Here is a 144,179-nt window from a genome sequence, read left to right as displayed (position 1 = left end):
TTTTTTTCTATTATAAACAGGTTAATAGAACTTAATTTTCCTTTTTATTCTGGAAGTTAAAAAAAACAACTTCCATAATACAAAGACAATATATAACCTGTCCTAGTTAAATAAAACAATATAGATGAGAAATATACAGGTTATTCAAAATGAAGAAAATCGAGAACGTGTAATTTTAAAACAGAATGTTCTGCATTCTCATATTGACGACTGAATACATGTTAAAAGGGAACATACAATCATCAAGAAATAAAAGCCAGGGAAACTCCTTTTGATTCCCTGTCTAAATATGCAACATTTATTCAAGTCTGCATGGCTGTCATATGAATAAACCCTTTTTGAGGTCCAGAGGTTGAGCTGAATTAAGGTTGGTGGGAAAGCTTGGAAGTTGCTTATAGGATCAGTCTCCAAGCTTCATTAAAGCATCACTGGAAATGTGCCCAAGAGTTCTGTGGGCCACATGTCCTTTTAGTACCAGCTCATGGTGGGAGAGTGTGTGTGTGGCTACGTGGCTGTTTCTATGAGGACCGGGGTTGACTAATATTGCTAGACACCATCCAAAGTTTAGCTTTACTAGAAAGAAGACAGCTCTGCCCACAGTGGCAGGAGATCATGACTCAGCCTCCTGTTGGCTTGGGTGTCAACTACCATTTTTGACTCTGAGGTCTTCTGTTTCTCACTTGAGGATTGAGCCAGGCATGCTTTCTTAGATTTAGTCATGATTAGGAAGATAAATCAAGCATTCTAACCCAACTAGGAGCTACTCCTCAGCCTCCTCGCCTCTCCTCGTAGTCCAAACGGGATTAATTTCCTCATTACTCATCAATTTCATGCAAGTGCTAGAGAATCAACAGAGAGGACATCCAAAGAAGTAGCTTCAGGGACCTGAACTTTCAATTATTATTCTAGTTTGCGAGCTGCTGTTTCAACAGTAAGTATACTTTTCCACCAGTCGCATAGTCTTTCCAGAGCTGCTTCTCCCCAGATTAGCTTTGGCAATGCTTCTCTGCCCTCATAACACACAGTCCTTCCTTTAAAGAGTACTTCCCACACTGTATCATAACTGCTTGTCTGTCTGTTGTTGACTGAAATAAACCTATAAGCTGAGAGTTATGTTTTATTCAGTAGACTTTCTGAGGACTCAAACCTAGGAGTCAGCCTCTCAGATCACTCTAGGAGACAGCCAAAGAGGCAGGGGAGGAGCCAGGATACAGAGGAGTTTTTGCCACAAAGACCAGGTAGTCAGAACATCAAAAGATTACTGTTAATTAAAGAAAACCAGGTATATCAAGGTAAGGAATTTAGCACTTTTCTGTATCTGGGAAGACACAAGATTAGGTCTGGGTTCATTGAAACCGTTCCTTTGGTATGCACCTAGCTATCTAGGGCCTGTATCTTGTTCTTTCCCATCTTGAGTTCCCTCCTGGTGCACTGTTGGGGGTGGTGGCAGAGGCCGATGACTTGATGGCCGCAGCATCCTTTGTTACTGACATGGCTGGCAGTAGTTTTCATTTCACAGTCTTCCCTGCCTACTTCAAATTCTGTGGTGCAAAGTTCTGTGTAGGTCTTGCCCTGGAATGGAGCTGATGCAGCATGAAGTCTCTGTTACAGAGCTCACTGGTGGCACGAACATTCCCAGCATTGCCCTTCCCTGTCGAAGGCAGAGCATCCCTTACCTTTCTGCTTTCTATTCTGGTTACGCATATAGTCCTGTGAGCACCACGAGAGCAGGGGCCCGATCTAACTTTGTTTCCCACTGAATACTCGGCATCTAGCCAGCGCTCTTGGTAGATATTTCAAAAACATTTTGAAAATGAATGAATGAATTAGAGCCCTGAGAATCCACATGAAACTTCATGGAGGAAAGGGTTTTTTCTTTCTTATTTACTCACTCACTGTGTTGAATACTTACTGTATAGCAGGCACTCTGTTTATGTCCAAGGGTGAAGGTAGCCATTAGATACTGGGGAAATACTGGGCTTACCAGGCACGATTAAAAAGCGGGGCAGTAGTGGGGCAAGTGGTGAGGACAAGCTTGTCAGAAAGGTGATTTGAGGAACTAATGTTTAAGTGGATTGTGCCTTAAAAAAGGAAAAGCTAAATGAGAGAAGTGAAGGGATGGGAATACAAATGAGGATTCCAGACCAAGGGAAGTATTTTATGATGCAAAGTCTCAGAGACAAGAGAGAACATGGTCTGTTCTAGAAACTGCAAGGTGAATGGTCCTGCTCAGAGCACAGGGCCAGGTGGTGCTGGCCAGATGTGAGGCCCGGGGGTTGTGGGGGGTCAGGTAGGGAGTCGGGCTTCATCCTAAGGCAAATGGAGAGCAATTGATGGGCTGTAAGAGTAGGATGAGATCATCAGATTTATTCTAGGAAGTTAGTCCAGCTGCGAAGGGATTGGATAGGATGAAGGGATTAAAACCTGGATATGAGAGATGAGGTGGTGGGGCTGGGGTGATTGGAGAAGTGTCTAGTTGGGCCCATGTTTTCAAACACCTTGGAACAGAACCAACCCAACCGCAGTAGTGCAAGAAGGATGTCATTTTACTCCATATCAGCCAATACTTTTCCTCTTCAGGCCTTTGCTGAAGCCTGTTGACAGACGTTGGACTGGCACAGGTGTGAGCATAGAGATCTAAGAGGATCTGGTTTGAAACCTCCTCCCCGTGAGAAGACAGTCAGTGGAAAAGGGACCAGAGGCGATCAGATGGAGAGAGAGCGGTGAATTATCGATGGACCACGTACCACTCATAAAGACGCTGTGAGAGGCAGTCTTCCCTTGGAATTGATACAGGAAAAATGGAGCGTGAGAGGATGGCCCTGCTCCAGGTCCCAGGGACACGACCCATCAAGTGCGGGTCCTTGGCTTCGCACTTGAAAGAGTTCAAGAGCAAGCCATAGCAGAGAAAAAGTAGACATATTCAGAGTGAAGGAGAATTAGTAAAATGGCCACACTTAGGCTAACAGAATGCTTATTCTTACGCTTGCCCTTAAAACAGTCAACTAACCTGACTGACCAGTTGCTACTCACAGCTCCAGGCCTGTTGTTAAAATAAAGCTATTAATTTTACTATTTCTGCTTTATTCCGGTAATAAAAAGTAATAATCATACTTGGTTTCTGAGTTGTTCTTCAGGGAGAAGGTCGTGGAACTGTAACCTTACAAAAGAGCCTGAATTACCAAGAAGACCACATCTTGGATGCTTACGAGATGAAGAGACTGAAAAAGGGAACCACTAGCCTCTATAGAATTGGTCGCCTGGAGGCATCATGAGGCCACTCGAAGTCTTATGACAAGAAAATGATTCTGCTGATTGTTATCAGTGTTTTATTGTTTGAGCTACGGCTATTTAATCACCCCACCCCATCCCCAAGGTGAGTTCACAGTTTTGAAGTCACTCTCCTGCTGTGAGTCCCCTTTGCCTGACAAAGTAATAAAACTGTCTCTTTTCTTCTGTGCTGTAAGACCCGGTCTCTGAGTTTCAATTTAGCTCATCAGCTGATCTTTTGGCAACAGAAGAGCTGCACACTCCATTGGCTGAGCGTAGGCCATCTTAGAAGGCCAGAGAGACCATGAGATGTGGGGATGGGTGTTTAGTTTAAAGTAGCCTATAATCCTGACAGCCTCTAATGAGAGGATGTGACTCAGGTGTACAAGGGTGAGACGACCTGGCTGAGGAACAAGGCCCACAAGACCAGGGTCATCAACTCCAGATCGCAGGGGACTCCAGGTCCTGCCGTTTTTATGACATCACACTAGATTTTTTTTTTTAATTAAAAAACAAATTTAGTTTTCATTTCAGGGCTCAAACCTAGTCAATATTTTCAGATATTGGAGCCTGTAAGGAATTTGTTCTTAAGCTCCAAAAATGTATTTTCCTAGCAATTTATCTCCTATTTTATAGACTCACCTTACAGATTTGCTGTGACTTAGATGAAAGGCCAGGCTTCAGAACCAGGCAGGTCTGGTTCAAATCTGGCTCAGGATTCACTGACTGTGCCAACTCAGGCAAGCACCAGAATGCTCTGGTCCAGTTCTGCATGTGGCACACTGGGGAAATCGGACTAAATAATAAGTGGAGGCACTCCAGTACGTGCTCTGGCTCTGTCTCTACCACCACCCTAGTCCAAGCTACCATCTCTCATCTGTAAATGTTTTTCTTCATTCATTCTGGGCCACTCCATTCTGGCCCATTTCTGCCCAGAGAGCAAATGTGATTGTGTCACCACCATTGAAAGATCAAAACTCTCAACATGATTTATTTATTTATTTGTTTGTTTGTTTACTGAAGTGCAGTCAGTTACAAGGTGTCAGTTCCTGGTGTACAGCACAATGTCCCAGTCATGCATATATATTCACATATATTCATTTTCATATTCTTTTTTATCAAAAATTATTACAAGATATTGAATATAGTTCCCTGTGCTATACAGAAGAAATTTGTTTTTTATCTATTTTTATATATAGTAGTGAACATTTGCAAATCTCAAACTCCCAAATTTATCCCTTCCCATCCTCTTTCCCCGGTAACCATAAGATTGTTTACTATGTCTGTGAGTCTGTTTCTGTTTTGTAGATAAGTTCATAGTGTCCTCTTTTTCTTTTTTTTTAGATTCCACATATGAGTGATATCATGTGATATTTTTCTTTCTCCTTTCTGACTTACCTCACTTAGAATGATGATCTCTAGGTCCATCCATGTTACTGCAAATGGCATTATTTTGTTCTTTTGTATGGCTGAGTAGTATTTCATTGTATAAATATATCACAGCTTCTTTATCCAGTCATCTGTCTATGGACATTTAGGTTGCTTGTATGTCTTGGCTATTGCAAATAGTGCTGCTATGAACATTGGGGTGCATGTATCTTTTCGAATTAGAGTTCCCTCTGGATTTATGCCCAGGAGTGGGATTGCTGGATCATATGGTAAGTCTATTTTTAGTTTTTTGAGGAATGATCATACTGTTTTCCATACTGGTTGCACCAAACTACCTTCCTACTAGCAATGTAGGAGGGTTCCCTTTTCTCCACACCCTCTCCAGCATTTATTGTTTGTGAACTTCTGAATGATGGCCGTTCTGACTGGTGTGAGGTGATACCTCATTATAGTTTTGATTTGCACTTCTCTGATAATTAGCAATATTGAGCATTTTTTCATGTGCCTATTGGCCATTTCTCAACATGATTTATAATATTTCTTTCCAAACTGCAGAACATGAGCCATTTGTGTGTCATAGAAACAAATTTACGGGTTATCACCAGCATTTTTTTTAAAAAGTGGAATAAAACAGACTACAACAGAAATACCAGATTGCAATGTCAATTGTAAGCGTTAAGTATTACATGAAACTTATTTCTCCTTGTGGATCCTATCAAAGAATATTTGACGGCCTCCAGCCCATAACGCCCTGAATGCTATGTCCTCTGCCTCCTTCTATAGCCCCATTTCTCCTAATCTCCTCTGAGTTCTCTGTTCTTTATCCATACCCACTTTCCTTAAATTCCTCCAACATATCCTGTTGCCTTCTGCTGGGAGACCCCTTGGCACATGCTGCTTTCCTCTTCGCCTAGTTCACGTCCTCCCCTTGGTATCAGTTCACACCACACTTAACTCAGGCACAACTCCTCAGACCACACCCTGAATCCCCGCAGGGGCAGGTTGTCACAGATCCACGTTCAGTGTTTCATTATTCATTTAATAGCCTGCTTCTTTGATTAACGACAGGCTTTCCCATTAGGCTTCGTCCTCAGGACCACAGGGACCCAGTTGTTGTTTACCTCTGTACCCAGTCTCCTAAGCCATGTTGGCACATAGGCACTCAGGAAAGAAGTAACGAATCAACCGAACTATCAACTAATGATGTTGGCTGGTCTCGTTTCTTTCTCGGTTTTGGTTTTGATTCTAAGCCTTGCACCTAAGAAACCACAAGAGCGGTACTATCTCGTACCTAGGTGAGACAGTTGCTACAACAGGATTTCCTAACTTGGGCCCCTGGACTTCCGATCTGCTAAAACTGTATCAGAGTTGTGCTTGTGTGCGGGAATCGTGTGCGGCATTGTTGCGGAGAGACTAATTTTCATCGAATTTCGCATCCGCTCTAAAGAGCCACAGTTCTGTGGGCATCTCACAGCCGCCCCTTTGCATCCCTGAAGGTCCCCGGGGAGTGCTGGTTCAGGCTTCCAGGCTCCCAGCCCGGGAACCGTCCCTTCCCGGTCCCTCCGATTCAGTCGACACGGCACAGACCTTCCAGGCTTGGGAGCGTGCGTCCCCGAGCCTGCGGGCGGCACAAGCCCGGCTGCAGCCCCGGGAACAGGGTCGGCATCCCGGCGCCCGGCCCTGCGCAGCCATCTTCAGGGAGGAGGGCGCGAGGGAGGCGCGGCCTCGGGCCGCGGACCCGCCCCCGCCACCCGGGCCGCCCAGCCCAGCCCGCGGAGCCCTCGCCCCGCCGCGCCGCGCCGCGCCGCGCCCGGCTTCCGACTTCGCCGCCGCCCGGCTCGGCTACCTCGCGCGCTCCCCGCCGGGCCAGCAGACGCGCCATGGGCCCCGCGCTCTGGCTGGCGCTGGGCGGCCTCCTCGGCCTGGCCGAGCTGCTGGAGGGCCGGCTGGTGCGCGAGGAGGAAGCCGGCTTCGGCGAATGCGACCGGTTCTTCTACGCCGGGACCCCGCCCGCCGGGCTCGGCGGCCGCTGCCCACGTGAAGATCTGTCAGCGCTCCGGGGGCGCCGAGCGCTTCGCCACCCTGTACAGCACCCGGGACCGCATCCCCGTGTACTCGGCGTTCCGCGCCGCGCGCCCCGCGCCCCTGGGCTCCGAGCAGCGCTGGCTGGTGGAGCCGCAGGTAAGCCAGGCGGTTCCCAAGCCCGGCCGCTGGGCTGGCCTTCCAGGGCGCTTTGCAGCCTCCGCGAGCGACAGGGCGGGGAAGGGCAGCCCCAGCCTCTGGCGCCAAGGTTGGGAAACCCGGGTCTGCGATCTGGCCCACTGCGCCCCGGAGAGACTGCGTGCCCCAGCCCTCGTCAAAGCCAAGGCACGAGCCGGGCCTGAGGTCCCCAGTGGGAGGTGGTTCTCCCTGCACGTCAGTGTGGGCATCTGCAGTGTCCCATTCATTTCTTGAATGGTGAGGAGCGGGAGACAGAGACCGAGGAGGCGCGTCAGATCTGCGGGAAGCCAGGGCCGGGAGCTCGCAGGCCTGTACCACAGTCCTGTACCACAGTCCTGTGGGAGTGGGTGGGTGGGAGATTGTGGATTTTCTTGCCCATTTTACCGAAGAGGAGATTAGGGCTCAGAGGGGCGAAGAGACTTAGGGGAAGATAAGGCAGGTCTTTTGGGCTTAGAAGTTCACTGCCCTTCCTACTGGGGAAAAGCTTCCCTTCTGCAGAGGCCACCTGCGCCTGAAAAGCCTTCCGGTCTGCATGGGACATTGAGTAAATTTGATCTGAAGTTGTGCTGAGTTAGGACAGTAAAGGTACAGGGTTTTAGAAAGGCGATGAGATAGTTACATATAGTACGGAAGCGTCGACCCTCACCAACCAATGGGAAGGACAGACCAGCTTTTCCTGACTCTTTGTATCTAAATGCTCAGACGGCTTGGCCACCCTGTCATCTCTTAGGATTTTCTGTTCTGTCTGGTGAGAGAGACCAAACACTGCCAGAGGCCCTGCTGAACTTCCCTAACGCATCCTGGCCCACCTCTGCTCTCTAGAACATCCAGCCAGGCTCCCATGCCCCAGCTACCAAGGCCACCCTAGCTAAGGGAGGGACTGAGGTCTCAGCCCGCCCATTTTTTTTTTTTTAAGTGCCGCATTAAATTTTGTTGATAATGATAGTAAAATATATACCTATTTTTAGCAAATATTTTTAAAACACACCCCCAAATGATATGATTAATTTATTCATACAAAAGTACACAGTATGTCTGGTGCTGCTCACTGCTTAGTTTTAAATCAAGCTAATGAAAACATTAGAATTGCATAGAATGAGCTGGTACTATTATAAAATATCTGTGTTGACCCCTTACAGTTAATAATAGGAATAATGTTCACCATTTATTACATGCTTCCTGGGTGCTGAGAAATATTTTACATAAATGATCTCATTTTAATTGTTACTAGAACACCATGAGCTACATGTTCTTAAACCCATTTCGCAGATGAGGAAACTGAGCTTGAGAGATTTGTAAAGTCACACAGGTAGTAAGTGGCAGAAGTGATCCTGAGCTCAAGCCACCCGGCCCCACAGCTCATGCTCTCACCCCACAGCCACACAACCATTCTCAAGAAGAGTCCGAAGACCTATGCATTCTGAATTTATCTACTGAAGTTGTCAGCTCACCCATTCCTGATGGCCACAGCTGCCCAGACCCACATTGCGAACAGGGGCCCGGCTTTCAGCTGTTTCATTCAGAGCTGTGGGCTGTCATTTCTGTCATCTCCTTCAATTATTTCTAGCCCGCAGACCTTGATCAGGTCTCAAGCCATCTACACCTGCCTCCTTACCTTCTCCCCATCCTGTTGATGTCACGACCTGTGGGATCAGGCGTGGGAAAAAGCCTTTGTGAATTATACACACTGAAAGCGTAGATTCATCTAAAGTTAGTTTGCCCCCCAACTGCACCCCTCGAGCTCTCTGGGTATCCCCCATTATGCATGTGATTGTGGGCCTGTCTCCTTGAGGATCTTATGGATGGCTTGGGGAGACAGAACATACACTTGAGGCCTGCTGAACAGGTTTCAGTGAAATCCCAAACTACCACAATTAGTAGTCAACCTCGTGTGCCAGGTACTTGGGGTGCTGGGTACAGAGCGTAGCTCTGGAACTCAAAGGCTTTCTGGTCTGCAGGTGAAGCATGCTGCTGGGTGGAGAGGTGGCATCACCTCTGATGAGAGCCATGCTGTGTAGGTTCAAGTCTCAGTAAACTCTGAAACTTGGGCAGGCTAACTGAGAGGTAATAACAAGGTGGATTTGAGGACTAAATGAGTTATGCTCTATAAAGTTGTCTGAGAGGTGCCTGGCCCATGAGTCCTAGCTGTAATTATGACATAAGCAAAACAGTTAAAAAAGGTAAACAGAGTCCTATTAGAATTCTTCTGTCTTGGAGGTGACGGGGTGAGCTTAGGGTCAAGGTGATGTTTGTCTGTGCCTGGAAGGATGAGGCGGAGTTTGGAAGGGAGACGAGGAGGACATTTCCAGCAGAGGGGACATGCCGAGTGAGAGACGCATGGCGGACGCAAGGGTTAGTGTGTGGGAAGTGGTTGGAGCAGCTGAATGAGTACAAGTGAGTAGGTGACAGTCTACTCAAGGGCTCAGAATAAAGAGGAGTAATGGAAGGGAGAGGCCAGGTAGGAAGGAGTCATCAAGGAAGGCTTGAGGTGGGGGTGGGGAGCCATTTATGCCATTATTGAAGGAGCCCAAAGGAGCATGACTCATTCAGCAGAGAAGAAGTGGCCAGAACCTTCACATGGGCCCTGGGTAATGAGGAATGGAACTGGGGAGGTAAGAGGGGAGAAGGAAGAAGGAGAAAGAGAGGGTACTTGCAGATGGCATCTTGAGAGGTGAGAGGTGCAGCAGTTCCGAAGAGGACCAGAGTTCCCAGCTGGGGTGGTGGGAGTGGTCCAGGGGCTGGGCACAGCCGGTAGGATGCCTTTCTCTGCAAGATGGGCTTGTGCCGCCCACCCTTGCCCACCCCTGCCCACCCCTGCCCACCCCAATGTCAGGTCAAGTCAGCCAGGAACCAGGGGGGATTCAGAGGGAGTCAAGGAGGGGATGAGGGAGAAGCCGCCCGATGCGATGCTGGCGGGCTTGGGAGCACACTGCAGCAAACCTTCCCCCCCACCCCCCCAACTCCGACGCCTCAGAGCCAAGGTCCCCGCCAAGGTCCCCGCCAAGTTCCCCCCCACCCCCCCAACTCCGACGCCTCAGAGCCAAGGTCCCCGCCAAGCAGCAGTCCCTGCTGCTGCAGAAAGATGCTCGGGACTCAACGTGGACTTCTGGCTGCTGCCGAGCACTCTGTCATGCTGACTCACCTTGTGCCCACATCACCTTTTTATGAGGTCAGTGTTGCCAAGAGGCTCAGCAGACAGAGGAAGAGGCAGGAGACCAAAGGAGCTGGGTGCTCGCCTCGGGAGTGACTCAGGCAGGGCTATTCTGACCCTAGGACTCCCAAAGCCTAATTCAGCAGCTTTTTTTTTTTTTTTTTTTTTTGGTGGTGGGGAGGTAATTAGGTTTATTTGTTTATTTATTTTTAGAGGAAGTACTGGGGATTGAACCCAGGACCTTGTGCATGCTTATCATGTGCTCTACCGCCTGAGCTATACCCCCCACCCCAATTCAGCTGCTTCTAAGGCTGTCCTGCAGTTTCCCTTTGGGGAAAAAAAAAACCCTTCTAAATCAAAGATCATAAAAACTTAGTCACTCTTATGCTTGAAACCTTCAAGGTGTTGGCTGCTCGCTACCTCCAGGACAGAGTTCACCCTGCAGAATGCAGTTTACAAGGCCCCTGTGCCCTGGCTCCTGCCGGCAGCTCTAGCCTGTCTCCCAGCCCTTGCCACCCTCATGTAATGCTCTTGCATTATCCAGCTGCCTGGAGTGCCTTCATAAACCATCCTGGCACATTGGTTCCTTTGCGCGTGCGAATTCCTTTTTGCCCTGCATGCCCTTTCTACCCCCATCTGGCCCCTCGCTGCCTCCCCTCCTCCATTCTTCAAGACTGCTGAGCTGTCATCTCCTTCAGAAAGAACAGCCCACCTGAGCGAGGTCCACTTCCTGAGTTAGACCCACCCCACAGCGCCCCCTACAATTTCTTTTTTTGTATTTACCACATTGTTTTAGAATTACCTGCTCACAGGTCCATCTCCCCAGTGTGAACCCTTGAGAGCTGAAAACCGTGTTTTATTCACACACTTGTGTCTAGGACATAGAAAGCGCTTGCTCAGTGTTGAATAACATAATTTGATGTCAGCAGGGTCAATCAGGTAGCCGTGGGTGAGATATTCGGCTTGAGCGGTCTTGCTGGAGGGCTGGCTGCTTCAGAAGCCACTGTTACAAACATCTCCCACATGCAGAGCTGGAACATTCCTGCAAATCCACTCCACCGTCTCTAGCCTTGGGACTACCCCAGCTGACTGGGGTCTCTCCTCTGGATGACAACTCTGTAGCATCAGATACCAGGATCCCACATCTGGGGGCCTTCTGAGGGACAGAATGAGAACTTTACAAGGAAGCAGAGAAAGCAGAGGACTGTTGTGGGTTTTATGTGGAATGTGGTCACCTTTGAGAATTGAGAATGGGGAGAAGGCAAGAAAGAGATGAGATGGTGTGTCCCTGTTAGCATGATGGAGATGGTTTGGAGGGTTTCCAATCAAAACTAGGTTCTGGTTATGTACAGGGAGCCTCAAATCTTTTAGCTTTTCAACTCATTTCCATTTAATAGAAAAATTGAGGGAAAAGTACTAGTGATGGCTTTGCAAAGGACATTGTCAATTTATGCTGGAAGCCAACGTATAAGAGCCTGTCATTTTGTAAACGTGAATACTGGAGGAACTGGTTTTATATCCGGCCTATACTTATTTAATCTTCTAAAAATACTGTGAGGTAGATATCATTCTCTTCATTGTGGAAATGAGGAAACTGACTCAGAGAGGTTAATTGTTGTGCCCAAGGTCACACAGCTTGGATTTGAACTCATGACTCATTACTCCTAGTCTGGTGCTCTTCTGATGTGCCATGGAGATTCTTTGACCTCCCAGGGATCCGCTGCATTAATGGTCACAGGACTTTAATTCTCATCTTTTTTTTGATGCAAAACTCACACAAAATATTTTATTATAAATTAAAATTCACTCCCTGCACAATGGATAATGCACACATTGGATGACATCATTCTCATCTTTTATATGGGAATATAAATTTCTACTTCCATTTCTCTTTCCCAAGAGGGAGCACATATTTGACCGTGTGAATGTTGCTCAGCTGTCAGTGTCTCAGGAGTGAAGCAGATATTCTGGTTAACTGCAAAAGTATCTTCCTTAGAGGGCCTAATGAAGTCATGGTTCAAGTCTTAGTAAATGTATGGAACAGCTGTCACAGAACCTCGATTAAGTCCTTAATCTTTAATTTCCATCAGCAGCCTCTTGCTTGCACATCCTGAAACTGTTAGACACACAGTTTAATTTATTCTAACATCAACCCCCTTTTCACTGTGTCAGAGAACAGATCTAGAGAAGATGGTATACACTTACATCTCTGTGTAAGGCACGTAGCGAGCCGGACAATTCCGATTCTTACTTCCTCATTAAGAAACTTGAGTTCAGACCCCTGCTCTACCATTTACAAGCTATGTGACCTTAAATTCTTCCCGTCTTATTTTTCTGAGCTGTTCATTAAAGACAATAACAGTGTTTACTTTCTAGAGTGGTTGTGACAAATAAGATAGCACAAATAAGCATGTAGTGTGGTGCGTGTAGTATGATAGTTCTTAGTAAATAGCAGTGCAGATACTTTATTAAGGTCTTCCTCTAACAGGTGTTAGACATACACATACACACACACAGGAATGGAATGTTGGATAGACAACTCCTACAATTCTACAAATCTCTTCCTAAAATATAGAAGATCCATCTGTATATCTTCTCAAATGCTTGGTGTATGTCCCACATTCACAGAATAGGTTCTCAGAAGGTACATGTTGAGAGACTGAATGAATGCAAGATGGAATGAATGGGTGGATGGATGGATGGATGGATGGATGGATGGATGGATGGATGGATTTAGGTGATTGGAAACACACAAACAAAACAGGTGCCAGAGACACCTCCACCCTCCCTGCCCTGGGCAACCAAGAAGTGTGTTGTCACAAAACAAACAGTGAGCAATTGCATGCCACCCTACTGTGCTGAGCCTGAGAAGGGCTGGGAAGTGCCTGACTTACAGGGATAGTTCCAAAGTCAACTGCGTACAATTTCTTCCCTACTGGAGCGCAAAGAGTAGAAGCAGGAGGCACACCTGCTCCCCTGCGTGACAGTTTCCTCCCCGTCTGGCTTTTTCTTCATCTTTGAATGCAGTGTTTCCATCTGATTCATGGTCATTCTCAGGAGCAAGTTAAGGGACTTGCCCTATATTGGCAGAATATTTTAGTGATATTTTGTCCCGGAACAGGCAGTGGTGATGGATCTGTACACCATTCTTTTAGTCCTGACTTAAATTTGGACAGTCCAGGAAAGGAACTGTCATTTGTTGATCCCTTACTTCTGTGCAACTTAACTTATTCATATAATCACCGTAGGTATTGTGATCCATGTTTTACAGTGTAGGAAACTGAGTTCAGAGTGGTTAAGTAACTCATCCAGGGTCACACAGCTGCTAGATGGCAAAGCCTGGACTGGAATTTACGGCTGCCTGGCTCCAAGGCACTTAGCCCTCTTTCTGCTCTCTCATGTTGTTTTCCAGTTCCAGTGTCAGTGTTCCCTCACCAGATTCCAAATGCATTAGCTAGACTTGTTATTTTATTGTTATTTTACTGAATTAATCCAGTCCTTTGGATGATATCTGGCTTTGCTGCTAACACACCATTCTGGAAATCTCACTTACAATTGATGGTGATTGAAGGGAGCTTTCCTTGAGGAATAGAGATTTTATTCTTTGGGTTTCAAATGCCTCTTTCTTTTAAACTGTCAGCTCTACAAGTGAAAATAGGAGAAAGTAAATCCTCCCACCCACCAAGGGCTTTTGCTGCCAGGGATCCCATCTTGCTCCCAGAATTCCTGTTGGTTCAGGAATGTTTCCTCCTTCAAGCTGTGTATCTTGGCTCCCGAGTGGTCAGATACCTTTTGGTTCCGTAGAACTCCACATCCATGGCAGCAGTAATTCGTTGCTCGTGAACATATCTATCTGGCCACTGGGAGGAAGGAGAAATAAAAAAGAAACCAACTCATGGGGCGAACCCAAAATAGAAGCACCGTTTAGTATTCCTGTCATGGTTTTATTGACCCAGTGCCGACAGAAGTGTCACTCAATCAAAGGAGGTCATATGAGGACATTTTATGTTTTTAATCAAGACGGAGAGTATGAGTACTTCTCATTTTGCTAAGTAAATAGATGGCTGAAATTTGAAAATGTAAATTAGATTTATAGTTGACTTGCCCCTTAATTTTAGGGGTGATTGAATTACCCTAGGATGCATGATTGACCAGGGACCCTGTGAGGACGTGGCTACTGGTTATGTTTCTGAAAGACTGGGTGTCTCAGGACACACGGGAGCCTAGGGAAAGGAAAGCTGGGTTTATGAACCATGAGAAGGTTTTTTCTGCCCCCTGAATATTTCTGATGTATCTGGAACTGCAGTGCCTGTGATGACCTTCGATGCCTCCTTCATGGCCGAGTGGACCGTTCGGCATGGTCCGGGGCCTGGCTCCTGCATCTCAGTTGACAGACTTCAGTGCTGTCATCCCTGCTGTCTGCATGCTGAGGTCCCAGCTCCCACCATCTACATCCAGCCTCTGCACAACAGCTTCCCACCTGGTTACCCCATTCCACCTGTGTCTCCTTCAGCCGTTCTCCACCCTGAAGCCAGAGAGACTGTCTCAAAGCATTCATCTCATCCCCATTTCTCTCGGGATAAAGACAAGCCCTTATCATGGTGTCCAGAGTCCTGTGTGGTCTGTGTCCCATCCCCTCCCAGCCTTATCTGGCGTCACACATGGCAGGTCTTAACTTTGGGCCACTTGGGCTTTTCTGGTTTGTTTTTTGTTTTTTAATTGAAGTATAGTCGGTTATAATGTGTCAGTTTCTGGTGTGCAGCACAATGTCCCAGTCATGCATATACATACATATATTTGTTTTCATATTCTTTTTCATTAAAGGTTATCACAAGATATTGAATATAGTTCCCTGTGCTATACAGAAGAAACTTGATTTTTTAAATCTATTTTTATACATAGTGGCTAAGATTTGCAAATCTCAAACTCCCAAATTTGTCCCTTCCCACCCCTCTTCCCCTGGTGACCATAAGATTGTTTACTATGTCTGCGAGTCTGTTTGTGTTTTGTAGATGAGTTAATTAGTGTCCTCTTTTTTTCTTTTTTAGATTCCACATATGAGTGATACCATATGGTATTTTTTTTTTTTCTCTTTCTGGCTTACTTCACTTGGGATGATGATCTCTAGGTCCATCCATGTCGCTGCAAATGGCATTATTTTATTCTTTTTTATGGCTGAGTAGTATTCCTCCATATAAATATACCACATCTTCTTTATCCGGTCATCTGTTGATGGACATTTACGTTGTTTCCGTGTCTTGGCTCTTGTAAATAGTGCTGCTGTGAACCTTGGAGTGCTTGTATCTTTTCAAATTAGAGTTCCCTCCAGATATATGTGGGCTTTTCTGTTTTGTTTTTGTTGTTTTTAATTTCTATGTTGTCTCCCATCATAGGACCTTTGTGCTGGCTTTTTTTGTTTGTTTGTTTTTTTCTTTTGTGTCTTTCATAATATTCCCATCTAGGTCAACTGCCTGTAACACTCCCCAGTGGCACCAAACATACTTTTTTTGCTGGCGTGTTACAGTTACACTGCGTGTCCCCCGGCTAGACTCTAAGTTGCATGAGGGCTCTTGTGCTCAGCATTGAATCCTCATTGTCTAAGTCAGGGGCCAGGGACCTTTTCTGTAAAGGGCCAGATAGTAAGTATTTTAGGCTTTCAGGCCATGTGGTCTATGTTGCAACCATTCAACTCAGCCGTTCTAGCACAAACGCAGCCACAGACAATGCATAAATGCACAAGGATGGCTGTGTTCCAAGGGAACTTTGTTTATGAGACAGGTGGTGGGCTGGGTTTGGAGCTCAGGCTGTAGCTGGCCAGCTCCTGCTCTGGCCTGAGGCCAGCCCTGGGTCAGTGCTTCATCAACGTGGTGGAGTAGTGAGTGCTCAGTATATGTGGATTGAACACCAGCCATGAAATCTGAAATCTGAAAGCTGTGTAATCCTATTCCAATTGTGGCCTGCCACCCTAGATCTAGACCTACAGACAATGTCAGTGAACTGTTTTAATGTGGTGGTGATGGTGGTGATTTATAATATTTAGGTATTTAGGTTTTTTTAGGATTATAAAAGTAATACTTGCTTTTGGTAAAAACTATTTTTCTGAGCCTTTTGGAAGTATCTAAGGAAAAAGATCCCACTTCTCATAGATGACCAGTCTTCATAATGTGTGTGTGTGTGACATTCCGGAAATTTCCATTACATCTTCAGAGACATGTGTACTCTTACATCCTTTATTCTAGTCAAGGATTAGCACCCTTTTGGACTTGGTGAAGTCCAACAACTTCTAACAAGCCTCTCAAACAGCCATCACCCCCAGGGAGTGGGAGAAGGAACCTGTTTTTGTTAATTGAAGTGTAGTTGATGTGCAATGTTGTGTTAGTTTCTGGTGTATAGTGATTCAGTTATATATATATATATATATATATATATATATATATATATATATATATATATATATATATCCTTTTTCATATTCTTTTTCATTATAGGTCATTACAAGCTACTGAATATAGTTCCCTGTGCTGTACAGTAGAACCTTGTTGTTTGTCTATTTTATATTTGGTAGTTTGTATCTGTTAATCCCTAACTCCTAATTTATCCCTCCCCCACTTTTCCCCTTTGGTAACCATAAGTTTGTTTTCTATGTCTGTGAGTTTCTTTCTGCTTTGTAAATAAGTTCATTTGTATCATTTTTTTTGGTTCCACATATAAGTGATGTCATAATATTTGTCTTTGTCTGATTTACTTCACTTAATATGATAATCTCTAGGTCCTTCCATATTGCTGCAAATGGCGTTATTTCATTCTTTTTTATGGCTGAGTAGTATTCCACTGTGTGTGTGTGTGTGTGTGTGTGTGTGTGTGTGTGTGTGTGTGTGTGTGTGTGTACGTGTATACACCACATCTTTATCCAGTCACCTATCCATAGACATTTAGGTTGCTACCATGTCTTGGCTACTGTAAATAGTGCTACTATGAACATTGGGGTACACGTGTCTTTTTGAATTAGAGTCTTCTCCAGATATATGCCCAAGAGTGGGATTGCTGGATCATGTGATAGTTTTATTTTTAGCTTTTTAAAGACTCTCCATACTATTTTCCATAGTGGCTGCACCAAATTACATTCCTACCAACAATGTAGGAGGGCGGAAGGGACCCTTTTGATGAGAAAATTTGCACATAAACAATTTGTCTCATTAAGCACATATATTTAGGAATAGAAGGCCTGGGGACTTCAAATGCAAAGTCTTTTTCATCATCTTTTTCTTTCAAGTCTATAACATGTATAACTGACGGACGGCCTGAAATAATCCCGCCTTCTTCCCTCTTCCTGCATTCCTGAGCAGAGGAGGTGTTACCTTTCTCCTCTTACAGAAGAAGAGACAGGGGCCCAGGGAGACCCTGGTCTGCCTGGAGTCACAAGACCAGTAAGTGGCAGAGCTGACAGATCTCACTTCCAACCTGGAGTTCTGTCACTGAACCCCACTGCCTTGTAGTCTCACCCTCAGAGGAACCTGAAGAAAAAAAGCAACATTTATAGGACACAAGAGAAAAGATCAAAGAAATGGAAATGATTTTACCTGGAGGCAGATTACTAGCCTCAAGTGATATTTATGGCACAAGGTTGAAAGGCAGATGTTCTTTCTTTTGTGCTCAAGGCAAGAGGCAAAAGCTTCACCAGCTTGAGGAGGGTTTAGATTGGATGCAAATAAATCATTTCCTGACAAGAGAGCTATTATGCTATGAAGAAGGGTCCAGGGGCGTCAAGTCTTCCTCTCTAATGATCTTGAAGATGAAGGGTGCATTTTACCTGTTGGCTTCGGAGAAAGGTCATCTCTTATAGTTGGTTACCGTCTTGTGTGGAGAGTGGCTCTCAGCCTTTCGCAGTGGCTCTGAAGGTGCCACATAACTGAGTTGATGGCAGTACCTTGGAGCTCACTGACCAGGCTTGCTACTGCTGCTGCTTTTCTGCTGTATTTGCTGCCATTCTGTTTCTGTATTCTGGCCCTCGGCCAGGCAGAGCCTGGGCGTTCCCTTTCATTCATTTGCATAATAAATGTGGTCACAGCCAATCAGCAACAAGAGTTGATCATCAGTTTGTTCTCCTCTCTGTCAATGAATCCGGGTTTAAGAGGTATGCAATCACTGGGGTCTTCAGGCAGAAACAAGCTCACCCTGTTTACTACCTGTTCATTTAGTCATTCCTGGTCAGAAGCTGTAGAATGTTCCATTGCAAAGGATGAGTCCCCAGATGTCAAGTTGCTGATTGATACTTTGATCGGTGTTGTTATCATCATCAGCATCAAAACCAGTTATGGAGTTTTTGGGACAAAGCCCAGAAAGAGGAGTCCCTGCCGGGGACCTGGGACAAGACCCTGCCCTCTGGTGTCCTGTTACTTAGTTGCGAAGGCAGATCATGTACTAGAAGTGGTTTACTTAACTCTCTCCCACCAGACTGTTAGCCTCGAAGGGTCAAGGACTGAGCACCCAGAGGGGTTAAGAAAATGGCTTTTGTAGTGAGACGAAATTGGGCTGAGTCCCAAGCCCTGTCAGTTGCCAGCTGTGTGACCCGGCAGATGTTACTGAATCTCATGGAACCTGGTCTGGGCTCATAATGATGCAGGAAAAAAGAATGTGGGGCAAGAGGAGGGCCGTGTCCCAGGTATCAGCTGAGCCCCTGGGATGTGCCCTGCCAAATGTGGGTCCTTGGCTTTGCGCAAGAAAGAATTCAGGAGCGAGCCACAGTTGAGTAAAGGCAGATTTATTTAGAGAGATACATACTGCATATAGTGCAGGCTGTTTCAGAAGGCAAGAGAAGAGCCTCAAGGTGTGGGGATTGGGTGCTCAGGTTAAAGTAAAAGTAGGCACACACTCCATAGACAGTGCCAGCCTGTCTCCAAAGATGAGGGAGTGAGAGAGGCAGCCTCAAGGAGAGATGTTGCCAGTTTTTATGGTCTGGGTAGCTTCACAAGCCAGCAAGTGGGAGGACAATTCCAACTACCCTGGGGAAGGGGCTGGGATTCCCAGAAATTGGGCCACCACCCACTCTTTGACCTTCTATGGTTAGCCTTGGAACTGTCACTGCGCCTGAGGGCATGTTATTCACCATGCTAATATATTACAGTGAGCGTATAATGAATCTCAAGTTTTACTAGAAGTCAAATCTCCTGACATCTTGAGCTTCAAGGTCTACTGGGAATTGAATCTTACACCATTTTGGTGTTAATTGCTGTGTCATTCCTTGAATGACTGTGCCCTGCCCCCTTCCCTTCTGTCTCAGTAAGTCATCCCTCTGCTACGGAGGCCTTGGGGGATCAGTACGACAGTGTGTGGGCCACAAGCGTTGTGTCTGCACACTCAATACATAGACTTTCGTTAAGCCTGGGGGATGAATAAGTAAACTTTGCTTCCCAGACCATGCCTGCCTTGGAGACAAGCAGGAGGAGGGTCACGGTGCTCTGAGGTCTGACCCAGTGCTGCTGCTGACATGCCCTCCCCGCCCGCACACTCCCGCTTCATCGCTGCCTGGCATGGGGCTGGTCGCGGCTTCTTCTCTGAGTTCAGCGGCTCCTGCACTGTCCTCGCTGTTACTCTGCCCAACAATATTCTCCTCTGTTGAGGAATTTGGTAGAAGGGCCTTCTCTCCATCCCCTGGTGTGCCCCTCTGATCTGTTCCCAGATTTCTGGGACCCAGACACGTTTGTGCCTGAGATTTAATCCAAGTGTCAAGAAGGTTCCTGGCCTGCAAGGTCCTGGCCCCGATTCGCTTGGGTTCTCACAAGAACAGGGCTCCTGAGATTTCAGGCTTGTTGGTGCATGAATGAGAAGCTTATCCAAGCTTATTCAAGTGAAGGGCAGGACTGTAGTAAGAGATCACTGGTAGATTCACAGGATCCAGAATTGGGAACCTTCTAGAAACCAAATGATCCCACAAAGTCTTCAGGATCTTTCTCCCACCCTCCTCTGTCGTCTCTCCCTTAACCAGTTCTGCTTTCCCATGGCTCAGCTGGGCTGCCAACCCTGAAGTGCATCTAGCCGCCTTCACACCCTGACCATTGTCTGGCTCTAAAGCTTCTTGGATGGAGAAGCCAAGAGAGCCACCTGGTAGGTTGCTGGCCAGATTGGCTGTCCCTTGGTTGTGACTGGCAAGGAGGTGGGTAGGAGAGAGTCACGTGGTAAGAAACACTGCTCTTTTAGAGAAAGTGTCAGAAATATTTGGTTGAATTAGAAGTCAGAGTTGAATATGGCTCCAGGGCTAGCATACCTGGGGATTAATGGGGAGATTCTGGAGCGGGCAGCCAGATAAAATACCCGAGGGACCTTCTCGACTCAACAGAACCTGTTGTGCGAACCAGCCATGTGTGTAATTCATGCTCCAAAGGTCCTGAGGTGGGTGTGATCTCCCAGGACCGGGAGGGTTGGGGTCTTGCGAAAGATCTTCCTGAGGCTGTATCAGGTCCTGGCAGGAAACAGATGGAACTCTCAAGGAAGTTTAACTGACAGAATTGAATGAAAAAACTATAGAGAATTAAGAGCATCAACAGATATGATAAAGGACTTCCTGAGGGCTTGGCCTTCAAAGGAAGCTGTCACCATCCCAGGCCTGTGGGGTCTGGAGGACACCTGGTGAGAGCCAGGACTGCAGAGAAACTCTTCCAGAACCAGAACCACAGCAGCCAGGTGGGGAGGGAGCAAGGGAATAAATCCTTTCTCTTCCCTCCTCCCACTGGCTGCCCCACTCAGAAGGCAGAGGGCAAGAGAGCTCAGATGATTTGGTCCCTAGAAATCAGCATCCTGGGACGGAGGAGAGTGGAGCACAGACCTGGGAGGCCAATGGAGACCACCCAATGCAGGAGCTATGAGGTTGCAGCTGGGCCTGGGCCCCGAGATAGGACATAAGTGTCAGAGAGGAGTGGTGGAGGCGTCCCCAGCCAATGATGAAGCGGGCAGTAAGACAGAGAGAAGCAGGGCAGCGTTTCTATGACAACCATGTAACTGACACAGCTGGGGGACAGGGATTGTCCTGTTTTGGTTGAATGTACGGGGAGATTTGAGAGAAGAGGTTGGAGGAATTTAAGAGGGGGTGGGGTGTCATGACTGTGCCAGTTTGTCATTTAACCAGCGAGTATAGGATGCTACGGAAGGTGTCAGAAGTGAGATGTGATCCAAAAACGGCATATAGCAAAAATAGACTTCTCTTTCCACACATGAATAAGGCAGGAGATCCATGCTTATCCATTTTGGTGACCAGACTATTAGCTGCTCCAATGGTGGAGGATCCACATGGCCCTATAATAATTTTTTTCTCTCTTGGCATTTTATCACAGCTCTTGCGACGTATGGATAATACCTCTCGCAAAGTATGACTAGCATATGAATAAATTAAGCCCAGCTGGGCCACTCCCAGAGGCCATGTAAGCATTCTGTCTCAGTGCTGTCCATGGACCGCCTGCATCTGCAGTCACTTGGGGCGGTGGTTCAAAATGTACTTTTGAGCCCCACCCCAGGCCCACTGAATACATCTCTGGTGTGAAGCACAGGAATGTGCATTTTTAACAAAGACCAAGTTGCTTCCAATACAAACTGAATTTTGAGAACTACTGATTTAAGGAGACAGCACTCATTTCTTGTAGTAGGTGTCTAGGAAGGGATTCCAATGCACTGGAGACAAATAAAGGATGTAGATGAGAATCTGATCGCCATCTGGTCCAGGAGTTGTCCATTTAGAATCACCCTAGGAAGCTCAAAAAACATCCGGAGCTGATCTCCAAGCACCATCCCCTCCCAGTCAAGATTTGTAAAGCTTCCTGGTGATTCTCACTTGCCGCCAGGCCTGAGAACCTCTGATCTTGTGTGAACTCACAAGGTGAAAAAAATGAGAAAAGGGGAAGTCTCAGCTTAACTGATTTTTCTGAATTCTGCACCACTTGGTCAAATGCTAAGAATAATTGCTCTGGAAAAGAAAGCAGAGTAGAGAGTGGAAAACAGGCTTCAGTGAGTAATGAGGAAGGAAACCAAAGACGGCCAAGGGTGATGTAACCTGAGAAGGTCCTGCAGGTCTGGAGAGGTCTTAAAGGAGTCGGCTGGGCTCCCAGAGGAGCAGACACAGGAGTCCCACGGGTTTGCCATCGAGGTGCCCCTCTCCCCCGGCCTCCTCGCAAGCCCTCCCTTGCCCACACGCAGTGCCAGTTTAGGACTGATGCATTTTTTTCATCCTCTCCTACCTTTATTTTTATTTATTTTTTTTCAAATTTTGAAGAAAAAGGAAGGTCTGACATGAACGCGGAACATCCTTTCATTCCCTCCTGGGTTCCACCTTTTTCCAACTTAGGAGAGAACTCTTAGGCCATTGTTTTTGCTTCTCCACTGTTCGTTGTCACAGAAGCATGCTAAGCACCTGCAGTGTGCACAGCACAGGGAGAGCTGCAGATCCCGCCCCTCCCCCAAGGCAGGGAGGTGTGTGAGCGGCCCGGGGGGAGTCCAGAGACTGGGTGATTCAGGGTGAGGGGGGCGGAGGGCATCGGGGAGGCTCCCTGAGTGCTGGAGGGCTGTTCAGGAAATGAAAAGCCCTGCATTTCTCATTCCTTCAAAAAAAAAGAAAAGAAAAAAAAAAAACAACCCTTTCTAATTCTTCTAAAGCTGTTTCTATTCCCCAGAGGATAAAGGATAGTTATGTGCCAAGCAGGGAGGATTTTTTTTTCTTAACTGGGTAGATGAGAACTCTGTTTACGCCCTTCCTGAGAGCTGGAAGGCCTCGTGGTTTATTCCTCCTCCAATGCCCTCCATCCGTTCTTGCGGCCCCAGTGGCCTCCCGTTCTTTTCTGAAAGGCAGCTCTTTCCGGCGCCGGGTATCTTCCGTGGTCCGACTCCTCAGATCGACTTCACTCTACCGCGTGGGACTGGGCGGAGGGCCTGTCTGCGGCGTCCAGCTCCGGCTCTGATAAGATTATCTGATGTTCCGATTGTCAGCGGCAGGCTTGGTTCCTCGTACGGGGCGCGGGGGAGGGGCGGTCCTCCAACCCACCTGGGGACGGGCAGCGGGGTGAGAGCATCTCTTTAACGTCTGTGTGTGGATTGTAGTTCACAAAGCAAAGACAACACGGGAACACCCACTGTTCAACTCGTCCGATTATGTAACTCTCGTTGAAAAGTAAACCCCAAAGGAGAGAGCCTCGATCCCTCGAGTTACCTAGGCGCTCACTAGGTGGTCCCCTGATCTCTGGATCCTGCCAGAATCGTCTTCAGCATGTGCTTATCCAGTCTCAGCCTAGGATTCTGCCCGGGAAGGAAGCTCCACCCTTCCCGTGGCGAATCAGTGCAAAGCTTCCCAACCAGCGTTTTGATGACCAGCGTTTCCACGGGCAGGTCCTGGAGCAGAACTAGAGGACAGTCTGTCCTCTCTGGAGCCTCTCTTTTCTCGTCTGCAAATCGGAGGAAACCGTGTGTGTATCCGAAGGGTATTGTGGAGCGCAAGTGAGAGGATTCTTCCAACATGTGGAGGTGATCTCACTGGTTGGGAAGGACAGACCCTTCCCCACCTTGACTTTGGTGGTCCGCCTGCCCAGCACAACTATCCCCTCTGTCCGCTACTCCTCGCCACTGTCTACCCTCATGCCAGCCGCCCAGCAGCAGCAGAACCACACCTGGCCCCTCCACCTGCCAGCTGCTGACCTGCTGGACCCAGCCTTCTCCCCGTCCCCAGGTCCCCCGAGCCTGTTTCTCCTCATCTGCACCTGCTTAGTCCCCTCACATCAGCACTGCCATCAGCCGTCACCTGCAGCCCTTGGCCCTTGCCCACCTGGATGCTGACAAGTGCTGAAGCTTTGTTTGTGTCCAGCGGATCACTGTCACTCTCTCAACAAATGGCTCCTCCACTGTCTTCAGTGCCAAACACACTGGTTTCAGTGGTTCAGTGACACTGGTTCCTGAGGTTTGCAAGGATTTTGCAGACCAGGAACCCTCAGGGACAGGGGCTCTGCTCAGTGGCCCCGTGCCCTTCTAGCCACCTTGTCAATCATCCCCCTGAGATGCCCTCAAGCCCCAAGATGCTCCTGTGTACAGAGACCTAGGAAGCCCCACCCTCCCAACACCCCCTCTTCCTTGGGCATGTGGGGGAGGGGCTAGAGGACCATCTTTGATTATCCCTGTAAACCCTGCTTCTCCAGCTAAGACTCTACTCATCTCCTGCCTTTACATAAAGACGTCGCAAACAGGAGGTCTGTTCTGCAGCCTCATCTTGCTCATATCCAGGCATGTCCACAACCTGTCTTCCTTGCTGAGCCCCCCGTGGAACTCACCCTCTGAAGCCTCACTAATGACTCTCTAATCATCAGAGCCCTCAGCCTCTGTCTCCGTCCTTCCCTTCCCTCTCTGTGCAGGTGCCACACACTGTTGGTCATCCTCTAGCTGAAGCTTTGTCCTCCTGACTCTGAAGTGACACTGGACAATCGATTCTCCTGCAGCCCCATCTGTTTCCCAGTTTTCTCTCTGTCCCTGGCACCCCCTCACCCCGCAACTGTCCTCTAGCACAGCCGCTCTGTGGCTTTTTTTTTTTTTTAATTGAAGTACAATCAGTTTACAGTGTTGGGTCAGTTGCCCTGTGGGTCTTGGATGTCCCTTCCTCACCTAGAGGTGTGGGCTGCTGCTGGCTCAGGGCTAGACGCTTTTGAGTCTGAGATGCTGGCCATAAGCCTCGTTGGCTCTGCCACTTACGAATTGGATGACCTTGTACTTGTCACTTACCTGAATTTTAATTTTCCAATGTGTAAAATGGAGATGACGGTAATGCGTACCTGGTAGGGTTGTGTGACGGGTAAGTGGGATGCAGCGGTGCAGGGTTTTCTAAATTATAGTCATTTGCAAACCTGCTTTACAAGACTGACACCTGTGCTGCTGTTTACTTGAAATTTGGGCTTTACTTTGACTTGAAATCAACTCCTTGGAAAACAAATGTAGTCTTATCCTAAATAATAATATCCATGGAACCGTGTGTATGAAATGCTGGCTATGTTTTCCCAGGACACAGTCAACATGAGTGCATAGCTATTAAAGTAGACACATTCATTTGTGTACTTACTATTGTCCTGAGCGCCACAGGGTTACATGCACTGCGGGGCAGATCCTCCCTGAGTCACACCGCAGTGCTCGGGCCCCAGGAAGTGTGTGCACCAGGCTGAGCCTTTGTTGATGTTACTCCTCTGCCTCCAGCGTCACTCTGGCACCCAAGCTCTAGTTCTGTATCTCCAGCTGCTGTAAAATATTTCTGCCGCTCAGTTTCATCTCCTTTAAAGAGCAGCCTGTCCGCTTTCCCTCCACTCCCCTTCATTTCCGGGCGACCTCGGTTCCAGCCTGGGGCATCATCTTTTACCTTCCCCGGACCCTCCTGGATCAGCCACCACCTCCTGAGGCTCCTTCTTTCCAGGATCTTGCACATGCCCTTCCCTTTCCATTCCCTCCATTGCCTCATGGTCCTGGCTTTCCTGTCCAGTGTGGGCAGGTGTCTATCTCTCTGGAATTACACGTCCCTAATGATGCTCTGGCCTCAGAAGCCATAAGGCAATGTCCACTGGGTAACAGGTCAAGTTCAGATTTGGAAGCACAGGGTTGAAAGCATCCAGGAAGCCGAGAGAGCAGTAGTGTGTTATGGTCACTGACGTCAGACCACTTGGGTTTTCGACGTCACCCAGCCTCACCCACAGGGTGACATTGGCACGCTGCTCAATGACTGAGCCTCAGTTACACCTTCTATAAAGTAATAGGGATCCTGTTAGGGTTAAAAAAGATACTTCAGGTAAAGCACATCCCATGGTGCCTGGTACACAGTGAGCGCCCGGTGAGTGGTGGTTATAATTGTTCTATGACTTGTTGTCTATGTATCAGATCATTGATAGTCTGGTCCCTGCTATTCCTTCCAGTTAAGCCTTTCACTTTTCCTTACACAGAATCCTCCTTTCACAGGCTGCTGGTCTTTGCCCCCAAGCCTTTGTATATTGTTAAGCCTGATTGACCTTTCTGTTTCTCCCAATGTATCAAAATCTTGCACATCCTTCTAACCCCCTCTCAGCTTCTGTTTTCTTCAAAAAGTAAAATGTCTTCTCTGACTGCCTTCCTCGTGCCCCTCCTTCCTCTGAAATCTGACTGCTCAAACATTTATTTGGCTCCTAGCTTTATCTGCATTACACTGTTGTTTTTTTCTTGGTTTCCTATTGAGCTTTGTATGTGTCTGTGCATTGTTTCCCTAAGTAGATGGTGAGTTTCTGGATGTGAAGGCTTATGTTGAGGCAGATGAAGCCACGACTGAGAACAGCAGCTAGGGGGCTGGACCTCCTGAGCTCACACTGTGACACCACCACTCACTCACTGTGCGACCTTGAATAAGCTGCGGAATCTTGACGTGTCTCCGTTTCTCCACCTGTCCAATGTGATCATAACAGTACCTAGTGTTTGTGAGTTTGAGTGAATACGTAGTGCACCCACTCACTGATTTATACATGTAAAGTTCTTAGAATAGTGCCCGGCGTGTGGCACTTGATAAATGGTGGTGGTGGTTGTTATTATTACCAGTCCCAATGCTTTCTCCTGCAGTAACGATCACACATAAATACGCTTAATACGTCTTGTGGAATGGGTGAATATTTCCTCTCTAGCCCTCCTTCTCAATTTTCTATTAGTCTATTTTCCTTCCATGCATATTAGCAGGAAAATTGAAAGTCTCCCTTCATTTAATTCCAAAGCAAAAAAGAAATCCCATAGATTTAAATGTCCTTTACTGTCTGGTATAAGGAAATAGACTAGCTCATTGAAAGAACCATTTTTCTTGGTACTGAATTTGAAAAGGAATTTATTATAAGATTATTTATGTGGCAGGATGCTGGTGGAAGGTGGGGGGGCTCATTCTTCTAAAACCTACTTAACATGTTGTGATTAGGAAAGAAAATTTTTCCATTAAACACAGGAGCTGTATCAAATTACATCAGCAGCCCAGGGGGACTGGGCCAGCAAGGGTGATTACACAGAGAGAGCTTTGTACCTGTCCCTCCATCCAGTGACTCCACTGGGAAACCAAAGAGTAAGATTAGTGGTGCTTGCAAATGGGCAAGTATAACCCAGAAATTGTAATCTGAAATTACCTCTGACATCATAGGTGTATTTTTGTCTTTAGGAAGCAGTGTTGCTGGTAATTTACTATAATTGCAATAACCAGATCATTAAACTGTGTCTGCAGAGAGCTTGGAAAAATACATCTGCCTTTTCCATGACAGTGCATCAAAGAATATATTACACTTGTAAATCAAATATCCTTGTTATGTTTAGCACAGTTTTCCATACATGAAAGCTACTGATTTTATTTCGATTTTTCAGATGACTCTTCAACAAATGATATTAAAACATTAATCATCTTTGGATCAGAAGAAAGTTGTGTCATAGGTTAAAAAACTGGTTTGAAGACAGGAAGTATGAGTCATAATGGGCATTTCTCTCAGTGGAGATCAGTTCGCAGACTATTATAAAGCCCTGGGATTCAATATGTTTAATAAATTATATGGTAAAGTGACTTCATAATGTAACATCCACTTTTTAATGACCCCAAGTTGCAAAATAGAGAAGCAGTGGAAATAAATTTCAGTAAGACAGAAATACCTTTGTGAACAATTACAGGTAATAGATAATGCAAAGAACTTGGTAAAAATAAACAAACACCAAACAGAATTAGACTGTTTGTAAGCTGGCTGATGTGATTTGGGAAAGGGCTAGGAGTCCCGGTAGCCTGTTCTTAGTGAGAGACTTCAGCTTGTCAAGTTCTTGACACATGAGTAAAGGTGTTGACAGCTACTGATCTACTTATACCAAACAGTTATCTGAGGGTAGTCTAAATAGAAAAAAAAAAAAAAGATTTAAGTGAAGTAAATAAATTTTGAGATGATAAATCTATAATGAATTACAAAAAGAAACAAGGGATACTTCATGAGAAACTTTATAAACCTTAACTAGTGGGGAAAACAAAGTTCCTGGGCAGATGTGGAATTCCTCTCCTCCCACTACAAACACATACATACGTATACATATATATGTATATATTTAAATTAAATTCATATTTCAGTGAAAAAATAAGAAAGAGAAATTTTCAGGTGCCAGAAATATATAGGAAACCAACAGCCAAAGCTGTGTGGGGGAAGCCACACGGACTCCAGGGGCGGGGGCTTCAGCCTGCCTGGGGACAGTGACACACCCTGTTCATAACAGGGATCTGGAACTGGGCTCACCAAGTAAAGCTGGGCGCTGGCAAGTTGCTGTGGCACTGGTGCAGCAGGCGGGAAAGCTACCTGCGAGTTGTTACAGGAAGTAGCTGTTTATACTGTGTCATTAGTGGAAATGGCCACCCTCCAGAAGTAAGCTTAAAGTCGTCATCTTTCCTTTCAATGGGTCCAAATGTGCACTGCTTTCTCCCTGTGAAAACCCTGAACTGAGAAAATAACTCAGAAACCAGTACAGAATCATTGAACTCTTTAGGGCTCCAACAGAGGCAACTATGAAAGCAGTCCTGTTAGATTTGCCTTTGTTTTCACTTTTGTCTTTTTCAACAAAGCATCATAGACCTCTTATAAGGATGAGCTTACAAGCAGAAATTACAAAGCACTTAAGTATACCCACCGCCTTGAAGTCAGCAACAAAGCAAACTGAAAAAACCAAATAAAATAGACAAATCATAAAAGGACTTTTAAGAATGTCTAAACTATTGAAAGATAAAAAAAAAAGAATTCCACAAGATGAAAATAAAAGGAGGAGAATTTGAAGTAGAACCAAATAGAAATACTAGAAAAGAAAAAAGAATCATTGAAATGAAAAACAAAAAGAAAAAAAGAAAAACACCTCAACAAACTAAACTATAGCTAAAGAGAGATTTAGTGAATGAGAAGATAGATCTGAGGAGCTCACCTTGAATGCAATATAAAGAGTTAATGAGACGTAAAATACGAAAAAGAACATAAGTCACAGAAAGGAAAGAGAGACTTTGATATAATTGGATCCTCAAAGGAGAGAATAGAGGATTCACTGAAGATCAACATATGGTCTTATAAAATATTCTTTGGTATTTTTGTCAGATATTTAAGACTGGCTTAGCTAAACCTTGGGAAATTTCTCTGTTGTTTATTTTGTGTTTTAATTTTGACTAGCAGCATTCACACTGATTTATATACATTAGTGTATTGAACTGAGGTTATGACCAGACAAGCCCAGCCTAGGACACCTGACAGTTTTTCTCCAAGAAGTTTTGCTGTTCTTGCTGTTCTCTGCTACAGCAGCCAGCGTAGAGAAGAAAAAGCAAGTGGCCAAGTGAGGTGCTGAGAGGAACAGTGCCTCCTGGGGACCAGCCAACTGACCACTTTCTAAGGGTAGTAGTAGTAATCTGGAAACTTCTCTAGCCAGTTGCTTCCTGCCTGGTGACTCAGCTTTCATGTGCACATCAAGAGTGTATGTTTAGTTTCTGCTTTGCCTCGGGAGGCCCAGGGCAGGGTGGTGCACAGGCCCATTGTGAAATTGAGCCCTGGCCTTCCTAACCACCTCCATTCAACCGGTCCCATTTCCCACGTGCCTGTGGAGTGTGGGCAGAAATGGCTTAACCTGGTTGCCAGGTACACAGCCGTGGCAGAAAGCTGGAGCCCCCTGAACTCAAGTGGCCTGAGAGGATGCAGAAGCAACCAGCTAAGTCTACTCTGGCCTTGGCAGCTGGGAGATCAGGCTCTGACGTTTGGAAGTAAATCAACCCACAGTCCTGGTTTCTGTCTAAGAGCAAGACATTGTGTTGTCTGTTACACACACACACACACACACACACTCACACACACTCTCTCTCTCATTCTTCTTCTCTTTCCCCCAATCTCTTATCCCTTTCCTTTTCTCCTCCTACCTCACTCTCTTTTCTTCCTTCCCCTTCTTCATCCCAGGATCTCTCTTTTCTCCACTTGTGCTCCACCCTGCCTTCCCCGTAGGCGTTGTTTCTTCGCTAGGTGGCCCTTGGGCTGAAGGTGAACCAGTATGCTGCCCGATGCTCTGTTACATGGCTTCCAACTAAAACACCAGCTCCAGGCTTCCCCTAGGTGGGAGAGAGAAGCTACACCAGGCTCAATGCAGACACAGTACCCTCGTAACCATGGAGAAACAGGCATCTTGAAATTCCTGACCTTCCACCCAAGACTCTACAAGCTTGGCTCTGGGATGTCTCAATCTCATGATTAAGGAACAAGACTGATATTTCCACTGGAGTATATCTTTCAGCTACAGGAGAGCAGCAGCAGAAGCTCTGCAAAATGAATGAGCTTCTTATCTGTGTCCTACAGGGATGTGGTGGGAGTGGGACCATCTAGGATCATTTCCAATGCTAGGGCGGGTGGAAGGAATGGAACAGCTTTGAAGGGTGAGCTATGGATTGCTCCATCAGACTTCAGTGAATATTCCTACTTTTACCCCAACTGGCTCATCCGTTGCCTTCACCAACCCCGTACGTACACGCATGAGCGTGCCTATATCTGCCATTGCAGCACCAGAGAAACACACAGTTGGCTGCCCTCCTGACAGGAGGTGCAGCAGTCCACATGGCCTTGACCTCCCTTGGGTTTAGTGACAGGTTGAGTGAGTGGCACCAACTCTAGGGAATCAATTAGTAAGAATTTACTTATTCTAGTTAGTTTCTTTTTTTTTTTTTTTCCTTTTGAAAGTAACACATAAATAACGTGTGGGTTGATGTGGCTAGGAGAGGTGCAGGGGGAGAAACAAGAATATAGGCCAAAAAAATACCCCTTGTACCCCCAGGAGTCAAACAGCCACAGCAGACATTTTCATGTGTTTCCTGCCAAAGTTTTCTCTTGCCTAGCTTTAGACTTTAAAAAATTGTTATTTAATTTTATAATCTGCCTTTTCCTTTCAACATTCTAACACATAGCTCCCTATCATTACAAATTGTTCATAATTACAAATGCTTCTTAATGGCTTTGAGAGATTTCTTTGATGGATATAAACATCATTTACTTCACTGTTCCCAGTTTTTGAACATGTAGGTTGGTTCAGCTTCCTGCTGTTATAAATACTGCCATGACGACCATCTCACATTGACAAGAGCGCCTAGAGATTCTAGTATGTGTCAGTCCTTGACTGGGTCCTGTAAACAGGGTCCCTGGTGTCAAGGAATTTACAGCCTAGTGTGGGAGCTAAAAAACAGTTCTGGGTCAAGCCTGAGCTCTTTCCTTTCATCCTTTTAGACTGGTAAAGTGAAAGGAAACATTATACTGCTGAATTAAAAAGGAAAAAAAAAGAACTGAGAGATGTCTATATTGATCAATATTGATATAGGCAACATATCTGGATTGACCTAGACAGAAAATGAATTGTTAATAAATAGCAAATGTTATGAGGATATTAGGCTCAAAGAGCAGTTGCTCAGGGGAAGGAATAAATTAGGATTTGGGATTAGCAGATACACACTACTGTATGTAAAATAGATAAACAAGGTCATACGGTATAGCAAAGTATATTGTTACTACAGTATCTTGTAATAACCTATAACGGCGAAGAGTATGTGTAATATATGTATGACTGAATCACTATGCTGTACACCAGAAAGTAACACAACATTGTAAATCAACTATACTTCAATTTAAAATTTTTTTTCAGAAACTAAAAAAAAAAAGAAAAAAAAGGAAAGCAGTAGGTCAAATGTAGGTCAGATTTTAGCTTGATCTGGTAAGTGTCTAATAACTGACAGTAATCTATACATTTCCCACCATTTGCTTTAAATACTCTGATTAGAGTTGACTGTTTTTCATATGTCCCGAAGTACACAAAATTATTAAGAATATATTTGTTAAATTGCAGCCGACATTGGTCGCTGATGATCAGAATGGCGGTTCTGATTTTTATGGGCCTGCTGAGGTCTGCTTTCCTCTGGCTTTCATTTCCGTGATCAGTTTGAATCTCATGGAAAAAGTCTTCCCCAAAAGAGCTATGAGATTTATAAAACCACAGCTGATTGCACACCAACGTCCTGCTGGTGTATTTGTGTGAGTGTACGATGGGGCATGACTGCAGGGCAGGACTGGAGTATACACAGTGCGTGAAATTGGAAACAGCCTGTTTGAAAGATGCTCTCAGACATCAGGACTGTGGGGTATTAGAAGGAAGTGTGTGCACGCTTCCAAACCCAAGCGCTGACGTGTTCATGCAAAAGGGACTTCTCTAGGGTCCTGGCAGAATGATCTGAGGGCACCTGCCTGCTGTGAACAGGGACGCTTCTCAGCAGTTTCTCTCTTCTTTCAGATTGATGATCCCAGCAGCAACCTGGAGGAGGTGACTGAGGAGGCTGACGCCACCACCTCTGCGAACAGCCTGGGAGGCAAGCAAGCCTTGAATGCAGACTACCTGGGTTCTGATTACGAGAGAGGACAGCTGTACCCATTCTCCCTCAGCGGCGACTCCCCCAAGGCCACGTTCACACTCACAAATGCAGCTCCCATGACCCCATCCTTCCAGAAACGGTGGTACATGAATCTCCACAGCCTGATGGACCGGGCCCTGACCCCGCAGTGTGGCGGCGGGGACGAGCTCTACATCCTCACAGGTGCGGTGCCCTCAGACCTCAGAGTCAGAGGCAGAGTGAGCGTCCCGGAGTTCGTATGGCTGGCGGCCTGCTGTGCTGTCCCCGGAGGAGGCTGGGCCATGGGCTTTGTCCAGCATCCCCGGGACGCGGAGGTCATAGAAGATGTGATGGTGAAAGAACTCGAGAAACTGCTTCCGTACAACCCACAGCTGTTCCAGAACAACTGTGGGGAAACTGAACAAGATACAGAGAAAATGAAAAAAATCCTAGAGGTGGTTAACCAGGTCCAGGAGGAAGAGCGGATGGTGCAGTCGAAAGGGAGCGCGAGGGGCACGAGGTCCGCCCTGTTGCCTCCAGAGCCAGCCGGGGAAAGGAGTAGCCTTTTGGGCAAACTCCTGGGCTTCATCGCTACCCCGCTCATCAAGCTTTGCCAATTAATTTATTGCCTGGCCATCGGAGTCCTGAAGTACGTTGTGTATTTCCTGTGGTTTGTCACCAAACAGGTGATTCACGGTATAGAAAGTTCCCTTTACCGCCTGGGCTCAGCCACCATCTCATACTTCTTGACCATCGGGGAGGAGTTGGCGAGCATTCCCTGGAAGGTACTCAAAGTCGTGGTCAGAATCACCAGGGCCATTCTCCGGATCCTCTGTTGCCTGCTCAAGGTTGTGTGCCGCGTCCTGGGCATCCCTGTCCGCGTCCTCGTGGACGTGGCCACTTTCCCTGTGTACACCATAGGCGCAGTTCCAATTGTGTGCCGGGACATCGCCGTGGGCCTTGGTGGCATCATCTCTCTGCTCTTCGACACAGCTTTTGGCACCATGGGTGGCCTTTTTCAGGCCATTTTTACCGTCTGCAAGTGGATTGGGTACAAGATGACTTTCGACAATCCTGGGGAGTTATAAGAACTCAGAAAACAGAGTGCCCAGTCACAGGGAACTTGCTTTTTTTTTTTTTTTTCTTAATAGAGAAAGCTGGAATATTTTGTCTGTTCTGTGGGTTTCTGTTCACTGTCAATTATTATATTTTGGCCTTTGGTGGGAGTGTCTGCATGTTTTTGCAAAGGAAGATGGTACAGTTTAGATGACCCTAGAGAGATGCTCAGGGTGGGATTACGTGTAGGTTGTCGGCTGTGATGTGGGTGAACTTCCAAGCTGCTCAGTTATTCACTGTGACACAGATCACCATGCGAGACATGCTGCTGTTCATTTGTGATCATTAAAAATTACAGGAGAGGGAAGAATGAGAACGAGGACAGCTTTAAACCAAAGTGTTTCCAAGAAAAGGAGAAGGGAATCTCACTCCTCCTATTACTCTCTGGGACTCAAGGCAAAACCGATATAAATATTCCTGGCCAATTCGTTAACATTTGTTTCTCTTTCTCCCCAACTTGGCTGACTTGGTGAAGTGCAGCTCTGCTTCCCTGCTGAGATAACTTTCTTAGGATATGGAATCTGCTATATCCCTTAGCTTTCCATGGCTCCTAAGGGCCTATCAGGTTGGTTTGAGGGGGGGGGTGTTTTGTTTTGTTTTGTTTGCTCCAGAGTTGAATTTTGCATCCTTTTTTTCTATTTTAGGTAATGATAAGCAATTTATGCCAGATGTGGCATAACAAATTCTGAATGCAAGGGAAAAGATTGTTTGCCCCTTGAAAAGTCTAATATAGTCCTCCCAAGTTTAAAGAAGAGAACATAAGAGTCAGACCGCTGCTCTGAGAAGGTGCTGTAGGTCCGAGAGCATCCTTCTCCAAGCTCGGATTAACTTGACATATATTAAATCTCTGGCTGACAAGACTGAGCTCAGAGACCTATATGTCAAGATAATATGAAAATTCATATTCGATAACATCCTAGAGCAGTTTCTCTTACACTTCAAGCAAGTACCCAGCTCAGTAGAACACTCTGACTTCTGTCCTTAAAGGACTGTTTTGGTACCAATGTATAGATGAGAGCCACAGAATAAAAACTCTTCTAGCCATCTAGGGAAAAAAAATCCATACACCTATATATCTAAGTTTGTGTATGTAGAAACTTGATTCAGAATCATTATCTCAGGAAATTACTTTCAGAGTGCGTTTGAGGCTGAAACACCTAACTCTCCCACTAATGCTAGTTCTGTCTGAGAGCTCACCACCAACGTTTTGATCAAGCACTTGTCATTCTAATTCTAGCACTGAAACTGATAATATGGGGAAGCAGAACCTCCCAAACTTTACTCTGCCTTCCACAGCTGAGATGGAACCACCTGGATTTTTCTGAACATCCTCAAGAGTTGCTGGGAGGTAGAAAAGGGCCAAGTGTAAAATGCTGATCTGGGGGAGTGCAGGCCAGCACTCATCTAGAAGTGAGATGCAAAAGCTTGGGGTCCAGAAAGGCAACAGGGAGAGAAGAATGGGCCAACCGTTTGCATCAAGTTGGCGGACAAGAAACGTGAGTGTAATCAGAGTTAATGTTTTGTAGGAGAATCATTGAATTGGACCCAAAGTAGAAGAGCAGCCAGCAAACTACCATCCCCATCAGTTTGTGATGCAGGGCTGGGGAGTGGGGCGCCAGGCCGTGTCCATGTCAGAGGGAGCCGTGCACTAGCTTCTCTAAGACTCTCGTGCGGAGGTTTGCTAATATTTCTGTTTGTGAGCGTAAAAGTCTGTGGTCAGGCTTCCCTTCATTTCTGCAGCGTGAAGGTACGTGGAAGGGTGAGGGTTTGTCTTGTACTGATGGGTCAAGAATCCTGGTGGATGAAAGAAAGGGAATCTCAGAAGGGACCAGAGAGATGGTCTGGCTAACCCCTCATTTGATAAGGAAGCTGAGGTCCAGGGAGACTGGCTGATGGCAGGTCAGGAGCTGGGGTCTTCTGCACCCGTCCCATCACACCTGGGATGTCAGATATATGGTGCTGGAGGTTACCGTGCAGCTGCCTCCCTGGACCGTGGCAGAGTTTTCTCCATCATCCGTCAAACAGGCTAGGCCCTGATGAACCAGCTGGACTGGCCTATGTGATGACGTGATTACCATCCATGCACAGCATCATGCTTACTGCCTCCTGTGGGATCGACATTCCCTCGTCGTGCTTGTTTGCATCCTGTAAGGCCCAAAGGGACTTCCACGGCAGCTTGAGCCCCCTGGCACCGTAGAAGGAGCAGGGCATCCAAACTGCTGCTTGAGAACCATTTGAAAATGTCCTCCTTTTCAGTTCTGGTTGCTTAGTGTCTTATTTATTTATTATGATGTGGCCTTTTTTGGAAATCTGGAAAGGGATAATAAAGCAAAAAATATCCCTAAGTTTAGGCGGCTGAGACTCCACTCTGGACCACTGGTTCGCTGGCTCTGCCGACCCCGTTCCCAGTGAGCTGCTGTGGGCTTTGAGCTGGGAGTTCAGGTTCATGAGCCCCACCTCTGGCTTGAAGATTTTCCTGTGGCTCTGCCATGTCCTCAGGCCCCTGGGGAGGTCAGCCAACTCTTCGTGATTTCGGAGCTGATTTTCTAGTCTGTGGATCAGCCACGCCCTTGGACACTCCTCTTTTCCATTGTGCCTTTTGAGCGTTCGCTTCTCACTCAGCATCAGCACTTGCCCCTAAATGCAGACAAGGGGTTGGGAGAAGGGGCTAGAGTGAAGCAGCAGCCATCCACGCAGTCATTCATCTGTCAAACGTGCACTTGAACACCCAGGTTGCAGAGATCAACAATGCACAGGTCCCACCTTGGAGCGGAGAGAACATGGCGCACTTGATTACCAGCCTGGACCCCGGAGCACAGGAGGGAAAACCAGAAACCATGGACGTCGGGGAGGCCTTTGCAGAGGGTGTGACTAAAGTCAACTTGACATTTTCAAGCTATGTACAATGCTGTGCACCTTGCAATGCTCAATAAAGTGATTGTTGACAACTCACTAGCCTCTTGGTGAAATAGCTAAAGAGTGGTGGTTGAAATGAGGTTTGGGGGGTTATCTGTGATTTTTATTTTTTTCCATTTTTCTTCTTGATCCACATTAACTCAAGCCATTTCCACTCCCATCTGGATTTTGTTTGTTTGGTTTGTCTTCAATTTTGAATCATAGGTGAGAAAACAGAGAGAAGGTTAGATCATGGAAACAGGCCCCAGAACCTCTTTTCCATGTTGTTTCTCTGAAAAGCTATTTGAGATACCAAATATTTGCGATGTGTCCTTCCTAAACAAGCACCTGGGGCTTATTGCTTCACTGGTTCTAAATCACATAGGAAATGTATAGAAACACTCTTATTTGTTTATTCATTAGGAGCCCTTCCCTCCAGTGTGATGAATAACAAGCCATCTCTGCGGGGGTGGGGGGCGGTCCTCTCTGTGGCCTTTAGTAGGGTACCTGCCCTGCCCTGCCCCCAGGTGGAGGTGGCAGTAATTCTCAGCCTGCCTGCCCAGTGTAGGCAGGGTCTCATGGGTCCTTCTGTGCCTGTGCAGCGTTTCAGCTAAGCTCATCACACGGTATGTGCTTGTTAAAACGTCACACGATGAGCCATGTAGTGTGGACTCCTTGGCCTTCATAGATGGGTTTTTCTGAGTTCCCATTGTCTCTTTCTGTAGGTGTTTTCAGATCATGGCTTGATTTCTAATAATTATAAGCAAACCTATTATTTTTAAGCTTACATGTCAACAAGGAAAGTTCTCATGCCCACTTGTCCTTGCTGATTGTGTGCAGTGAGTAGGGCCAGGGGTCCACAGCGAGATGCTCTCAAGCAGAGGTCAAGGTCACTCCTGGAGGCCATACTGCCTGAGGGTTAGGAGCCGGGGCTCTGGAGTCAAAAGGACTTAGGCTCGAATCCCGGCTTTACTGCTTAACAACTCTGTGATCTTGGGCAAGTTACCACCCAAAGCCTCAGCTTCCTCCTCTATAAAATGGGGCTAATATTAGTACCTACCTCAGAAAGTTGTTATGAGAATTCAATGAGTTAATGAAGTTAAAGCATTTATCACCATGCCTATCACAGGGTGAGTGCTCAGTAAATGTTAATTGTCGACAGAGCTATTTTTGGTCATAATATCCAACCGCCTTGGATGGAATGGCTAGAAGTTGCCTTAGAGCTCAGGATGTTTCTAGATCAGAGCTGGAAGGGCTAGGGTTAAAGTATGGTCTGGGAGTTGAGGTTGAGAATGAAAGAGGAAGGAATCCAGAGTTTCATCAGTGGTGCCAACATGTCTGAAGAGACAGGCGAGGGTAGGACCTAGAGTTTAGAAAAAGGAGATTCTGTGAACAGGGACCCTACATGTTGTTAGCACTGTTCAGGAAGGGAGGCATGAGCACTTCTGGTACCTGGAGTAGAGAAGCATTTCCCTCCAGACCTTTCCAGGCTAAGCCCATAGTTTTATAACAGATTGAGTTTTCCAAGAACACTTTTCCTTGGACGAGGGTTAACCAGACAGAGACTATGTACATTTCAGCAGCTGAAAAGGAAGATGACATTCACTGTAAATAGTCAATCTTTTTTCTTTTTCAGCCCCTTGTGAGTTAAGGTATTATGACTTAGTGCCCAAAGACTAATTGATCCTGAAGTATTGATTAGACAGAATTGCTGGATGCCCATAGTTAATCCTCAGAAAATGCAATTGAATGCAAGCATTACATTTAATTTAATCTTTTAATTAAGTTTAATTAATTAATTGTGTTAATTAAATTTAATGCAAGCATTAAAATGATCACCCACCTTCCCCCACCAGCTCACACTAGGTACAGTCTTCAGGAGGCCCTGCCTGCCAGCCTCAGTGCCATCTTTGGGTGACCTCATCCCATCCCATACCTGCATCCAAAGCAGATGCTGACAACACATCTGGACATTGGAGGCTTGAGTATGATATTAAAAAAACTGCCTGCTATCTCTGAAGACTGCATACCTTTTAAACGTAAAAGATTATTTTTATAAAGAAGAATCCATACTAATCAGATGAAGCAAAAGAATTTTGATGCATAATTAAGAAATTACAAGAAGTCTACTTATTCTTTGTGTTCTTTGGATCACTCTGGTTCAAACATTAAAATTAAAAAGTCATGCTGGCAGATGCCCCGCGCTTGTGGGTTGAGCTCCTGAACCACCTTTTTCATTGACAAGTTCCACTCCCTCTTCCTGACCTCCTTGCCAGGCATCTTTTCATCCCTCTGCCTCCTGCTCCAACTGATGTACATGTTAGGTGCCTTCTGGGCTTCTGAGATTTGACCCTTGAGGGCCAGTCTTGCTTCTTTTTATCTTGATATAGTCACACTGCCAGAGAGATCACTTCTGTAACCAGAGCCCCTTCCCTTATGGACAGTTGCTCGAACATCCCCAGTCAAGAGGGGTCCTGCCTCCTGGGCACTTAAATACAAGCTGCAGACTCCTGGATGATGGGGGAGAGCTTTACGAGGGTAACAAGGGGGCTTTGACCCATGCACCACCCAGAGTTAAACTTACATGGATTTAAAAGTATAGAAAATTGTAATTTATGGTTAATGAAATGGGTTTGAGAATAATTACAATAATTTGGTGGTGGGGGAGGGAGCGAGGTGATGCCTAGGGATGTTTTAAGCCAGCTCTCTTTAGGATCCTCATATATGTCTATAAATCCCTCCTGAATGCAAGTATAAGTTTGGAGACTCCTTGCTCAGCTGAGCAAGTTTATTGGCTTTCTTCTCATCTGAAGGTGGCAGGTTCCCCCAGACAGAACCCTGGAGTCCGCAGAAGTACTTCCATCTGCAGGGGTTCATCTGGTCGTCCCAAACACTGCCCGGACTAGAGTATTGGCAAGTAAACCCACAGCCATCTAGACTTTGACAGCAGGAGCCTAGAGTTCTTGTCCTCTTTGCTTATGGAGTGTTTCTTTCTCTTTTGGACAGGAAAAGGGCACATTTACTAAGCTGGACCAATATTCAGTTAAAAGAAAAAACTAGGTTTTGGAGTGTATTTATTTACTTTTTCTTTATGGGTACAAAGAGAAGTTCCATTCAGTACTGCATTGATCAGTGCTACCCTGACTTAGAATGACCCTGAAGACTTCGTGTTACAGGAGAGGCCAGGTCCTAACAAGAGTTTCCAGGATTTTTGGCATCTTTGGAAGAAAAAGGAACTCAAGGTCAAATTTGCCCTGAATTCTGCACTACAGTGTTCCTATAAAAGGCTATGGTACAGAGCTTGGGGGGTTTGTTTTGGTGGTTTGTTTGCTGTAAGTCTGCCCTGTGGATTCTATAGACCTGAGTCCAACTCTTAGTTCTCCTATGACACTTTTTGGGAAAGTCTCCAAACCTCCGTGAGCTTTAATTCCTTATCTGTGAAACGTGGATCATAAAAATATCAACTTCAAAAGGTTTGTGTAAGAATCAAAGGAGATAACAGGCTTTGTAAACTATAAAGTATAGAAATATAAAGATTTAGTATTATAGGAGGCTCCAGGGTTGGTTCTATTTTCTCAAAAATTGACACATAGTTCTTTTTTTTTTTTTTTTTAACGGCTGGGGGAATAGTTACATGAAAATTAAAGCAGTTATCCAGAAAGTGTAAATGGCTTAGCCAAAACCTGGGCTTGACAGTAAACATTGAATGTTGTGCCCTGAAAAGGTTCTGAACTTAACGTCCTCAGAATTCTGCCTCTTATCTATCATTCAGTCCTATTTTTTAAAATGTTTTTTCTTATTTTATTATTATTTTCTTAATGGAGGAACTGGGCATTGAACCCAGGACTGCAATGTATGCTAAGCATGTGCTCTACAACTGAGCTATTTCCCACCCACGTTTTTAAGCCCTATGTTTTAAAACTCAATGAATCCCATTTCCAGTAGGCTGCTCTGCACACATCTCATGCCCATTGCTTTCCTCCTGTGTGAATTAGCCCTGAAATTTTAGACATTGAAAAAGAAGACACCGCATGAGTCACACACAATAAAAGCTGAATAAGAAACGGGCCAGGGAGTGAGAAGTCCCAGGGGAACCTCTGGGAACCAGCAGAAGCACCCAGACCTCCCCAGCAGCCTGCCAACAGGAGACGAGCCCACACCTGCCACTGAGTCATCTGTCCCTGAGAGCACTAGTCAGCAGCTCCTGGGATTATGATTCTGGACGCTGTCTCAAGTCTGTGTCTCCCCAAGATATTTTGTTGACTAGGCATCTCCAGGCGTATTCCAGCCACAGCATCTAGAGTGAACTTCCAGGGAAGCAGAAGTTCCAGGAGTGAGGAAGCAGCAGGCTGGCCAAAGGGGAGGTGCTCCTGGGACACTGGGGATCTGAGTTTACTTCCTGCGAGTCAATTCACCTTTTCTGGACGCCCTCATTGATGAGTTTGCAAAACAAAAACTAAGGGATGTACAGGACCATCTTTACGATCTTGCCAAATTGCAGGTAATAAACCTTTTTTTTTTAAATTTGTTTTTTTATTGAAGTTTAGTTGATTTACAATGTCAGTTTCAGATGTACAGCAAAGCGATTCAGTTATACATATACATACAAGTATATATATTTTCAGATTCTTTACCATTATATATTTATTACAAGAAATTGAATATAGTTCCCTGTACTATACAGTAGATCCTTGTTGTTTATCTATTTTATATATAGTAATGTATATTTATTCTAATTTATCCAAACTCCTAATTTATCCCTCCCCTGCCCGTTCCCCTTTGGTAGCCATAGTTTGTTTCCTATGGCTGTATCTTTGTTTTTCAACACGTACTTTCATATCATTGAGTCACAGAGATTAAGTTTTATCAACTTCTCTCTCCTATTTGAGGGTTACCGAGAGTCGGAGAAGTCCCCTGGGACATCGGGAAGAAATCATCAATATCACCATCCTCTTCCTCCTCCTCATCAGGTCTTCCTAGATTTGCAACACTGATTAGTGGGGTTACCCCTAGTTGGCAGTCAATCTGAGAGCACTTAAATGTTGTAACACTCCTTGCTCCCAAATAACAACCCCCCCCCGCCCCCAGCAGCAGCCTTGTGTCCGGAAATCTCACCCCTTGGCTCTCTTCCCTCAGGCTGTCCGTTTCCTATGAAGATACAGACTGAGGGGAGTTAGCCCATTGTGTCAATACCAGCAACTTGGAATAAACGATTCTGTGGAATCCATCCCCCCAGCAGGAGCAACTCCTATGGGCAGTAATTGTTTTGCTAGGTGAGAGATGTGGTGGGAAGCACTGTGCTGAGAGGGTCAGGAGGTGCCTTAAACCAGCTTCCTGGAACCTGGAAACCAGCTGGAACCCTGCCAGGCGGGCCCTTTATGGTGAGGGCTGGGGACAAAGTGAGGTGCCTTCTACGATCTCGGAAATAATGCCAACAAATTGCTCTTTAATTGTCAAATAGAAGATAAGCCCATAATAGCTCAAAGCAGAAATATACACCTGAAAGAAGTAGCAAGGATCATACCCTGTAGTGTGCTAATTACTGGTGAGCAACTAGCTTGCTGGGGGGGGGAAGAACACCCTGATCTGTGATGTTTGCCAGTTTCTCTAATATACACGCTCTCCCCGCGCCTGATTTCAAGCTGCCAGTGTGACATTACTGGACTCAGAGTTGGGGTGAATGCAATCAGCTCTCCTGAGCTGCTGTGGGCCACACACACCACGACTCCAGAATCCAATCAAGGGCATTAAGACATACAGAGAAAAAGTGTTTCTAGCAGAAAAGGAGGTGCTCAGCCATAGTATGGCAGGGAAAGAAAAGTCACTGAGACAGACACTGACCATGTCCAGACGAGTTCTTTCCAGAAGAGACAAAGGTTGGCAACTTGAACTTTGAATTTCCAAATCCAAAGGCTACATCACCTGCCCTGTAAAATGAGTGCATCACTATTTTATCTCAACACCATTAAACCTCAGTTTACCTAACACCACTTTTTCAATCCCATTTCAACCAAAGAAATTTCTAATTGTGACCTGGCTTCCGGTGTTGGTTTGCCGCCAAGGCAACTGTACACTGAACACATAGATTTCAACCCTCCTCAACAATCCTTTGTCAACAATGCAGCAGTTTTACCAAAGTGGCTTTCAGCTATGTTTTGGTTTCCTGGGTAGCTTAAGAACATAATGTATTAAGATGCTAATGGAAGTGTTCCAGTCTACATATCAATTCTGTTTTTCAGTGTAAATTAATAAAATATCACAAATAATCATAGTGACATTGTCCTCAGTCTCTCACGTGTCCTGGTGTAAATCCCTTTCTTAAAGCCCGTCACTTCCAGGAGCTCATCAGAGCCCTCCTCAGTGTTTGCCTGGTGGTGGGACAAGGGAGGTTGGGAAGGATTACAAAGGGCGTGAGGAAACTTTAGGAAGTGGTGTCCGTGTTCATTATCTTGACTGTGGTGATGAGTACAGATGTATACTTATGTCAAAACTCATCAAATTGTTTATTAAATATATTTATTGCCTATCATTACGTAATGTATACAATACCATGTGTATCAATACAGCTATAAAAAAATACTGATGCCTGGATCTCAGATTCAAAGATTCTGATCGACGTGGTCTAGGCATCAGGATTTATGGAAAACTTTGTACATGATTCTGTTGGACAATCAGAGTTGGTTCTGTGATCTGAGGTCATTACAGTCGTCCTAGGCCACGTACCTTGGGAGAGCCCTTCCCTACTTCGTGGACTAGAGCAGACGGAATGGTCCCACAACAGCTGTTTCTCATACAAAAGGATGTAAAGTGCTCAGATCCATTGCCTCAGCACCCAGGGGTCAGGTCTGGAGGCTGGAGCTACCTTGGCCTTTCCCAGAACAGAAACACCCCTTCACCCCCAATGTTTATCCATCTCCTCTGGCCAGCCCGTCGCCCTCCTGGGATTTATTTTCTTTTCAAAGCTGCCAGAGGTGAGCACGTTGATGATATTTAAAGTAGAGAAAGTTGTCAGTTGGGAGGGTCTGTATGTGTAGAAACAGTGTGGCTGGCCCCAGTGAGGTGCCTTCTTGTAAAACTTGCTGTTCAGCCTTGGGCAAGTTAAGAAGCTGATGCCAGACGCTTCAGCTTCAGAGCTAAAGCAGCAAACTGTGGATCCAGAATCCTAGGAAGCGGAGGAGAAATCCTTCCCTACTCGGTGCTCCCAGTGATGGCAGCAAAACTTGGCCGATGGCGTGGACCAGGGAACATGTCCGTCAGGACCTTGAACTAGGGGTATGGTCCTTTTTGCCAAGGCTCTTTGTGCTCAGCCCAGAGACACAGTGAGAAAGATATTGCTTCAAGTCCCAGTCTACTTATTATTAGTTTGGGGAAGTCATTTAACTTCTCCTGGCCTTCACTTCCTCACCTATAAAACGGCGATAACAAGGTCTTTCTCATTTACTTCCACAGAGTTACTATGGGGACCAAATAAGAAAATGGATGTGATCCTGCCTTATAAACACAAAGGGATTATTATGCACCATGATTACCTCAGTGTTTTAAAGAAGGGAGAAGCAGAGGCGTAGACTCAGTTGGTAGGAAACCGGGTGAGCCTGAGGAATGACAGCAGTGCACAGTCTCCAGAAGCCAGACTCGCTGTGTCTGTGACTTGGGTGGTACCATGATCAGAACAATAAATATAAAAGCTAAAATTTATTGAACCCTTATGCTCTAGACATTCTGCTGAAGTGCACATCTATTTTTTTTTTTTTTACAAAATAATTTTACAAAGGAAGGCATGGACGATTAGAGAGTTTAACAGCTTGTCCAAGGTCACATAGTCTGGGTGGACTTGGGTCTTGACACGTCGCCATCCAGCTCCAGCACTCACAGTTACAACCGGCTAAGCTCTCTCCTCCAAGGGACTGTCTCTCTGCTCAATAGTTTAATAAATGCCTCATGTGTTCTCTGTAGACATTTTCTCTCAATCCCACAAAAGGCAGGGCTCTGCTAGGAATCAGGAGACAATGGGTCTTTGTTCTAGAATTTTCTGTGCTATCCAGAGATGAGACTGGGCATTTATGATTGGGTTTTTCAACACAAATATTTTCCCTTAGTGTCTGAAAATCAACCTAGTGAAAAAAGATTAGGGTTACCAGATACGTTGCAAAATGGAGGGTGATCTGCCTTTAGAGTTTTGGGTTAATTTGTTGAACATTTCATGTCCACTAGGCTGTTTATTAGGCACAGAGGGTAGACAAAACATACAGCCATGTACATGTGCTGTGTGCCTCATAGTACAAGTTGGCTGGGGAGAGGGGGAGAAGAGTGATAAGTCAGGGAGGGTATAGCTAGTTGGGGAGGGTATAGCTCAAGTGGTAGAGTTCATGTTTAGCATGCACAAGTCCTGGGTTCGAGCCCCAGTATTTCCGTTTAAAAAAAACAATTAAATATATAAACGAAATTACCTCCACCCACTTCCCCCCAAAAAAAGAAGAATGATAAATGTAATATGGCAGACAAACAGCACAAATCCTTAATATATACATATTACAAAAATACGTAAGAACATTGTTGCCAATTTTTTGGTTGTTACATAAAGTCACAGTTTATCTTTTTGTACAGAATGAGCTTCCAGAAAGGCAGATTAGGAATGCAATCATTCCCAAATGACATATTTTATTTATATGTGTTTTTACTGTCAAAAGATTTTTGAATAGGCAACGAATTTCAAAATAATTTCCCATTTTGAAAAGGCAAATGATTTTTTGTAATGCAAAATCATTACCAAAAAGTTTCTCTTTAAGAAGGGACTCAGATTTACAAATGTTTTCAGCTATTCTGATTAGAAGTGAGGTTGTAGAATGTTAAGGGTGGCGGGTGGTCTACCCGCTTCAATCCCCTGGCATGAAGCCCCCATCATTAACCCCGGCTTCCCTGAGTAATTCCAGCCCCCACATTTGAGCTGTTTGATTTCCAAGGACTATGAAGAGTCATCTGCAGGAAAACCAAGATTGAATAGCTCTGATCATAAGCCCTGGTGGTGGTGGGGGGACCCCGAAAATATTAGAGCTGTGTTTCATCAAAGAAGGATGAGCAGGGGTGGTCTTGGGAAGTCTCATAGCCTTACCAGCTTGTGGCAAAATGGTTCAGATGGAAAATTCAGAGAAATTTCAGAGAAAATCCAATCTTCCTTTGAGAAGGGCCAAGGCCTTTGGCTCAGCTGGCGGCCTGTGCTGCCTTCTAAGCCCCTCCTGCTCCCTTCAGCCTGGAGGCCTCTTTAACCTGCCCTGAAACTGTCAGCAGGGTCTTCCAGCGCCCGGTCTGCAGGGACCAAACTGAGTCAGACGAGGAATCTGTCCTCAAGGAACTCACGGTCAGGTTGATCCCCTGATCGGTCAGTTCATCAAGTGTCCTGGCCCCCCAGCATGTTTACTCACACTTTCCCAGAACACTATGAGCCTGGAGGATTATTCATTGATCAGCAGCTAGTGTTATGTTGTGAGAGGGAAGAATTTGGGTCTGTCCTTCTCCATATCTGGAAGTTGGCTGTAAAGACCAACAAGATTCCACATTTTATGAGTAATAACTTGGGCTCACACAAATGCAAGTTCTTTCTATCTGACCCTTTATAGCAAGGAGGTGAGTTATCTAACACGTAAGAGAAAAAGCAAACCAAAGTGGTACAGAGATCAGCCAAGGGGTCTGCAACCCAGCCAGCACTGGACAAGGTCAAGTTTATGAAGAAGTTCATGAAATTCAGCACTCTGGGCTATAAAATAACCATGCAGAGAAATTTAGTGGTGCATTGCAGACCCTCCTCCCCTTCCAGGTTGACTATCTAGAGACTGTCAAGGGCACCACTCCCTGCCGTTGCCTCATTTTGCTGAGGAGCAGAGGGTTGAACCCCCAGATGGATGCTGAAAGTACCCGCTAATAAGGTCCCACCAGACCATCACCTTTAAGGTGCTGAACAGAGAGGCTGACCAGGCAAGTTTGGACGCACCAGAACCCTTTTCCCTCCACTTCCACCTTAAGAGGGCAAAGCCACATCCGGACCTCCTGGTGTGAGGGGCATCTGCTTCTGCTGGTGAACAGTTGTCCCCCTGGCCATGACTGCCCTGAAGTTTTGCCCTGACCCTTGCAGCATCCTGGACTGCTCTGTTACCTCTGCAGCTCCCTGGGTCTAATCCAGGCACCAGTATTTCCCTACCAACTTCTGGGGTCTCCTCTCAGCTCCTGGGTTCATCCTCCATCTGCCGATGTCCATATCCAGGCCCAGAAGTCCATCCACCAAGCACTGCAGTTCAACCCCCCTCTCCCAGAGGCCAGCCAGCTTCTGGGGTTTATCCTGCTGCGTCTAGGGGCCACCCCAGCCTCTTCAAGTGCATCCCACTGACCCCAGAGCACACAGTGGTTTCCTCCTCTCCAACAAGGAGGTCCCCACTCCTCTCTGAAGTTCCTGGAAATATTCCTGCCCCCTCTTCCAAATGAAAACCTCTGCCCTTCCCCCACCACGTTTTCATTCTCTTCTGATGTCCTGTATTCTCCTCCGGAGGAAAGTTTTGGTGATTTTGTGGCGGGGACTGCACTATCTCCAGGGCTGCTGATCCAGATTCTGCCTTGTCCCCATGAGAGGAATACACTGTAGTGACAAAACTATAATAAATTGCGAAGTCAAAGAGCCCAGTGCTAAGTTTTATATAAACTACAATTACAGCCACACAGAGAAACATTCATACGAACAAACAAGTCACAAAACATTTTCAAATAAGGAGGAAGAGAATAAGCAAGTGAAGGGATCTGACTTAGGATGAAAGGGAAATTATAAAGCAGGGAAGCAAAGGCTGGTTTATTCACGCCAACTGCGCCTGCTCCCCAGACCCGTGAGCGTGAGCGGCGCTCTCAGCAGGTGCGCCAGGCTGGGAGGGAGAGACCCGGTTCAGGTGGCTGGGTGCTCCATTCCGGTAGGTGCCACAGCGTTCTCTTTTCTGTTTCTCAAGAGGAGCCAAGAGCTTTCTCAGATGTGACACAGGACTTACATGTATCATTGAAAACAAAAATTGGAACTCCTATATTTGTGTAAAAATCATGGTTTGTAAGACATTTTTAAAGGTAATTTTAAGAAGCCATAAAACATGGCTCTGTGTGGGAAACAGACAGCCCATAAATTGTAACAGCTATTAACTACCTGGCTGCAGTGAACTCAACGTGAACTTTTGGGGGGGGGATTTAAAAAACTGGTTTCACCTGTCTATTAAACCTCAGCCTATTGAAAACTTAGAGTTACTTGAGAAGCTTGAGAAAGCGGCTTACACTGGTAATTTTCCTTGCTGTCCTTGTTTGAAATGAAATTGATGAAAGGAATTTGGGGCATTTTTCTGAACCCACACATAATGGGATGCTTTTTTTGTTTGTTTTTTTGTTTGTTTTTCTCCTTCCTCCTCCTCCTCCCCTTCCTCCTCCTCTTCCTCCTCCTCCTCCCTCTTTTTTTCCTGGTTGCTCTAGGAGCTGGGGCCCCAACGATGAACAAGACCCAGGCGCCGCCCTCAAAGAGCCCACGCTGGTGTTCAAGTGCCAGGAAAAGCTTTCCTTTCAGAGGTGGGTAAGTGGATGTGTAAATAGTCAACTTCATGATACGGATCAAGAATGCAAAGAGCCTGAGAACTGCCATTCAAAATACAAGTCGATGCACAGGAAGTCCAGCAGCAGGAGGCAGTGCTCAGGGAAGCTGGCCGACAGTGAGACGACTCACCCCGTGCAATGCGGAGCCAGTGGATCCCTCTTCTCTGCAGGTGTCATGCTGTGCAGAAACCGTCCATGCGTTTGCCTCTGGCGTTGGACTGAATCTTAGGCATCTTTGTAGCTGGCTTCCCAGCATTACCATCTACCACATTTCCTGGCCCAGCACAGAGGTTAATAAATAATTGTTGGATTAAGCAAACTTTCAAGGAGGAATGTCCTCACTCGGTGCGAGGCTGAACCAGAAATTTCTTTCCTACTCAGAAGTTCTATGGTTATATAGGGAGCCTACCATGTGACAGGTGCTCACTAAATATTGACTCAGATGATGCCTGCTTATTGAGTTTATCTGTGCCCATGTTTTTATCTCCCCATATAAACCAGCTTACCTTTTCCTACCAGTGTAGTAATCCTTAACCAAGCACTTTGTTCATCAGTTTGCATGCATTATCTCATTTAATTTTTACAACCCTAGGAAGTAGTGTTTGTGTTCCTGTTTCTACATAAAAAATTGCTCCATAATTTAATGGTTTAAAACAAATTTATTATTGTGTCATGGTTTGCGGGTTGACTGGGCTTAGTGGGGCCATCCTTACGGGGGTCTCACGGAGCTGCAGTCAGATTTGACTAAGAGCACATGCATTGGAAGGCCCAATGGAGTTGAACGTCCAAGATGGCACATTTACTTGGCTGGCAGTCGCTGCTGGCTGTTGGCTGGAACCATGAAGCCAATACCTACATCACGACCTCTCCAAGTGCTTGGAATTCTCATAGCATGGTGGCTGGGTTCCAATAGGGCACATTATAAAAGACCCAGACAGAATGGCGTAGCCTTATATGATCTAGCCTTGGAAGCACCACAGATTGCTTCTGTCACATTTTAATGGTCAAGCAATTCACTGAGGCCAGCCCAGATGGGAGGGGATGAGAAGCAGACTCTATCTATCAGTGGCAAGGTCATTTCAGAAGAGCAGCATGGATGGGAAGCACTGCTGTAGGCATTTAAAGGAGATACCATCGGCCCTAAGTATGCACTGTTACTCTCCCATTTTACAGGTGAGGAAATCTGGCAGTGGTTAGCTAGATGACATGGTTGACTTGCTGATTTAAGGGCAACCAAATCCACAGTCCCTCTGATTTCTTAGCCATTATGCTTTACCTAAGACAGTGTTGTAAAACTTAAAAATAGTGTAAGAGTCACCCCTTTCAAAGATGCAGTATTAGTTTCAAGAATATAAAACCATAAATTCTAGTAAAACTTATAAACTAGAAACAGAATAATAATTTATAAACTAGAGATATAAGTTCTAGTGGGATTGGGGATGTCATGTTAGAGAAATACTATTGAAGGAAGAACTAACATTCGTTGAGCAGCTCCCAGGGTCCAGGTTCTTACGTCCTTTATATAAACTCATTCAGTCCTCATAATCATTTTTTTCCCTTTGATGAAAAATAAAATTGAGAGAGGTTAAATAACTTGCCCAAAGTCACACAGCCACTAAGAGACAGAGGCAGGATTTAAACATAAGTATGTCCCAATCCAGTTTCCTCATGTTTTCCATGCAGTTCCATGTTGCAGGTTGGGCTCCCCAGGGATCAGACCCTGAGATGAGGTTAGTGCCAAGGATGTTAACTGAGGAGTTCTCAGGGACCACACTTGTGAGCGCAGGTAAACACACGGGAGCAGGCAAAGGGGATGGTGGGCTGTGATGCTGTCCTAGCAAAGAACTCAGCAGGTCCTGTGGAGAGCTCTCAAGCTGGGATAGGCCATCAGAGTTGTCCCGATTACGGGAAAGGGGTCTGGACTTTTTTTTTATTAACCCCCATCACCCCATAGCTGGCATCACAGGAAATAGCTGCTGAATAAGCAGATGCATCAGGCAGTCAGATTGAACTGTAACGGGAGGCAGCCTCACAGAGGCAGAGGGACCACGATGGGTAAGGACAGCCAGCTCTAGCTCTGGAGCAGGAGTCTTTCCTGAGGGCTCCTGAGTATTCAGAGCCTTCCTCACAAGGAGAAGTCAGATCTCTAAGCCCAAACAAAGTGAGAAGATGAACACTCCAAACCCCTTAAAGTAACCCGTCCAAGGAGCCCTCAGTGCAGGCTGGTGCATTTTTAATGCGGCTGAGTTTAGGCACGGTCCCAGCTTGAGTCAACTTGCAGTATTGAATTTATTTACTCTTGGGATTCCAGGCTGTGACCAGACACCCAACGAAGAGTTCCTAAAAGTAAATGATTCAGGAACCAGCCATTATAGAGGCCAGTGGTGGGAGGTTGTTAGCTGAGAGATATTAACAACTAGTCACAAAAGACAGTCATCTTCCAAGGGTAGCCGCCGCAGATTGTGGGATGGAATGAAGGAACCGCACATTTCCCGGTCCCACCCCTCATGTCTGGGCCTGATCCAGCCTCACCTTCAATCTCTGTGCAAAACGGGAAGAAGAACAGGGAGAATTAGAAGTCAACACGAGAGGAAAAGATGAGACAATTTAAGGGAAACCGGGCTGATTTATCAAATATATGTCATTTAATACTTATTATAACCCTATGAATTACTCAGCTTATAGGCTTTTTAGAGGATTTGAAAGGACTAATTGAGATCCCAAATAGTGGGAAGAAATGGGGAGAGAAGGAGAAAGGAGCGAAGGGAGGATGGAAAGGAGGAGACACATGTATCAGAAAAGGGGGACAATTTTTTAAATGTTGCCAAAACATGTTCACATTGGCAGAACACCATGCTCTCTCCTTCTGCATCCAAACTTGGAAACCAAGAGGGGAAGTAAGTCTGTGAACCCCCCGTGCTCATTCTGCTTCCTTTTCCCCCTTTCTAAGTGTCTGCAGATCCTGCTTTAGGTACCCAAAGACCTCTGAGGGATTGTCTCTGCAGAGGTTTTTAGACATGTGATCACAGAAATCATTTTTGGCTTCAGTTCTACTAGAATATTCAACAATGAAACAAACTCTTCCTGAAAACTTCCTGTCCTATAGTAATTTTCAAATATGTTATTTTATTTACTCTTCACAATAACCCTGTCAAGATAAAGAATGATTACTTCTACGCAAATCAGAACTATAGTGAGGTAACGCCTCACACCGGTCAGAATGGCCATCATTTAAAAGTCCACAAATAACAAATGGTGGAGAGGGTGTGGAGAAAAGGGAGCCCTCCTACACTGTTGGTGGGAATATAAATTGGTACAGCGACTATGGAAAACAGTTTGGAGAATCCTTAAAAAGCTAAAAATAGACTTATCTTATGATCCAGCAACTTCACTCCTGGGTATACATCTGGAGGGAACTCTAATTCAGAAAGATACATGCACCCCAATGTTCATAGCAGCACTATTTACAATAGCCCAGGCATGGAAGCAACCTAAATGTCCATCAACAGATGACAGGATAAAGAAGCTGTGGTATATGTATACAATGGAATACTACTCAGCCATAAAAAGAATAAAATAATGCCATTTGAAGCAACATGGATGGATCTGGAGATTATCATACTAAATGAAATAAGTCAGAAAGAGAAAGACAAATGCCGTGTGAAATTACTTACATGTGGAATCTAAAATATGACACAAATGAACTTATTCATAAAACAGAAACACACCCACATAGAAATCAAATTGATGGCTACCAAAGGAAAAGGGAATGGGGTAGGGATAAAGCAGGAATTTGGGATTAGCAGATACAAACTGCTATATATAAAAAAGATAAAGAACAAGGCCCTAGTGTATAGCACAGGGAACTATATTCTATATCCTGTAATAAACCCTAATAGAAAAGAATATGAAAAAGAATACATATAAAAAAGTGTATATATGTACAACTGAATCACCATGCTGTACACCAGAAACTAACACAACATTGTAAATCAACCATACGACAACTTAAAAAAAGAATCATTATTTCTATTTTTGTGGAAGATGAGTCTGATGCTCAGAGAGGTTGAGTAACTGGTCCAGGATCTCACAGTGTCAGAACCAGGATTCTAAGCCAGGCTGGAGCCTACCCACTTTTCACTTGACCATTTTGCCTCAAAGTTACTGAGGTCCATGAACCCCAAATATATTACCTTGGCCTTGCTTTTGGTTGATCCAAACATTCAGGGTCCATCACGGGTTGCAAATTTTGCATGGATCAGTTATCCAGCACTGAGCATTTTATTTTTATTTAGTTCAATATTTTTGTGTGTGACTCTTAGTATCCATGTAGCACATGGGTCTGCCTCAAATAAGTTAAACTTCCCATCCGTACTGAGTCAGTTGGCAAGAGGTGGTCCACAGCCAGTGCAAATCGAGGAAGAGTGCAGGAAAAGGGAGGGCTGGGACTAGTTTGTAATGTATGGAGATGTAAGCAATGGCACCTCATCTTTGCCTCCCCCAATAACCAACACCCCCATGTTAGTATTCCCCAAAGGAGTCATTCAGTCTCTACCTTGGCTCTGTAATCTATTAGTGACCCTACAGCCAGCACCCACTGCCCCATGCGTTTGGCATTCATCCTTGGTCTGGGACTGGCTCAAGCCTGTGTGGATGCCTGTAGATGCTGCCAACAGTTCCTCAGAAGTGTGGAAGGGTGGGAGGTGGGGTGGTAAACATTATCCACAGCACCCCTGAAGCTCTGCCCTTCTGCAGAGTGGATGGGAGGACCAGGTGCTCCCAGGTCTGGCAGTGCTTTGAGAGATGGGTGTGAGTGTTGAGGGCGGGCTGACAAGCCAGAGCCGGAGGGGAGAGGACCATTCTGGAAGCACACCCAAGCAGAAGGCACTGTCCTCTCAGAATCAAATGAGGAGGCAGGGGGCCCCCAAAACAGTCACACTGTGACCAGTGCTACCAGGCAGCTAAGGAGATGGATGAAGGAGGGGGTGGGAAAATCTTATTTCCTGGAGCATTTGGAAGAACTCGAATCAAGCAAACTTCAGAGGGTCTAGATGGAAAGGGATACTGTCAAAACTGGGTGGCAGATCCCCTCTTCCATTTCCCATTGCGGGACCCTGCACAAGGCACAAAACCTAACGGTGAGTAATGATTCCTCTGGACAAGGCTGCCAGGGAGGACGCAAGGGCTGGCATGCACTCAGAGCGCAGGAGTCATTTCCCTTCCTTTCCACCCCCTCGGAAGGATGAGGAAGGCTGCCTTGCTTTCTTCCCAGGCAGAGACCTCAGGGAGGAGGGAGGCTGGTGGCGGTCCTCGGAATCCTCTACGGGGAGGGCCTCGATCACGGAGGGCGCCCTACAAAGAGGCATTGTTCTGGGAGAGCGGGTAGGGGCGGCGCTGGCTCCACCGCGGGCTGGGAGTGAGCAGGTTTGCTCCTCCCGAGGAGCAAACACAGTGGCCAGCCTCCAACAATAGTTTTGTTAAAAATCAGGAATGCAGGAAAGTGCCAGAGACCGTTTATTCTCCCTTGGGGGTGAGCCGGGGAGAAAGCCGCTCCCTTTCTCGGCCCGGATCGAGTCTGTCCCGCCTGCGGCGTGGCTGCACCAAGTTCCCAGGTCGCTAGGGAGGCTGCCAGGTGACCGCCCCGCCCCTTCTTCTCCGCTACTGCGCGCCTCTCCCAGCCCCACGAGGCCTGTTTTCTCGAAACAGTTCATCCGGAAACTGGGAGAAAACACACACACACACGCACACGCACACGCACACACACACCATCATTTCCATCTACAAGGAAACCCGGCGCCCGTCACAACTACCCCAGCCCACGAGGGTGGTGGTGGGGACAGCTTCGCGGCTAGGGGGCAGGCGGCTTGGCCGCCGCCTGGTTCTGTTTCGGGATCGTCTGCTGCCTCGGAGGCGCCCCTTCTCAAGGCTCGGAGAAGGAGGGGGAGGAAACCGGGGTTTTAGAAAATCTTTCTTCGCAGTGACCGCTGTCGGCTGCACCCGCCTCCAGGTGGCCCGCCCCGCGAGGGCAGCGGGCGGAGTCCGACGGCGGCCGCATCTGGGGTCCTACCAGCGTCAGGGGGCTGCATGTCCAAGCGCGGCTGCCCCCACCACTCCCGACACCCACCTGCTCCCTGCATCTCTAGTGACACTCCTCGATACGGGGAGGATGAGCCAGACAGCTCGGCTCTTTCCTGCAGGCCGCATCTCGCCCCTCCTCCCCTTCCACCGGCTGGGAGCCTTTGACTGTCAGAGGCAAGCCTTAGAGTCTTCCCAGAAAGCTGCACTCTCAACTACCCAATTCTGCATTACCATCTGGGCCTCCCTGGACCCGCTGAAGACCCAGGTGGGGCCAGATCCCAGCCCAGGAAGGAGGCTGGCGCGCGGGATGCCAGAGCGTGGCTCTGGAGTCACGACCCTACCGGGACAAGCACGCGGCGCCCGCGCACCCCCGGGTCAGCATCCCCTTGTTGACCCTCCTGGGAAGGGCCGGGCAGTGCTGACTATGCCAAGCCTCATTTATTAATGCTCACCGAGAAAGGGATGCTGGGGCCCACACCTGTGAGTCCGCCTGTGGGTGAGTCTCCTGGCTGCAGGCAAGCCCCAGGGGAAGCCTGAGACGGCGAAGTTGCTGGAAGACGGTGAGCTCAGAGCAGGACGGTTAGATAAACCAAAGGTGCGGCGACATCAGGCCCGGACAGTCTGTTAACCCAGCTCACTGTGACCAGATACTTCCGTGAGCCCCATAAGGCTCGCCCTTGCCTAGACCTGTGCTCCGCCATCCCCCTTTTTTGGTGATGCGTCCCATTTGAGATGTGCTAAGACACGCCGTCAGGTTACAGTTTAGTCTGGCTGTTCTTGGCGCGTTATCTCTGCGCTCTTCCTGCGTGGGCTGATTCCACAGATTCGCCGGCAGAGGGCACCCTTATTCCAAGTTCTCGAGAGCCCTGGTCAACTCTCCTCTCTCTTCCCAACTGGAGAGGTGGGACTTAGGTCTTCCCTGTTTACAGACATCCCGTCCCACACTCCCTCTCCTATTCCTCTCAGGCATTGGCGTCCCCCAGTAGATCATGTACAACTGGCCTCGCCCTGACCTGCCTGCCGCAAAGCTTAGGGTAGAGGGTCCCTGCACATCTTGTCCCTAGCACAGCCAATGTAGGCTGGATCTGTCTGAGTGACTGTTCTTTTATTCCTCCCCCTGAGAACTGGTTACGTTTTAAGGAGCCACAAATCCTCCTGCCTAAGGAGAGCAGATCCGGAAAGCAGGTTGTAGGAATGTGTGGGTGTGCGCATGCGTGCATGTAGGAAGACAGAGAAAGAGGGGAGGATGGATGGGCACCCTCTGAAAGAGGGCGAGGGAAGTCTTCACCTGTTTTGTGAAATCCCTTCAGGTTCCAATTCAGTTGGCGTGCTGGAGCAACTGCTCTGTGCCAGGCCCTGGGTTACACACTGTCTTTCTTCGTGGAACAAGCTCTGGGTTTGGAGCTGGATCCAGCTGGATTCTGGCTCTCTCCCTGTTAATTTCCTCTTATAGTAGCGCATCTTGTTCAGAGCACTTCCCACTATGCGATTAAACACTTGTATCGTCATTTTATCCCTTCAAGACGTTATTTATAGGCACCAATATATGACCCCTTGCTGAGCTTGTAGTCAGACAATTAGCAATAAATATAATAATTAAATCATGTCTGCTGGAAGGGGGACCATGGTACAGGGCTTTGCAGATGTTTTATGGGCTTTAGCGTAAAAGAAGCTGGGAGCCATTTGTGGGTTTTGCATGGCAGGTGGACAGGCTAGACTGCAGGAGGTCACTGAACAAAATGGAGGTTGTGGTGCTGATGTGGAGAGAGAGGGTGTTCTTGGAGTCCACGGTGGTGCTGCTGGAAAGAAATGCTCAGATCCTGGATCTGGTTTTCAAAACAGGGGAAGAAAGATTCCTGTCCTACTGTGGGGTGGGAGGGAAATCAAAGACGACTCCAAGCAGCTGGGAGGACGGAGCTGCTGATGACTGAGCCTGAAACGCTGTGGGAAAAGGTGCGGAAGAGCTGAATTACGGACACATGCAGTGTGAGGTACCTATTAGAAAAGCAAGCGGGGAGGTGGCCAGTCAGACACTTGTGTCTCGGGAGGGACGGGCTGGAGATAGAGATGTGGGGTTGCTGGGATGCATGTGGGTGGTGCTGAGAGCCCTGATGTTGGAGAGATCACTGAGAGGAAGAGTGGGACACAGAGGTCTAAGCCCTGAGCCCGGAGGGCCATCGTGCCCATCACAAGGCAGCCTCTTCCCTCTGCTTGGCTCGGTTCACAGGTCCAGGCACAGAGCCTGTTCAGAGTGCATCTATTAAATGGACAAACCTAACCTCTCTGACTCTTACTTGCATCCTATGTAACATGAACATCAATGCGGTACTTACCTCTGAGGCTGTCATCAGAAAAACTTCAATGAGGTAATGATAGTGAAAATACCTTACAAAGAGTAGGCACTCAGTATATTTTAAAAATGTGGGTTTAATGATCTCATTCTCTTCTCTCTTATTTGTAACTCAAATAATATTTTGCTTGCATCTTGTGACAACACCCTGAGGTGGGTATTATTGCCCCCATTTGCATACGGGACACTGGAGCATGGAGAGGATGCTTAACTTAGCAAGGCCACGTGGTGAGTGGGTGGCAGAGCCTGGGTCAGGAGGCAGACCTCCTGATCAGGGCTTGAATGATCTTTTTCCATCCTTGTGCTTCCTCTTCCTCATTTGCATCCTAGACTCCTGCTAGGGCTGGGGCTCGCCATAGGCAAAGTGAGTGGCTACCTCCTGGCTTTGAAGTTGGCAAAATTCTCCCTCCTCACACTCCTCTTCTACCAAGCCAGCTGCAGGATGTGAAAGGTCATTCACTCCTTGGGAGCTTTCTAGAGCAAGTGAGGTCAAAGCATTTTGGTTCATTGCTCCGTCTCCCTGGAAAATCCTTTCCCGTCTTCTTTTTATGGCTAATGACTCCTGTGTGTTCTTCCAAATTCTGGTGAACACCTGTGTGTTTTTCCCAGTCCAGCTCGTGTGTCACTTCCACTGTGAAGCCTCCCCTGTTTGCTCCAAACAGAGTTAGTCGCTCCTGAGTTCCCATGACACTTTGCTCATGCCTCTGTCACAACAGCTGTTTCCTATGCATTTGACCCATGCCCCTGGAACACTATGATTTCATCTAGGAAAACTCTTTTCTTTTTCACGTTTTTGTATCCGATGTGGTGTTTGCTTCATAAACACATCGGTGAATGAGTGACTCATCAGTCATCTCTATTAAAGTGATTTTATGGATATCCAATATTGTTTCAGAGATGAGGAAGCAGACTCAGAAGTGATGACTTAAAATCATCCAGCTAATTAAATACTGGAGCCTGAGCTCGCAGAGGCAGTAAGATTGTGCCCTGTGAAGTCTCTTGACAACTGATGAAACCCAAGGAGTCCACACTGCCCTTGCCTTCTCTCTTTGCTGTCATCAGCGTCCTTGAACTCTTCCTTAAAGCGTCCTGCAGGTGGCAACAGAAGCCAAGGAACAGTGCAGCGCCCAGCCAGAGCCCCTGTCTGGGGGCGTGTGTAAGGACGGCAGAGCTTCCTGAGGGCCGAGAGGGAGCAGCCTCTGCCTCCATCACTTGTAACTCAGAAAGAAATTGTTTAGACACTTGCAGTGTTAGCATTGGGGATAAAATGGACAAGAAGAAAGGAAAAAAAGCGGTGAAAATAGAAGGACAGCAAACCAGAGTGAAGCCTCATGTTTGGGTGGCAAAGCTGCACCTTCAGTCCCAAGTCACAGTTAGAAAGTGGGGAAGGGAGGGCCAGTCTCGGGCCACTGCCCCATGTCGTCTGCAGGGCCGGTTTTTGCCTGGTGGCTGAGCACAGAGGAAACAGGTACATTCGATGGAGCCCAGAGGCTGTTTGGTCACGGGGCGATGGCCACCTGGACGGTCAGAGCTTCCGGCTTTTGGGGGCATGTCCCCTGCTCTGCCCTCATAAACATTCACTGATAGTTCATTAAAAAGCAGAGGAAAGGTCACTGAGTTTGCCAAGGACAGGAAACTCTCTTTGCAAGTGCCCATGCTGGAGAGTAGGGGACAGTACCGGTCCAAGCGGCAAGGGCAGTGGGAAGATGGAATGAGGGGACATTTCCCCTGTGCAGGGACAGCCTGGAAGAGGCCTGGCTGGAGTGGTGGGACATACGGGAAGGCACGGGGCTGGAGCCTTCGTGATAACAACCTCTGCTCGGGCAGCACTTGCGAGGTGCCTCCATGCTCTCTTAGCTCCTCTCGGCACCCTCGGAGGGGGTGATGGGGAAGCCGAGGCTGGGAGCGTCTTCTCTAATTATCCACTTACGGGGGAGCTACAGTGTGAATTGCGTTTCTGTGACTCTTGCTTTGGCCCCACAGCTCTAACCAGGCTGCATGGTTTGGTCCTTCTTTCTCCAGAACATTTCTTGCCTCCAATACAGCCATCTGTCCTGTTCTAGGAGCTATTATCTGTCTCCTTAAGGGGCCCTTGTCCGATGTCAGCATTTGATCTCCTCTCTTTCTTCCCATTAATTAGATATATACCGTAGGGGTTGGGTTGCCAGATTTAGCAAAAAGCAAATATTCAGTTAAATTTGAAATTTAGGGAAAAAAAAGAATGATTGTTATTGTATGGGACATATGGTATTCACATTCTTCTGTTTAGCTGAAACTCAAATTTAACTGGGCATCTGTATTTTGTCTGGTAACCCTGCATACAAGTGATAGTTCTGAACATCATTTCCGTCATTCTGAAAATGTCCAATTTCCCTGTCACCCATAGGGTTGGGGCCACAGGCTCCTACAGGGCCTGGGCAGGAGACATAAATATATACATTGGGTGATGAGTAGGAGGAGTGGGGCCTGGAGCTAAACTGAAAATTGAAAAGAAAAATGTTCCCCCACCCCAGACTTTCACATTCAGATTTTAAAACTATTATTAAATATTTTAAATAAACTATTAAAGCAAGAAGTAAACACACACACACAGACATATGACTGTCAGAGTCTGGCTTCTTATATGAAACCTGGGCTATGTTAAACCACCGGGCCTGGCATTGGTGACCCCTGATAGAGTGTCGTGCCCCCACCTCCTCCTCCAGCTAATTCTCACTCATCACAAACCCTTAGCTATCCTTCTGCCCTGCTAGCCCCCCTGGCCGCACAGGTCCACAGTGATCTTTCTTTTTCCAAGGTCAACGTGCTCCTTTCTGCCCAGAGACATCACCAGTGGTCACATCACTTTCCTCTCCAACAGCCCAAAGGGAGGGCAGGAAGTGACTTTGAGAGGCCCCTACCATGTGCCAAGACCTTTATATGCAGATCTTTGCTTATCTGGGGTCTCCTCTCCTTGGTGGGAGGGTGACCCCCTCAAGGACAGCCACCCTGGGACGTACACCTCCAATTTCTGTGTTGGGCTTTAGTATACATACGTGCTCATGGTGCAGTTACCAACGGGGTCGAAGAACGTACAAATTCGTGGACTCAGTAACTGCAGACTGGAGGCAGAACCATGCCCCCGTGCTTCCCCCGCCTCCACATTTCCTCCCCACATCTCTGCCCCTCCCAATTCGAGTGTCAGTTTCAAATCTGAGGCTTTTGCCCCAGTTTAAGCCTTGGCTTAAAAATCCATTTTCTACAGAGTTGATTAGGACCTGAATTTGAAAGATGTTGGTTCTTTTTTGGCCTTGATCTAAAAAAGGTTTGCTTCATTGGAAAATCAGCCTTAGCACCTTCAAAGGCCTCTCTTGCACATTGAACTGAGCCAGACTTGGGGCTTTGAAAGGAATGCCACTTCATCCGGGCAAAGCCCCATCTTTTGTTTCTGAGGGGGCAAAGTCCTGAGGAATATGGGTGACTTGGGCAAAGGCCCAGCTGGCCCCAGACAGGATCTGCTTCTGAGGGAGAAGGGGTGAGAGTCCTGGAAATGCCTAGATTAGGCACTAAGCTTGGAAGAAAAGAGTCAGGCACCGGCCAGGCAAGCTTTTAGCATTTCTAACTCCAAAGAGTTTCCAAACACCCTCTCCTCTTCAGGATTCCCGGCGTCCCCTGCTGGTGCTGGCTGGGAGACGCTGAGCTGGGCTTGGCGGTGGTGGGGGTGGGGGCCAGGCGGCCGCTCTGGGGTGACGTCGCAGCCAGCTGTACCTTCAAAGGCTCTCTCTTTAAGTCTTCCTCTGACTCCTCAGTTGCCTCTGGGCACTGCCTGGCCCAGGAGGGACCTTTCTGGAAGCCCGACTGCCTCTTGAATTCTGTTATTACTCTTTTCTTTAGAAATGGACTCCCTCCCTTTCAGGTGTCATGACAAATAATTGGTCTCTATTTTATCAATAGGATCCAAACTTCCCCATGGTGGGGGAGGGGCATGCAAATAGGTGTTTCTTTTTAATTGAATGAAATTGAGGGAGAAACTATTATTATTAACTTCAAAGAAACTACCCTGGGCCCCTTGGACAGGACTCAGAGCAGAGTTTCCTAATCGGAAATTAAGGGAAGAAAGAGAAAAAGACCAGGACACACGGGTGAGCTTTACTGGATTACTGATTTTTCCCTAAATAGCCTGGTTTAGTGTCTGGGGGTGCGGCGGGGGAGGGAACTGGCATGGTCCCTTGTGCCAGATGCTGTGCTGGGAGCCGGGGCTGCCGAAATGAATGAGACACCATCTCTGGCTCTCCCCGCCTGATGGAGGAGGTGGGCTTAGGCAGCCAGTGCCAGGGAGAAGCAGCAGAGCACAGTGGTGACCACCACTAGCCCTGGAATCAGAAGGCCTGGTCTGTGCACTGGCTCTGCTGCTTATGGGCTGTGTGGCGTTGGGCAAGTTACTTAGCCTCTCTGGGCCTTAAGTGTTACATCCTAACATGAGTTTCTTTACAAAACCTTCATTATCGGGCTCCCATGAGGATTTAATGAGCTAAACTAGTCAAGTACTTAGCAAAGTACCTGGCACTGGTGTTTATTACTATCACTCAGAAGGGGTGGAGGAAGTGTGTGGGAGCCCTGAGGAGGCTGCAGCCGGTTGCCTGGATGCGGCAGGGGAGGCTTCAAAGAGCAGGTGACATTTGAATTGTACCCTGAAAGATGAGTAGGAGTTTGGTAGACAGAGTGGTGCGAGGGAACCCAGGGAGAGGGGAGTGTGGTCAGAGGCACAAGGGGAGGTGGCCGCTGCAAGGAAGGGCAGAGAGGCCGGTGCGGCTGGAGCCACAGACTTGAATCTGGCTTCGGGAGGGAGCAAAATCACAAAAGGCAAGATGGGTGAGGTTAGATTGGGAAAGGCCTCAAGTTCCATGAGATAGGTCATTAATTCATTCGGGTAAATCACTTTGACCATGTTAGACGTACTTTAAGTGCTCACTAAATATTAGCGTTGTCATTATTACTGTGATTATCCAGTCCTTGACAGCTGTCACCTCACTGAATTCTCACAACATCCCTGCAAAGTAGGTTCTACTATCCTGATTCCAGAAAACCAAGCAGGAAGGAGTGAGGAAGCTTCAGAATTTGCTCAGTGTCACTGAACCAGTCAGGGGCGGAGCCAGCAGGTGGCGGAGCTGGATTCTGAACCCGACCTGACTGACACCAGAGCCTAAAGCTCTTAACCGTGACTTTGGGCTCTCTCACAGTGCTTAATGTGGCTGCCTTAAGACAGGGCTTCTCATTTGCTTAGTTAGTGGGATTGTTTAGGAATAATGCTATCCTGTTCACTTTGAAAGATGTAAATTAACGAAATCCAATTATGCGGTCTGACAGGGACCTTGAGGGAATAAATGCAGCTCTTAGGCTGGGGTGGAATTCAGGCAGCCTGAGGGAGGGGCGAGCTCTTGGGCTGTATTCTGAAGGCTCAGGCCCCAGAGGCATGGCCATCTGACCTCCTGCGCCTGTAGCACAAAAATCACCATGGCAACCCCAGTCAGCAGTTCTTTGCAGACAGCCTGGCAGGACTGAGAGGTACCTGACACCCTCTGGGGCACTTGGCTTTGAGCAAGGGCTTGGCTCCCTTAGGGACCAGTGCTGGCCAGGTGGTGCCGGTCTCCAGGCTTTGGACAGGAGCCCAGACATCTTCCGATTGGCCCAGGACCTGTGACAGCTTCTCTCCCACCCATTCATGGCCGGCCGGGCTCTTGGGTCCTGGGTCAGTTCTGCAGGTCCTCTTCTGCTGTTCTTTGGGGAGACACTCACGAGTTGAAGACAGTGAGTCAGTAGGCCCCCCACCCCTGGGACCTGCAGGGAAGTAGCTGGGGAGGGAAGAACATTCTCCAGAGGGGGAAGCTGATGACAGGCGCCAGGGAGTTCCCCTTCTCCGAACACTTCCCTGTTCATTGTGCACTGGTGCCTTCAACGCCAGAGGCTTAAGAAATCGCCCCAGATCCTGTGGCATTTACCCTGGGACAGCTGCCCTGAATTAGCACTCCAGCACAGATGAGCGGATCAGCATAAATGTCACCTCCCCAAAGAACCCTTCCCTGACCCACGTTCATTCTTGTTCCCTGTCTTTCCCTTTATAACGTTTATTCCCATTTGCAGTTCTATGATATGACTTTCTTGCTTAATGTCCCCTGCTCCCTCCACCTGGCTGTAAACTCCACGTGGGCAGGGAACACGTCTATTTTCTTCCCTGTTGTGCAGCTGGGGAGGAGGACAAGCACGGCCCATGGCGTTCTTGTCCGGTCTCCGGCAGCGTGTCCTCTTGCTCCATCCCTGGTGCTGTCTCTCCCTGGCCTTGACTGCCGAGTTCTGCAAGGCGGGCCCTTAGGTTGCTTTCATTGTGCTCACTCTTTTTCCTAAGCTGTCTCACTCAGATACAAAGCTTCAGTTTACTACCTTGACATCTTCGTCTGTGTGTCTTAAATTCACCCCCAACTTCCGTGACCAAGGCAGAACACATGGTCTCTCCCCTAGAACGCGGCCCCTTTCCAGGGTTCTCTGAGTAAAGGGCTCCATCAGGCAGCTACGCAGGCGACCAGGACGCCAGGAGTCATCGACCCCTCCCCGCAAACCAGTCATTTTGACCTCTTCTGCATCTCCTGGATTTGTTTACGTCTCACCATCTCTCTGGTTCCCATCCTAGTCCGTGCTACCTGCTCCGTTCACCTAACTGGCTTATTAACAAGCCTTCGGACTTCTCTGGTCCCCTCCATTCTCCATGCTCTAGCCAGAATCTTCTTAAAAGCCCAATCTGATCACGTCACTGTCATCCCTCCCTCTTCCACACACACAATTTGAAACAACCCAGACCACCCGGGGACTGAGTCAGGACACACACTCTCCGGGTGACCTCTTGTGAGCCCTCAGCACCTGGCCTTTGTGCCAGCCACACCTCCCTCTGGAAGGACTCCTCTTAGACGGTGTCCCTTCAAGATAGCTCCAGCCTGGTGGCCTTCCAAGGTCTTCTCTGGTCTACAGAGAGCTCATGTGCCCTTGCCTCTGCTTGCCAACCAGGGCAGCTCGCCCTGTGGTGCAGCCTGTCTGTTCTCTTCTAGGCTGAAGTGGAACACCAGTCCCTGGGGTTCTCTGAACTCCACCAGACAGGTGTAAATTCCTCAGAAAGGTCTCCGTGAAGGGAGCTGGACTCACAGTTCATTGTAAAGAAATCTTTTCTTCTTGCCTTTTCAACCACAACAGTTACAGCCAGGAGTAGGGTTGAGGTAAGGGTCCCAAATGGGTGGGATCCCCTCTTTTGCTAGTCCTGAGTCCCTGGACCATCATTTTACTCTGGGATGTGGGAACACCTTGCCACCTCATGAGTCCTTCTGGAGCCACTGGCAGAAATGAGTAGAAAGCTGGAGTGACAGAATTCTGTTTTACAAACCAAGTGGTTCATGGATGGTTTGGCTAGAATCTCCCACTGAAAGACAGGAAAGGGTGGGTTCCTTTTGGAGAAGTTGGGTGGGCATGGCCCCGAGCAGCTGGGAGCCCCCCAGCAGCGCTGAATGCTGAGAGAGAGAACACAGGGCTCGCATGGCTCTGTCACCTGAGGCTGGAGTGCAGGGTCTTCTGAAGCCTTCAACCTCGCCACCCCTGTTGACCTTCTATCCCCTCGGTCAGCCCCTCACCCCAGCATGGGGCCCTCTCCCTGGACCTCAGCTCCAGCCTCAGCCCAGAGGAGTTGCTTTTTAGGGGATAGCTCTGTAGGGAGCACCCCCCAACCCTGTGCCCAGCATCTGGAGACCTGGGGGCCACCACAACCCTTCCAGGCTGGGAGCCACATTTCTCTTGAAAACCACAAGGAATCATTTTGCTTCAATCAAGTGGTAAGAGTCCTTGTCTCTTGCTCAGAAGCCCCACAACCATCTGAGACTTGCCCCTCCCTTACTGAGTCCTTGGTCCAGACACTGAGTATTTCTATCTTATCTCACCAAGGCCAGCACCAGGCAAAACCGTAATGGAGATGCAGTTTGTCTGAACGGTGACCACCGGGACAGGCATCTCCCCTACATTGCAAAATATAAATTGGCACAATCTTTCTGGAAAACAATTCAGAAAGGTGTATCGAGAGCATTAAGAGTGTGTTTTTGCCTTTTGATTGAGAAATTTTGTCTTAGGAGGAGCTGGTAACCAAGGTTTATGATGGGGAGTTCATTTTCACTGGGGGGACCCCATCTTGGATGCAGCTTCCTCTGGATACTGTTTGATTTGCTGCTTTAATATCAGGGCAACCTTCTTCGGTGTCCCAGTCATAGACTGAACACGGAGAGATGGTATAGACAGTCAGGGTGGATTTAAGGCAGTGTGACTCTGTGAATAATGTTGTCTAACGGGGCCTGTCCCCAAAGATACATGGTTCTCAAAAGGAGACTGTTGTGGTACTAAGTGCATAAAAATTTGTGTGGGGATTTTATAAAAAGAGAAATTGCATTAGCACCTTACCTCCCATTCTGATTCATTAAGTTCAGGTGGTTTCCAGGAACGTCTGTTTTTAAGAAGCTTCCTTGTAGATTTTGATACACAGGAAGAAGGTTTGAGAACCATTGCTTAGGCTGTAATCTCCCAAAGTCCCCTGAGTCTTTAAACAATCCCCCTAGGTCTCATTTTCGTGGGAATATTGTATTATGTCACACAGAATCCATGCATTCAAGAAATACCTGAGGCACGCGGGTGCCGGGAGGACAGGGATTGGTGCCATTTATGCAAACAATCTGCCACAGCTGTCACTTAAACATCACCTGTTAGGGACTGCATGGTTAGAAGGCTCCCCCATTGGCCCTGGGCAGCGGAAGGGTCTGTGCGCACATATGTGGGAAGTAAGGCCCTGTGTCTCAACAGTTTGCTTCAAGTATCTTAGACTTTACCAACAATGACTTGGAGTATATTGCCAAAGGGGGTGAGCAAAAGTATTCGGGAAATTATTCAAGATATTCAGAAAACTTCCCAAAGAAGGCATCACCATCACAGTTACCTTGCAAATCCTGTTTCCACGCTGCCCTGAAATTCTAGTCGGGCTCTGGTTGCCAAGGAGATGCTTTTGTTTCAAAGTGGGACACATCCATCCCTGTACTGAAGACCCATGGAAAATGGCTTTCATCTCCTTTCCCAAATGAATAATGACAAGTACTTAAGCCTGACCTTTCAAACCCTGCACCGTCAGACCAAATTACAGTTTCCAATTCATATTCTAACGTAGGGCCTGAAGATGAGCACTGAATGCCACAGTGGGATTTTTGCTCCCTGTCTTCCCCACCTAAACTTGCACCTCCATCAGAGCAATTCCAAATCTCAGCAATTCTACAAGTGCCTGTTTCACTATTAGCTGTATTAAAAACTGTCGCTATTAACAGCAAACGGAAAGGCACGATTTCCCTCTTTACTGGGCACCGAGGGAAAAAAAAAGTGATTAAAGCCAGACAAATCTGAGAACAGTTCTGTCATCTGCTGGTTTGACCTTAGAAGAGCTGCTTAATTTTGCTCGGCCCCGATTTTTAATTCTCTAATATAAGGCTAATACCCACGTACAGGGTGGTTATAATAAAATAATGTATTTAAAGTTCCTGCCATGGAGGTGGGATAAATGACAACCTGATAAATGGCCCCACGTGACAAGCTCCTGCCTGATTCCTTCCTATGCCGTCTGCTGTTGCCTGTCCTACCCTCTGCTTACCCACCCCTCCCCGCTCTTTACCACAAGGACCGTGTCTTCTTTCTTACTGCTGCTACCTGCATTTACAGACGCGGAAACAGAGGCACCACCAGACCACGTAACTGATTCAAGGCCAGATCACTGGCGGTGATGGAGCTGAGATGTGAACTTATTCTATGACCTGCCCTCTAACCCCCTGAGCTGTACCCCCTTATCTTGGCAGGGGAAGCACAGCCCAAGATGAAGGCTGATCTGAGATCAAGGGGCAGGAGTCGGGGTCAGGGGGGAGTGAGATAGGAAGGGGAGGGAAGAGTGCACTGGTACTTGTTTCCACCAGGCCCTCTGAGTCTCCAAACTGCGACCTGGGAGGAGGAAAGAAGGAAACACTCATCACTGTCTGTAGTTAGTCACTGTTCAGGGGTTACCTGTGAACTGCCTGCCCCTCTGGTTGTGCACGATTAGCATCAAGGAATGCCGGCAGCCTGCCACCAGCGCGCAGAGCAGCCCAGGGTGGGGGCAGGAAGCCAGACTGAACAGGTACTTTTTCATTGTCCCTGGGAAAACCTGGCCCCAGCCTCGTGGACCCATGGAAGATGGCGCAGGGCAGGAGGGAGTTAGCAATGGGCCACAGTGACCATGACGTGCTTGGGTGACGTGGCTGGTGGGTGATGCCCTTGGCGGGTGAAGTGGTCCGCACTGATGCCTCAAGCAAAAAAGCAGACAGTGAGTGGGTGGTGAAGGTAACGTAACCAGGAGAGTGTTGCAGAATTTCATCTTGAAAGATTTGTTTACGTTTCTTTTAGAAGCAGGCCAGCGCAAGAGGGAGTATTAAGAATTCTTGTCTCAAATTCCTTTTAAAGAGTTCTCGAGATGAATTAAAAAGAAAAAACAAAAAGAGTTCTATGGAAAGGTGTGGGCCCACCTGTGTTTTGAAACATGTCAAGTATGTGAGATTCTAGAAGAGACACTTTCTGAGACCGACTTTCTTCTCAATTCGCAGTTAGAAAAATTCCGTGCATTAGAAACTATGACTTTGAGTCGGTAACTGCCACCCTATAGAATCATCCTAAAAATAAAAAGGAACACAGCTTTAAGCTTTCCTGAGTCTTCTTTAGGACTGGGCTTATTGTTCCCTTGGGAGAAACTTTTGGCCTTTAAATCGACAGGTCCTGCTTTTCTGTATTGGTCTGTGAACTTCCCTGAGGGACCATCTTTTAAATCAAAGGGGCCCATTCACAACTGGAGGGGACAAAAAAATCCATTTTTTTAAAGTTAAAAATGCTGCAAGTTAGCCAGAGAGGTAAGTTATCTAATCTCTTTTTGGAGAATGGACTATCCTTTTAATTTTTAGTAAAATGTCATGTCGAGGGCATAGCCGTTTATATCATTACCCAGGAAACTTAGGCTGAATTGAGGCAGTGAAGTTCCATATAAAAAGTGACACGCAAAGGCCAGAGTTCAAAGCCCCACTGTGTGGGCCCTAGGTGCCAACTCCTGGGCAAAGCTCTCTAAGACTCAGTTTCCCCACTTGGAAAATGGTATCAGCTCTTTACACAGTTATTTTGAGGATCAAATGAGATTATATACAAGCACACACATAAACACGGAGTTCCATTTTGCTTTTTAAAATGGCTCTAAGTTATTAATTCCTAGGAAACTAGTGCCAACAAGCTGGGTTTTGAATTGGGGGAGAACTTGTGGGAAGGCCAGGCCATTGGCTGAGTTTGGTCTCACGTGCCCGGTCTTTTACCTCCCCCAGAGGTTGCGTATCATTGAAAAAGACAGCCTCTAGTCAGCAAGAAGCCGGTTGATGCTGATCTCCCATCACAGCTGGACATAGGGCACAAAGGGACAGCTTTTCCTTTGATGTGAATTTTTATGTAATCAGCAAGCTAAAAGCAACGAAAAGTTAGGGCTTTCCTTGGAATACCTTGCACAAAAGACTTCATGCATCCTTCACAGCTTTCCAAAAGATTAGTTTGCATTCCTCCAGGGGAGTTGTACCATCACCTCGCATTACACATGTACAACATCCCCCTCCCCAGTGTCTCCTTCCTGCCTCTTAATTTCAATTAGCAACAACACGATTCTCCGGCTTTCTCATTTATCCACTCAAACTCATCACTGTACTGCATGTTTCAAAACCATTATTGCACTTCAGCTAATCTCAAACAACCATCTCAAGAAGGCAATATTGCCCTCAGATTGTGGTATGGAAATCGAGGTTCATAGAGATTAAATTACTTCCAGGGTCACAGAGCAAGTGGAATGTGAAAAAAAAAATAAACTTTGAAAACTCCAAGCTCTGACCCCAGGTTCAATGCCCCTTTTTCCATTCTAATTACTATTTTTGGTTAATAAGAGATAATAGCGAAATTAATTTGCCTCCTGCTGAAATCATAACTGACATTTTCAAAGGTGACAATAACTATACATTTTGCACAACTTACACTCTGGCAATATTCCATTAATGCAATATCAAGTGATTATAAGAAATGTCACAAGAAAACCATGGGTCAGGAAGAAATAAGGGGACAAATAACTCTGACAATGCTGATGTCTTTCAGAATGCATGTCCAATAATTAAGCAGAAACACACATAGGCAAGTATGTTACTCCAATATTAATATGATAAATAAATATATATAAAAGCAAATAATCAGTGTTCGGTTTTGCCAATTTTATTGAACCAATAAAATTCCTACTAATAACAATGAAATAAATTTCTGCAAGTATAAATGTGATACAGTTTAACAAAACCCATTGTTCTGTACCTATAAATAGATTTTCAAAATGTCATAAAAAGTGCAGTTATGAATTGTTAACATGTTAATACACAGTTCCTTTATTTCAAATGTGTTTGGCTTGACTCACTAACAGTTCCTTCTGCATCTGTTCAAATAATATCCATCCCTCCAAAAAAAAAAAAAAAAAAAAAGGCATGAAAGCACTAGAATATTACACATAAACTGATCCATTCAGGTCAGCTTTAGTCAGAGTTGTAAAATCAGCAACATAAGAAAAATAAAACCTAGTTATACATACAAAAAGCTTCCATGGGTTCTATATTCTCCTTTACTGCTGACTCGTGTGGAGGGCATAATAGCTGAAAAGGCTTATATGGTTAACTACCTTAGACTACATCTACAGGGTCTGATTCGCCAGAACGAGTTTAAAGTGGCTGTTTATCAAGTTTGCTATTTTCAGAATTGAAACTATAAATGTAAGACTGCCATTCGACGCTGAAAATTGTGTGGATCCTAAATTGCATCAATGATCTATTTGATAAAAGCTTATTCTAATTGAAAACCTTATAGAGTAAGAGACTGTATATAGAGCAGTCTTAAAGATCACGTCGTCTGCCTCACGTTAGTCCAAAGACACGTGCTTCGTAAAAAAAAAAAAAAAATTACAGTAACAAAGCACAGGACTACAAAGGCAAAAACATCACAGCTTCTGATTACATTGAATAAAAAGTACCGAGGAACGCAAAAGACGATTCTGTATTAATACTGATGAATTAAAGAACTCTAACAGACTTTTCACAGCATGCTACATATATCACTCACAACTTAAGGATAAAATGATGTCTAAAATTGAAAGATAAGAAGTTGGCAATCTGATTTCATGTGCAATTCAGCTACAGAGTCTTAATATATACATTCATGATGTAGCTGCCCTGCAAAATCAGGATTTTTTTTCTTTTTTGTAAAAAGAGATTTCAAGTTCAAATCCTATTTCATAAGCTAAAGGATACATCCAGTTCTTCCATGACCAGGAAAGGTTATTTTCAGGTTTGAAGGAGCTAATCCAAGTAGCAAGGCCATATTCCAAGCTGACCTGACTGGGTTCTTTGTAACCTTGCTCCAACTGTGCATGTGGCCGTGACTCTTCCATTCGCATGGAGAAGATGCCAGGCTGGCTTGTGGTTTGTTTTCCATGTCTATCTGATTTCGGATTGAAAAGAGTAAATGTGAAGAGAAAGAGGAAGGGAAAAAATTGTATTTTCTTTCCGGGGACGATACACGGATGCGATGGAAATATCTGCACTGGAGGCAGAGTTTGGATTTGTTTCCTTGATGAACAAGGGTACCATTTAACTCTTACTTTTTATTTTGGAGAACCAGTGAAATTCAGAAAGAAGAAAAGTCTCAACATGACAAAGGAAACTTCTCAGCTACCCAAGGATCCGTTTCCTTTTATCCCACTTTTTGATCCTTCCTTACCAGATTTAGGAGTCAGGTGAAAATTTGTAAAGGCTGATTAATTTAAGACAGAGATGTATAATTAGTTTCGTTCAGTAAGTGTCGTAATGCATACACTCTGCTCATCAGGATTCATAAACAGTATTTTAGCATTAAAGATGAGAGAGTGTCTCTCCCTTTGATATTCTGTTAAAATTATACATTCACTTTCTAAGAGGTTAAATTGAGGGGTGCAAGAAAATAGACTGTACCAGCAAATTTATATACCAAAATTATATTTATCATATTTAGACTTACTAACGTTGGATGTTGTCCTATGAGCTGCAAAACGAGGTGTTTGTTCTAGTGGCTGTTTTATAGTATGCACGTCATTACTTCAAAGATTTCCACAAGCATTGAAAAGAATCAGATATTCATCCCTCCCACCCCTATATTTCTTCTTTTCCAACTCTACTTCATGGTGGTGCAGTCATAATTAATTTAAAGCTAGAATGAACACTTCATGACATACGATTTAATAAAAACCATTCCCATCAGTCTCCATTATTAAAGTCTCATTTCTTAACTAGGCATCTGTCTACTCCTGGGCCCTTAAAGGCGTTTACTAGACTCTGCTGCCAGGTTGGGCAGTTCAGGAATGGGCGTGGAAGTCATCCAAAGATCACAGTAATGTGTTTTTTCAAATAGGGTGGTTTGTCTTCGGGTCAGGCAACCACCTACAGATACACGCGCACCACCACAGAAACCTGACAGTTTTCATCCATGAGCCACACCAAGTAGGCACTGGCTAGAGAGGAAGTGTGGTCGCTTCCTCCTCCTCTGTGTTCCTTCCTCCTCTTCCTGTTCCTTAACGATGCTGTCCAGACACCCCGGAAGTGCAGCCAGGGGAACAGAGACCCCAGCGCAGCCCGTTCCCTTCTCATCCCCAGGCACGTGACCCCCGTGAGAACAAGCTGGGAATGGGGCTTTGAAGCTCCGTCTAACCCGGGAGAGCCTGCTCAAACCCTCATGTCGCCAATTTTGTGGCCTTTTATCTACATTAAAAATCAGATGGGCTCCTGTGATCCAACAGGACCACCTAAACACCCTTTACATGTCCTTCTGTTGGAAATGTGTTTCAAGGACCGAATGACACCAGTCGAAAGAGTGTCTGCCGGAAACTTCCTGTGCCACTGCCGGGTTACAGATCCCTCTGGACTGCCGGATAATTTCAACTTCACATTCAAATAACTTGGACTAATGCAGGTGTCTATAACCTAATATAGATCCAGGTTAGGATGGCAATTCGATCGCTTTAAAATCCTGCTAAATGCTAAATTCTGCATGGTAGAAATAGTTCAATTTCTGTATCATGTATAAATATAAAGATTCTTACTTCGATAGAAGGCAAACATCTTCTATGATTTATTTAAAATATGGAAGTAGTATTACTGAACAACAGAGGTGAATCCATGAAAAGGCTGGATACTCTGAATTCATAGGCTCTTTGGGGATGAGGTAGAGGAGAGCAAGTATTTTGGCGGCTGGGAAAGGGCAGGGCAGTGTGGGGTGGACGAGACCACAGGGGGTGTTGCATAATACCTGGTGGGGTGTCTAGGGCAGAGGTTAGCCAAAATATAGCTGGGTGGTCGCGGGATTCACAGGGAGTGGGGGCAAAGTCGTATTCTTAATGAATGGAGGAAAAAGCAACTCGGAAAAGTAAATGCTGGTGACTATCAGCAGGTGGCTGGTGACGTTTGGTGTGGATTGTGAAAAGGCCTTCGGACCAAGATGGGCTGAGGGGAGGAGAGAGAGCATGGTAGAGGTCGAGGCACTTGGAGGAAGAGAAAGCAGGCGGGAAAGGGCGGGCTCAGTGTAGGCAGGAGCTCCCGCAACCGGAAGAGCTCCTTTAGATTAGGTGTGTGATGCTGAGGGCAGCCACGCTCTGAGAATTCTGGTCCACGTGTTCTGGGGAAAAGCTTTTCCCTCCTCACGGGGCCCTGCCTTGACACTTAACCTCCACCTCCATGATCCATTTCACCCCAGCTATTCTTGTTCTAGGTCTCACCTGAGCCACATTGGCATGGAAGTAAGCTCCATGTACAGGGGGCACTGAAGTTCTGTTGACTGAGACGAATACATTCACGTTACAGTACTGTTTTAAGGAAAGACTGCTGAATTTGATTCTCAGTCTCCAGAGGGGCATACTAGGAAAACATAGTTTATGATGATGGCCACCTAGAGTAGGTTCCGACTAAAAAAATTAGGTAACTTAAAACTCGATCTGAATAGAGGAGCCACATGTCTCTCGGTTTGCTGTTGAATTATACTACTTAGAAAATTTCATATGCTATTTACATAACATTATTGTTGCATAATTTTTACTCCACGCAAGACCGTCTGTTTGCATAAAAGAGGAAAAAGTCCCATTTATGATAAAGAGAAGAGTTTAAGGTCTTGCTTTCCAGAGGCAGGATTTAGAATCGTCTCTCAAACACAACAGAAACAAAACAAAAACCTCAGTTTACTAGCACAGTGCAAATCATTTTTATAACATGCACTGTCATTTATTTTTGTCCCTGACGAATTGTTCCTAGAGAGTTAAAGAATCTCACCATCATGTACGCATGCACTCTGCATGAAAGCGGGGGACTATTTTTAAGCATAGATCTTTAATTGTGGGTAATTTCATTTTGCTGCGGCATAAAAATCTAAGATTTTGGATTTAAAAACTATAAGGTGGGAAAAAGTGTTGCTCGGGAATAACGTTCATTAGTTTTTAGGAGCATTTAAAATCTTTAAGGGATTTTATAACACAAATGAAATAGGGGCTCTGGTTCATACATGATTTTGATATAAAGCTTACATTGAGTTTTCTGTTCTAAGAGAGCCCCATGTTGCTCTGTTGTTCTTATTTGGGTTTTGAGCCGTAATTACAGGCCAAGGCCATGCCCCAGATTCCACATTAGCCACCTTATATTTAAAAAGTACCCCAAACGGGACCAAGATTCTTCCTGAGTCTGAGACAATACGCTTAACTCAAAAAGGCTAAGAAAGGAGTAAGTGGTCCCATCTCAAAGGCCTGTTTCCTCTAATTGTCACCAGTCTGTCTGAGGAGGCCCGATCCGAAGTCCAGGCGGCTGCCTGGCCCCTCCCACAGTCAAGGGACAGAGTTAAAGATGTACTTTTAGATGAGAGAGCATTTAGATGTTTCTTAAGGTGATCTGAGAAAGTAAGAATTACAGCCGAAGTGGGAAAACTCGAAATTCAAAAGTAAACAGACATCGCTCAAGCATGTACATCGGTGGGTTATTGGACTAATTTTAAAATAATAAGCAACGAAGTCAGAGACTTGACATTTGCGTGTGCTTTTGCTCACCGACACTCACACATGTAAGTTTGGCACAACGTGAGCTCGAGGTGTGGGTGAGCAGAGCGTATAATCGCCTATAATCAGCTCATTGTACCAACTGAACCAGGTATCTCTTTTAAAAATATCACATTTGCATATAAAAAAGCTACACTATAAATGACTACATAGTAAATTCATTACTCTGAAAAAAATACCACCCTGGAAAACCGCATCAGAATTTCAAGCGCGCACTAGATGAAGCTCACAGCAACCGCGCCGTGAGATGGTATTCACAACCTGCAGAGCTGTGCGCGCTGCCTCTCGGGAGGTGCCTTGGCACCTTCGGAAGTCAATTTTTCTAGGCTGAGTCAGTGAGGTTCATAGATAGATTGTTTTGTTTTTGTTTAGAGTTCCAAGTCGACTGATTTTCCTGGTTAGCAATGAGATAGGTTTATGCTGAGCTAAAAAGAAACCTTGCTAAGAAAGAGATCCAGTAAAGGCACTAAGAATCCCATAACCCAGACTCCAACGACTTAACGTTTCTGGGGGAAAAAACACAAGAACAAAAACTAAGTGGCCATTTTAGTTACTTAAACCTTGTTTCCCCTTTTGGTCTCAAGCTCATCGGGTGTTCCGTGAGAATTTCTCCTCCTTTTCAATACACAAAGGTCATTTTTTATCCTGTCATACGGGTCACCTGCGCAAAAATATAGGGCTATTAACAGAAAGAATTCTAGTTAAAAAAAAAAGTCAGGAATAAAGGATATCCTCAATTTGAAAGTTCTAAAATCAGGGAAGTGAAATGGACATGCATGTAGCTGTTCGTATTTGCCATTCCCCTGAATACCTTCTCTGTAGTAAATACATGTCTATATAATGTCATATGGAATAAAATCAACATATGGTTTATGCAATAAACAAAACAGAATAGATCTGGCACAAGTTCTTTGAATAATCTCTTTAAATAAACCACCCTGTCTTAAAAAAATTGGTCATTTTTTTTCCTCACATGGAAGATTGCAACCAAGATCCTAGAATCTAAAAATGCAGAACCAACTTATCTTCATAGGCTTACAGTCATCTTTCTAAGTCTCTTATCTGGAACAAAACCTAAAAGAAAGCAACCTAGTGGATTGTACCAGAAAAGGGTGATGAGTGGAAGGGAGAAATGATTTAACAAAACACTAGTCCACGATTCTTTCATGAGAGAAAAAAGAAGTAAGTCCTATCTAACAGGTAAGTCTAAAATGAAATCTAAGTGGGAACTCTAATGGGACAATTTAACTCTATCATTCACTAGGAGAAAATGGATCTGTTTTTTAAAAAAAATTAGCATGTTTGTGTAAAATTCAAGTCATCCTTAATTAACCCAAAAGTGTTTAAGCAGTGCAGCCGTGTCCTACTGGAGAGCTGTAAGCGTCTCTTCAGGCACTTCACTGGGTCAGTAACATAATGCAAATTAAAGCTATAAACACACAATGTTGTGCTCTGTGAAGGTCGTCTAATCCAGCAACAGAAACCAATGCAAAAATGTGACTTTTGGGGTATTTTTTTCCTCCCTTAAGACTTGCTATCTTTTTTAAACCAGTCGTCCAAAGAGATTTTTCTGGGGAAGGGGATGCTTTGGCATTGCGAAAGGAACATTGTTCAACCCCAGGAAGGCAAAAAGCCTTGTGCAATAAAGAAATCTGAACACAATTTCTTTATGGCTCTGTTTTCAAAGGACACTTCTGCAGTGACATAACAGGGGGAAAGTTTAGTTGAGTTTTTTTTTTTTTTAACATATTGCACTCTTTTGTTCTTGCTGTTGTTCAATCACATTAATGCATAGAAACACAATTTTTTTTAACCTTTGAATAATTAACTGTTTAAACTATCATCAGAAAAACCATGGAAAATAAGTTCTAAAAGCCTAACAGGAAAAAAATATAGGTATATTAACCTCTGCTTTCTCTGCTTACGGCAATATAGAAAACACTATGAGAAACGAAAAATGTGCAAAGAAAATTTTTGGTCAGTCTTGTGTGGGTACATGTTGTTGCTATGTGCCAGCTAAGTGACCTGTAAGCAGCACTGTGAGCACTGATTGTTTACGATGACTGAGGATTACTGTCAGTGATAGAAAGGATTGTGCATAATTCCACTTTGAATATATACATCTGCTATGGAAATCTGAAACTTCTGTTTCCAAAGAGAAGAAAAGAGCTGAATTTGGCATTTCAGTAGCATGCTATAGAATTCATCATGATTAATTTCACATTAAGTTATGGACAATGGCTGTATCACATTTCATGTTATCGCCAATAGCAGTAAAAAAAAAAAAAAACCCCAAACAAACAAACAAACAAACAAAAAATAAACAGTGCCTGACAAATAATCTCCTGGGGACACAGATGAGTGTCCTGTGAGCAGCTTAGTTAGACAGCGCATGCTTCTCCGCCACCAGATTTAGGACACAACGGTAACATTTTAGAATGGCCGGAGGAGGTCATTCATTGCTGAATTCCAATATCTGAAAAACAGTTGCTTGAGCAGATTGTAAGCGCTTTTCCTTATTTAAAAAAAAAAAAAAAAAAAAAAAAAGGAAAGAACAAAAATACACGAAACACACAAAACCCCAAAGCGCGGAAGTTAAGCGTTAACAAACCGGGTCCGTGATTTATGACCGGGATCCAAAAACCCAACTACGAACAATGCAAAGTAGTGCTCCTCAGCATTATTTTTTGCAATCGTTAGTCATGTTAAGCATCGAGAAAAAGAAAACACATCATTGCACATTACAGCCGCCCCCCCAAAACGGCTAAACTTTGACACTAGAGAATTGGATGATGTCTGATGCTACATCACAAACAGCTTCTGATGTATATCCTATGGGAAAAGGTCTTTACACACATGTGACGTGTTCCCTGGGTGACGCTTCAGGTCAAATGCCGGGTGATGGCACGAAGCGCGTAGAGGAGTTCGGCTTGCATCCGCGCTTCCATCAGAAGTAAATTCACGTGAACCTGCAAACCAAAGTGTTATCCCTTTAGTGATCGTTACAAACAACTGAAAACATTTTCATCTTTTTTTCATGGATCAGACATCCACAAAGGTTTTTCATGGGTAATTCAGACACATGTACGAATACACACGCCTGGGCATATTTATGAATAGACAAGATGTAACATTCATAAGAAAACCGCGTTTATTTAAAAAAAAAAATGGCCCGTGAGCGGTAAAAATGACCCCTAACGTCTTAAAACTTCCAATAGTTTTGTTAGAATATGTGTTATGTAAAGCCAATCAATCTTTGGGGTTGTAAAATAAAACTGATGTTTACAAATTCCGATTTTCCGACAAATTATACTTTCTTCCAGTTGTGAAATCTGATAGGGCTAAAAATCGGTCCTACGTTTCTTATGGTTTATGCTTATTCCTTGCAAAGCTTTTCAAAACATTTCTTACTATTCGCAGGCACACCTCGTTTTATCGCGCTTTGATTTACTGCACTTCACAGATACTGAGTTTTTTACAAACTGAAGGTTTGTGGCAACCCTGCATTGAGTGAGTCTACTGGAGTCATTTTTCAAGCAGCATTCGCTCACCTCGTGCCTCTGTGTCACATCTGGTAATTCTCACATTTCAAACCCTCCACCAGCAAAAAGATTATGACTCACTGAAGGTTCAGATGATGATTAGCATTTTTTAGCAATAAAGTATTTTTCAGTTAAGGTATGTGCATTGTTTTTAAGACAACACTTTTGCATACTTAATAGACTACAGTATTGTGTAAACATACTTTTATATGCACTGGGAAACCAGAATATCCTGTGACTCGCTTTATTGTGATATTCACTTTACTGCAGTGGTTCGGAACCAAATCCACAATATCTCCGAGGCATGCCTGTACTTGGAAGACGGTAGAGTGAAAATCTGAAGCTTGAAGCAGCTTGGAATTAGCGTCTGGTACTCGGATATGCATAGCTTGCCTAGAGTCTTTCAGATACAGCTGTGAACAAGCATCTAATTTCTTTCGGAGGCACACATCTCATCTGAGAAGCTGAAATGATTATCCACATATTTTCAAAAATTTTTACAAAGAAATGTGTTATGATATTATACTCAATTTATTTTGGTATCTTTCCAGAGGTTAGATATATTTTGGACTTATTCTCTCGATGAGTAAGGAGAATTTCTCGACACTACCTAGTAAAAGGAGAAAGTCTAATGCAAACATAGGAGCAGGGCCTAAAAATCCACCAAGGAGAGATGCTGGAGATAAGGGGGTATTTATCTGATGTGTGATCGGCTCTGAGACTTCCAGTCTGTTAGGTACTGAGGGCATAACATTCTCTATCAAAGTCACACAGTAAATTAGTGAATATTAGGACCCTAAAATTTTTTCTTACTCTCAAACTTGGAAACTGAAGTATAAATAGAAGATTCTTAAACTAAGGTCAGAAGACCTCAGATTAAGGCCATACTTACACTATTATGTTGGTAAAGATCTTTAACACTCTTTGGGTCTTAAATAATGATTCCTATATATATGTCAATCCAAATAAATATTCTCATATAATAATATAATTGGCTCAAAGGATCTGCATTAGATTGTCAAAATACTAAACTACCAATTGGAATAAGAAACTATTGTTCTAATAGGTTAACTGCAGTGGCTAGAGTTAAAGAACCTCTAAATGGGTATGTCTTCTGGGCCAAGATACATTTATACCTGACACAACATCTCCGTAGGTTTGATTTTTATTAATAGTTAGAATGGTAGACACTGTCCCAAATGTACTTTTAAACTATCAGCATTCAGATCCAATCTTTCAAAGGCCAGAGCTAAACTTTTACTTGAGACACCACACGGGACAAAACACATAACCAAAATTTAGTTATTATTCAATAAACCTGAATTTTAAAACATTGAAAAAAAAAACCAAACAAACAGATGGTGAGATGATGCCAATTCCATTTTCCAGTGGCCCTAATTTATTAATATTTTCATGTATAATTTTTCAGAATCATTACTTCTTATATTGAACAGTTGTCTATGGTATAATGTTGAGCTGTGAAACACACCTTTTCTGAGTGTTTGAACTGACGCCAGTAACTGTCATACATGCGCTTGGTCGTCCTCTCCGGATAGCAGGTCACCGTCTTAATGTAAACCTTCAGGCTTCGTTCAAGTAATTGATTAACTTCTCCATAATCATAGTCATCATACCTATAAGCAATATGGCAACACGCTTTATGATGACAAAATCAAAATTTCTGATTTCTGAAGGTGTACCAAGGCACACTTATTATCTAGTAATTAAATACCAGAAGTTCATTAATTCATTCATCTAACAGATATTTATTGAGTACCTAGTATGTGCCAGGTACTTTCCATGCACTCCTCTAGGCATTGGTGATACACTGGTGAAACACTAATGCACAAAACAGACAAACACCCCTGGTCTAGTGGAATTTAAATTCTACGGAGAAAAAAAAGAAAAAAAATGAAAAAGATAACAATATAATCTATCAGACAGTGATAACTGCTATGGAGACAAAATGCAACTGGGGGCTGGGAGGAGAGGTGTGATTTTAGACAGAGTGGGCAGGAAGGCTTCTCTGAGAGGCTGACATTTGAGCAAATACCAGGAGAAAGAGCAAGAGTAAAAGCCCTAAGGCGGGAGTGTAGCATTTCAAGGCAGAGGGAATAATCAATTGTGTCCAACGCTATTGACTAGTCAGATAAAAGATGCTACTGAGAACTGACCCCGGCAGGGAGCTAAGCAGAGGTCATCGGCAACCTCAGTGCGAGCAGATTTGTTGGCATGGTAGGGGAAAAGCCTGAGACTCTAGTCAGTTCAAGAGAGGGTGGGAGATGAGAAAATGGTGTTGGCAGATATACAAAATTTTTTCAAAAAGATTTGCTGTGCATGAGAGCAGAAACACAAGGCAGCAGCGAGAGAGAAAAGAAGGATGAAGAAAGGGTTTCTCTAAGATGATGAGAGAAATAATGGCATGTTTATATACTGACAGGAAAAGATCTGAATAAGAGAGTAAAGTTGATTATGCAGGAGAGAGAAGGGAGGGCTGCTAGAATAGGGGTCTTTAGAAGATGAGAGGGGATGGGATGCTGTGTCCAGTGCATGGGCGTGGAGACGGTTCATCCATAACACGAGAGGAGAGAGAGCAGAGCCAACGGGCTCAGAGGCAGATGTGGGGGCAAATGTCGTAGTGGGAACTTGTGGGATTTCTCTTCTATGTTTTCTTTTCATTTTTAACCCACACATAATGCTTAGTTAAAAATAAGTATTTCCAGAATTTTAAATCAGTGTTATGGAGTAGCATCCAACAGAGAAATAGAATCACCATATTTGTTATTTATTGTCTTGAATATAATAAATACTTATCATAATTGAATTAAAATCTATTAGCATTTTTTCTTAATTAGGTTGGTATAATATCTTTTTTAAAAAGTGATGATTCTATGATAACTTACTGTCTAGGATCATAAATGGGCAAATAGCAGAGTTATTATTTACCATGATAACAGTGTCTTTTAGGCAGAATGTCTCAGTATTAGTTTATTTTTCAGGAAATTTGGGATATTTTAGTTAAAATTATAGAAACGACTTTGCTTTTTACAAACCGAAGTCTAATTCCATTCCATAAAGGCTTTCTGATACTACATCAGAAAGGACACAGTACAGAGTCAAATTCAATGTATACTTAGCTGGGGATTTTCTCTCTCCGCAAATCCATCCCCAAACAAAAAAAGCTCTCCTGATTAGACTATTCAGTCTCATTCACTCATTTACTTCCTGTCCTCTCAATACTAATTTTCTTAATTTAGAGGCCATTTATACTGACTTAGAGTTTCTTAAGTGAGCTTATATAAGCTTTATGACAGCAGACTTTATCCTAGTTTCATTTATACCCTAATTACCTTTCATTCAAGAACCAACAAACCAATCAACCAGCACTTATTAAAGTTATTAAACGGACATCATATATATTTTTAACTGTCTAGTGCTTCCAGAAAGGATTCTCAAATTGAGTGATTGTCTCCTATTCCCAATGATTACACATGGTTTCCCTCGTTAGTAAATTCTTATTACTGTATTTATGCATGTATGTTAAGATTCACAACAAAGAAAAATGCATTTCTATAAAATTGAATTAATTTTTAAAAATCATAAGTCCACAAGTAATATTTTCTCCCTAGATGTGTATACTCCTAAACAGGATAGAAGTAAGATTCCTGTCAGAATTTTCATTTAGATATCACTTATATGTGGAATCTAAAAAAAAAAAAAAAAAAAAAAAAAAAGACACAAATGAACTTATTTACAAAACAGAAACAGACTCACAGGAGTAGAGAACAAACTTATGGTTACCGGGGGGAAAGGGGGTGGGAAGGGATAAATTGGGAGTTCGGGATTTGCAGATACAAACTACTATATATCAAATAGATAAACAAGTTTCTACTGTATAGCACAGGGAACTATATTTAATATCTTGTAGTAATGTATAATGAAAAAGAATATGAAAATGAAAGCATGTATGTATGACTGAAACTTTATGCTGTACACCAGAAATTGACGCAACATTGTAAACTGACTAGACTTCAATAAACTGAATAGAAAGGAAGGAAGGAAGGAAGGAAGAAAGGGAGAAAGAAAGAAAGAAAGAAAGAAAGAAAGAAAGAAAGAAAGAAAGAAAGAAAGAAAGAGAGAAAGAGAGAGAGAAAGAGAGAAAGAGAGAAAGAAATTTCATTTAGAGACGTATAAAGCTGTCTCCGCAATGGCCCTACCTGATTCCAAACATACAGTGAACGTAGTTAAATAAAGCTCTGCGCAGCATGGTTGTGTCCACAGCCTCGTGGGTGGCCATAGTGTTATAGGTGAGATTGTAGACCATGCGGAACTTTTCATCAAGAAGATGCCCAATGTCAGAATAAAGTCTGTTCACCAGGGAGAACCCATGATTTTCCCAGGTGTAGTCCTAAAAGAATAAAAGGTATGCAATTACACAACAGCCATTCTCCATTTAAATTCCAGGTTTTTGTTAAATATAACTACCGAGGCAAGTAAGTGGGGGTATTTCACATTTGGTTCCAAATTTGTATCTTTGCTAAGAATGTTCACATCAGTTTGTAGATGGGAGGGCCATACCGTTTCCTCCATGGGTCCAGGGTTTGGCGCCTTGGTGATAAACTCTGTCGACCTCCTGTGGGCAAGTACTATGCAAACTATACCCTTATCTGGAAGGCCTGTGGGTACGCCCAGACCCAGAAGACCTTGGACTATTCCTGTGTGACAGAACCTGCTCTGTGACATGGACAGTTAGCTGATCATCTGGATCATCTGAAACAAGCCCAGGGGAGTCAGTCTTCATTCACACTGGTACCTTCTTTTCTAGTGGTGGGGGAGAGGTGGCCCTTAAGCCCATGACTACTGGTGTATGATCTTATTACAAAATGCCTTTTTATTATAAATGTGATCATATCACTCGATTTCCTACCTGCTTCTCTCCAAAAAATGAACATTATACAAGCAACCATCTAATAATGCAAGTAACCTAATAAAGCAGTTTCCTTTTGCCTTCTTAGAGGGGAAAACATTGAAACAATAATCCACCTACTGGAACATCAAACTAGACAAGGTTGAAAAGGAGGTTAAATAAAAATATTTACAGGCTCTATCAAAATGACCTATTCATTTCTTTAGAAGTCAATTTATTGACATTTCAACAACCACAGTTAAAATGATAGTATTTATCCTCCAGTTTCTCTGAATTAAAGGCATCTCATACCTGAGCTCGGAACGTTGGCAAATGCTCCTCCCCTCGTCTGGCAAAGTCTTCATACCCAAAACCGGGGTCCTCAATATAGCGGGAGACATCAGAAGTTACAATCATGTCATCCTCAAAATCTAAGGATGGTAATGAGCAATCTATGGTTAGGGACACCGTACAGAGTTAGAACAATGAATCAACTTCATTTTTCTCCACTTTCTAGCTTTAGCTTTTCCATGGAATTCCCAAAGTGACAATATTGACTTCATGGCTTAAAATTATATAACATATCTTTTGCTGATGTTCTGAATACAATTTCACTACCGAATACTGGCAATCATAACAGTTAGCTGTAGCTACGCAGGCAAAAAATTGACTAAATTGAAATATTTAAACAGTAGTAACAGAAGATCAAGACACGAGTTTTATTACTTAGAAAGAAATTGAGAAATTAATTATTTAGAAAAGGAAGATAGCACAGGCCTTTGAATATAAAGCTTAAACATTATTTTGATCTGTCTGGGGGATGGAGCAGGGTGTGAGGAAAGAGAACGGATGAAGGGGAAAGACTGCTTTAATCGAGTTTAATGTCAAGATGGAGTTTGTTAAAATTAGACAGTGTTTCATCTGAATGTATTCACAGTGAAAATTAGTTCGATAGAGTTCATTTTTGGCAGCCAGGGAGAAGGGCTGGAAAGGGCAAACAACAGAGAGGAAAGCGGACTTTTTGGTGCCACTGCTATGCTCTTAGTTGACTTGGGTGCTGGTTAAGCAGGAAGGCTGTGTGTAAAATTCATTAAGTTTTACTCCTAAGGGAGGTGAGCTTTTCTGTGTACATGAAAACAAAATACAATATATGAAGTAAACAATGTGCTGATGAGACTGTGATTAGAATACGATCAAAATGGCACTCAGGAAGATAGGAAGACTATAATAATATTTCAAGACATCTGACTTCTGTATATACCTTTTAATATTAAAAATTTACCACTGGAAAATTGTAAACACATGTTAATTTGGTTTAAAGGTAATTCTTTTACAACTTATTTTTTTTTTAAAGGTTAGTCTGTCTTTACAATTACTTTTTTCTGATTTCAACCACTAAAAGGGAATAAACAACCTTTATTTACTAACTTCTATTCTCAAAAGTGAACACGTATTTTTCAAAATAAAAGTAAAAAACAGTGTCTTCCATGCAGAGAATAATATTTTCCTAATCAGTGTTTTAATTACTGTTAAATAAATTCAGTATTTAATAAATAATGAATAAATATTAAATACATAGTTAATAAAACAATTTTGTGGTATAATAAAAATTATAATTCTTAAGTGGACAATCTTAAGAAGCTTAAAACACAAGTGAAATTATAGTAGTTAATCCAAAAGATCTGACAGAATGGCAGTACCTTCATTATCTTTAATCTTTGCTATTTCACGAAAATCCTAGCAATGAATATTCTTTTCTCACAAGTTTTAACCTTTCCTTAGGTCACTGGCATGAACTAATCAGGGGGCTTAATACAGGCAGGAAAAATCCAATGCCCAGGTTACCCAACTTAGGAAATAGCTTATTAAAATTCTTATATGACTTCATTACACATAAAGAGAAGAAACTGGTACTTGTGGAGGACTGACAATATACCCGGTCTAATGCTATGCACTTAATATCCACTTTTTCTTTATTTCTTTAATAATAATAAAAAAAGAAATATATACTAAAGAAATAAATAAACTAACTAAAACTGTTGTCAGTACTGAGTGTCAGTAACAAATACAGTGTACGTTAAGATGATGTGGAAAATTTGTAAACATTAAACTACTTGAATTGGTCTGAAGCTTTTATTTTTAATGACTTTTAATTTTATTTATTTTTATTTTTAATTTTTTTGGTGGGGAGGAGGTAATTAGGTTATTTATTTAAATGGTGGTACTGGGGATTGAACCCAGGACCTCGTGCATGCTAAGCAAGCGCTCTGCCACTGTGCTATCCCCTCCGCACCTGGTCTGAAGCTTTTAGCTAATATTTAGTTCTCTGAAGTGAAAGCTTAGGCTTCTCCTCAGCCCAGCCCCTCAACTACTTCATTGTTTCCCTGTGCTCCAGCCTCTGGGTAACTAGAAACACTTAAAAAATGGTGTTTTCAATGCACTATCTCTTAATATTTACGTATGAGGTTATGCTTTCCTTAGTTCAATCCATCACATAATAATCAACATAAATGAGCCAAAAATGTAAAATGTAGTGGCAATCACTGAGGCTGCTATGACAGGTAGGAGTCTTGTGGCTTGCAAAGTGAAGTTAAACCAAGACGAGTGAGCAATAAGGTCTATAAAACAGTTTCTCTCTTGAGGGGGTCTTTCTCCCCAACCTGTACAACCACGTGGTTTCATGTGGCTAAACACTGATCTCGGAGCTGGCTGTTACGCAGCTGATTCCTCTAACTTTGCTGATAGTTTCTGTTTTGCTTATATATACTTGCAAGTTGTCACAGGACCTTTAAACATTGAAAAATAAATAACAAAGAGTAAACCCAAATAAGGAAGACTTTATCCTACAAAGAATGTCTATTTATTCATTTTCAAATTAGGAGTCAATCAAGACTGTTTTCTTGACAGTTTTGTCCACAGAAAGTAATGTTCACAGTTCTCTCAAACAACAAATATTTTTTCCTAAATTTATCTTAAGAAGTTAAAACTTCTTAAAAAAGGAGTTAAAATTGGTACTCTGATCGACAAATCTAAAACTCCAGTTTTAATTCTATCTAAACAAATATTTCGAACTCTGGACTGAAAGGAAATGGTATTTTGTGTTTATCTGCATTCTTCTGCTCCTAAGAGGTGGCTACTAATATAATACAAATAGAAACACAGAAAATCCTATGTTACAGTAATGGAACACCATTCTAACCTGAAAAAACAAAACAAAAAACAATAAAAGCTAGTTAATTTTGTTACCAAGCGACAGAATACAACCCTTGTAGAACACCTTAAACATTTATTTTCTTCAAAAGGCTTGAAAAACTATTTTTAGAATAATCTCTACATGGAATCTGAAATGCTTTATCACACTGATCAAAGCAAGAAACTCGTTATAGGGAAAAGAAATTTCTATTTCCATTTTAAAACATGGTAAGTCTATAAAAATAACTCAATTAGCCACATCCTGAGTCATTTTTCTGTTATCTTTGTGTGACCAGCAAATTTAGTACTGGGAATGGTTAAGAGTAGATAATAAAATGATTTATTTCCTTGAATAATTCATAAATGATACAGCCTCTTCTGTTAAAATCAGAACAGAATTTTTGGCTAGGGTCTAAGACTTCCTGGTCAAAATTCACTTTAGAAAGCAGTAGTCCTTGCTCAAGGGTCCAAGAGGGTAAAGACTAGGATTCTAAAATATATTTTCAATATTAAAAAAAAAAAAAACTAAAAGAAATAAAACATTTATGTTCTTCAAGCTCTAAGGTCTTAGAGAAGCTTTAAAAAATTAATGTCTAAAAGCAAATAGATATTACCTTAATGAAAGTGTTTACATTTTAAAATATTAGTTTATCTAGAAGGTTCATCCTAGGCTCCTTACTTTCCTTTGTCCCATCTGTTTTCCCTGGATGATTTTTATAAACAATTCTTTCAATTTTAACTCCTAAATAGATGCTGATAACATCTAAAACTTTATCTTGAGCTTAAAACCCTCTTCTTCTCAACCTTATTGCTCCAAGTGTGGTGCGCAGACCACCAACACGGGCATCATCACCTGGAGGCATGAGAGAAACGTGGCTTCTCAGGTCCTGGCCCAGATGGAATGAATACAAATGTGCATTTCAGCAAGACTCTTCCATGACTCACGTGCACGTTAAAGTCTGAGAAGCACATTATTAGATGTCTCCAGGCTGGAGGTTTTAATAGACATTGCAAATCAAAATGCCCCAAATCTGGTAGGTTATGTGCTCTTTAAGGTTAGAAAGGTCATCATGATAAGGCCTTTATCTACCTAATCAGCTTCTTCCTCATGTTACCTACCTCATGAGTTACGTCCTAACAACACAGAACCACTTGCTCCTGCACCCAGCATCCTGTTTCCTTACCACAGTGCCCTGCCTCAGGCTTGGATGCTTTTACTACCAACTCCCCATCCCCCAGCCACCATCTGTCTCCCTTGCACTCAAGTTTCTTAAATTTAGCTTAGATCCCAGCAGCTGGAGGAAATCTTCCTCCAGGAACCCTTTTGTCCACTCCTCTCCGATCGTGACTGGGTTCATAGACCCTTCACACTCTGCAGTGTTATTGTAATTATTTATTTCTCTCCCACTAGCAGTGAGAGCCCCCGGAGGGCAGGAAACATGTTTTATTTTAGCCTGAAAACTGTAGTACGTACCGCACTGCTGAGACTACGTGGGGTACAATAAATGTTTGCAGTATAAATAAGTAAACCAATAATTAAAATGCTAAGCTTCTTTATTTGGGAATTCCTGCTGGTTAGAGGCTCTGAGAAATGGTTATTTAACATACTCAACATGGTAGATAAAATCTTTCACAAAAAGGATCATGGGGGGAAATGATAAAAGGAGTTCTTGATAAAACTTCTGAGAGCTACTGGTCAACACCATATTTGACATTTAACAAACAAGTTGTGGCCAATCAAAGACCCTCAGAATTTATGAGACCAACTAGCCTCACAGTTAGTCATTTTGAAACCCTCTTTTAAACTAATGAAACTCTAGTTTAAAAATAAATGTTACATAGATTGATGACTCTGAAGAGTTTAAGCTTTCAAAGTCTATTGAGTGTATGCTATTTTAGTAACATTTACTATGCAGTGTTCAATATCTTTTTCAGCCATAATTGAAAAGTTTCCCTCCTATTTCAAAGTCTCTCAGAGTATTAGGGGGAAAATGTGTTTTTAAGACTAGAGCCAAGAAGCCTAGCTTTTAATACAAAATGAATTCCTCCAAATTCAATCTAAGAAAATGACCTAAATAATATATTTTTATAAAATTCCAAAGGTTTCTCCAAAGAAACGCAAATGTGAGTGCCGTGTAATTTTAGAACTGATCTGGAAAAGCAGTGGCAAGAACACTCCTCCCACCCACTCCCCACCCACGGAAAAAGCAGTGGTATTTCTTACAAATGGCGTCTGTTGAAACAGGATTTCACTTATCATTAAAAAAAAAAATCAACCAAGGTAGGATGAATTAAATATTGCTATCTAACTTGATAAGCAACTGATCTGCTGTGAATAACATTTTATCCAGGCTACAGTATGAACTACAAAGCTGAAGCACCTCTCAACTGGATCTGAAATATATTCAAAGATGCACCAACATCAGAGGGAAGCAACAACACCAGGGTCAGGTAGAGGAGAGCAAAGTAAAAAGAACACGGGAGTAGAGTGGTTTTGACATATCCCTATGGAAAGTGCTGGAGGTGGTCTGCCAGGGTTCTAAGAACAACCAAAAGGGAAAGACGGTGAAAGAGAAAAAGCACCTGAATGAGGAAATGAATGAAAAGTATCTCCAGGGACCACATAAAGACTTTCTTTCTTCTCCTTCTCAAAGCGAGTGGTCATTTCTTCCTGAGATGCCTCTTCATCTTCCCTTTCTTCTTGAAGCCTTTTCATTCTTTCCATTAAGGCCTCTAGCTCACTTAGAGAATCTACAATCTGGAGCAAGAGAAGATAATGTTGAGTGATATTAATATTAAAAGTTGTTCCAGTAAATGTCTTCATCTCCCAATGTCATGGGCATAGTTATTAAGTTCTTAAGTGGGTTTTCCAGTAACTCCAAAGAAAATCACATAACAAAATCAAACATGTTCAGAAGTACGGTGTTTTGGCTTCAGCTATAAATATAGAAAATTTCTATGAATGGATTTACTTAATCTAGAATTCGAGAATCTGGTGTGCATTCAATTAGAGTATTGCTTAGTTTAAACAATGAGGCAGCCCTATGGTTTGTAATAAAATGTATTTGCTTTAAAAGCCTCTTTAAGACAACTCAGAAGTTTAGGTACAGGTTAAATTTTTACAGTAATAAAGATTATGCAAAATTATTTCAAACATATAATATCTTGATTAATAGATAATAAAATTCTCTAGATATTTTTAACATTATCAATGTTAAACACAAAATAGTAAAGAAAAACAGTTAAGCAGACGAACCCCAAAGTTGCCGCCTGTAAGGGACGCATTCTCTATGTTGTTGTCATTAGCGAGATCACACACGCAGAAATTGTTAACTGATATCAGCCTGAATCCATTGGAAATCTCTGGGTCTCTCTCTGGATTGATGCCACTACCAAAAACGAAGCTTGCCAAAGCATGATAGTGTGCCAGCAGGACCACAGCGTGTACCAGTTCGGGCAGGGACCAATTATTTTCTCCAGTTTTGACAAGTTTCTGAAATGAGGAAGCAAATCAGAGTAAAAGTGAAAATCAGAGAATGCTGCAAAGCAGTTTTGGAAAGGATGGAAGAGCTACAAAATTTCCTAAGTCCATTTATAGTAATAATATTTAAAATTCCCTTTAAAAATGTTTCACGTATTGAAGATACAGTTTTGGTCAACCTTAAACCTATCAAACTTGACAATATAACTACCTTGTGGCTTCCTCGAAATTTCTTACACGCACACTGGGACGTCTGCTTCTGAAGCACTTTTCCATATCATGCTATTTTAATGAGGTATTTTTGAGAATCCAAGAACACTGAGGCCTAGGGACTTTTAACGATGATCTAGCAAAACCATTCATGTTAAGGTTTTAAGGTAGAGACTCTACCTTAAAAAAAATCACATAAAAATTTCATTTGGTACGTCAATTTTTAGTTATCTTTTAGATATCTTGTCTGATGGAGAAAGAATGCACAGCAGATGATAGAAACTGTAGAACACTACCCCACATTTGAGAGAACATAAAAAAATCAAAGCACTTTTCTATATGCTATTTCACTTGACTCTCCAGATGAATGAAGGTATCATAAGTGAAGCCATTAAAATCAGGAATCCCTCCACTACCAATTCCATCTATTAATCCATCAGGGATTCTCTCCCATCAGTCTTTGTGTGTCTGTCTGTCTCTTTCTCAGTGTGTTATGTGGGTGGGCGGGGGTACGTCTCATAGCGCCCCTTCCCACCATCACAAATCTAAAACTTTCACTTGGCTCACTTCACAGCTAAAACCCCAAACCAAAAAAAAACGCCTTTGCTTTACTGTTCATTATTCAACTACATACAGATTCAATATATTACCAAATTTAATACAATATTACCAAGAGCTCAGGGGGAAAAAAAGGAAAAAATCAATCATATTCTACCACTCTGCTGTAACTTCTATATATTTTTTATTTTTATAAGCATAATTATATAATCAGACGATACATCCATTTTTCTTTGCTTTTCAAACTTGACATTTTGACATGTTCAATTTTCATAAGGCTACACTGTCTTCTGTTAATTTTTAAGCAGGGCTATATTACAGCCCAGAACTATGTCCCCATTCCCTTACTGTTGGACATTCAAATTGCTTCGAAATTTCTTTTTATGTGCTACTATAAACAGCATCTTCATGCTGTAGCTTCATTCATATTTTATAAACAATTCCTAATAGGACTTCTAAAGCAGAGGTGGCTAATATTTTTTAGGACTTTTGATAATACTGCCAAAGAGCTTCCAAAAGGATTGGTAGAATTTACAACACCCTCGTCTGTCTTTGCAGGATTATCATGAAACCTGAAAGGAGAGCCAACACTCATCCTCCCGAATCTCTCACCTTATATTAATTTCTACTTTTTTATTCATTATAGCCTGGCTTCTTTTTCAAACTCTTGAAGCTATTTTCACTAAATTCACAATGACCCCCCAATGGCCAAATCTGACTCATTCTTTTTAGTGTGTATATTGTTTGATCTCTGCATAATTTACATTTTCCTCACTTCTTCTCTTCTTGAAATGAACTTCCTTTGACCAGCAATCCTACTATTTTTTCAGTAGTGCCCTTCCTACCCTGTGACACATCTTTCTCCGTCTCCCTCCCAGCCCTCTTCTTTTCCTGTTTGCCTCCACCATGTTGGCTTGCTCTGTTCTATGTATGACCTTTCCTTGTACACTATCCCGCTGGATGGATCATTTGGTCCCTCAACTTGACCTTTGCTTATCTATAAATAATTATCCAATGTTATTGCTAATCTACCCTTTAGCTTGGGCTACGGACCTGTATTTCCTTCAGTAACTGGGCATCGTTACACGGATGTCAGAATCTTCCGATCTCAAGGCTCTGTGTGCTATCCTGCTCATGGCACTGCTTTTTGCCCAGCCAGGCCGGTGGAAGCCTTAGAGCTATTCTCCTGTCCCACCGCCTTGCTCCAGCCTCATTTCCTGCCAGTCACCAAGTTCTGCTTATTCTCATGCTGAATAATTACGTACAGTCGGCTCCCTCCTCTTTATTTCCCTGTGGCTTTAAAAAACCCAAACTTCCCAGGTGAATTACTGCAACTGTTTTATGACTGGCTTCCCTGCTTCTAGTCTGCACCATTCACAATTTACCTTCCTCATCACCAAATACGCTCGTGTTACAACTCAGGTCAATTTTCTTTAATGATTCTCAATTCTTTATCATAGTTATCGAAGCTCTTTTCATCATATAGTCTTCTGACCGTATCAGTTGGGGGGGCCCAACTCCTGATGGTATGTATACTTCTTTATAAATAAATATATTCTTATGAAATACAACATTTTATATAGATCAGTTATAGACAGGTACTGGAATACTACTATTATACAATACACAAATACAGAAATTTAGAACAATGAGATAACGACACATACAACACACACACATTTTCTAACATTTTGAAGGGTTGTCTTATTGCACCCCCCTGAACTACTGTACCTCTGGAGAGCATAACTTTCTGAAGATACAACACAAATTCTTTAATACAGTATTCATTGGGTCACATAATATGATCTCAATTCTTCCTCTCTCCCATCCTCCACCCTACATAACCATTCCTACACTTCAGTAGCTTGAAGCTGTTAGCTACTTTTTTTTTTAATATTTCACAATATTTCATACCCGACTGTCTGGAATGCCCTCCTCTACTTGAAAATTTCCACTTATTCTTTAAGACCCATCTCAAATGTTACCCCTTTTGTCAAACCTCCTGGTTCCATTCTTTTTATTCACATACCTTCATACACTATTGTGCTGTGATTATTGTCTTAATTACCTCCCTGGCTCTCCCCGCTAAGACTCCCAGCATGTTCTAGGGCAGGGTCTATCTTTTTAGACTCACCAAAGTATCTGGCACTAAGTTACTTACATGTGACAGAAAAATAATGATCAGTTCCTTTAGCTCACTACCATGTTATCAAACCAGAACACAGACCTCAGGACAGCACTGTGCTTCACAGATTCCCAGGCAGATCATAAAAATCTGAGCATATACAGATTGACAAAAGCTAAGTTTGGTTTAACCGGGCAAGTAACTAACAAAACTGTAGTTTAATAAGAGGATTAAAAAAAAACCACGCCAACGACACTTCTATGCATTAGAAACAGGCATTTGAAATACCTAAGACTCCTACCAATAATGGTTTAGATGATGACTCCTATTTATTGAATAGTGACCAGGGGCCAACCACAGTGCCAAGGACAGTGCGCAACCACCTTACCCTAGAGACATTCCACAGGTGTTCCTTCTGAAGGGCAAGGGCCCCAGTCAATCACAATTCTAGTTCTCATCTAAGTTCTAGTTTCCAGGGGCATTTCAGCATTCACACACCAGCTGGCAAATCATAGGTGTCCGCAAAATCATTTTTTTCAAAATCTTAAAATTATGAAATGTTAGAACTAGAAAAGAGCTTACAACTCATTTAATCTAAGCCTTTCATTTTGAAGAAGGGGGAACTACCAAGGCCCCCAGAAATTAACTTACTTGTGACCACAAGGTCTCAAACGTGTGGGTAACAGGGTTAGAGACTAGAACCCAGGTATCTTCTCCTGCTAATACATTTTCTTTGTTCTACCTACTGCCATAAAATAGAAAGCTTTTCTCATAGCTCCTCGCTAAAGCACTTGTACAAGCGAATTACTGATTAAAGAGGGGTATTCATTTATATTTAAATTAAACCCGCTGACTTTCTAAATTGATTTTTCTACACATATGAAGACACTATTTCTCATTTTCAAGGTTCCAATATGCAAGTATTTAAAATTAAGTCTTAAGCAAAAGACTTAACCAAAAAAAATTAACTCTTAGAATAACTAGTAAACATTTTCTTTTTTCCCCCAAAGAAACAGTACCTGAATGTGCTCTTTTGTGATCAGCCAGGGTCGGTGTGCTAACAGCTTGTTTATTTCATTCAGATTTTTCAGTCTTTGTGGTACATATTCCAAACCATTCAACCACTCAGCAATACCGCCTGTCTTTAAAAATTCATCCACATGCATGTTTATTAGGTAAGAACACTGATGTCTAGCTGCAGCCTAAAATACAAAGAAAAGAGTTAGTGGATAAAACTGTCATGGTAAGTCTTACTCTACTATTACCAAACCAATAATTTAGATGGAGTTAGTAATTTTTATAGCTAATCATTCTTTCCTACAGCATCTTCCTCCTGAAACTTCCATCACAATGCTGTCATAGATTCTTGAATCGATACATAAAGCTGGTACAAGCAAATGCCACATGAAGCCAATTACCTCCTCATCCAGAAGTCGGTGCGGTTAAATCTAAGACCCACTTACTGGTTATGCTAAAGAAATGCATGTTCATTTCATTATGGTAAATGATATCAACTGTATTCTATTCAAAACATAATAAAATCTCACTAACTTGTATTGCACCAATGCAGAATGCATGCTAACCTGAATATTTCTCTTACTCCCTTTGAGATAATTGTGAATCAGCCTTCTCTGTGCCCATTATCCAATGGAGATAAAACTGGAACTCACTGACCCTTTCCTGCTTACGCCAGCCAGAATCAGCCTTGATAATGACAACGGGGAAACCCATGCACAGCGGACTTTTCCACCTCTCACGTCCTCAGGGCTGCTTCTCAGTCCAATAGCATTGTTTTATTCTACTTTCTGCATCTTATTTCTCTGTGACTATTCTAGGTCAGCTTTCAGCCTTAACTGTCGTCAAAATCTTATGCTGAAGAATCTTGCTCGAATTCATTGTTTAATAAAACACGGAATGCGCCCTTTTCTTGTGGTTGTTTAAAACTTCAGAGAGCGCATAAACAAATAAACTTGATAGAAACCGACCCCGGTCTGGCTTTGCTAGCTCTGCTAGCCCAGCTGTTCCGCTAACCTCTCCCAATATAGCGCTTGAATCTCATCCTTCTTCCTCTTTTTCTCAGCAATGGTCCAACTGTAGCAGTTTCTACCCTTGTTTTTCTTTTTTTTCTTTCCTTTTTTTGGGGGGGTGGGGGTGGGGAGGGGAGCAGTAATTAGACTGATTGATTAACTGATTGATTGATTTAACGGAGGTGATGGGGATTGAACCCAGGACCTCATGGATGCTAGGCACGCAGTCTACCACTGAGCTCTACCCTCCCCCAACCCGGTTTCTACCTTTCTTATTCCTGCTGTCTATCATTCCACCTCATAATTCTCTTCCCTCCAAACACTAACTAGATAACTAGTTTATACCAAGTATTAAACCGAGAAGTATTATAATTCATTTAAGAATTCTCCTCTTATCCAGAGTCTTGTTTGGTGCTGGTTGACAGGTTCCTCTTATTTGGCCAAATTAGTGATATTCTTCACAGACCGAATGACTAAATACAATGTCACAAGCTTGTTTTATAGGAATCATAAAAGCAAGCTATCAGGAGCCCAAATAAAACCTGTGGATACTAGGGACGTTACTTTGGACCCTATGAGCATCTTTAATCGTAAGACATTAAATGTGGAAAATGATTCTACTGATAAATGAGAAACATGTTAGTACATTAAGTGACTTAAGGCGTTCAAAAGGCATCCCATGGACTTGGGATCCAAAAGGCCACCAGCTTCTTCAGTTCTTATTTCTATTAAGTATTCTAGCTCCACACACACGCGTACGATACTAGGAGGGAGAAGGACAAAGGGAGGACGGCGCGACACGAGCACGGGACACCGGGGACGCCGCGCACCATGATGGCGATGTAGTGCCGGTGCGGCAGAGGGAGCGGGCCGTCCATGCGCAGCATGTAGAACTGGCTCCTCAGGAAAGACTCCAGGTACTGCGTGTGCAGACTCATGACCTGGGTGATGTTGTCCAGGCGCCCGGAAGTCGAGTATTCTTCCACAAGAAAGTTAGTGCGTTCATCCACCGTGTTTGCTTGGACAACCTTCCAACCAAGAAACACAAGGCAAGATCGCGATTAAACACGCCCTTGGGTTTACTTACGGTATGCCACTACTGAAGCCAACAAATGTTCTTTTGATGTTCACAGACAGTGAGATTATGTGGTTGCTCATATTAGAAACAGAAATTAAAAAGAAAGCACCATTTAAAAAGAAAGCACCATTCATTTTTGGCTCTGGGATTACAATTTATTAAACAACAAATGTCAAATTAGCAAACATTTTATACACACAGTTATGAAATTGGAGAAAAGAAGCTCCCATCTGCTTTGTCAGGCATGTAAGGCAAAATTTCCAGAGCCTGCTTCCTTGGCCATTGTCACACCAATTTGTGGTGAGGCAAACGCGGTGGCATATGATTACATATATTGGCAACTTTATCTCAATAGCCTATGAGGCTACTTAATCACATTTATCTTAAGATGAATACTTTCAGTCTGATCTTTTGCTTGTTGTTTTTTAGGGGAGGGGGGAGATAATTAGGTTTGTTTGTTTATTTATTTATTTATTTATTTATTTATTTATTTATTTATTTTAACGGAGGTACTGAGGTTTGAACCCAGGACCTCGTGCATGCTAAGCACGTGCTCTACTACTGAGCTATACCCTTCTCCCTGCTGTTTTTCTTATTCAACATAAAAAAATAAAAAAATAAAAAAATAAAAGCCTTCTGAAGCCTTTTTAGGGACAAAGAAAAATATGGTAATTTGTAGAAAGTGTTAATTGAAAAATTAGTAACAACAACAGAATTCTTATTTTGAGCCTAACATATTAATTTCTAAAACCAAGGGAAGTTATTAAAATGGACATGCTGCATCAGAGAGCATCGAAAGAGCTTTCTCAAAAATAGACTATTTATGTATAGCTTTATAAACAATGACAGCTTGGGCATCATACCAAGAATTGGCTCTGAAGGTGTTAAGAGCTCATTAGCACCTTTTAGAAGGACCCAGCTCTGCGGGAATTCATGGACGTCAGATGCATATTTCCAGAACTGGTTCATTACTTATTGGTATCTTAGAATTAGAGTTCTAGACTTAAGAAGGATATGTTCTTTATTTTATATAAGGAAACAGATTCAAGATTAAATTCAAGCTCCTACATCTATTTAATAGCAGAGCCCAGTCTAACATCTAGATCTCCTGAAGCCCAGACTAATGGTCTTTTCAAAGATCACACACTACTGTTAAGAGACTCTGTTTAAATCTTATGGTTCCTGGGGAAAGGGGGTGGGAAGGCATAAATTTGGGAGTTTGAGATTTACAAATCTTAGCCACTATATATAAAAATAGATTTAAAAAAGGTTTCTTCTGTATAGCACAGGGAACTATGTTCAATATCTTGTAATAACCTTTAATGAAAAAGTATATGCAAATGAATATATGTATGTAGATGCATGACTGGGACATTGTGCTGTACACCAGAGATTGACACATTGTAACTGATGGTACTTCAATAAAAAAAAATTTTTTTAATTTCAAAAGAAAATAAAAAAAGACACTCTGTTTACTCTTCAAGTCTGTTTTCACAGTCTCTTCTGAAAATAAGAACAAATTACACAAAGTCACTATTGACTGAGGAAAATTTAATCCCGAAGGAAATATAACGTTCAGAACATGTAAACTGTGAGGAAATGTTAATGACAATGGTGTAAAAAAGAGACAATTCCACTTCAGTTCATTATAAAGCCAAGTATATTTCCTTTTGCCCATCTCCCGCCAGTTTGTCAACTACAGGGACCAAGATGATAGTTAAAAACATAATAGGATCAAGATAAACTATATATAATTAGGGACAGAATATTTGCTGTTTTTGTTTTGTTTTCCAGCAGAAGTTTCTTCTGTTTAACTGATGCCTAAAATACATTAGATTCATATGATGCAACAGAGCCTGAAAACAGCAGTTGCTCCTGCAAACCAGATTACCTTCAGATATACACTGTGTGAGCGACTGTGTTTCAGGAAGTCGTTATGTATCTGAGGCAATCACCCCTCTAAGAGCAGCCCTGTGCTATATGAGGAAAACAGGACAAACATAGCAGTTTCTCTAATGCATGGTCACCACCTAGGCCAGCTGCAGTCCCTGAGCTCCTGAAACTGTTAACTCTAGAGTTTTATGCAAATGGTAAGGTCACTAAAAAGGCAAAATGAACACGATGGAACTGCTGACTCTGGCACTGACTGGGCATGTATTATTCAAATTCTCTTCATCCCTTCTTTTAAGACAATGTTGGCACATAATAAGCATTCTATAAATATGTGTTGACTAATTTCTGAACGGTATAGGAATAATGTTGGTGCTTTAAGATAAAGGATATCTTTGCAGCCAATAATAAATCAGTATATATAACCATAGTCAATATGAATCAATGACTCCTCGAAGCAGAGAACAACTCAATTAGTGGTCCTTAAACTTTTCTTAGCCCAAGCATAGAGGCATCCAGGAATCTACTGGTCCTAAACATTGCTGTGGTCTTTCAGATAGATGTATACCCACAAAACAGGCACACAAGTCCTATATTGATTATAATGCCCTTTGTGTCATCTTATCATCTTTCTGCCTTGCATTCCCATCTTAAGTCCCCACTCTCATCAGAGGTGCAGCTTGTAGTGGAGATTCTGTGACATTCTGTCCCATCAGAGACTTAGAACCAAACGAAAAGGGAACTACCCGTGATAGAACATCATGTTTTCTCTAATAGGTTTAGTTGGGAAACTCACTCTTTCATTTCAAAATGTCTTTTCTTAACATTAATGTAACTGATAATCACTATGAAACATTGGTCATTTTAAAACCTTAAACCTTCAGGTTAATATTAAGTTTTATGACTGTTAGCAGCTTTGTCCATAAAAGTTATATTTGAAATAAAATACGGTAAAATGTAATTTTTTTTAACCATGCGGTACTACCTAACTCTTAAAATAAGAAGGCAGATTATTATGCATAAAATCTTATAAATGAAGGCGAAAAGAAAATACTTCTGTGGTTTTCGGATGTAAAAATAAGAAATGAAAAAAACATTTATTTTCATATTAAAAATAGAGATATTCTTTGACATAATTATGTTACTTTTAAAAATCATGTTTTATGTATATTAAGACAGATAAACTTACTTCCTTCTCTGGAATAAAGGCACTTGGTCCTCTTGTCAAGGGTTGAGATACTCTGATTCTTTTATCCTGTTTTTAAAAGAAAAGTTTTATGTATTAATGATGACTTTCTAAGAAAAGTTAAATTGGTGTAAATTTATTGCTAAGGTACTAAAATAAATAGAATAGATAAATAGAATTATGTAAAGTCAGAGGAAGTGTTAGGTCTCAGATCAAAACAAAACCAATCAAACAAAAACCCAAAGGGCCATTGTATGGATAAGGTAACGGGACACACAAGCTTGGGCCACAGTAAGCTCCCAGAGGTCATTTCCCTCAGTCATATTCCACAGCACCACAGATTCTTAGCTCAGATTTGATATGACCAGAAACCACCAGCCTTCATAGTAAAATCATATCTGATAGCGAACTAGGACACTGTCAGACCTCAATTCGAAAGCTAAAGGAAAGCTAAAATCTGAGAGGATTACATGCAACTCCCCAGTGAGATGATCTGACTTGAATTTTTCTTTCTGAATAAAATAGGAACAAGCATAGCCAATATAAAGTTTGGAAGCTTTAAGTAAGAAAAATGTAAAACCCAGAGAAGTAGAGGTTAATTGAATCTAAGAAATGGAGATTTAACAGTGCTCAGTGTTCCACTGGTTATTCTGTGTAGGATTCACAACTGCTAGATTGCCAGTGGTGTACCCGAGTGTTAATTTTTTTGAAGTTTTCAATTTTTTTGGTGAAAGTGTTTTAGTTGAAAAGCATTTTGGTGTCCCCATTTAAGTACGATTATCTGTGAGCCAAGAAAATTCCATTCAGGGGACTAGCCTCCTTCCCCGTGGGCATGTTGAAAAGCAGGAATAGTCAGAGGGAGGTTTTCAGGCTCTGAAATTCTTCTTAGCCAGGAAAGGAGATAGGAGAAATGGCCATTTAATTTTCTATAATAAAAGTAATACTCTAAAGTTCTGAAATAGAAGCCCTTCAAAACCATAATATACAAATAAGGACTATGTCATGGTTTATAAATATTATAAAGACTGAGTGGGAAACTGAAGAACATGGAACAGATGTCTCCTGGAAAAGAGTGTTAATATCAAGCTTGCTACCAAGCCTTCCTCAGGAAACTGCGAAAATGAGGAAGTAGCTCTCGGTGGTTCCTTATCTGAGGGTGGCAATATCTATTTCATGTGACCTTGTGTCCTGGCCACAGCCAACTAGACCAATCAACACAGAAGCGGATTTGCAGCCCACAAGTGCCTCGATGAAAAAATTCCTCCCGTGTTTGTGAGTCCATTTCTGTTTTGTTAAGAAGTTCATTTGTATCATTTTTTGGTTACCAGAGGGGAAAGAGGGGGAGAGATAAGTTGGGAATTTGGGACTAACAGATACACACTATTATACATAAAACAGATAAACAACAAGGACCTACTCTATAGCGCGGGGAACTCTATTCAAAACCTTGTAATGACCTATAATGGAAAAGAATCTGAAGAAGAATATATGTATAACTGAATCACCTCACAGTATATCTGAAATATTGTAAATCAACTATACTTCAATTAAAAACAAATTGTAGTATTTTGTACAGATCTGATTTGCCTTAAAAAACTGTTAAAAATATACTCTAGAACTGTACTGTCCAGTATGGTAGTCCTGATCAAAACAAAACCAACATAACAAAAACCCATAGGTTACAACCTACTGAGAAGTGGGTACTCAGTACTTGAAATATGGCTAGTCCAAATCCAGATGTCCTGTAAGGATAAACTACACATCGAAGATCAAAAACTTCATACAAAAAATTAATGTAAAAATCTCATTAATAATATTTACATTGTTACGTGGATAATATATTGACTATACTAGGTTAAATAAAAATACAATTAAAACTGTAAAAAATAAAAGTTATTCACAAACAGAGTTGAGAGCAATTGGCTGGACCAGCAAGAGTCTAGAGTACTAGACTTATAGGAGAGTAACATAATTGGAAAGAGAAGAGACACAAAATAGCACTCAGCAGCGGAGGCACAGAGAAAGCAATGAAGCAGCAGCAGAGTTGGCGTCAACAGATACCTGCTTCTACAGGAAACCCATCGGCGTTTGTACGGATGCACAAGAGAAAGTAAAGCCTTATCCTCACTTCTTTCTCTCCCTTCCCCCTCCCTTCCTCCTTCCCTTTTTCTCTCTCTGCAAGGTAATCAGAATCTTTTCTGTTCCTTACAATCCAAGAGCCTACCAAGCACAAAATAATTATTTAAATCTCTTACTTCATTAGGAAGCAGTCAGGCGTTCAGCGATTTTTTTGAGAGCCTAATCAGAGACTGGGATGGACTCAGGATACAGGGCGAACAAAACGGATGTGATTCCTGCCCTCATGCTCGGCGCACAGTCTTCATCAATTTTCAGGGTTCCATTGAAATAAGTATGTTAAGAAATGACCATCCTAAACTGCTAATATTTCAGAATGAACTAGGTGTCTAGGTTATATTTGTAAAGTGATGACAAATAAATCTCAATCTACCGGTGGTACACATTAGAGGATTCCAGGTAGAAAGGAATAATTTAGAATTTCTAATGTTATTTCTTGTCTACACCAACAACCATCGTCTAGATTTACCCAGAAAAATAATTTAAAAGAAAATAACAGATTTCTTCCCTTTGCTAGCCTAAGTTACAGTGAGTAAAATTTCAAGTACTCTCTCTAAGCCTAATGCCCTAGTATGTGAAAAACAATTTTCTTGACAATTGATCATTTCAAATAAACAAAGCAGATAGAGGAACTGATTGTGAGGACAAATAATAGGTTGGAGGGGGAAATGTCATTAGGGAGATAAGTGGAAGTTTTTATTTATATTTATAAAACAACACATAAAACTCCAAGAAAATAAAGGGGAGGAAATATAGACTCAAAGTGTACAAAGGGACTTTGGAGATCGAGAACAATTTATTAGGTTTATTACTTGTATATTTTATTTATAAAAATTATTATTTGATACATTTATCAACTGAATTTCCCTTGAAATGTTTGAAATAGTTATTTTGCCTACAAAAGTATTCTCTGGAATAGGAGAGGTTTAAATCTGAAATACATTTTCATCGCAAATGGAACTGCACACTACCACACTTAAAAGAACAGACCACCTCAATTTTAACCAATTGGTAAAGGGCAACTGAAACTTGATTGCATTTGTGCCAACATTCATTTGTTCATTTATTCAGCAAACGTTCGTTGAGGATCTACAACGTGCTAGGCACAGTGGGGACAGAAGTAAGTATTAGATTGGCAGAAATTCATAGAACTATATCATGTGTGCATAACAGATGCAAATACAAAATGATACAGGAAGACATCCTTTTAGTAATTACTGTTTAGTTATTTTCCATTAAAGTTATGTACAGTTTTCACTATTATAAATAATGCTATGAAGAATATCTTTGTATCAAGAGACTTGGGGGCATATTTTGTGGTATTCAGGATAGTTTCTTTAGGAAGGTTCCCAGATGTGGATTTACTGGGGTTTAGGTTATAAACATCTTTAAATTTCTCGTTGCCTACTACCGATATGCCAACCAAAATGTTTTGCCAGTTTTATTTTCATCAGCTGAGAAAACGTTCACTTAACCCACTAACTTCAAAAGTGAAAAAACAGCCATCAAAAATGTGTTTGAAACTCTTAACTGTATATGAATTTGAGGTAAAATTTCTTAAGAAGAGCTGTGGATTGGATCTGCAGTTTTAATAATACAGTTCTGGGAGTGATGCAGTCCGTGGGCCAGAGACACAAAAACAAAACAGAACAAAACCTCAGCTGGGAAGCTACTGCAATAGCCCAGGGGACACCTAAGAGAGCTAATCACATATTAAAGAGAAGAAAGAACTAACATTTTAATGTTTTGCCAGCTTGTGCCCTTCTTTGGTTATAGTTTTAAAATGGCATCGCTGTTGAAAGGATCAGCCTACTTCCTGCTTCTGTAAAAGGAGCATCTTTTCTGGTGGGAACTCTACCGTGGTCTCAGTTGACTGCTTTGCATATGTATATGAAGGTGAAAAGATTGTTTAAATGATCAAGGCAGCTTTTCAAGTCTACTTAAAACTCATTTTATAGATCTCCATTTATTCGAGTCTTATTTAGAGCTCCTCAATCAAATTTTGTGCTTTTCCTTTAACTAGGTCCTCCACCTTTCTTGTTTAATTTCTCTTAAGGTCTTTCTCATTCTCATCTATGGGGAATTATTATTTTTCTTTCCCATTTTTATTCCTAACTGGTTATTCTAACATAAAAGGAAAGCATTGCTTTTGTTGTAGTATGTATCTTGAAAACACTCCTTTCCTGAGTTTTCTTATTGTTTTTAATAGTTTTTTTTTTTTTTTATGGAAGTCTTGGGGATTGAACCCAGGACCTCGTGCATGCTAAGCACATGCTCTACCACTGAGCTATATACCCTCCCTCCTTCATAGAACTTTTTATTTGGGAAGTATATGGGCATATCATCTATGAATAATAAAAACATGTTTTCTCCTTCCAAAAATCCCCTTCATTTTACTGAAAGTTTATTCCTCACCTACTTTCTATCTCTGTATGTTTTTAAAGTTGATAAGATAAAACATAAAAGAAATAGGATAGCACCATATCCAAAAGATTCCCGTTACAAACATAAGCTAGAATTCTGATCTCCTGTAATGCCTTTCCTCAGCTTTTATTTCAAATCCAAAATGCCCAAGGCCTGAGTTCCTACTTTATTCATGCCCTTATTAACTTTTCCAAAGTCTCTAAACCTGTGTTGCCTTATATGGTAGCCATCAGCCACGTGCGACAAAATTTCAATTAATTCAAATTAAGTTAAAAATCCTTTCCTTGCCCTGAACCACTCAATCCACTTACTTCTTTGACCACTTCTACACTTTCCCTAGACACGCCCTGCATTTCTTTCATGGATATTCATTCTTTCAAGTGAGTGTTCTCATCCTTGCCTTCTGCCTTCTTGACACAAACAAAACTCTACTGAAAGGGTGAGTGTCACCAGATTGGGGGGAAGGAGGGTGGAGCAGGTAAAGGAGAGAAAAGGACATGGTGAAGTACAAACCAAGCAAGGCTCGCCACTGACTCCTGCAAGTCTGCTGTCCAGCTAGGAGCCAGCTCTGCTCTGCCCTTCAGTCTGGCTTTGGGGCATTTGGAACTGCCTGTGACATATTGGAACCTTAAAATCAACAGGTTTAAAACCAATGTCTTAGCTCAAACCAGCTGTTCCTCCTTACTTTCTTCAATGAGTTACAGAGTCACCACGCACACCAGTAACCCTGGCTTTGACTTTTCATCCTAGGAGTCTGCATCCAAACTGTTCCTAAATCCTACCGTTGCCTTTTCCTGAGGAAATCTATCAGTCATCCTTTCCACGGCTCCTTCTCAACCATAAGAATTTCTCTCATGCTGAGAAATATTTTCCCCTCACAACTGAGAATAGTGTCAATTCTAGGCCTTAGCTTTTGAGGAGATAATAGACAAAAATGAAAAGAAAAAAAAAAAAACTGCAAAGCACATTACAAAATAAGATCTCATTTTTCTTTTTCTTCTGTCAATTTTGCTTTAACACAAAACCCCCCCAAACTAGAATAGAGGAGATATACTTTCCCACCAGATGCTACTCTAATAGAATCCCAGGGTTGTTCTACATCCTAAGCAGGAATAACCTGCAGCTGCACTAATTCTGAGGAATAATATTAGGCTTAATATCCTGTTAAGTATAAAGCTAATATCTTATCCTGGGGCTGAATGACTTTGATCATCCTAGTGAGTCTTACGCAATGACTTTTAAATCATAAATCTCATTTCGTTTCTGTGAAAAACCAAAAGCAAAAAACAAGCGCTGGGTTTTTTTCACTGCTTTCACTGTAGCTACTCGTTACATGTGGCTATTTAAATATAAATTGATTGACATTAAATAGAAGTTAAAAATTAAGTGCCTCAATTGCACTAGCCACATCAAAAGTGGCTAGTGGGTACCAAGCTGGACGCTGCAAACCTAGGATTTTTCTATCGCTGCCGAAGGTTCTGTGGTACAGCCCTGCTCCACAGCATTGATTAGTCTTGATTTCAGCTACTTGGATAATAGAAAGATACGAAATGGTTAAAGATTCAGGAATGAACATAAGCGTAACAAACATGTATTAAGGTAACTTCAAAGAAATTTAAAAAAATTGATTTGGATGTGAAAATTGGAAAACCAATAAAACCAACAAATCAACTAAACTACAATGGCAGAAAAGTTGGCAGATATCATTCTTTTGAGTCTTAATTTGATGACAACTTTCAAATCACCACCTAAAAAGAAGAAAGGAAATCCTCTAAAATGTTGACTTGTATTAAAAATAAAAAAGGGTAAAAAAAAAAAAAAAAGACATTTTAAGCAATAGTAAATTTAATTGTGATTTGATTTCAAATATTTTAGACAACAGTCACAGAATTTGCTTAAAATTTCTTTCATAAAATCCTATAATTCCAATAAGTAGAAAAACTAATTATAAGAACTCAGACTTTTTATGTGTCAGTTCCATGTGTCCTAAGAGATTGTTTTATAAGGGTTGTGATCTCAAGAATGCTACCATAAGGCAAGTTTCTTTTTTCAGATATATTATAGCTAACGACATTATGTTTAAAATTCATCAGTTGAAATTATACCTATTAAGTAATTATCTGCTGGGAAACAAAACACTGAAAGAATCAAGATGAATTATATTTAGAAAATTGCTTATTTTGACACTTAACTGCTAGGCAGTTTACTAGATCACTTTATATAAATTAATCCCACTAGAAAATTAAAATACATGGAACTTAGAAATTCTTAAAATTATGAGTCTTTAGCGGCAATCAGCAAATTACTTGTCCCTAAAAGGCTAACTGCCAAACAGAATTAATTGTTGCATTTTAGGCTACTAAATACTTTTAAGATAAATCATTCAATTTAATTTTTGCTTTTCTCTTCTTCAGTTTATTTCATTAAAAAGTGGAAAAGCAAAAAACATACATATTCTATCCATTAAAATGTAAAAGCTGCTTATGAATTCTGTCTATAGGAGAAAATAATATTGAGTAATGTGTGTAATTAACTTTACATACAGACACTTAAGAGATTTTAAAAAATCTGTTCAACATATAAAAAATTCTGGCAAAGCAGAAATTTAACAATACTCAACATACTGATCCCTCAATTTTTAAAGATCTTAGAAGAAATCCTTAGAAGATAGTTGAATAGCTCAACATTCTTTTTTAAAACACACTAGAATGACAAAATATCTTAAATATAAAACACATGCCCCAAACAAAAAATTTAAGTTGCCTATAAGAAAGCCAATTGCAATTATTAATACAAGTAGTAAATTAGAGTTGTTGATTCTCCTTCTACTCTTTTTAGATGTTCCACTTTGGCAGAAACCACTACAAAAAGGGCAGAGACGGACAGGTGGCCCTATGCTATGAAATAATGCTGATGTCACCTTTTATACAATTTCAGGAATAATTGTGTTTACAGAAATTGATGACATTGCATATTTCAGAGGGAAAGGGCAAGGAGGAAGGAACACAGAGATAAAAACTCTCTCTCCCTAAATGAGAAAAGAATTAGTTTTAAATTAGAATTGTAATAGATTTGTAATTTTATAGTAAACTCAAATTTAAATGTCTGTCATTACCTGGAATATACACTATTCCCCACCATTTCAAAATAGCCTAAAAGACTGTTTCATAAAATTGTGACCTACTCTAGATTAAAATATGTATTGACCTTCGATACAATAAAAATATGTATTATAATAGCTAACTGAGATCGAAGATCACTTAGTGAGAAAAAATTGGGGAGCAGAAAATGGCAATAGCACCGAGGGCGAGAATCTTGCAAATCACACCAACATCTCTTCTTTTCCTTGGAGCCAGAGTGGTGCAGGGACCCCAGGAGCACCAGGAGCCCAGCCCGGCACTTTAGAGTGTGGTAGAAATTCACTGACACTCCAAAGAGCACTCAAAAGTCCCCTTCAGAAGTGGGGAGTCCTGTCTCCTTCCAAGGACCTGAGACTTTAGTTGTGGACTGCCCCCGCCCCTTTTAACTGAGCTATTAAAACCAAGGCTCCCAAGTCCTTCCTGTAACAGCTCCAATAATCACTGCAGGAACCTTGCAAAGATCTTGTCACTAATAGCATGAATTTCAGCTTTCTTCAACACCGACTTGATGAAAAGTTTTAACCTGAAATCTCAAAACATTCCACTGAAAGCGTTGCATTTATCAATTTCCTTACCTCCTCTTTCCCCTACGAAGTTGTCAGATGCTGGGGAGCCGGGGAGGGTGCCTGGCTCATCTTTGAGTATTTCAAGTTTAGTACGGTTTTACATGCTGGCCATTTCTTTTCTATTTCATTTTTAAAAAAATGAGTTTCAAGAAATGAGAGATCACGCTTAAGCAACTCTCATTTAAAAAACAAAAACCAAAAAGACCTCCATGTGCCGTTTGGTAGGAACTGTTGGGTAAATTTTGTTTTACTAACTGTGGGCCTAAAGATGAACAAACTCACCCACTGAGAACTCTAGAAATGGTAGCTCTGAGGACTACTGTTACTAGCAGAAGTCAGCCGTAGTAGCTGTTGTACTAGACGCTGCTAAGTATGCGAGGGTGAACGGACCTCAACCTTGCGCTGAAAGAATTAAAAACGAATATCCAAACAGCAAAGGGCAGTTAATGAGTTAAATTTGCACTGCAGTACAGCTGAGTTTCGAAATGAGTGTCTCCTTGGCTAGTGATAAAATCTCTTAAATTTTATTTATTAGAACACATGGTGAACCTGTTCAAAGTTCAGACAAATTTTCCTTTCTTTTTTAATTTTTTTCTTTTTTGGGGGGAGGTAATTAGGTTTGTTTGTTTGTTTGTTTATTGAGGTACTGGGGATTGAACCCAGGACCTTGTGCATGCTAAGCAGGCACTCTACCACTGAACTATAACCCCTCCCTTTAAAAAAATTTTTTTTTCCAGGCACGTTTTCCTGTTTACACCCTGATTATGGAATAGCAAACTTCTAAAAACAAAAGGTACCACTAGTGCCCTGTACAACCCCAGAGTGACACAAACCTACAAAGGGAAAAATAAGAACAAATATGGGCCTTGGGTAGTCTTTGCACCATGAGCATCATACTGCTAGCTAATCCTTTGAGCTGAAAGGAAATCTAAAATCATGCTGACGTCCAGTGCCAGCCAGAGAGGCAAGGAGCAAAGAATGCACCTCTTTTTCCACTCTGTGTAATACCACAGAGTAGCGTAAAGCAATTAAGTTAGATTCACCTGTAAATTAAAAATGGGTATTTGTAACATGGCAGGTCTCTTCTGTCTACTATGGAATTTAGATATATTTGAACCAGCATCTCCTGAGGCTTTGCCCTCCCTTTTTAATCTCTGTTGAAATTCTACTCATTCTTCCTTTAAGACTCAGCTCAATACCACGTCCTTTGGTCTTTTTCCACGCCCACAAACTCTCAAGCTCTTCTATGAATCTAAATCTATTCTTCTTAAGATTCACAATTATGTTTTGTTTCTCTCTCTCACAGCTGTTAACATCCATCTTTATCTTATCACCCTCTTCAGACCATAAATAAGCTCCTTAAAGAGCAGGATCAGCGACATGAAAAGAGTAGACACTCATCCATTTGCTGAATTGAACAGAGGAGACAGGAGTCTGGTCCTGGCTATCCCATCCCTCTTCTCTTCCTTCAGCAGGGAACAGCATCCTGTGGACTCGAGGCAGCTCTCTATATTCTCACTGAGAAATACTAATAAATTAAACTAACAAGCACAGCCCTGGACATCAACCCACTACCTCCTTTGTACTCTCTGGGTACCCTGTGAGGCAAATAGTCACTTTGCTCCATTTGTTTATCTTTGTACGTTGTTAAAACAAGCAGAACCCGCAGTTTTCTATACTTTGTACTACTGTCTTTAAAACCAGTAATAATATTGCATGCTGTGACACTGACCTCAAGCAATAAATGCTCCCATATAAGCTTTTCAGGGTTGAGCACTTTCTTTAGAGATGCAGAATGACACAATATAATTGTTGAACATGCTGTTAAAATTTGGGGCTAAGACCCAAGAAAATGAGGAGAGGACTCGTAAGTCTTTGCACCTGAAATAACGCAAGTCCATAATAACTCCCTAACTCAGTGCTTCCCTGTTAACATACACAGTATATTTTTCTACCACTGATGGTAAGATCGTTCCCCGGGTCCTAAAAAAGAATGAAGAAGTACTTTACTTCTGTACAAACAACTTTTAATGTTCTGAATTGCGCAATAATAAAAACCTGCCTTTAATTTTAGAAAGTTTTGCCTATTAAAATTAGGTCTCAGTGAGATTACAAGAAATTAAAATTGGGATTTTTGGAAAGTAAGACTCCTATTAGAGACAATTACAGTTACATAACTTTCTAATATCAGTTGGTATGTGGCTGATAGCTGCTAGTCTTCGGAGAAACAAAAAGATATGCTGTGAATGTAGTTACCTGGTACATGAAGGGGAAGTTGCATTTTAAATCAAACATCTATGCTTAGCACCTACCACCACGTTATAACAAAATCAAAGGGGCCAATAGGTGATTGTAAGGGAACAGAGTGACAGGATACTTTCCAGCTCTTTCAAAACACAATTATTAACAAAATACAGGTCACTTGCTCAGCTTTTAGGAATCAGGGAAGAAAAACATTCAATACAATTGATTTCTAGAGATTTAGAAAACATAAGCATTTAGCCATCTGAAAACCCATATTAAATTATGTCAAACTTCAGTTTCAATGCAACGTAAAAGAACAAAAGTGTTTGTTTCTAGTTTTGAAAAGAACAGTTGGGTTTTAATTTTTGCCTGGAATAAAAAATGGCCTGATTTGTCTCATGGACTTCATCTCTGCTCTATTTTGTCAATCTCTAAATCTAGACACAGAGGACTACAAACCTGTGCATTAACGTGTACAGGTAAACCGAAAACCTGCTGTAACCAGAATCAAAACCATGACTTGTTATGCTTGTATGAGTAGATGGTTCACCAACTTTTTGATGTCAGAACCTCTTTATATTGCTAAAAATTATTGACCTCAAAAGCTTTTGTTAACGTGATATCGATCGATAATTATATTAGAAATTAAATCAAAGAAAAATTTAAATATTAATTCATTTAGAAATAAAAATAGAATAAACCTATTACATGTTAACACAAATGAATTTTTGTGAAACTCTGATTTCCAAAACAAAATAAAAAATTTACTGAGAAGAGTAGCATTGTTATACATTTGTGCAAGTATCTGGCTTAATTAAAGAGAACTGGGCTCTTATATCTGTTTCTGTGTTCAGTCTCTTTCTATATGCTGTGGTGATTGTACAACATGAAGAAAATCCAGCCTCACAAAGATACGTAGTTGGAAAAGGGAGGAGTATTCTAATAACCTTTCCAGGTAATTTTGGACATTCTGCGATACTGCGCTGAGACTTGAAAAGCGGTAGCTTTTAAGTTTGTTGCAACGTGGAGTCTGAAACCACATCAAAAACTTTCTTATTCTGTTGCATTAAAATCCATTGGTTTATCTTCTACTTTGAAGGGATTGATTACCAAAGTATGATTTTGTATTATTAACCATTGGTCATTTAGAAAATACTGGATCACTGAGTTTTGCAGGCTTTCCATATGTTGACATACTTAACGTATTATAAAAAATAAAATGTGCTAATGTCACCATTGTTTATATCAGAAAAAAACCTTGAAATTTGGAGAAGTGGTCAAGCTCATGGTAGAGGATACTAGTATTCCAAAATTCTTTTCTCTTCAAAGTTCAAATTTTATCAGTCGTTATCCTAGAAGTGATGGGTTTGCTTTGTTCATTTTTATAAAATTGTTGACCAAACTCCCAAGTCTGAGTAACCATAGTTATCAGTCAGTCATTTTTTTCATATAAAAATGGTGTTCAGTAAAATGTAAGTGACTAGTTTGGCTCAAAACTCAGTCACACAGCTGCTTTTCCTCAAGACAATCACCATACTTTGGTGTGGAGAAGAGCTTAGTACATATTCTCCATTTTGAAATGGGGATTATTAAAATGATAAGTATTCAATGGCCAAGATTAAATAAAGTGCATTATTTTTACTGTTTCATCAAGGATATTCTTGAGTGAAACTGACATTTTTTTATTATGAATACAGGATGATGAAGGAAATAATTACTATTTCAGTGTAATGCCCCTGCTTTGATTTGTGCTAAACACTAGCGTTCTGCAGACCACACTTCGGGAAATAATGGTTGAAATAAATGTTTCCAATATACTCTTGTCTCTCTTCCTTTCAATCATACATCCTTATAAATGGTTTCAACTGCAGAAAGTTTGCTACAATTAATCTTCATATGAAGACAAAGTATTAAGAAACCATTAAGAACAATGATTATTTTTTACTCTTATTACTACACAGTCATAGAACTTCTATGGAAATGTTCATTTACTCATTTGTAAAAATAAACTTAACTGTAAAGCAATTAAGCAGGAATAATCAAGAAAACTCTGTAAAAGAAAAGCAATGTAGGAGGGGTGCTAGCTCTACTGTAGGGTAAAACATAGTAATCCTATAATGAAAGGAGTTGTGTTCGCACATGAATAGACAAACCAATGGAACGTCCCTCATTATGGCTCAAAATCTAGAAACATTACAAAATTGATCATTCAACTATGCATACACTTAAAAAAAACTTTGCATGTAACAAAAACACCATAAGGAAAATTAGAAGACAAATTATTTGCAATTTAACAGAAACCAGAACTAATAATCAATTATATAAGGAGCTCCTGAAAATCAAGAGGGAAAAACCAATAACCAAATTGAAAGATGACCAAAGAATGGGCAGTTAACAGAAGAAATAACTCATAAAAAGAGAAAAGCAAAAATTATATTTCACACATCAGGCTGGCAAAAATCCAAGTTAGGCAACGTATTTAATGACAAGACTATGAAGGAACAAGCAGTCTCAAAAATTTGTGGGAGTGCAAAAATCAGACAACCCTCCTAGATAACAATTTGACAATGTCTAGGCATCTAATTTTTGACACATCAATCCCACTTCTAGGAATCTAATTCATCCATACAGCCACAAAATCGGATAAGGAAAATGTCTATATTCAAAAATAACTTGAATTTAATCAAGACTTAATAGCCCCAAGTTCAAATTCATAGGAAATAGAGGGTTAGAGGAACAAGTTCAATGACAACATGAGGAAGCAAAGAAAATTATCCACGGTATGAACTATTCTAGAGGGCAGCTGACCACAACCAGTTAAAGGCATGAACAACAACAACAAAAAGAACAAACGACTCCTAAGAGGGGCTTAGAAGACCTAACTACCAAATGTAATGGTGAATCCGATCCAGAAAAAGTTACCTCTAAAGAGACAGTAAAACCCAACAAGGATCTACTGTATAGCCCAGGGAGCTCTGCTCAATATCTTGTAATAATCTATAATGGACAAGAATCTGAAAAAGAATAGATACATATGCACATCTAACTGAATCACTTTGCTGTACACCTGAAACTAACACAACACTGTACGTCAAGTATACGTCAATTTAAAAAAAGGATGTATTGTACAATATGGGGAATATGGCCAATATTTTGTAATAACTGTAAGTGGAGAGTAAAATTGCATAAAAATTAAAAAAATTAAATTTAAAAAGCTATTAAACAATTGGGAGAAAAACGAATAAGATGGGATATTAGATGATATCAAGCAATTATTGCTAATGTTGTTGGGTGTGATCCTGGCATTGCAGCTATCCAAGAATGTGCCTTACTCAGAAATGCATACTAATATATGCAGGGGCAAAAGGACATGAGTTCTAAGACTTAATTTAATACTCCACCAACAATAACAACAGCACAGTATTGATGAAGTGAGAGGGGCAAAATTTTGCCAATACTGAATTTGGTGATGGGTTTTGGAGGCTCATTACACTTTCTGCTTTTGTGTAGCTTGACATTTTCCATGATAATTTTTTTTAAGGTGCCTAGCAACATCCCTGACATGAACCAGGCATTTTATAAATGGCAATTATTACAATACAGTTTTGATACTTTGGAATATGATTAAAGAAGAAGAAATATGTTATGTATATTTAAACCTTCCTAAGCTTAAACACTAACTTTTACAAAGAGCTATTAATTTATTCAACAGATTTTTTTCTTTTTTTAAAGTCATTATCTGGAAGGTCTTGGGCTAAGAACTGAGAGTACAAAGTTAACAAAGCATAGGCGACCTCAAGGAAATGCCAGGAAAATAAATACGGATGCACCGTTACAGTAAGACAGATACTTAAGATAAGTAGCAAAGATAAAAAGTACAATAATTACTTTACAATACCTGTTAGGAGCGCTAATGAAGATGATCAAAATAGGAACGGTGAACTCTGCAAGGGGTTGGGTCAAAAGAGACCTCCACATGATAATTCTTTAGGTAGAAATAGACATTTAGCAGGTTACCTAGAAAAGGATGGCTAGGTCTATGAGGGTTCTTCAACATCCCAGGCAAAAGGAATAGAAAAATGCAAAGACATAACACATGTGGGGAAGTACATTCCATTTCCATATGATCCCTGAAACTTTCTCCGGGAATTAAGTCTTGAGACATAGGCTGGAGCCATATGTCCTATGTCATACTAACGAGTTTAGACTTCATATAAACAATAGACGATATTAAAAGGATTATACTCGTCTTTTGAGAAAGTATTTCTGACATAAGTTAGAAAATGGGACTCTGGTTGGGAAGGCTGGAAGAAATAAAGCCTGTTAGAATGCTACTATAATTTCTAGGAAAGAGAACATTTGGCTCGACTAAGCACTATGGATCCAGAAAATGAGTTATGCTTGAGAGTTATTTAGGAGACAGAATAAACAGAATTGAATGACTGACCAGATCTGAGGGTAGTGAGAGAAGTCTAGGACGCCCCCACAGAGCTCTGAATTGGATGAATGGATGGATGAATAATGGTGACACCAGCTGGTATAAAAGAAATCTAGGGAATGAGGCAGCTTGGGTTGAGGTTATTCTAATAATCCAGGGATATATGTTCATAAGGCAGGTATACAGAAGGAGATGGGTTTCAAGGAGATGAAACTGCTGGCAAGAGTCAAGTGTTTCATTTTAATCTGCATTTAAATCCTAGTATGCATAACATCATAACATTTAATAACAACTTCATACTAGGTTCTCACACCACCTGTTTGTTCACAAAGTCTCTTCCAGTGACTCTAATAGGCTCTCCACTTCTACCACCCCTATACCATTTTAGGCTATTTTACCCCCAGCTATTGGGGAGGGGAGCGATGGTGGTGAGAATGGTAAACACAAGAAGGTAAGGTTTCCAACACTCTGGCTCTGCCTAGCTTTCCAATGTTTGTTTTCCAATGTGAACAGTTCACTTCAGCTACACTGATTTGCTGACTCCCCAGTATTCCTTTGCATATTTCTGTTCCTTTGTCCTTGAACCTCCATGTGGAATGCCACATCCCATCTTCATATGTATTACAATGCTGTTAACTCATCCTATAAAGCCCAACTCAGTTCCTGCATTCTCTGTACTGAGTCATTCAAACCTAAGGGAGTTGTCTCCTTTCTGGTTCTCACTTATAAGTCACCTGGTCATAGCTTTACATGTCTTTATCTTCTCTTTCATCAGTTTGATTATAAAGGAAGCATTCCATCTTGATTAACTGGAATCATGAACTCAAATCAGGTGCTCGATAAATGTTGATTGCTCACATATTTCCATGTATTACTGAGTTTATTACACATTTAGTGATATTAAGTAACAATTTTTGGACAGTAACCACCTTAAAATAGTTTCTTGGCATCCTGGACTCATGCTAGTCCTAAAACACACATACACACACATATTATAACTGAATAGAATTATTTTATAACATCTAAAGCTTTTGAATTTGTTGTGGCAACAAAATTCTCACAGTGCAGTTTTTGACTGAAAGAAAGAGCTGTTATTATGTTACAATCGAGATCTGTCGAAATATTTTCTAACAATCAAAAAGACTGTTTAATTTGCCATTCTCTTGATAGCGCCTCCCATTTTCCAGGTGAGCTTACATACAGATGTTCTTCGTGCAACTTTCTGTTGTTTCTTATTCTATTTTAACTAACTTAACTCATTTTAACTAAGAATGGCTTGTACTTAAGGCTTCAATGTTAGCAGATGGAATTCAGTCTTCTAGTTAACTCAAAATAATTACAATAGTTTCACATGATTTAAGCATTACTAATTTTTAAGCATTAAAAGGACATCTAATGGGAACCAGAGCACTGCACTAAGCATTCTAAGTCAAAAACACATTCAAATAAAAAAAAAAATCATCCAATCATTATGCACCAACTGAATTCTTCATTGTTAAACAGCTTATGTAACAGCTCTTTTAAGCATATACAAAGTATAAAAGCTACCTGGAAGAGCTTACAAACTAGCTGGTAAAATGAGACATACATACATCAAACAATAATAAACAGAATGATATGTAACTGAACGATACAGGCAAGGTGATGTAAAAGGGCACTAAAAACCTGAGTTCTTTTCCCTTCTCAAGCACTGAGGGAACTTCATCAGTTTCTGGGGCATCAGTTTTCTCACTTGAAAAATAAAAAACAAGAAAGATGATCTCTAAGGGAGTTTTTTTGCATTAACATTCTCTGGTCATACATAATGTTATGAGAGATTCTAAATGCTAATAGAAAGTTTTTAGAAGCAAAATAACCAAATTGCTTTAAAATTACTTTATTGTTTTTACTAGTTTAAAATAAATATTGTTTTTTAAAATAATCATGTCACTTATAGTCTATTAATAGACTGATAAAGAGTTTTTGGTAAAATGTTATAAAGCTAAGATTAGAAGATAATCTATATTATAAATATATTATGTAATTTTTATAACAGAATGACTTTAATTTTAAATGTATCCAAGATTCTTTTCAATGAGCCAGTTAAGAAAACATGCCATACTCTAAAAAAATTAAAAATTAAAAAAAAAATCCATTTCCCATCAGAATCCATGTTGTTTCAAGATTTTCTTCTTTCTTTAGTTTTTTCTTTGTTTGTTTGCTTGTTTTGCTTTTGTTTTTTTCCCCCAAATAAATCAAGGGACTTATCATAAGCTATTTTATGTGAATAACGAAGGTGGTCTTGTAAGTAATCTTGCTAAAATGAATAATCTTTATAATCTTTAATAAATATTGTGAATGATTTTTCAAAATCATCACAAAACAACATATGAACTTGTTGTTCTCAGATATTTCTATTAAAAAATGTATTACAGAGTTTAAGCGTCAGCATTAAGGATTACCAGGCCTGTCTGTATTCATGAGTTTTAATTTTATGTAACATATTTTTAGGGAGTTCATATAATCTTAAGAGGTCTTCAGATACTGCTGTTTTTTCCCTAGAATGCAATCTCCAAAAGATACGAGACTTTTCTCTTCTGAAAGAAGAGCCCTACGATCATGGTATGCCAAACACGGACACAGCTCGCAGCACACAGACAGTGTCTTGCTTCTCCACATGGGCTGCTTTTGCTTCCTCCAAGTATGGCAGCTGGGTTCCCAAAAGAAGCATACAAATGGAGAGGCTGAAGCTGCAGATCCCCACCCCAGGGGTTTTTATTGTTAGCCCTTCAAAGCCTAATTTAACTTTCTAAAGCAAAGAATTTTCATTTCCCTAAGCTATGCCCCAGACTCTCTTTTCTCCAAGAGGTGTGCATTACAGGGGGAACAACTCTTGAGTTTTTGCAGCACAGTTACTGGTGGTTATCAGACCTAAGGATCAAGTTCGCATGACAAAGTACATTTCCCAATGGGTACAACCAGTCCAATGAGAGTTTTAGAGGATTTAAAGACTAATCAAATGGCGATTTTATGTTATGCTCAAGAGCGGAAGTGAACTTAACAAAGTTGACACTCTCACCCATAATGTGAATACAATTATTTTTAATAACAGTTTGGATAGACATACATGATTATTTAATTGGCAGAATTTAGTTGGCAAATATTTTTAAATAGTTCCAAGTTCTGCATTTCTGATAGCCAATAATTTCTTTTGTACTTCGTTAATGTTATTTGATTTCTCAGAGAAAACCAGGAAAGTATCAAATAAGAATGCTATATGCAACAGAGGCCCCAGCTTAATTTCACGGATAATAAATGAAGTAACATTTATTTAACATTTATTCCTATAGTGGCAAAACATGAAATACAGATTTGTTACGTCTTGAGTTGGCAACATTCCACAAGGATTTTAAGGCAGTGGGATCCTTTTCTACAAAAGTTAGTATTTTTCCCTACAAAATAAGTGCTTTTTTCTAATATAAAAAACAATATGACAGTATTTTTCTTATTACAAATAAAAAACAAAAGTATTCCAAAAATACACATTTTGCCAGAGGAAAAGTAATGCACTATAATGGTGACAGTGCAGCATCCAAGCAGCAGGTAAATATTTAATCTCTTCAAGCCTCAATTTATTCTTCCATCCAGTGGGGATGGTATCTCAACTTCATAAGCTATGTTATGAGGATTAAATAAGGTCTGAAGAAAAAATCTAGTACTGTGTCAAAAATGAGGTGGGCACAAAATGAAAAATAGCCCTATATTCAAACTTTAGATAGAATTTCTGGCAAGATTGATGAATTTCCCTCTACTCTGGATTGCGTGTTCCTAAGAGCTTCATTAAGAAATTACGTTATTGTTAGACTACAGCCCCCTCACTTGTGTGCACTGTCTCCCTCTCTGTAGCTTTTTCTTCTGATTTTAAAAGTTCACTTTTACTCAAAATGGAAAATAAAGTACAGATATGCTAACAAAAATTCTTTATAATTTCACCATACAAAACTATCACTTTAACATGGTGGTTTCTCTCCTTCCCATATGTTTTTCTAGGCATATATATGTATATACATAAATACAAATTTACTAGAGGTCATAATTTTTCATAATTTTGTGATTCTCCTTTCCCCATAATTTCCCCAAACGTACATTTTAGTAACATCAGAATGATAAATTGTGCTTTTAACTATGAATTGAAGTGACGAGTACATGACAGTTCCCTCGAGGGCCCTCTCAGGTGACATACTTCAAAGACAGCTGGGATCTCTTAATGATGTTATTTTAAAGATCTATTGAATTTCTATAGATGATTTATAACATTTATAATTAATCACACCATTACAATGAATTAACTAAAGGTCAAGGCTAATTTGGAAAAAACAAAACAAAACAGAATAACCTTTTCAATTACAGTCATTCTGCTATAACACAACATATGTGCCCCTAAAAATTCACTGCTTTGTGCAAAGTCAGGCAATAAAACCACGGGCTTAAGGGGACAATGAAACTAAGGGCACAATACTGGAAAAAAAAAAATGTACCAGTTTTATATTTTAAAAAAGGAACCTAATAAAAATGGTACCAAAATTTTCCACATGTTAAATTATTAAAAAATACATAAAGTACTACAATAAATATGGCACAGGACCTTGAAAAAGACCCGATGGTTGCTTGTGGAAGTGGGCGTGGGAGGGCCTGCAGCCTGTGAGTCATGAAGCAGTGGAAGGAGGGTGAGCTGGGATTGGATGGAAAGTTGTCACCCCAGATGTGGATAGACAGAGCTCAAAACACTGGTGAAATGAGGGAGAGTTTGAGCGACACGTGTGTTTAGCATACTCCTAGGCAGCTCAGGTCAGTTTTCTGAATTCACCTAGCATTTCTCTCGGATGAAATTGTGCATAATTAAATGCAAAATTCACCACCATGCTCAAATTATTCCCTAATACGTCAGTTGGAACAAACCTGCACAAGTGTTACAGGAGCACTAAGAGCATGTTGCATTCTGCTGCTACATCACGGAAGCAGAGCTCCCATTAAGACAGGAAGACTAAAGAAATTGATTATCCCTATGTACCAGACGACTCAAGACTATTTCATAAATTGACAGTGAAATTGTTTTCATTTTAAAGAAAGTTAATTTGATGACCTTCACGGGCAAGGTGAAAGGAATGAGAAAAACCTCATATGTAGAAACTCTACTTTCGATTGCCATACAGTTCATTATAAATAATACTCTATAAATAAATACTTAACTTCCTTACATCAAAGAGATGGCCACACTAAAGAAAGGGAAAAACAAAATCAGAGTTAATTGAGGCAGTTTACAATTTGATTTGCATTATTTGAAAACCAAATTTATAAGAAAAGATAACAAATTTTATCAAGAAAAATGAGACGTCTGATATCGTTAGAGATAAAGGATACAGATACAGGATATATATCTCAGCTAATCGTCAATTACTTCCTGGTGTCTACGTTTCTAAAACAATAATGACAAATGATGTTTGCAAATTCCAAAGTGGTAATCAAGTAAGGCACCAAAATTTCTATCAGTCGAAAGTTATTTTTTGTATTTATAGGAAAGATAGCTAAGTTACTTACAGAAACACTAGCCTTTGGAAATGAAGACCAGTAGACCATTCCTTCCCATGCTAGAAAGAATGAAATCCAAATTATCTTCCTATTTCTTCTGCTTTTAAAGGCTCTTAGAGGAGGAAAACCAAATCTATCACCTTTCTTGATAAAGACTATGTCTAGCAACTGTCAATCAAGAAATGCAAATGTATTTACCCATATCAGAATTTACAGACTTATAAAAAGGAAATCAAATAAAACCATCAGGGCACGTAGATGAAAACTTCTGACAACTTAGTAAAAAACAAACAAACAAACACAAAAATAGTTCATTTCTATTTATGAAATAGAAATGGGGGTAAAACATTGAATTTCTACATGCCTTCCTTTTATTTCTGGAGATTGAGAATTTCTATCTAGGTTGAAGAAAAGTAAACACATAGGAAAATAGCTGGAGGTGTGGTCATCAAGGTTTTAAGCAAGTTAGCTTGTGTCCCTCATCTATGGAATGGGGATAATACTTGTACCCACCTCATAGGGTAGTATAGTGTAAAGCCTAAAATTAAGGCTCAACATTTATGTGCTCCCTTGACATTTGATAAAATCAGGAGGACCTCAATGGTCCGACTACAAGTTCCCCTCCCCACTCTGCTCACGCAGATAAGGTTCCTTGGCCAAATAACCCTGCTTATCAAATGGACCTGGTGCAATTCCTGTTTATCCCTGGTCTCAGTTCCCTACCAGCCCATGGGATTATTCCAGCAAGACAATCACAGATTCCCACAGGAACCAGGGGGTACCTCACCCTCTTGATCCTACAAAACCTCCCTCCCGTGGCCCCTGATTTTTCACTCTTAAGTGCAACCTCCATACAGCCCTGCATGGTATGCGGTGTTTTCGTTCCCTGGACTGTGAGTATCTGTAACTAATAAACTGTTGATCTCACCCATCCAGTGTTGAATGTTGTTTCTTTGGTGATCCCTATGACCCAAAGCTAGGAATCCCTTCCTCACTAATGGAGTGAATAGGAAGCTATGGAAACAGGTAGTAAAAATATCATATGAGTTAATACCTGTCAAGCTCTCAAAGCAGTGTCATACTATCTACTATATAAGTATCTGCTATTATTAGAATTATGCAACATTGAGTTCATACAGTTCAATGTAACTAAAGAGTTTAAACATTATCTAACAAATTAAAGATTTAGACAACGGACTAGATTTAGAAAACTACTGGTTCACAGTTATCCCTGAATTCAATATTCTGCTCAACAAATGACCTAGATAATTAAAAATGGAAAATAAAATCAGAAAATAAAGCCACTTAAGTGAGAAACACTCATTTACAAAATAATTGGTTATAGATACTCTATAATGAGTAGATGATCATTTTCAAGAATTAAAATTTCAAATAAAAATCATTAAAATGCAGAAAGTCTTCAAGATCACATCACTCTGCCTTAAAAATAAGAACAAGTATTTAGTATTTAATACTTGACTGACCATCTTTTCAATGCAGTAGCATATTTGGATGATTGAAATTTTGCTCATGACTTCATAATTGTTGAAGATAAATAATAATCTATGAATATCTATAAAAAGCCAAAAGGGTGTATGTTTCCCATGTTTACCTCCCTTCATAATAATTTAGAAAATATCTTCCTCTCCAACCACACGGAAAGCTCCCTAAAATCTAGGCCATATTTGGTATACTTTTGTATTCTTTAAAAATCCTAGAATATAAATGTTAATTAATTATAAAATTAAATTTAAAAAAATCATCTTTTCCTATCTTCCAGTCGTAATTGAAAACCCCTCTAGATTAATATATAATGTTCAAATTATATATTTGATAAATTCCTGAAAATTATACAGTAAGTCTCACCTACCATACAGTATAAAGGCAGAATACAATTATAGCTATCTTTTGAATTCAAAATTAAAGAGAAAAAACTAATTTTCTGATTAAATATTAGTAAGTACTTAAGGTTCCTAAAGGGAAATCGTGGAATGATTGATATGAAAACATAAAAGAATATACTGTGGAACCAGCTACAGTACCTTTGTTCATTTCCAGACCGTGTATACACGTCTACACATCTGAGTCCTCATCAGCCGCCTACACACACATTATCATTCCCTTGGCAATTTACCCAGAGCTTCTGTGGATATCTATTAAACCCATGCTCTTTTGTTTTTATCTCAGTGCCTCTTTAATCTACCATCTCATTTGAATCTGCCCTCTGCACTATCCTTCACTTAATTTGTTCTACTCTATTATTTCAAAATGGTAAGAGCTATTCACACTTTTCTAAAATACACATTTATTGTTAAAACAAACAAAAGGCAGGGAAGCGAAACAGATGATAAAAATGATTTCCAGTAACCTCACCACTCAGTTATGAAGACTGCTGATTTTAGAGTCCATCCTTCTGTATTTTCTTTTTTACTTTAAAAAAAAAAATGAGAAATTTAACAGCCTTAAAGGAAAGATCTTGTTTCCACCCAATAACCCATTATGGACATCAGTTCACTTTAACATGTAGATCTGTATCCTAAGAGCTGTCCAGCCCCCTATTGTATTTAAGTCACATAATTTGTTTCACCAATTCTCTCGTTAACAGTGCCATCAGAGTGTTAAGTATTTACTGATGACACTTTAAAGCTGAGAGATGATTCAGCTGGAAATTACCCCCATACTAAGATAAGGCTTAGTCAAGGAGGAAATGAGGATAGAAAAGTAAAGGACAAAAGAAGATTACAGAGGATAATGTGGTCTTACTCTTCAGCCTGTATGTAATACACAGCACGCTCACAGACATCTACTGAAGGCCAGGTGGCCCCGCCTGAGAACTAAAGGGCTTTGCCTCTTAAGTGGGTGTGGATGTAAGAGGCAACAGGGAGCAGGTTGCCAGCGGAGTCTTTCAACAACGGATGTAATCCACAGACCCCAAATTGAAGGAACCAGTTAGAAAAAATGGCATAAATGGTTCAGCTTTTATTTTTAACTTTGTCATTGCTTCCAGGGTTCCAGAGATAATTCTGTTTAAATATAATCAAGAATGACCCATAATTTAGACAGTATTTTTATTCTTTATGAGAATAAAATTACAGCCATGCCTTTTTTTCCTCAAGTCCCCAATTCTAATCTGATATCTGGCTTCTCACATTTTCTATTGATCTGAAGATAATAATTATCACTCATCAATTAAGGGATTGCCCAGTAGCATTTTGAAATACTCAGACAAAAAGTGCTATGTAAAAAAAAAAGGTGTGTTATGCTAGCTTAATCAGTCATGCAATAACTGACAGGAAGTATTCTCATACCTCACTTTTGCTGTACTGCTATTTTAGACCATGAAAATGCCTTTTTAAATTTCCTTTTTTTACGAGTCCCGAAGTCAAAAGCTGACTGCCCATTGCCATGGAGACAGTTCTATTTAAGGTACTATATTAGTTCTTTCCTCACAGAAGGAGGATAAAAAAAGTGGTCAATAGGAAAGCATCACTCTCTGTGGTTTAGAATTGGGTACCTAAAACGCCTCTGGGGAAGCTGGCACAGAAGGGAAACTTAGGGTGGGGGCAACTCCATGCAGGCCATTATTTCCCCCCCAAGAAAGATCAACACAGGTTAAATTTTAGTGCTAAGCTAGAGACGATGTGAGGAAAACTCCCATTACCTTAAAATTAGATGCAATCAAATAACAAAATTACTTACATCCACTATCCTACATAGAACTGCAGTTAACTGGAACAATCTTTCCTCTTCCAGGAGCAATCTTTTAGCCTTTTGATTTGTCTAGGGCCCATGTGTCATATACATTCCTTAAGTTTGTTTTGTTTTAATTTTCAGGTTTCCTGACAACCCATTTGTAATTGAAGAGTAAGCTACCAGTTTACACGTAAAAAACAGATAATTTACATACATATTTAACCTTGTCTAAGAGACTTAAGTTTTTAAAAAAGCAATGTAGAACTTCTAAATCTGTCTTTAGGACAAATATATTCATTTCTCCTTTTATTTAAGGAAAAAAAGTCCAAGATAATTTTATTTTCCATGAAAAATTAGAACATCAATCTTCCTTGAAATAAAAATAATCTAAGCTGGTAAAACCCCTCAGCGTCTACCAACATTAGCACGGAAACACTTATTTTCATGTAAACAAGCAATTCCAAGAGCTATTTTTCACTTGATTTCTGTCATAGACAAGTTTTCAACACCCAACTCTTTTTTTCCCTTAAGCTAAAGTTCAGAATCTAGCAACAATAAGGTGACATATTTTTCTCAAGGGGAGAGCATGTTGTACCTGAAAGTCCCAAATCCATTACTATATTTTTAAAACAAATAAAAGATACCTTCCTGATTCTAGAGCTGGTACTTGCCATTATTATCTACAAAGAGTAAAGACTTAGTATTGATTTACTTTGAAGCAATTTCTTCTTTTTCCCCTATTTCTCAAACAACTGATAATGCATACTGAAAACAAAATGGATGTATAATTTTGATTTGTAGACATATTTAGTTAATAATCCTAGACTAGTCATTTCCAATCCTTAGAGTGTCTCAGGATCACCTGGAGGGCTTATTCAAATACAGATGGATGGTTCTCACCTCCAGAACTTCTGATTCAGCAGGTCTGGGATGGGATCCAAGAATCTGCATTTCTAGCAAATTCCCAGGTGATGTTCACGCTGCTGATTCCAGGACCCCACGTCAGGAACCACTGTCATGGACCCTAAACTACCTTCTCAGACCAGGGAACTGTGACTCCTTGTTAACACATGACTTCAGTCTTTCTCCAAATGAGCCATTTTAAATAAGACAATAGCTTCAGTCCCTCAGGGGAAACAGTCAGTCATAACAATATGGAAAGGCCATTAATTCAATCAAGACTAAGTTAGCTCCTAAAAATTGCTGTCTAGTGGTTGGATGACTGTTATAAGTCACAGAGATATTCAGGAAAAGTAACCCCTGATCAGCAATAAAGGGTTTGTGTCCCCTGGGAATCCTTGAAAAACAAGTATCTACTATTAAATTGTGCAGGAGAACTTAGGACTCAAATGTAAATTTTTCTTAGAAATAACTGTAAACCATTTTGCCAATTATGTATGTTCTGGAAAAGGTACGTGTATCGAGTTTCTAAGAGCGCAATCTAGCTTTTCCACTGACTCACGTCTTCATTTTCGAAATCCTTGATCTTGGATTGATTCATCTACAAGACGGCACATTATGTCTTAGTTTTCAAGTGCTATAAGCTCTGTCAAAGAGTTAATTCTCCATAAACACTAAAATGCATTAAAATGACTATAAAGATAGAATGAAAGGAAATGGCCTTTTCACAATAACCATGCAATCTTCTTTTTTTTTTTATGATCATGAAACGCATACCTGTCATGGAGAAAGTGATGGACAAGTTAGGAGTTCTAGAGACAAATTACTCCATTTTTATGGCATCAGAGTACCTTTCATGAAAGGTGACACAGTGGTTTGTTAAAAGCTACAATTACTAAATGCACACTGCCACAACAGGTTCAGATTTTGCTGGCACTCTAAGAGATGCAACACCCTGCAGCACCCTGATGGCACAACCCTGAGTTACTTTCACACTCAGCTTTTTTTTAATTGTTTCTATAAATATCTGAAGTTAAATGATGTTATCATCAAAGTGCTTGTTAATTATCAAGTCTTTCCATTTACCATTGTGACAAACATGTTCTCTGCAATTGCTTAATAAAACTCATGAATAAAGGAAGCAAGAGAAGACACACAGATATCAGGTACTTACCTTTAAAAGTTTAACCTCAATTAAAAGTAAAAATATTTTCCATTACTGCCTGCTTATACATCATAGAAATCTTATACCTCATAGAAATGTCTTTTTAAACCAAAGATCCATGATTACTTCATAAAGGAGAACAAGAAATCTCATATCCATACATGGGGTATGTACATTGAATTCTCCCATACACAATTACAGCAATATGCAATCATAACAAGAGTTGGTCAACAGAACTCCTCACCAGATCTAGTTTAAAGGACACATCATAAAATGCATCATTAACGAATATTCATTTCAACGAAAATTCTGATTGACTGATTAGGGTTTGAACCTGGCATGTCACACTGGCTGTGCTATTATTGCTCTGGGTATCATTAGATTTCCACCACGGAAAATACCACATACTGATGCTTTGACAAGTGTGCAAACTGGACAAATGGTGCCATATTGTATTCACTGATTAAATGTTCAGGGTGAAAATTTTAAAGCTCATCCCCATAAAAAGTATTTTGAATAGCTAATGATCTTCCAGGCTTAAATTACTGACAGCCATCACTTCCACTCATCAGAGGAGGGGTTTATATCCACTGCATTCTCCTCTCCTCACACACACTCTCCAATACCAACATTCATGTATCTCTGCATTCAAATGGTCAGCTCTGGAGTACGTGTTCATTTCAAGTTTATGACACATCTTTTGAGTGCCACTATGTTAATGTTGGTTGAGGGAGGTAGTTAGGGAATTAGGACTTTAATGGAATCAGACAGTGAACTCAATACTTTTAAATGATTTAATATAGAAAAACTACAATGCCTGTGGCACTGCCAGTCTGAAGTCACAAGGAACATCTACGGAACTTCACAGGACCTCATAGACGATACGAGTAACAGGGCTCTAAAACCCTACCACAGGGCCTCTGACCAGCACAAAAACATTCAGATTCTCAAATGATCAGTTTTGTGCTATGACTCATCAATCTAAACCGTTCATATTAAATTTTGGAAAACTCTCAAAATGTAACTTTAATCAAAATGTTAAGTCTCTGTAATACATAATGGCACTTCCATTGAACTCAGATAGGGTGTGACAATTTCCGAAGAGGTAAAAAAACATTTTGCTTGTAGATGCTAAGCGACCTGACAAATGTCCTTTCAAGTATATTCAGTGTCTGAAGATTTTTAAAGTTTTAGTTTGGACGCATCCAAATCATATGCTACCTATCCAGGATTCTAAATGGGCAGGTCGCTCCAATCAGATGGTTTTCTAATGGTAGTGTTTATGACTTAGTTGGTTTTTGATTAGTTTTGTGCACCAGTGAAAGTACAGTTAGAACTACATAGAAAAAATTGAAGTCCTATTACTATTGATATTTTAATAATAAGCAAAGTACAGTTCAGAAAGTTGATCTAATCGAGACACCTGATGCAAAATTCCTTGCACTGCTTCTATACCAAGAGGTCAGCAAACTCCCAGCTGCCGGCTATACCCGGCCTGCCACCTCTTTTTGTACTGTCTGGGAGCTAAGAATAGGTTTTATACTTTTAAATGACTTTTTAAAAATCAAACAAATGTTTATGAGACTTGAAAAACTATATTAAACTAAAATTTCAGGACCCCCAAGTAAAGTTGTTTTTTTTTTTTAATAAAGCCACATCCATTCTTTAATAACTTGTCTATGGCTGGTTTCACAATACAGAGGCAGAACTGGGCAGTTGTGACAGAGACAATGACTTAGGCCTTACTTTTGGCCAGCAAGCCTGAAATATTTACTATCTATCTCTTTGTAGAAAAAGTTTGCCAAACCAAACTCTGTTCTGTATTACCTGTCAAGGGAGGGGCATAATTCTGAAGATCTCTTTGTGAGATCCAGACATGTGTTGTTACTCATCACACTGCTTAGGCAAGGACCCTGATATCCTCACTCTGTGTTCTTTCTGTGCCTAACACTTAATGTTTGTCGAATGAATAAATGAATGAAAGATATTCATACAGTATGCGAGTGGTTTATAAATGTTTAGTGTCCACATTTCTTGCCTACTTAAGAATGTGAAGGCCATTAAAGGGTAATAACATTAAGACACAGAATGAGCATAAAATGGCAATGCATATATTTTTACCAAAAAAGAGAGAATTGTTTCTACATTCCTATGTACCAAAACAAGTATTTCCCCTCATTTTTAAGGGCACTAAATACTAAAAAGGCCTCTTGCATAATCAAAAGAATACTTGTAAGTTCATGCTCATCTTGGGTGCTCAATGATCTATGTACTTTGTTTAAAGAATAGTAGAACCTAGACTTTGTAGTTATTTTAATAGTTAAATAATATAAAATATTTGATATCTTACAAAATCATTAAGTAGATAGATCATACTCTATTAAAAGTTACAAATGAACAACTATATGGCAATAAACTGGACAACTTAGAAGAAATGGATAAGTTTCTAGAAACATATAGTCCACCAAAACTGAATCAAGAAGAAATAGATCATTTGAACAGACCAATCACTAGAAGTGAAACAGAATTAGCAATAAAAAACCACTCTGCAAACTAAAGTCCAGGACCAGGTGGCTTCACTGGGGAGTTCTATCAAACGTGCAAAGAAGAGCTCATACCAATCCTTCTCAAACTCCTCCAAAAGATTGAAGAGGAGGGAACACTCCCACACTCATTCCATGAAGCCACCATCACCCTGATATCAAAGCCAGACAAAGACACTACCAAAAAGGAAAGCCATAGGCCAACATTGTTGATGAACATAGATGCAAAAATCCTCAACAAAATATTAGCAAATAGAATCCAACAACACATAAAAAAGATCATACACTATGATCAAGTTAGATTCATCCCATATAAGGACACAAGGATTGTTCTACACAACACAAATCAAAGTGAGACACCACACCAACAAGAGGAAGGACAAAAACCACATCATCATCTCAACAGATGCAGAAAATGCATTTGATAAAATTCAAAACCCATTTATGACAAAAAATTCTTACCAAAGTGGTTATAGAGGGAACATACCTCAACATAAAAAAAGCTATTTATGACAAACCTACAGCCAGCATAGTAGTCAACGGTGAGAAGCAGAAAGTCTTCCCCCTAAAATCTGGAACAAGACAAGGATGCCCACTCTCACCATTTCTATTCAATATAGTATTGGAAGTCCTAGTATTGGAACTTATGAGAACTACAAAACATTGAAAAGGAAATTAAAGATGACTTAAAAGATATCCCATGTTCTTGGACTGAAACAATTAATATTGTTAAAATGGCCACACTACCCGAAGCAATCCTACAGATTTAATGTGATCCCGATCAAATTACCCAGGACATTTTTCACAGAACTAGAACAAATCATATTAAAATTTATATGGAATCACAAAAGACCCAGAATTGCCAAAGCATTACTGAAGAAAAAGAATGAAGCTGGAGGAATAACCCTCCCAGACTTCAGACAATACTACAGAGCTACAGTCATCAAAACAGTGTGGTACTGGCACAAAAACAGACATAAGGATCAATGGAACAGAATAGAGAGCCCAGAAATAAACCCACAAACTTTTGGTTAATTAATCTTCGACAAAGGAGGCAAGAATATACAATGGAATAAAGACAGTCTCTTCAGCAAATGGTGTTGGGAAAACTGGACAGCAGCATGTAAAGCAATGAAGTTAGAACACTCCCTCACAGCAATAACCAAACACATCCTCAGAGTGAACATGCTAAAAAAATATTCTTTGTCAAAGTCATTACCCTTCCTAGTGTTAAGCGTACAAGTTAGGAGAGATCGCTCCAATGAAGCAGTTACTTTGATTTCACAATGTATTTTTCCCTGGAAACAATGTTAGACTTTAGTGGTTAGGCTTCCAGTGTAATCAGTAAATGTCTATTGAATATACCTGTGATATTAAATGTACTCCGGAACCAGGTATCTTACTGTGTTTCTATGGAAAACTATCAAGAGTTCCAGCTGACAAACAGCAGAACCACAAATCCCTCTGCCTACCGTGAACCCTTTGCATGGCTAGAAACTATTTGTAGACGCAGTAGTGTAGGGGGTTGGCAGGGGAAGGCCAAGGGAAGGATAAAATCCCAGGGTCTCTTCGCTTTCTTTTATCATCATTTTCCCCTTAATACAGGAAGCCAAAATGAATAGTGGAAACAAGCATTCATGTTATTTCTTATCTTCATAAATTAACTCTTTTTTTTTACTGCAAAAAATTGACCAAAAAGTGAGAATGTTTCTTACAGGTGCTAGTCAAGTGACACAATATTGAAACTCAAAATGTTTCTAGACAGTGTCTTTTGTCACAGATACTATAGCAATATTGAATGAATCAATGACACTGAAGTCATGGACGACTGGTTGGCAAAAGGAGGAGGTCAAAGTTTGCTGGGAAATTAGGAAAAATCTATCTTGGAACTAAGAAAAATGGTCACATAATTAACGACAGATTTACACAGATGAAAGCGTGAACTAGAAAGGTCAAAACTGTTCCGTGAGAACTTACACTTGATTCTCATTGATTTGATCTTACAAAGAGAAAAACTTGCATTTTTTTTCAAGTAAAAATAAAGTAGTAGGAAATATCTGGACTTGAAATCACTCCTATTAATCTCTTAAGGAATCAGGTCCTATTAAGTTGCATTAATTTTTATAGTTTTTGAGTCTTGTACATAAAGACAACGTGTGGAGCACAAGGGAATGCGGTGTCTATGCCTGAACAGAGAGCCAGACTTTGGAGGTAGACTAGATTCAAATCCTGAGTCTGCTACTTATTGGTACAATTACCTTAAGCAAGCAACCAAAGCTCTTTGAGCCCCAGTTTCTTCATCCATAAAATGCAATAATTCTTTATAGATTTATTGTGACGATTAAATGTAATACACATGCAGGGCTTAAATACTTAGCAGTCAATGGCACATAGGCGGTTTTCACTAGAAGCTACTACTGTCATTGATAATACAAAATACATTTCAAAACTAAGAGCGGCAGTCTCAGATAATCACCATAGTCTTCCACAAAATCCAGTTTTAGTCACCCGTGAGGTAAAGTTGACCTTTCTAATTCAGCATGGTATCTATAGCTGGAAAGAGAGATTTCATTTCTTCAACTTCTTGGTTCAAAATCTTTGCAACAGAGGAGAATGTAAAAATGAAATCTGTATCGAGAAATGTGAACATATCTTCCAGTACAAATAGCTACTGATTAGTAGAGAAAATAAGTCTGACTCAGATCTATCTTTTACACTATAAGAAAGCTCTGCTACAAGACACAACATGGCCCTGGTCAGCCATCTTTATACTTGGTCATACTTATGCATATGGTATGTTCAGTACGTTCTTTATGAAACAGAGGTAAAATGCTTGTCATTCCTTATTAGCTTTGGGTAGCAAAATGCAAAGTATTTCAATCCACCACTCAATAACCTGTAATATTTATGTGTCTCTTAGGGAGCAGTCAGGACCCTGGACCACAGACCAATAAATGATTTCTGGGAGGATCTAAATAGTAAAGGCCAGCGACGAGGTGTTCTAGGCCTATGAACAATTCTCTGGCTCCCAGTTCCCAAGGGAGTGCCTGCTGGCCAAGGAGATCCCGGATGGCTTGGGAATAGTCCAAAGGAAAAGACTCAGGGGAGGTAGAAGGGGGCAAGGCTTGGCCAGAGTTCTATGGTGAAACAAACCTTAAGAGTAGACTTGCAGAAAATCTTGAGGTTTAAAGACTATCCTAAGACAGCCTGTCCGTACAGGACACTAGCAGATTCAAGGAGGTGAAGCATGCGTCCCTATCAAAGCAATGGCCATTTCACATTTCGGAGAAGGACCAACTGCGAAGGCCAGTGTCCTGATCCTCTTAGGGAACTTACATTCTTGCTCCCTCCCAGACCTCCCTCCAAAAAGGGGTATGATATTTAATTGAAACATTCCCATGGTCACAAAGCTGAAAAAATAATCTTTGTTATAAACTTCTCAAAGTGTTCCAATAAACCTTACTGATAAAGAGAACAAACTATGGCTATAAAGAACAGACATATGAGATAAATCTTGGAAAATGAGAAAAGTTGTCACTTTCTTACATTATACTGTATCCAGTATAAATGTACTGCCAGTATTTGCTAAAAATGAATTTTCCGTTAACCATATCCCAAGTAAGAGGCAACCTCGTAGGGGAAAAGTAGATGTACATTTCAGTTACAATTCAACATGCAAAGATCAATAAACGCTGTATACTTGAATAGCATGGCAGTCCAGAGAACAGAGGGAGAAAGAAAAAGAAAAAAGAGTCTGAAGATTAGGAAAGACTTTTTGGAGATATCAGAAGAGTTCTGAAGAAAAATTCTGAACGACAAACAGAAATTCTACATGTTAACTGTAGGTTTACATGGTATAGAATATATATTTTCAAATATATATTTTCAAATATAGTTCACATGGCATCCACTTACAGATTTAAGGTAACTGTTGTGGGACACATGACTTAATGTTTTGGCTTGGCAACGTATTTACTCTGTGTTGAGAATTTCAGTTCCTCCCCCCATCCTCAATCCCACCACAGTGGTGTCTAAGGGACAGTTCTGCTGCTGGTAGTCATTTGCAGTTCTCACCAGACCTAATCTATAGATAGAGTAAGTAGATCCTTATGCCCACACCTTCAAGGTCACACTGAATCACAGGTAGCCATAGATTTTGTGCAGTGCAATCCACCCCTGCCACGTCTCCCCACCAACACACACACACACACACACACAAAGTGGGAAATGCCCTATACTTTGAGGGCTACAGTATTTAGGGACTTCCACATTCAGGACTGTCCTATCTTCTGTCTACAGTGGTGGTGTTCTTTTCCTTTACTGAAACAATCTGGTTATCAGTATCTACATTGATACTTCTCTTTCTTCTGATTCTTGTCCCTTCTTTCTGTTGCTTCTCCCACGCTTCTCGGCTTTCCAAAAAAAAAAAAAAAAAAAAAAGGCTAATCTTGCTACTCGGGGCCTCTCTTTCCCTTCCAGCCGAGAACCAACCAATTAGGGCACAATGGACATAATCTTTCGATCTGACCATTCTTCAGTCGTTGCATAGAAAGTACTAAGAAGGGCATTCCTTTAGCGCCAAAGAGCTTTTTTTTTGTCCATCCCTGGTTTCTACCAGGTAAAGCAAAGCTCACAAAAATTAAAGAAGGATCATCTCCAGCTAGCTTAAGTCTTACTACAGATCTTACTCCGCTTGTGATGGGGTTACATCCAGATAAACCCATCGTAAGTCGAAAATATCATAAGTCAAAAATGTATTTAAGACACCTAGTCTACCTTAAATGTGTTCAGAACACTTACATTAGTCTACAGTTGGGCAAAATCAGCTAACACAAAGCCTATTATATAATAAAGTGTAATTTATTGGTTACTGTGCTTTAACCATCAGGGTCCAGACAGGTTGTACGTATTCAGCGTCATTTACTATGATCACATGACTGACTGGGAGCTCAGCTGGCTGCCACTGCTCAGCATCACAAGAGAGCATCTATACCATATCACTAGCCTGGAAGAAGATAAAAAAAAAGTCACAATTCAAAGATACAGTTTCTGCTGAAAACCTATCGGTTTAGCACCATCATAGAGTCAAAAAAATTTTAAGTCAAACCATCCTGAGCTGAAGACCATCCATACTGTGGTAGCAGAGAAGGTTCTAGGATGTCATGGAAAGGCGCTAGGCAGTGTCTGCAAGTGATCCCCCCATAGAACAGAGATGACTGGGTTGTTCTCATCCACATTTTCTGCCAGTGGTGTTAGCCTGTTCTTCCCCGCTCCATAGACGTGCCAGAGAATTACTTTTCTATGTACCATACACTGCTGTCAGAAACTCTGGCTCAGCAGTTCTCAAATGTTTCGAACTTGGAACTCCGTCACACTCTGAAAAATTATTGAGGACTCCAAAGAGCTTCTATGTATGTGTGGGGTGTAACTGTCAATATTTACGGTTGAATTTACTGTAGAATTTTTTTAAAACAGGAAAATAGAAATGTTTGTTAATTCACTTAAAATAATAAATTCACATTTTTTTTTATGAAAACAACCTTATTTTTCAAAACAAAAGAATAGTGAGAAGAGTGCCATTTACGCTTTTGCAAATCTCTTCAATGTCTAAGACCGTTGGATTTCACATCTGCTTTTGTGTGCATTCTGTTGGGATATGTTCTGACTGAAGGTACGCAAGGAAAATCTGGGCTCACACATATGCAGTTGGAGGAGGAAAGAGATAATTGTGAATATTTTGCTTTGCTACCACACCGAAACTCGACAAGTAGAGCTTCTTAAAGGTTAGTCACAATGTGGAATCTAATGCCCAACCAGTAAACCTAACTTTCTACATTATGTTAAAATTCATTTGTCTGTCTTGTACTTGGAATGGAACTTTTACCCAACGTTATGATTTTGATAAACAGTTTCTCAAAAATGAGTCAAGTGATCCTAAAAATTCAAGGGAAACAACTGACAAAACTCATTGGCAGTGGTAAAAAGAATGGTTAGATGGCAAAGATTATGTTCATTGTGCGCTCATTGGTTGGTTCTGAGCTGAAACGGCAAGAAGGGCCTGAGTAGCAATGTCTTTATGCATTGGTCACATGGAAGATACTGGTTCATTAAGTCATGCAGACCTTGACCCATTTTGTAATACAGCATCAAAAAAAAAAAAAAAAATCACACTCATTAATCACTCGATCTCAAAAGGAGAACCGTTAAGAATTGGGAAGCTTTCAGGCTAATGCCAACAGATATACATTTTCCAAAATTTGAATTTTTCCTTGAAAGTTTGAATTTTATCACTGACAATGAGTATTGTCAGTATTTTTCCTTAAATTTTTTTTCAGGGTCACATTACTCATTCTTAAGAATATTTTTATTGAACACCCAAATCTGGAAAACTGAAGTTTGTCTAACAGGTGTTCTTTTAAGTAAAAATGGGGTTCATTTTAAAAGTGGCTCATTCAGCCTGCAACTGAAAACAACTGCACAAGTTCAAGTTCTTCCCCCAGAGATAACCAGCTTGCGGGGCTGCAGAAGCACGCGGTGTGCGTCTCCTTTCATCATACCTGAAAAGATGGAAACCCAAGGGTCAGGAGTTAACAAAATTTAAATTTTTACTGCTTCTTCAAAGGGTATTCTTAAATGAAACTAGCATTCTTTCCCATTATGAGTATATGGTGGTGAAGAATACAGTGATTACAGTTTGACGTGACTCCCTTGGACTTACACTAAGGAGCCAACACGGTTTTACCGCCAGTGGTTTTGCATGGTGGAAAAGTCAGTAATGTCTTGCATGATTATGAGAGTGGTTTTTGACCACCCAAGCCTCCTGAAACGGTCTTGGATACTTCAGGGTCTGAAGATTATATCTGAGAACTGCCACTTTACCTCATTAAAGAATTAACCAAACAACTGTTAAAGAGACAATAAAAAAAATAGTCAGCTAACTCTTCTCCTTCCCCTCCAGTTCATCTGCAATAACATGTCAGAGTGGCTGAAAGTCAAACCCCAACCAACAGAACCTGGATAGTCTTAGGTACCCACAGGCAATCCACAGATGGCAAAGCTGAGAGGTGGGTGGGTGTTCCCTGACAACCTCAATACTGCAAGGGGCAATTCGAATATGCTTTTTAGTTTATTACAGAGATCGTATTAAGAATTAAATAGACTTTTTACTAGTTGTATGACAGAGACCATGTCTCAAATTTTCTCAGTTTGTGAGAATCAACTGATAACGTGAGAGCACTGTAAAAATGGTGAAGGTCTTCACAAACGTAAGTTATAACCCTGGACCTTCAAAAGGGAAAAAGAGGATGAAGAGATGGGGAGAAAAAGATTTAGAGATTTTTACTTCCATCGCTCTTCTCCTAAATTAAAATAATTAAAAATTCTTTGCTTTACCCTAGATTTGCCCCAGCTTTTTCTAAGCACAGTCATCCTTAATTCTTAGTCTTTCCAAACCAAATACCACGTTCCCTCATCTGCGGCACTGTCCGAAAAGGTCATTTTATTTTATTTAATTATTTAAAATGCCAAAAGCAAAGCACTGGATTACTGTTTGGGGGGGTGGGGTGGGGGGATGGGTGGAATACAAATATAAATATGCAAATAAAAAGTAGTATGTTGATCATTCTAATGAGAAGCATAATACGTTTACCTCTCATGTACAGGCAATAATTACACAGGACAGAAAAGTAAAGACCAACCAAATTAGTATGTATCGAAATATGTTGCCACAACACATAAAGAGCCTGTTCTGGGAATAGGGAAAATACATTGGCTTGGCTTGCTTATATTTGGAGTCACGCTTTATGGTTTACAGATTACTTTAGCATACATTACCTCTCTCCAACTGTGCAGCAACCTGCATTTTACAGAGAAAACTAGACTTCAAGAAGTTAACTTACTTGCCCAAAATGAAAAGACCCATCAAAGACCTCACTATGAACTCATCTTGTGGCTTCTAGTATCACTATGTTTGCAGTTTATTTTAGCAGTTAATTTATTTGGTGGTGGGGAGGGTGTGGAAGGAGGAGAATCCCTTTTATAAATGATATCTTACATGGAACCTGAACTATGAAACACATAAATACACAAAACAGTGATTTTTATAAGTGTTTAGCTATAAACTAAAAATTACTGATTAATAAGTTTGTTTTCTCACAAGTGAAAATTGAACATGAGTAGACAGGTACAGAAAGGAATCTGTTTAAAAGGCTCATGGCTTCATTCATAATCAATGACAATCTTTCTCATCAATGTCTTACTAACAAAAAAGTTCAAATATATGTACAAAGGCAGCAGAACAAGTTTTAATTCGAGGCCTGCACAAGAATAATCTTGTAACAAAAGATTTGGGGGTAGTTGCATGCTTAAATTATCACTTTAAAATAATGTAAAATGTACTGAAAATTTAATCCAACTCAAGCATTTCTGAACCCTGAAGCATCTTAGGGCTCATAAAAGAAAAGTTTGAAAACCATTTCATAATGGCTTGCTGCTGTAAATTCACTGCTTGATCTCTGCTTAGTGTATTTTACGATAAAACTAAGCTAAAAAACTACTTTTGACAATCAAAAATATGCGTGTAAGAAACCTGATTAACCAAGGCAGGATACAGCTAAGCCACAGTCAAAGCAATTCCATCCTATTGGCTGAAACATACAAAACTGCTTTCAACTGACAATTTTAACTATAAAAATGAGGTTCATAAGGTTTAGTCTAACATTTCCCATTTTATTCTTCCAGTCTCCTCACTCGCAAAACCAACAAAAATTTGTCAAAATAAGTGATTACATAAGCAAAGTGGAAAAAGTGCAATATCTACCAAAGATAATATCCCTGGAACTACCTAAACATATGAAGAATTTTTCAATGTAAAGTCCTCTAACTTAAAGTGCAGAGTTTTATTCACTTCAGTAGCGCTAACTGCTCAATACTCAAAATAAATTGTAATGTGCCACCTCCTATTTATTGGAAGATGAGTGGATGGACAGTTACCTACCTTTCTTAATGAAGTTTGGCACTCCCCATTGAAACGTATCTAGTTGTCAGTGGAATTTCTTCAAATAAAGTATGTTGCACTTCACAACGCATTAACTTTTCCAAAGTAAATAGAAGCAGTTCCTCTTTTATTAAAAACTTTATTGAATTATTTCATTGATAACAGAGCAAGTTAGAATATGTAGGAGTTATAGACTTGAGGATAGTTCTGTTTGTTCATTTCTTTCCCTGTATGGTTTACCTCTCCATTCTTTCCACTGACTTAAGGTTACCAAATTAGGTATATTCAATACTTTAGTAAGTCTCTTTATTTTGGAATACACTGAATCAAAATTATAAAGATATTTCTAAGAATATATGTAATTCTTATACAATATACAATTCCATTTTCAGATTTGGGGTTAAACCAAATTATTTCCTTTGAAGGTGAATTCAGTTTCACATGGCAACGAATGAAGCCACTTAGAGGAAAAGGCCTTGTGCCACATAAATAAAGGTGACTCTTCCCCCTTCAGAAATGAGAATTATAACAGCAAAGAGTAATTCACAGTGGATGTGCATGAGTTTCATTCTTCCTTCATCAACTACACTGAACTAAAATTCAAAACACTATGATTCACTTGGTTATTACTGAACACTTTATTAAGTTGAAAACACAAAATAAATCCAGAGAATCCCATTTTGAGAGTTATAGATGAAATCTGCTTAGAGTTATATACTTTCTATCAAAAAGAAAACCATCTCTTTATTAGAAAACACTTGCATGCTATTTTTAGAACCATGAAGAATTTAAAATGCTAAACACTTGATATCTTTTAAGAGTACTTAAAGCGCTCTTAAAAAGCTGCAAATGTTGCCAAGTCATGTCATAACTGGCTCAAACAATCCCATTTCCATCTAAAGTTATTTCATGCTACTAATTGAATCAATATTAAATGCCTTGGAGCAACTAAAAACTGGAATATTGGCAGAGGTGTGCATAGCAATTATAAAATATGAAAATGGTGAATATCCATTTTCCATACACAACCTCTTTCTTTTCTTTTAATAATGGCTAGAAATGAGGATGTTCTTTCTAGATAAATAGAAACAGTTTCTTAAAAGCTAAGAGAAAGAGATAAAGATGTCTCAAATGCTAGCAAAGTGTCATGGGTCCACGGCCATGGTTCCCTCAAAAGAAAAACAAATCTGAAGCCTAATGCCACCACTAAACATTTTATTCATCTACCAAATTGCCAGAACCATTAAAAAAAAAAAAAAAGTCAACACAGCTCTTTTTTTCCTTATCAGTGAAAAAAAATTACCTTTTTTTTTAAACCAGGCTTGAGTTTAATCAAACATGTCTCAAATGACACTTTTTTTTCATGACAAAGATGTAACATCACTTTGAAAGTCAGAAAATCATCATCATCATTTTTTTTTAAAAAGCTAAATTCAGATGACATATGGCCCTGAAGTGAAAGAGTTAACATTCAACTAAGCTGCTCTGCACTTCTGATCCATTACATTTCTCACAAGCTGGCCTACAATGAGCTGAGCAAGTATCAACTGTAATTTGATCCCAGAGTTTATGGAAAAAAATAACTGCACATACTCAACATGCACATTTAATAAAAAATCTGTTTCAAGAAAAACATACCCGATAAACACAATTTAAGGCATATTTAACTGTTTGATTAACTTCAAGTCTGCAATCCCTTTGCTTTCTTCATGCTCTCAAATAAAATTGGGGAGGAGGGGGAGCAGCAGCCCTACTGCAGGGAAAAGAGGCTTGAAAAACAACTTTGATTGGCACTTGGCCTGACCCACAGAGGAAGAAAAACAGTTTTTGGACAAAGAGAGCAAATATTTGAGCTTGCTTACTTACATGCTTTCTTTCTTTCTTTTTTTTTAATATATAAAGAACAATCCTAATTGAACTGTATTTTGAGAAACTGACTTAAAAGGGTGCCGTATTCATCTGAGTCTTTCAGCCCCGATCATTTGCACAGCTCAGCAATTTTAATTCATTTGTACTGGACAAACTGAAGCACCTTCACTACTGTTTCCACTTAATGAAATGTAAAAATAGAGTCTGGAGAAGAATAAACTGATTATAATATTACCCAGTGGCGGCTGTTAAAGTCTGATTAAAAGCTTTTCTTGGTCTAAAGTGACATCTTTTCAACGCGCCCGCCCCCTCCCCCTTAACGGAGCGATGAGGCCAAGTAAGCTAAACAATACTGGAGTAAACTTTCTATCAGTCGCTCTGGGAAGCAATAAGCTGATTGTGCGTCTGATTCTTCTGGAGCAATACCGGGGTGCGGCGGCTGGGGAGCGGGGGGACCAGGGGTAAGTGCTAAAAAGGGATAACTCACATCCACTGCAGTCTCCTCCTCCCCCAACCCCAGCTTGAGGAACTGTAAGGTCGAACAGCATTTCCCATGGGCATGAAGTTCAAGCTGCTTTAGCAGTTCCTTTCAGGATCGAACTGTAGCCACAAGACGACCATCAAAAGAATGTAAAGGGGGTTGTTAGGGGAGAGCACGCAAGGAAGGCAGAAGCAACCGAATAAACAGAAACAACACCCAGAAGGGTTAGGCACAGCAAGAAGCGAGCCAGGTTCCTCGGGTACAGACCAGGCAATTCTGATTTCACACGGGCCTCCACCAAGAGCACCGGGAGGAGGATCGAACAGGTCCGTCCCTCTCTCCGCCCAAGAAGCAGGCCGAGGGGTGGGAAGGTGGGGAGGTGGACCGAAAATCAGACCACAGGATCCCCCTTGCCCACCCCCACCCCCCCAACCCCCAACCCTTAGGGACTAGCATCTGTCCCGGAGGAGATAAAAGCCGCAGCAGGCTAAACCCTCCACTCTCAACCCATGCCCTCTTTTTGGGTCTCGGCGTAGGGAAGGTGCCCCGGGATCCCCTTGAGTCCTGCTCCAAGAGTGCGCCCTGGAGCCGAGCTGCCCGAGCCGCGGCCGGCAGGAAGCGCCCCTCTCGGGCCGGACCCCAGGCCGAGCCCGTACCTTCCGCAGCACTTTCCGGCAGTTGGTACAGAGCAGGTAGTTGGCGGCGGCCGACGGGCTGCTGCCGCCCCGGTTCATCGTGGCTGCGGGCACCGAGGGCGAGGGCGAGCGGCGGGCCGGGGCTGGGCTGTCACTGCGGTCGCCCGCGCCGCTGCGGGGTCGGACTGTCCCCCCGCCGCCGGCAGCTCTTCAGCCTCAGCCTCCTCCGGGCAGGATGTCGGGATGGGAGACGACGGCCCGAGAGCGAGAGGCTGCCGGACAATCGCGGCGGCTGCCGAAGCGACGGCGGAGACGGCGGCGGCTGCTCCTCAACGGCCCGTTGTTCCACCCGCCCCCATCCTCCAGACCCCCGCCCCCGCCAGGCTAGGACTTGCAGCCGCCACCGCTGCTGCCGCCGCCGCCGCCGCCGCCGCCGCCGCCGCAGCGCCTCAGTGCGGCCCCGCCCCCGCCTCCCCACCACTTTCACCTCCTCCACGCTCGGGTACCGCCCCCTCCCGCCAATCGGACAACTCCGGCCACACCCCCGGGGCGCTAGCCCACAGCCAATGAGCAGCTACAGCCCGGCTGGGAGTGGCGCCGGCCAATCACAGAGGCCGAGGACGCCTTGAATCTCTGGGCAAGTTAAGTTTGTCTCCGAGGCTCCGAACTGAAGGGAGATGGCGGGTTAGTTAGGTAGTGGGGTGGGAGGGAATATAGTTTGTGCTGCTCCGCCAATAGGAGGGAGAGGGTGTGTCTTATGCAAATAACCCCAGGAAGGCCAGTCCCTCCCCTAAGGCAAGCCGAGGCCCCTGCAGAAATGGTGAGGGAATGAGATGAATAACTGGGAGCTTGAGCTAGCTTGTGCATCTAAGACTGAGCTAAATATTTCCTGATTCCTTGAGAAAGAGGGTAGGGGTAGGGGGGCTAAAACGTTCATACCATCAGGGCAGTGGTTAGGCTTTCTCTTAGCCAAAATCTTAGCTTAGCTGTAAAGAAGACTGCAGTCACGTACCACTTTGCATCCAAGGATCTCAAAGAACTTTATGCATCATTTACCGTGAGCCTTGTGTTGCAAAAGACCAGTTACCTGAGGCTTCGGCAGGGGGTGGAGGATAGATAATTAAGTATGTATACACCATTAATCGAGTTCGAAGGCGGAAAAAAGGACGCAAAATCTGCGAGTTAGCAGTTTCCTTCTCCATCTAAAGCCCCTTCTCGCAATCTCTCAGCAACCAAAATTCCTTTATTGTACAGCACGAAAAGACCAAAGAGGTTTGTCTTCCACCCAAAACTCCTTCTGAGGCAGCTGGTTAGGTAAATGCAGAGCACAGAGCTCTGCTTGGGAAGGAAAGTTCAGAGAACAAACTGCCATTTAAAACTGTTGGGCTAGACCTGCCTCTTCCAAAGCTAAAAATGGATTCAGGATTTTGGCTTTCACGCTCTGGAGAGAGAAGACAGATGTAATTGGAGAAAACTCTGGCTGGCAGGGGGGTGGGGGTGGGGGTGGGGGTGGCGGACAGGCGAATGGGGAAGCAAGGTCTCCCGAGGGGTTGGCTAGCAACGCGCATGCAGGTCGAATGCAGGTTCCCGACGCGAGCCGCCCCGAAACCTGCTCCCCAGTGAGAACAAAGGCAGGCGCCAAGCGAGAACCTGATTGGTGCCCGGTCCTCACCGGTGTGCTCCGACCCCGGAGATAAGTTGCTTTGCCCATTGGCGCGGAGCTCCGTGCTCACTGGCGCCCCAGCTCCCCACCCGGCCTTGGCTGGGACCACAGAGGACTGCGCGTTATGACATCACCTGTTTTCGCTCTTTAGAACACGATCAGTATTCTCGGCTTCTCCTTTTTTAAAGGTCTCTAGTGTACGAGGATTTGTGAAGGCCTGCAGTTGGCAGAATGTTTCTGTGGAGATAATTTTAAAAGGCGGTTTCACTGGTTTGCTTTTCTTTCTTTTCTTTTTCTTTTTAATTTAAAAAAACTACCCTGGTTTCCTTAGGGGATTCAGTGTGGTGTTGTGATGCAAAATCAGAAAGGTACACTTGGAGGAGCTAGCAAGTTTAGCATATCAAAGCTATTAGACCAAATTGTGTGGTTGAAACTGCCAATCTCCTCATTTTTCGACAGCTGCCTTCTCTCTGTCCCTTTTAAAGACCAACAGGCATACACCAAGTCTACACAAGGAACAAAGGAAATGGAAATCTGCCAGTGTCAGGTTTAAATAGATTAAAATAGACTGGAAAACCCCCAAAGGGTCTAAGTTATGTGGTTGGGTAAATGTGTTGATCTACTTAACTAGTGACAGCTAAAGGTCGCTTGATGCTGTGTAGACGTATAGAGCCTAGAAGAGCAGCAGTGTGGGGATGGTGCATAACATTCAGTTAGAAGAAACTGCAAAAGCAAGAAAATTCAGCAAAGGGAGAAATACCACGTACCCTTCAATGCAGAGAACCAAGAAATCCAGGGAGAAAGAGAGTTAGGAAGGCACAGTTTTCCTAAGAACTGAAACACATATGTGTGTCCCCATTTAGTGGTAAATTTCTTGGGCTATATTCCTGGCTGGTAAAGCAGGCTTTATGTGAATACATTTTAAAGGGAAGGAGAAATTGAAGGATGAAGTGAATTTTTGTGTAGAGACTGAATTTTCTCAAACAGTATTTTAACTTCAAATTGTTTTTAATCGTATACTTTTTATATAATCTTTCCTTTTATTTCATAGCTCAAAACCTTTCACCATGAAGTCCTTTAAGTTCTTCAAAAACTAAATCTCCCAGAAAGGAAGGCCAAGAGAGGCAGCCTATACAATTATACCCTCTAACAGAGATTGCTAAAAGGAATCTCTTCATTGATCTATGGTCATATATGTGTATGTGACCAAATGATGGCCCTCTGTACCAAATCCTCCAAACTTTTATAACGATGATTATCTACAAATCATTTATTTGGCAGTTAACCAAGTACTGTACTGTAACCTTTCTTCTGTTGGGCCATGATATACATGTGGATGAAACATATCTGAAATCTGCAGTTCAGCAACTCATTCTCAATGCATAATGACCACCCTTTCTTCTAGTTCTCATTCCCACCATGCTTTTTCTCCCTTCTCATGGTAATGTTCAACTTCTACCCCTTCCTTTCTCTTCCATTCCTCACCTCGCCTCTCTTTCTTTCTTCCTAGCCAGCCTGGATACCAGAAGGAGACTGTGACTTACAGAATAAGGGACTTGCAAATCCCAGATCACATTGTTAGTGAAGAGGGAAGGAAACAAAAGCCTATTCTTTGCACTTCAAACAGAGCAAGGAGAAACTCCGCCCCTTTTGTTGTCTGGTTTGTCTAAACCGAGAAAGAACTTTAGGAAGGTAGGATATGGGTGAAAATTACAACCACGGCCGAGCACTGCTCCGTAATTTAAATAAAGTTTTTCGTTGTTTTTATTTTTGTTTGGAGCAGGGGACGTAATTAGGTTTCTTTATGTATTTTCATTAATTTTTAATTTAACTTAATTTTTTAGTGTAGATACGGGGGATAGAACCCAGGACCTTGTGCATGCTAAGCACACAATCTACGTCTGAGCTATACCCTCCCCCACTACTTCGTAATTTTTTAATTATGAAGTTCGAATGATACTTCATTAAACACATTACATCTTTAAAAAAGTAATTTTTGCTTGTTTTGAAATATTCTTTTAAAATGTGATTTTTTTTTCTGGAGAGAGATTGGATTCAAGTCCTTATCTTCACCAATTCCTTCTCTGACATTAAACATAATAATGATCATAACTGGGGCTTGCTATCTCTTTTATGAAATGAAAATTCTTACCACAAACCAAGGGAGGCCTGGGGACAAGTTTTTAAGTTCAGCACTTTTGCAAGAAGATACCCTGTTAATAACATGCTGTGACTTTGGGACTTGAAATTGTTTACTTCTCTAGATAATCTCATTCTACTGACCTAAGAACTGGGCCCCTTTATAGTTCCTAAATAAGGATTCAATTGAAAAAATCAATTACTAAAGATATTTTTAAAATTCCATTTCTTGAGACAATAGGTCATTTTCTAACATTTTGCCTCCTCAGACATCTTTTTCTTTCCCCTGGGGGCACCCAAAGCATTTGGATTGCAAGGAGAGTACTGCATTATTTACAAATTTGCAAATACTGTAATTTGTTTTGTGCACAAAGGAATTTTGCACTTCACACAGTTGTAAATTGATTGCTCCCTTTGAGCTGTTAATTAGATTCCTGCTATTTTTTTCCCCCTAGGGCCCAAGACCAATACTATTTTTTCCAAAGGAGAAATTAAGAGGGTCTGATCCAAAAATGCCACTGCCTTACTGCCCATTCCCATCCCACCCCCTCCATCGCCCACCTCCACCAAGAAAATTATTCTTACCAAAGCTCATTTTTCAAAGAACAAATATTCCATCAAGATCCAAATTTCTGTCAGCCTTGGCTTCTGACTTCCCATTTCAGAATTGCCAGACTTTAACCCCATATAAAGCAGACTGCAGATGAGAGGCCTGCAGACGTGGGCTTCTTGTTTGCTTGACCCACGCGATTTTTTTTTTAATTGTATTACTTAAAAATATTTACATTTAGGGGATTTTGCCTTCTACATCTAGATTTCCAGTTTCTCTTGAAAAATCGTCAGATCTGGTGGCACTGGATGTCTGCTGCCACCTGGCAACCATCTGCTGAGCCTAGAACCTACTATCTCAGTTTGATTGTACACTCTGGTTTACCAATGTCTCTCTCTCTCCTTCAGGTGACATTTTGCCACTTTCTTTACGTTATTTTCTTGACATGTATAGGGATTTGCCACCTCTATAAACTTTCTCCAGCATCTAATTTACTGATCTGATTGTCAGTCCTAACTTTTATCATAGAATAGGAACTAAAAATAAACTTGTCATCTCTTGGCTACGGCAAAAGTTGAGGAAAGGGGTTATATTGTGATGTATATTCCTTACATTCATCCTGACACGCACGTGTGTGTGTGTGTGTGTGTGTGTGTGTGTGTGTACATAATGGGAAAGACAGCTGTCTAAGAAGAGACTACTACACTGCTAACTTAACATAACGTCCTTTATGCTGCTAACTCTATGCCTTATTCTAACTGCACCCACATCTCCATTCTAATTGTAGCTTTAGGAGAAAGGGACCAAAGGGAATGTGGCACCAGTGGAAGGACCATGAGAGCATCTTCTCTGATGGGCGTGGGCTCTGGGGTCAGGCGTGGATTTGAGTACTGACATTGCCCCTGACTAGATACATGACATTGGGCAAGTTACTTACTGTCTCTCGGCTTCAGTTTCCTCATCTGTAAGATGAAGTAATCATGCTACATCCTCAAAGGGTGATTGTGAAGATTGGAATGAGATAATGTGTTACAGTGCTCCACAAAAACTTTGCAAGCCCTCAAACAATGTTTGCTGCCAGCTGGCGCGATACCAAGGGTGTTATGCTTTCT

At 41.9% G+C, this 144,179-nt stretch overlaps 2 protein-coding genes and 1 long non-coding RNA gene across 4 annotated transcripts; 2 read left to right on the top strand and 1 right to left on the bottom strand.

Annotated features, from left to right (window-relative positions):
* The first annotated feature begins 6,425 nt into the window (after positions 1-6,425).
* ENDOD1 (endonuclease domain containing 1) lies at positions 6,426-36,507 on the top strand. Its single transcript, XM_032488300.1, is given in 3 exon segments — positions 6,426-6,680; positions 6,682-6,840; positions 32,342-36,507. Coding segments are annotated over 3 exon segments (1,485 nt in total). The 5' UTR covers positions 6,426-6,539; the 3' UTR covers positions 33,527-36,507.
* Positions 36,508-38,494: 1,987 nt separating this feature from the next.
* Positions 38,495-48,676, top strand: LOC116666309. The gene is made up of 3 exons (XR_004323074.1): positions 38,495-40,950; positions 41,586-41,722; positions 47,937-48,676. It is a non-coding gene; the product is annotated as an uncharacterized LOC116666309 (long non-coding RNA).
* Positions 48,677-68,810: 20,134 nt separating this feature from the next.
* Positions 68,811-139,073, bottom strand: SESN3 (sestrin 3). Of its 2 annotated transcripts, none has more exons than XM_032488298.1 (10): positions 138,737-139,073; positions 97,922-97,987; positions 94,595-94,792; positions 92,757-92,939; positions 88,620-88,856; positions 87,947-88,121; positions 82,484-82,623; positions 81,483-81,673; positions 78,755-78,899; positions 68,811-76,692 (listed from the first exon to the last, which is right to left on the bottom strand). In XM_032488298.1, exons 1-10 carry the CDS (start codon positions 138,812-138,814, stop codon positions 76,606-76,608), a joined length of 1,500 nt encoding a protein of 499 aa, XP_032344189.1. In that variant the 5' UTR covers positions 138,815-139,073; the 3' UTR covers positions 68,811-76,605. The 2 variants fall into 2 exon arrangements, with proteins under 2 accessions (XP_032344189.1, XP_032344190.1); XM_032488299.1 differs by having other exon boundaries at positions 82,484-82,602; positions 138,737-139,071.
* Positions 139,074-144,179: the final 5,106 nt, after the last annotated feature.

The sequence above is a fragment of the Camelus ferus genome, chromosome 10 (assembly GCF_009834535.1).
Source record: "Camelus ferus isolate YT-003-E chromosome 10, BCGSAC_Cfer_1.0, whole genome shotgun sequence".
Classification (NCBI taxonomy): Eukaryota; Metazoa; Chordata; class Mammalia; order Artiodactyla; family Camelidae; genus Camelus; species Camelus ferus.
This window is presented reverse-complemented; position numbering and strand designations above follow the sequence as displayed.

Excerpts from the sequence above, each read along its gene's own strand:
- SESN3 (XM_032488298.1), bottom strand. The coding sequence starts at position 138,814 with ATGAACCGGGGCGGCAGCAGCCCGTCGGCCGCCGCCAACTACCTGCTC. Across the intron at positions 88,857-92,756 it reads TCACAAAAGAGCACATTCAG|AAACTTGTCAAAACTGGAGA; the intron begins GTACTGTTTCTT and ends TCCTCATTTCAG. Across the intron at positions 82,624-87,946 it reads TCATTCATTTCCTCATTCAG|ATTGCTCATTACCATCCTTA; the intron begins GTGCTTTTTCTC and ends CCCTAACCATAG.